This window comes from Phragmites australis, chromosome 8 (assembly GCF_958298935.1).
Source record: "Phragmites australis chromosome 8, lpPhrAust1.1, whole genome shotgun sequence".
Lineage (NCBI taxonomy): Eukaryota > Viridiplantae > Streptophyta > Magnoliopsida > Poales > Poaceae > Phragmites > Phragmites australis.
This window is the reverse complement of record NC_084928.1, coordinates 13,164,106-13,308,284: the sequence shown is the minus strand read 5'-3', so window position 1 is coordinate 13,308,284 and position 144,179 is coordinate 13,164,106. Positions and strand designations below refer to the sequence as shown.

Below are 144,179 nucleotides of genomic sequence, written 5' to 3'. Positions count from 1 at the left end.
CCTTACACAATGTTATAGGGATGACACACTCTAAGCTCATTGGGTCCAAAAAGGTTAGTAAGAATCTTAATACATAAAGCAAACTCTCCCATAAAAGGTGCATATTGATTTGAAATGGAATAGATACCAATTGATAGATTGAAAGCAAATACCTATTGTTTGTGGAAGAAAATATCTTTCACAAACAAGAATGACAAGAACACACTCACTCATATGGCTCGAGCTTGGAGAAGAAGTGGAGAGAAAGGAACACCAAATATATTGATTGTCAAAAAAAAATCGTCCTCTGGTCTGGTGGCCAGGGTCTGTATTTATAGTGTCATTCAGGGTAAACATACAAGTATGCCCCTACAAAAATAACGATACAAGTTACCGCCATACTGTAGGGCCCAGGACCGATCGAACTTACATAGCCCGAGTCCTGGTAAAAATACTTTTACCCCTACCTAGAAGATATTATCTATTATGGCAAATACAGTGGTGCAAGCAACCGTAAGGGTGCAATGCTGAGCCGATCGTCAATTGCGGCATGGCGTCTCATTGTCCCGAGTGTTAGGATAGCCTCCATTTGCACTGGCATTAACTGCTAGTCACTTCATATCAGATGACTACAGGGGGTGTCCTTTCTTTGCTAATATTTCCTCCGAAAGCTAGCAGCCTCCCCTTCCTAGAGAAGGATTGCCCTGGTGAGACCTTATGGCCTCTAGAGCTTGTAATCTCAGTGGGGAGCCCGGAGCCTTAAGGCTTTGAAGTGGCACCAGCCGGTGACTTCCTAGTAATGCCTATGGGCTGGGGTATTTCCCCCAACAATACCTCCTCATCTGTTGATCCCGAGGTTCGGAGGGGTGAGCAGATGTTTAGAACGAATTAGTTCTAGCCCAGCCTCATAGTCAAGATCTCTTCAACAACCCCTCACCATCGAGGAATCTCTCAGTAGTGATCGCGAGTGATGGTGGCGAGGCTCCAATGGGACGATGTTGTCAGGAGGGAATTACTTGGTTTCTCTTGGGCTCCGGAGCCTATGTGGAGGTTGAAGGCATGGCTGTTGTTAGAGCAGAAGGTCGACGAGGTTGTGATGGAGGAACGCGCTCCGTAGCCCATGTAGGGGCCGGAGTGAGCCCTTCAGCCCCCCTGATGGCGAGTCCTTTCGCCACTTGAGTCGCAATGAGCCCTTCAGCCCATGTGAGGGCATACTTGTACATTTATACCCCGAATGGCACTATAAATATAGACCCCTGGCTACCAGACTAGAGGACAAATTTTTTTATGATCAATATATTTGATGTTCCTTCCTCTTCACTTATTCTCCAAGCTTGAGCCATTCGAGAGAGTGTGTTCCTGCCAACTTGTTCGTGGAAGATATTTTCTTCCGCCAACAACCATTTTCATACGAGAAAAAGAAAAGGAAATACGTTGAACTGATGTTGAAATCCAATGCTCCTCTATAGATATATAAAAACTTAGTACCAAGACAACTAGAATCACCTTATTATTGTATAGCCTTTTGGATATGCTTTCATACATAAAAGTTGAACTGAATTTCAGCAAAATTATTTTTAGCTTATTTTGTGACGATTACCTGGTTAGGGCAAAATTATGCTAGAGCGACATGTTTATTATCTTATTTAGCATTAAATAACTTATTTTGATGTTGATTAAACTATAGCAATTTGTTTTAGCTAATGACTACTTTTGGGTGGGTTCGTCTATTTTTTTCTATAGCTGAATGAAATAGAGTAATGTCTATGAAGGAGAAAAATTCATCCAAACTACTAATTGTACACTAACTAATGGGATAAACATCACACACCCACCACTTCTCTTATCAACATTATAACATGGAGAAAATATTCATTGTAGATTGCACATAAGTCATAAAGTGCTAACATACATATATGAAGATTTGCACATTATGGAAAGTCAATCATGTCAATGCAAAATAATAATGTTAGTTTCATACATCTCTAAACATATTTTCTCCGCTCTATCATCGTAACTTTCTCTCTTCACTATTGTAACAATTGGCATGTCACATTGTCTCTTTCCGAACAACCAGCAGCATTCTTTTCTTTCATTTTCAGCATCAGCAGCATTTCATCTGTGAACAACTAGCACAACAATTCAGCTCACGGTCGAAATCCATGCATTAGGCCTACAAGTATAGAAAACAGATGGTGAGAAACATCTATCACTTCCCTGACCTTGTCATTGCAAATAAAATCTTGAGGGCATCAAGATCTAGATCAGCCAACAAGGGAATCGGAAAATACCATAGCTTATACACAGTTTGCAACCAAAAGTTAACAGACCCCAAAGAGGAACCCAGGTTAATATATAAACATACACAAAACATATTTTAAAAAGAAGAGAGGAAACAGATAAACAAAGAAACCAAAAGAAACATAATCACACTACAGGTTCAATATTTACTTGGTTGATATTATGCTCATATCCTGCAAGGATCATTCGAGCAGCATTCAAACTTGCAGCATGTCTTTTGTATACTTGGCTAGAGGCAGCAACGGAAAGGCCCATTTTTGTGAAACTGCCATCAAATGGTTCAACTCTCTTTACAGCAGAAGGGTCATCAAGATCCACCCTTGCTATAAGATCACCAGCCTAGAACAAAATGTAAGTTCCAAAATCATGCAATAGTTATGTGAATATGTGATGCACGCACAACACAAGCAAGGAGTGGAGATGTACAAAAATAACCTGCAACGCCTTGCCTCAGACATCCTAACATGAATGACACCAGAAGCAGGCGACAAGAGGGATATGGTACAGCGGCATCGACATGAGCACCATGCCACCATCAGCAACCAAGAAACGAAAAGTTTGCAGGGTGTCTCAGCTAACAACTTTGATGGATCATGGTCATTCTGCAAAAAACACGCTGTCAAGAATATTTCTATTTCTATGACTAATAGCACATGGCTTGTTCAAAACATGAGATACAAGCAGTCTAGAAGTAGATGGTATCATGACATAATGTTAAAAGGCATACCCTTACAAGACATGCTTGTATTCTTAGAAGTACATGTATTGTCGTTAAATTTATTAAAATCAAGAATGGTATAACTCCACAACAAGGATGTTGTCACAATTTTTCTATGACGTGTCTTGTAGAAGCACACAACAGGATTCATCTTTTAAGGATAAGGTAGTAGCAACAAACAAGTGAATGCAGTAAAAAAATAAGTTACGAATATAACTGGCAAAAGCTTCCAAATCAGACACCAAAATATATAAATAACAGGAAAAAATAGACTATTTTACCTGTAACAAGCATGTCTTTCCATCAATAAGGTGTGTTCCAGCCGCCTCTTCTTCCGCATAAATTACATGGCCGTTTCCATCCAACTGAAGCCATTACAATTCAATAATTAGAACTGCCACCAACTTAACAACCATATATCATATTTATTAATAAAGTATAAAGGCAAGAACATGTACTTGCATTAAGAGGCCACCATCACATAATGTTTTTGCATTCGCTTCAATCACTGATCCATTCATTAATTTTCAATCTGTACCTACCATGCCTAGTTCTTTCAGTTTGAATCTACACAATGTAGATGAAAATCTCAACTTTACTTTTCCACCGGTAGGCTTGAAACCATCATCTGGATCCTCGCTAGTTATTCTAACTGCCACACAATGGCCCTTTGGCCATTGAGAATCTACTTCATCAAAGTTAAATGGTGTAGCAAGAGCTGCTGTTTTCCTCCAGATGTCGTAGCCTCCTCCATGGTCCATTCCATAGAAGCGTCTGGTCTCTACATATGGACCTTCCTTTCAAATAGTTACAATTACAATGTATTACAAAGTGAAGATTAGGAGATCAGGGGACGACATGACTATTTGAAGCGTCAAGGTTCAAACAAAAAGAGTTAAATTCCAGGAGCTTCTAAAGTACCATAGACAGAAGCATCTCCATGCCAAATTTTACTTGCGTTCTTAACAAATGCTGCCATTGGTAATGATGAGGACATCACTCTTTCGGATATACACACCGAGCATTCCTCCAACAATAGATCTATTGACACGAGCTCGTGCACGTCAACTAAATCATGAGGTGAGCTCGTTCCTTAGTGTTCCTTTATATTTTGATAAGGATGGGATGCTACCGAATAATTGTGATGTATTATTACTTAGGAACACGGGAGAAGAACAGCAAGGGCTCCCAAGCCAAGGTGGAGGTCCAATCAAGTTCGAGTCTGTTTTGGAGTCCAGGACCAGCCTGCACTAAAATCATCGCCCAGGACGCATACGGACTCCGTTAGGGACTCGTCCAGGGGTCCTTGGCCGACCCTAGTCTTTTATATACAGTAGCCGCCGCCTAATTAGAGTGGGGTTTTGCTTAGATATTGATCTACACACAGATTGTGAGATTTTCGCTCTTGTTCCGGACCGACTAGGCCGCCGCAAGTGTTTGTGGAACCCCAACTTCGAGTGCTTGAATTCTATTCGCAATATTTCAGATTGCATCTTCTACGTTCTTGCTTGTGTTCTCGGTACGCTTGCAGGGATTTAGCCTTCTTGGTGAGGTCAACCGCGCGACACGGTTGATAACCAACGGAGCTGTGGTGTAGTGATTGCAAGGGAGACGATCTGTTCGGGTCGAAGCCTTTGAATTATCAACGTCGAGTTCTCCACCCACCGACTTATCGCTACCTATCGGAAGATCAGGCCAACATTACTCATTAGGTAACCACTGAACAGGTAAATAGTAACATGTACATAAAACATAGAAACTAAAGAGGTGCACCATGTTTGTCTGCAGATTTTGTTATTGCACCCTGTTCATGTATTCTGGTTAATAGAGATTTTGTTTTAGCACCATCACTACTACAGAATTTATTTAGTGAGATGTCTCTGTACGAACGGATCTATGAAGTCGCCTGTACAAAGGGTACCATAGACGGCTCCAAACTAGATCCGTTTGAGAAAATGGCAATGAACAGTTGCAAGCGGGATGTTACAGTACAGATGGTTACAAACTACAATTGTTTATACTAATAGTACAGACGGTTCCAAATTAAAACCGTTTGTACAAAAGGGGCAGTACAAACGGTTTTAAACTAGAACCGTCTGTAATATTGATAGTAATAGTATAGACGGTTCCAAATTAGAACCGTCTGTAAAAAAAGGAATAGTACAGATGATTCTAAACTAGAACCGTCTGTACTATTGACAGTAATAGTACAGACGGTTCCAAATTAGAACCGTCTATTAAAAAATGAACAGTACAGACGGTTCTATGTTTAAAACCGTCTATAGTAATAGTATCTCACTCATTTTAAGCATATATCTTATATAGATTATTTTTCATACGATGGTTAGTAATAAACGACAGATGAGACGGTAAGAAGGTTCACGCGAGGTTAGAGGTTGCGGGTTCGACTCCTAGAAAAACGCATTTATGGTATTTTACGTGAAAAATCATGTGACTTGCAACCGCACCTACATAATAATATAGGGGGTTGGTGTGAGTAGGAAAAATATTTTTTTTAGATTTTTTTAACTCCAGAAAACTTAATACAGACGATTCTAATAATGAGCCGTCTATACAAATTATTTATACAGACAATTCCGATAACGAGCCGTCTGTACAAATCATTTGTACAGACGGTTCCAATAACAAGCCGTCTATACAAATGACGGTTCAAAAACCATCTGTACAAATCTAATTTGTACATACTTTTTTCCACAGACTCTGTACAAATCATTTTTCTACTAGTGCATGTTTGTCTGCAGATTTTATTATTTCAACCTTTGGACGGCCATCATTTGGTTCATAGAATTGATCCAGCAGCTGGAAGCTTGGCATTGAGGGAAGGTGATTAAATTCAAAATGCACGTACCTTAAAGTTACCAAATAAGTCAAGAAAGTATCGTCTTGCGCTATGCTTCATTGTTCAAAGAATTATTATTAGTATCGACTATTGTTCCCTCAATGTCTGTTCTAACCCAATGTTGACCATTGTTCGCATTTTCGAACGTCTCCCCGAGGTGTGAAACATGGAACGGCTCAGTTTCTGTATCCTTTGTCCATTCCTCATTGATTGTATCACATATATCTCTAGGTTTCATCTTCATTACCACAGATCAACCTAGGTTTGTTGCGTCTTCCACATAAAACACTTGATCAGCCTGGTTAGGAAAAATAAAAGGCTCATGCTCAATCTTTTCTCCTTTGTGTATCAAATGTGAGAAGTTGACAAGTGTATAGCCATACTTGTCTTTTTCTAATTCCTTTTCCAAAAATAACATCAACTCATTCACATTTAAACAACACCAGTGAAAATTTACTAGAGTAGTTCAGCTCGATAATATCGAGCACCCTGCCATAGCAAGTCACATCACCTAAAATTGGATTTGCACCACCTGTTGTAGCATAACTCGATATTTTTATAGTTAGCACTGCCCCACTATTTTGTGTCACTCTCGTTTAGGCCAAAATCGGAAGCCACGGGAGTGAAAGCAAGACATCTTTTTGCTACTTCAATAGGGCCACGAGCAAGACATCTAATACCTTCTTTAATATTATTGATGCCATTTTTCCTCTATAAATCTATTATCTATATATTTAGGAGTAATTAAGCAGATGACTTGTGTGGTACATGTAAAAAATGTGAAATATGGGACTTACATGAACTCTGAACCATTCATGGAACTTCTCGCTTTGCATGCGCTCAATAATCTTTGGGTTGACATGGCGTCAAGGGTGCTTACTAGTGATCTCATCAGCATGAGCTCTGCAAAGTACTTTACAATTAGTTGTCTTGTTAAGAAAGGGATCACTTAAATTGTTTATAAGCTTGAGATATTACCGAAGGTATGCATTGACATCTGAACAATTGAACAACACATATTTATGTGCTCGTACTTTAGCCAAATCCCTTATAAAATAACAACTAGGCTTTCCAAGTGGTTTTCCAACACGAGGAAAGAGAGCTGGTCCTTGTTCAATATCAGAATGCCCAACCAACTCGTTATCTTCATTCCTTGAAGGCCGGTTATGCTTGGTCTCAAAACCTTCAATATATCTTGAACAAAATGTCATGCACTCATTTGCCAAATATGCTTCAGTGATAGATCCCTCTAGATGAGCTTTATTACACAATAGATCCCTCTGGATGAGCTTTATTACACAATAGATCCCTCTGGATGAGCTTTATTACACACATATGACTTCAGCACATAGAGGTATTTGCATAAACAAGAAAGAAAACAAAAGAAATTGTTAAACAACTTGTACTACAAATGCACACAGAGTGGGATTTTACTTAACGTTAGCATGATCTTCTTAAACGATGTATGAATCGTGTCTTTAGATGAAATTGTACGGTAATGACTTTACCAGTTACCATACGTATTTGAGTCATGCAAGCCATACCTCTTCTTGCGGGGAGGGGGATTTATACCCTATTGGTCTATTGGTTGTGACTGGTAGGGGCTAGTGGGCTTCACACCCCTCTGGTATGGAGGTGCTTGCCTTCAAGATGCCGGGGGACTTTGTCCGATAGGTTTTTCGGAACCTCTCTGTCGGTGTATCAGGAACCGGGGGTCCCTGAGTCCCCAGGCCAGGCCAGCCGTCCGCCACGTGTTACCGCCCCGCGAGGTCCCTCCTGCGAGGTGAGGAAGATCTAAGTTCCGGGAGAAGGTGCTCGAGGCCACAGTCTCTGGTCCCCGAGCACCCCAGTTCCCCGATAACCCGTAGAGTCCAAGTACCGGGAAGAAAGTGCTCGGGGAGGTGCCCGGTCATCCCCGAGCATCCTAGTCCCCCGACGATCAGAAGAGCTAAGTTTCGGGAGAGAGTGCTCGGGGACCACGCGCAGCAGTCCCCAAGCGCACGGTTCCCCGAGGGCCAGCGTGAGAATGCTCGGGAGAGAGTGCTCGGGGCTGCGCGTGGCAGCCCCCAGGCTCTCGGTTCCCCAAAGGGTCTGTGCAAAAGTGCTCGGGAGAGAGTGCTCGGGGTTGCTCGTGGCGGCCCCCGAGCACTCGGTTCCCCGAAGGATCGTGCGCGAGTGCTCGGGAGAGAGTCCTCAGGGAGGTAACCAGTACCCCCGAGCACACGGTACCCCGAAGACATCGCCGCCTTGGTCGGCACTGCTCGCCGCCAGGTTCTGGCCGGGAGTTCTCGCGCCACCACCCAGCATGGCGCTGCCAGAACCGGCTCATCAACGGGCAATGTTGGCACGGGCCAGGGGGCCTCTAGGCGGAGCGCCACCCCCATGGCCGCGTCCGAAGCCCAGGACCTCCGCTTGCGTCTCAACGAGCAGAGGGGCCACGAAGTTGCACGTGTCACCCTCGAGCGCCAGCGGGAAACCCGGCAGGAGGCCGAGGCAGAGGATCAGGCTTCCTCTTTCCCGGCCCACGATCGCCAGGAATCCCCGGCTCGCCGGCATTCGCCGCTAAGGACTGCCACCCGCGCCACGGGGTACGGCACCGGTTGTCGTGCCTTCACCACTGAGCTCCGTCGGGTCAAATGGCCCTCGAAGTTCCGCCCTGAGCTGCCTGAGAAGTACGAGGGGTCCATCGACCCCGTCGAGTTCCTCCAGATCTACACTACGGCCGTCCAAGCGGCTGGGGGCAGTGAAAAGGTGATGGAAAATTATTTCCATGTTGCCTTGAGGGGCTCTGCCCGTTCTTGAATCACGAACTTACCCCCAGGATCTATTAGCTCCTAGGATGACCTCTGCCACCAGTTTGTGGCTAATTTTCAGGGCACATTCACACGCCCCGGTTTGGAGTGTGACCTCCACGCCGTCAAGCAGCAGGAGAGGGAGACGCTACGGTGCTTTATTCAGCGCTTCAGCCAGGTCCGCAACACCATCCCGTTGATACCCCCCACGCTGTCATCGTCGCCTTCCAGCAGGGTGTCCGCGACGAGCGGATGCTCGAAAAGCTAGGTACGCACGAAATCGAAACCACTGCGGAACTCTTCTCACTGGCCGATAAGTGCGCCAAGGCGGTGGAGGCCCGGGCGTGGCATGCTCCGCGCCCCACCGCCGACCAGCCAAGTTCTTCCCATTCCGACAGGCGGGAAAAGAAGAAGAGAAGAAGGCGCGAAGCCGCTCCTGTCGAACCGGCCCAGGGCCCCGCCCGTAGGCCGGCCCAAGAGCCCGACCGCCGACAAGAACGCCGGGCGGCTGCCGACAGACGGCCCGCGCCCGCAAGGGCCCCGGCCAGGGCCCCTCGACGGGCCCCGGCCCCCGCTAGGGCCCCGGCACCAGCTAGGGCACCGGCTCCCGCAAGAGCCCCGGGACCCGGCCGGGCTCCTGCTCCAGCGAGGGTCCCCGCTCCCGTGGGGCCCGAGCCAGGTAAATGGTGCCCCATACACCATATCAGATGGCACGATCTCACGGAGTGTCGTACGGTCAAAGGTCTCGTCGAGCAATGCCAGAGGGAGCGCGACGAGTCCCGCGGGGGAGGCAATGCTGAGGCCGCCCCCGGCAACACCGAGCTCGGCTTCCAGGAGCCCGAGCATACCGTCGCCTTCATCGACGGAGGCGCCTACATGCCTTACTCGTGCCGTGGCATCAAGGTTATGAGGCGCGAGGTGTGCTCGGCAACCCCGAGTGAGGAGGCCGCCAGGCCCCTGAGGTGGTCGGACGCCCCGATCACGTTCAGCATGGCCGATCACCCCGAGTGTACTGCAGCCATGGGGCGGCTACCCCTGGTAGTGTCCCCCACCATCTGCAATGTCAAGGTCGGCAGAGTGCTGATCGATGGGGGTGCAGCCCTCAACCTCCTATCCAAGGAGGCCTTCGAGAAGTTGCAGGTGCCCTCCCGGCGCCTAAAGCCATCGCTTCCATTCTGCGGAGTGACGCCCGGGCACTCCCTGCCTCTCGGGCAGGTCGAGCTACACGTGACCTTCGGGAGTCGGGACAACTTCCGCATGGAGAACGTCCTCTTCGACGTCGCGGAGCTCCCCCTCCCCTACAACGCCATCCTCGGGCGCCCGGCGCTCGCCAAATTCATGATGGCCGCCCATTATGCGTATCTCACGGTTAAGATGCCGGGCCCAGCAGGCCCCATCTCCGTGACTGCCGACTCTGGCGGCGCCGTTTCCTGCGCTGAGCAGTCATACATGGCTTTGGTCTCAGCCCAGGCCGAAGTCGAAGGCTGCACAGGGGGCCCGGGACCCTCTTCATCCAAACCCCGACTCGCCGCCGACGCCTCTGTCTCCACGAAAGAGGTCGTGGTGGGCGAAGGCGCTACCCAGGTCGTCCGGATCGGCGGTGGCCTGGGCAGCAAATAGGAAAGCGCGCTCGTCACCTTCCTCCGGGCTAACGCAGACGTGTTTGCATGGCAACCATCCGACATGCCCGGGATCCCTAGGGAGGTGATCGAGCATCACTTGGCGGTGCGCCCGGATGCCTGCCCGGTGAAGCAGAAGGTCCGGCGGCAGGCGCCTGATCGCCAGGAATTCATCCAGGAGCAGGTCAGCAAGCTCCTTGACGCCGGATTCATCCGAGAGGTCCTCCACCCCGACTGGCTAGCGAATCCAGTTATCGTCCTAAAGGCCAACGGCAAGCTCCGCATGTGTGTGGATTACACCGACCTAAATAAGGCTTGCCCTAAAGATCCTTTTCCCTTGCCCCGCATTGATCAAATTGTAGATGTAACCGCGAGATGCGATCTTTTATGTTTTTTAGATGCAAACTCTGGGTATCACCAGATCCGCATGGCCGTTGAGGATGAAGAAAAAACTGCCTTAACCACCTCGGTGGGGACTTATTGTTATATTTCAATGCCTTTCGGTTTGCGCAATGCTGGGTCTTCTTTCCAGCGCACCATTCGCATTACCCTTGATTCACAGGTTGGCCGCAACGTCGAAGCCTACATCGATGATCTCGTGGTCAAGTCCCGAGACCGCGCCACCCTGCTCAAGGACCTTGCCGAGACTTTCAACAACCTCTGCACCACCCGCCTCAAGCTCAACCCCGAGAAGCTGTCCCCTATGTGGGAGGGTCCCTTCACCGTGATCGGGGTCCCGCAAGAAGGTTCTTTCAGGCTGGCAGCGGAAGATGGGCGACCGCTTCCCAACCCGTGGAACATCGAGCACCTGCGCAGGTTCTACCCGTAGATGGCCATGCTCGCGGCTTAGGTCAACCAAGCCGGGGGCTTCACCCCCTGCCCCAGGTCGACCGGGGGCTGCCACTAGCTGGGTAAGTCACCCAACCTTGTAAAAATTGTCAATTCAGTGAGAATGTTAATATGCAATCGTATGTCAATTTCTTTTTTCTGGATTCCATATGTTTAATCTGTTTGGTGAGGTGCTCGGTTGTGCGAGAAAAGTTCGCTCTCTCATTTTCCCCGTTGATAAAAGAATCCCGATCGATATGCGCGCGAGCAGCTGCCGCTGACTTAAGTCCGATGTGGTAGGCTGTGGTGTTCGGTGTCGTGGCTGATCTCCAGGCACTACCGAGTCCCTAGGTGCTCTGGGTAATCCTATCGCTCGAGCTGCTCGAGTAGTCCGGAGCTCAGGCCCCAGGGGCGGGCTGTCGGTGCTCGGTCTGGTCTGTCATACCCGGGCGCCACCGAACCATAGGATCTCTGGGTTATGCCTCTGCCCGCTCTTATCCGCTGGTCCGGGTATTCGAGAGGTCTCGGGTCGAAAACGAGAACAGTCTATAACAAGTACTGCACTAACAGAGCGCACCAAGCAAAGAAATTCCCTATTCTCCCTTAAGTCACAGGTCGTCAATCAAAGCAAAAGCAGCTCAACCACGAGGGCCTCGATGCCCAGGTCGCTGATCGTCCCCAAGGGTCCTCGGGTGGTCCTACCGCTTAGGTATGAGTGGTCGAGATCACCCAACCCCAGGCTCCTCGCGTGCCCCTTGACGCTCGGGCGCCCCGGCTGAAGGAACCAAGCCCCGGGGCACCCCGAGCTTGGAGCGCACGTTCCTCCTGGATCGGCCGGCCAAAGGGCCGACGGCTGTCCGGTGAGTGATTAAATTCAGATGAATTTGCGTTCAATAGTATTTTGTTCCCGAGTCATCTTCGGGGGCCCTCGTATTCTAATCTGCCCGGTGAGATGATCTCCTCGCGCACAAAACCCTACCGTGTGTCTACCTTTTTCCTAGAACGACAGAACGGTCCGTAGAAAGGTGTACCGTACGTGCGGTAATGTCCGACCGAAGTCCTTCGTGGTGGTCGTGGTGTTCGGTCCGCTTTTAAGGGCCCCGAGCACTACCGAGTCCCTGCATGTCCTGGGTAATCCTATCGCTCGAGCCACTCGAGTAGTCCAGAGCCTAGGCCTCAGGGGCGGGCTGTCGGTGCTCGGTTCGGTCCGTCTTAAGCCCGGGCACCACCGTACCATGGGGACTCTTGGTCGCATTCCCGCCCGTGCGTGTCTCCGGTCTACTGACTGAGTGGTCGCAAGGTGAAAAAGTGTTCACCAGTCATGGCGTGTTCCATTCTGGATTGATCCATCTCCCGAGCAAGGAAGTTCGTGTCTTTGTCTCTTGACTTAGTCGATGCGGACTTGCGAGGGCTCGGGGGCTGAACGCGCCAAGAAAGACAATCGGGACGACTTCGTTCTCGGGGACGGAAAGGTCGGGAACGGTCCGACTGAGTACTTCCCGGGGCTTCAAGGCAAAACATCAGAAGAGACGCTAAGTACTCAAGAACACCGGAGTTGCGAGCCCAAAGAAAAGCTTCCATTATATTCACAAGGGCAATACAAGCATTTCTAAGGGATCACTCCCATATTTACATCCAGCCAAGACAAAAATAAAAGAAGCTACTACAAAAGCCTAATCGAAGGCAGAGTCGATGTCGGAGTCGTCTTGGCCATCCCCGGGGGCTGGCGGCGGCGGCGCTTCCCGCCTGAAGCCGGCCGCCACCTCGGCAGCGGTGCTCCGAACTGCTTCCCGGGCGGCCTCTCCCTCGGTTTCGACCACTCCTTCCCACGCTGGCTCCAGCGGGAAGTTCGAGTCTCTGCTCCGGTAGTAGGCCAGGATGTGCTCGGCCACCGCTTGGGCCAAGCCGCGTCCAGGGCAGCGCTTCGAGGCGCTCGCAGACTTGTTGAAGCCCCAGGACTTGTTGTCCGGGGCCATCGCTCTTCTCGTCCGCGACGAGTCGGCCAAGGCCGAACCTCTCCATGGCCCGCCGCATTCGCTGGAGTACGTCCTCCAACATCTGCTGCAAGTTGACCCGCGAAACAAAGGCAGCCTCAAGCTTCTCCTTCGCGACTCGAAGCTGCTCCTCGAGACCCTGGCCCCCGGCCGCACCTGAAGTGCCGGCGCCGGATGCAAGGCCAGTGGCCTGCTTCGTCTGCGCCACCAGTTCGGACAAAGCCCGCTCGCGGGCGGTCAGCTCTGCCTCGTGTTTGGCGTTCTCCTCCTCCCTGGTGGTAACGACCGCTGCCGCCGCAGCAGCCTCCCCCTCCTGGCGCCGGTGTTCCTTTGCCCTCGGCGGCGTCCGTGGGTGGCCTACAGGAGACAGACGAAGGTCAAAACCGAAGTTTAGTTTGGGCGAAGAGCGCCCAAGAAAGAGCGAAAAATGAAACTTGCGCGGTCGTAGTTCCCCGGTACTCCCATTTGGCTGTCGGGAGCCTGAACTCCGGGCCCGGTGGTGCCGGCCCCGAATCCTCCCGTCTCCTCTTCCGTCGGGGGTTCGGCGGGGCCGCCGCGCGGTCTCCAGGCGCCGAGTCAGGCCCCATCCTCATGAGGCGCAGCTCCAAGACCGAGAACGCCGCCGCCGCCGATGGCGACGGTGGGGACTCCGGCACGGGGATGTAGATTAGGGGGCGCTTCCCCCGGTCTCCTGGCGCCACCGTCGCTGCGCTGTCGGCGGTGCCCTCTTCTCCGGTGCGGCGGCTGCTTCCCGCAGCGGCTCTACCGCTGGCCTGCGGCTCGCTGCATGCGGCGCCCGGGCCACCTGCCCGCACCGGGCTACTCGCAGCCTCCTCGCTGGCCACCTCGTCCAACCCAGGGAGCTCGGGGGCCTCGGGGCTCCGGCTCCTCGGCCGGTCGACGAGCCCCTGGGCGTCGAACTCCGGCAGCTTCGCCAAGATCGCCGCGCGCTCGGGGTTAGTGCAGAGCGCCATCTCCGGCCAGGGGAGCACCGCCCGGCTCGTGTCCTCCACGCCGGTCACCACTCGGGTCATGTCCCTCAGCTCCGCTGGGCTCAGATCCCAGCTTACGCCGATTTGGGTCCGGGTGATATCTTCGGACACGGTGTAGAGCCAGCACGGCCGGGCCCGCTCCCGCAGGGGCACCAGGCGGCGGCGCAAGAGTCTGCCACCACCATTACCGAGGTCAGCCCGGAGTCACGCAGGAATCTGATGCGCTCGAACACCGGCTTCAACCTCGCGTCCTCCGGCGGCGGTACCTCCCACGTCGACTTCTGGGGCTCCACCGCCACTTCCGGTAGAGCGAGACGATCATGGGGGTCGACGTCGACGAAGAACCAGTCCCGCCGCCACTCCTCCCATTTGCTGCGCAGCACCTGGGGGATGTACTGCTCCCCCAAGCCGTCCCGCAGCCGAAGATTGCAGCACCCCGCGACGTCCGCCGTGGAGTACGCCCTCTTCTTCCCCGCCGACCGCAGGACGAAGAAGTGTCGGAGAAGCGTCACCGAAGGCACCACTCCCACGAACATCTCGCACAAGTGCGCGAACATCACCAACACTACGACGGAGTTAGGGCTCAAGTGCACCAACTGGATGCCGCATGTGTCGAGGACTTGGAGGAAGAACGTTGAGAATGGCGGCACTAGTCTCGCCGCCACGAAAGACGTGAACAAGACAATGCGCCCAGGAATGGTCGTCGCCGACGGAAAGTTCGCCGGCGTCACCACCGAGGCTCCCTGCTGGCCCTCGGGGACCAGCAGCTTCCTGATCTTATCCGCCGCCTCTTCATTCTTCAGGCGAGACTCTGGCAGCACGCTGTCCGGAGTCCTGTCACGGCGGTTTCCTCCGGCTCTCGACATCTTGACGGGAGGGGAGGTTGTTGGGCGGTGGAGAGGAAGGAGGAGAGCGCTCTGATCGCCTAAAGGAGTTCTAAGGGCTCTAGAGCACGAAGGAAACGAGAACAAGATCGCAAGATAGCGTAAAGAGGGGGACGGATCGATCCCCTCCCCCTTTTATATCTCAGAGGATTCAAACGTTTCCTGCCAACGGTGCACTCGGTGGGATGGTTTCCTCGGTCGACGCAACTGCCAGGCGAATCTCCCGCTGGTCGTGCGGCGTCAGCAGCTGCCAGGCGTATTTTCCTCGATCTACGAGGCAGCCGCGTGTGTCGCCCGTACCGTTGTCATGACCTTCGAGAGTTGTGTGAACACGCGTCCGCTTGTCTCCCCGCTGGGCCGTACCAAAGGCCCGGGTCTAAAGGGCCACCTCTTGAAAGCTTGTCATGTGGCGTCCACGCCAGTCTCGGCCTCGTCCACGACGAAGGGCCCATCCGCAGTCTCCGTGCCATCACCTGCCAATGGGCCCAGGGGCTACTGTCGGTGTATCAGGAACCGGGGGTCTCTGAGTCCCGAGGCCAGGCCAGCCGTCCGCCACGTGTCACCGCCCCGCGAGGTCCCTCCTGCGAGGTGAGGAAGATCTAAGTTCCGGGAGAAGGTGCTCGGGGCCACAGTCTCTGGTCCCCGAGCACCCCAGTTCCCCGATGACCCGTAGAGTTCAAGTACCGGGAAAAAAGTGCTCGGGGAGGTGCCCGGTCATCCCCGAGCATCCTAGTCCCCCGACGATCAGAAGAGCTAAGTTCCGGGAGAGAGTGCTCGGGGACCGCGCGCAGCAGTCCCTGAGCGCACGGTTCCCCGAGGGCCAGCGTGAGAATGCTCGGGAGAGAGTGCTCGGGGCTGCGCGTGGCAGCCCCCGGGCTCTCGGTTCCCCGAAGGGTCTGTGTAAAAGTGCTCGAGAGAGAGTGCTCGAGGTTGCTCGTGGCGGCTCCTGAGCACTCGGTTCCCCGAAGGATCGTGTGCGAGTGCTCGGGAGAGAGTCCTCGGGGAGGTAACCAGTACCCCCGAGCACACGGTACCCTGAAGACAAAGATAGGCATTCCTGGGAGAGAGTGCTCGGGGAGGTGAACGGTACCCCCGAGCACTCGGTTCCCCGATGACCCAGAGAGGCCCCCAAGGGGCCCACTGATGAGGTGTCCGCCCGTCAGAGGTCCAAGGCCGCATTAAATGAGCGCGCGTGGCCTGACATATCCAACTGCTCCTGCCGCAGCGTCAGTTCCTGCCATGCTTTGGCAGAGGGGCGTGGGGCTATTAATTTCACGGGTCCCATCCCATATCATCCGGTGTATCTCGGGATAATGTTGCCAGGATCAAGGCGTTCCGCCTGCCGCCCTGCTGTGGCAGAGGAACAAGATAGGGCGGGCACACTGGGTGGCTTTGTGGCTGCCCGGTGGGCCCTCTCAACGGCGCCCGTTACCAGGGCGTCCACAGTGACAAGCGACCGGATGCACGCCATGTTTTTCGACCGCCCCAGTCACTTCGCCTAGAGGAAATGATGACGCCTTTCTTAGTCTTGCCTTCGATTCTTCTGGACCGCCGGACAGGTCAACCCTTGAGCAAGACCAGCTGAATGCGAGTTCAATTATGGCGTCTTGGAACTTGTGCCCCTTCCTTCCCGTTCGGGGTATGTCGCGGCCGGCGAGTGCATAAAAGGGTCGGCACACAGAAGGAAAGGAAGAGGAAGTCCAAGCAGTCAACCGTGCCGCAACCAACAAAGAAGAGACCGTAAGCATCGAGCACAGAAGCACCGAGAACAAAAACCATAGTCCCTGCCCAAGAGCAAGGGGCTTCAAGCCCTTAGTTAGACACAATATTCCTGTAACCAGCTACATCCTGGAGGGATCTCCCTCAGGATTGTTATTGCATCCATACAGGAGTAGGGTATTACGCCCCCGTGCGGCCCGAACCTGTCTAAACTCCGGTGCATTTACTTCCCTTTGCACTAGGTCGATCATCCCCCACCACCGGCTGTTGCATTTACTTCCACTTCCATTTATTTCTCTGATGAACTTATTCAGGATCATCCCCCCGGCCGAATCTCTAAAAAGGGGTCTCTCGGGATCCCTGCGACAGGAGTTAATCCTCCGACACTCTCCGTCTGGTAGAGGTTTTTGGAAGACATTCCCGCTTGTAGGGGTTTTTGGAACTCTCTCCGTCTTGCGAAGGTTTGGTAAGACTCTCCATCTTGTGGAGGTTTTGGGAGTCTCTCCGTTTTGACGGAGGTTTTGCAAGACTATTTAGCGGAGGTTTTTTTAGGACGCTCCGCCTCGTGGAGGGTTTAAGAAGTCTCTCTGTTTTTGCTAGAGCTTTGGTAAGACTCTCTGTCTTGCGGAGGTTTTGGGACTCTCTCTGTTTTGGCGGAGGTTTTGCAAGACCGTTTGGCGGAGGTTTTTGTAAGATGCTCCACCTCGCCGAGGTTTTCAGAAGTCTCTCCATTTTTGCTGGAGCTTTTGTAAGACTCTCCGTTTTTGTCAGAGGTTTGGTAGGGCTCTCTGTTTTTGCCGGAGGTTTTCGGAAGTCTCTCCTTTTTTGCCAGAGCTTTCGCAAGGCTCTCCATTTTTGCCGAAGGTTTTGTGGAGGACTCTCCATTTTTGCCGAAGGTTTGGTAGTTCAATCCTTTTTTACCGGAAGTCTTGTATCCTTTTGTAAGACTCTCTGTTTTTGCCAGAGCCTTTGTAGGACTCTCCATTTTTGTCGAAGGTTTTGTAAGGCTCTCCATTTTTGTCAGAAGTTTTGTATCCTTTTGTAAGACTCCATTTTTGCCGGACTCTCCATTTTTGCTAGAGGTTTTTGTATCCCCTTCGACACGTATTAACACCGAAGGCTCTACACACTCTCGGGGCTACGCAATACTTTCTAGGAAACCTAGGCAATCTTGCTTTCCAGGTGACCTAGGTATGCTACGCCCGTGGTGTGTAGGCTTGTCATGCTTCCGAGGAAACGCCCTGGGTGTACCGCAATACTGTCCACCAAGGGTGTGCCCTGGCGCGTGGCATTTATATGATCGAAGCTATGCAATACCTTCCAGAAAACCTAGACTTGATGCCCTCGCGGTGACCTAGGCATGCTGCGCTCACGGTATATAAGCATGTCGTGCAACAAGGATTCCTTATGACAACATTCCTCAGAGCACCGCATCCAAACATCAAGGTCATTCCTTGATATGTGACATCCACACTACCGAGGCTATGCAATGCCTTCTAGGACACTCTGGTATAATCTGCCCTCTGGATGACCTAGGCATGCTCTGCTGCTACAGGTGTGTGGGCTCCACTGCCTACTAGAGCAAAGCCTACCCTCCGGGAAACTTTTTCAGGTGACATTAGGTTTAGGCAAGGAATGCCTATAGGTGCGTGGGCATGTCACGCCTCCCAAAGAAATCCGTTGGGGGTCCCGCAACTACATTATCAAGAAAGTCCCTTGATAACCGGCATCTACACACTATCGAGGCTATGCAACGCCTTCCAAGAAACCTAGGCTTGATGCCTCCGCGGTGACCTAGGCCTGCCGTGCTCGCGGTGTGCAGGCATGTCATACAACGAGGATTCCTTGCGACAGCATTCCTCAGAGCACCGCATCACCACCCCCGAGGACACCCCCCAAGGCGTGGCTTCGATACTGCCGAGGCTATGCAATGCCTTCCAGGACACCCTGGCAAAATATGCCCTCTAGGGTGAACTTTTCATGCGGCGCAACGGTAGGCGTGGGTTTTGCATGGTTACATTACTAGTTAAGTTTTGTAGTCTACTATTCGCAATAAGTAGCTAATTACAGCATAAGACATAGCTAGGTCAGATGACTATTCATAACTCATGTCAAAAGAAGATGTAACTTAAGTTCTACTGCTAAACAGGGATATAATCTAGATTTACTATTTCTATCTAATGGATATCTGTTGTAAAAACTTCTAGCAATAAGGTTGGAGGTCTCCAACATATTTTTTATTGTATTGTACGAAAGATAGACTAACTGGGTAAACTATCTATAGGTAATAGTGGGTGCACATTTGCCAGAATAAAGCCTCTATTATGAGGCTTGAAGGCCTCGAAGCCTACGGCTAGGCCGAGAGAAATGGTCCTCGACCCCCACGGTCCTTAGCCGCTGCCCGGCTCCAAAGGTAATCCACCTGGAGCCTGGCGACGGTGTGTCAGAGGTAAAGCTGAAGGCCAGGCGGGAGAGGTAGTCCTCGACCCCCTTGGTCCTTAGTCGTTGCCTAGCTCCGAAGGTAATCTGCCCGGAACCTGGTGATGGTGTTCTTGGCTCAGTCCTTGTCGCTAGGATATTGCACCGTCAGTAACGAAGTTGGTGGCGACGGAGAGGGGTCAGAGGGCCAGGGATCTGCCCAGGAGTTTTCCCCAGGCTTCTGACCCATGTGGCATCCTTCGTCGGTTCCCTTTATGGCCAGGTATCCTGCTTGTCTTCGAGGTACTTCTCTCGGAAGGTCGTGAGGGTTCGACAGTTGTTGGTGTTGTGGCCACGTCCTGGTCTGTGCAGGATATACTCATATGCCTCCGGGGGTACCGGAGCTTGTGGTCAACGTTGAGGTTGCTGCTGAGGGTCGCGTGCCCCGGAGCTTGTGGTTTCCCCAGGACCTCCTTTCCTTTTAGGAGACCGTCAGGGTCGTCTGGCAAACCGGTTTTTGAAACCGGAGTGGCTTCGATTGCGCCTCCCTGGACGAGGTGAACTTGGGGTTCCCCGCGTATGATTGGCACCTCGAGGTCAGAGGCGTTGGAGGGGTCTGCGCACTCCGGAGCATTGCGCCTCTTTGGAACCTTCCTTTGCCGAGGGGGGGGGGGAGGAGGAGGCTGGGTGTATAGATTCTCTGAAGGTGTTGGCTCACCCGGGGCGTCCCAGGCGCTATCGAAGGAGATACCTTGGGACCAAGTCTAGGCGGGAACATTATGGGGTTCGACTGCCCAGAACCACTGGAAGGCGACTTGCTTGGCTGCGACCGCGGCCATGACATCTTCTGGTGTGGCGAGGTCTTCGCCATGTAGAGGCTGGAAGGGCTCCATGCCATCTGGAGTCTCCGTACTGACCCAAGGTTCTGGGTCGGTTAAGGCCGGAGGAATGCCGTCCCATATGGCAGCAGGGCTGGAGGGTATATGTGATGTGCACGACTGAGACAGCCACGCATATGGTTGCATGGTTGTAATGGTGGATATGGCGGCTAGCGCGTTGGTGGTTTTTCTGGTGGATTCCTACCTCCCTTTGCACTTCTGTGTTCGAAACCTCACAGTCGGCGCGCTGTTAGAGCAAGAGTTTGTCTTGCCCCAGCAAGTACAATGAGAGTTTCTTCTAAAGAGGAGACTCAAGCTTGGAGACAAAGTTTGAGAGGAAGTAACACCAGAAATGTATTGATAGTAAAAATATGGACCAGGCTAGGGGGAGTATCACGGGAAAACTTGTGATTATGCTCCTCCGTGCTGTGTTGAACGGGCCCTTTTTCGACCTCCTTCTTACAGGTGACCACGACCCCCTATTTATAAGGTAGTACATAGCTTAGTATACAAGTTATCACGATGTACAAATATCTAGGACCTGACTGAATTACTGGGCCTTATCCTGGATAACTAACTTTTACCTTACATAGAAGATAAATATCTACCGTGATAACTATTTTGGTGCTTATCCCCTAAGGGGTGAGCCGGTTGCCAATTACGGTCCAGCGTCGCTCTACCGGGGGTGTCAGGATGACTTGCATCATGTTGTGGTGTTAGGATAAGCACCACTTGCACCGGCATTTATCGCTCGTCACCCCGCGTTAGGTCGGCTGCAGAGGGGGTGTCTTTTCTTTCATGATATTATCTCCGGAGGTCGGTTCCGCCTTTAGGCTTCAGAAGGCCGCATAGGCACCGGAGGGGAGGCCCGAAGGGGTCCACAGCCTCTGGGGATAAGGCCTCCTGTTGAGGTCGGAGGCCGAATGCTTTGGGGGTGCTTGTTGTAGTTTCGAGTCTTCGGAAGGCCACGTACAAGTTAGAGAGGTGGTCCGAAGGAGTTTGCAGCCTCTGGGGATAGGGCCTACTGCTGAGTCCGGAGATCAGAGGCTCTGGAGGGACCTTTGATAATGATCGTCAACCATTATCCTCAGGCTGATCTATTTTCCCCTAACGCGTTTGTACATTAAAATTAAGTGATTTAAGTGTCTATTTTTAGACTAAAATAGAAACAAAATGACTTACCTAATATCGTCGGTATACCCACATCTTCAGCTTCACAAATTTCTAGAGCTAGGAATATCTAGTTCTAAGAATCCTTAGAGCTAGAGCTTTGCCAAGTAAGATGTAAGACTTGACAAAATCTGTCTTCAAAATCAAAAGCTATAGTTGAATACCTCATCTCCTATGCAAGAAAAATCTCATTTCTAAGAGCAATGATATTATAAAATCATGCAAAATTCAAGATCAAACTTGATTCATTTGTGAGATATGAAATTGACAAACAACAAATAAAAGGACAAATTTCAGCACTGCTCATCCTGGTTTTTGTCTTTTTCTTCATTGCTTGTCAATTTCCGTCTTACAGAGAGGATCGAGTTTAATATTGAAAAATTGTATAATTGTACAATATCCCCTCCCCTAAATATAGTTTTTTTTTGAATTTTTCAAAACTTCGAAACATGTTTTATGCGTGGTTTTTACATTTCCACCTAGTAGATATATTTTTCCCTAGTAGGTGGTTTCTAATGAAAGAAACGTGAAAAATAGCACGCGAGTCATAGTTTCATACAATCTCCAACATTCCAACAACCATTGATAATTTGGTATCTCATACTCCATCTTTGGTGGCCAGTGTCACAGCCGGATACGCCACAGCCTCCTCCTACTCCTCCTCAGGCCTTATGTGGCATGGTTCCTGATTCTTTTAAAAATATTTCGAATTTGGTTTCTCACTGAAAACGATTTAATGGTAAATTAGAATTAATTTATGCAATCGTTTGATTAGTTTAATATATTCGGATTCCTAAAGATGGTATGCGAGAGGAAAGATGATTTTAGTGCGAAACATCATTTTAAATTATTCTTCTTTTAGTAAAAGAATAGAAACATTTATCTTGGTTTCTTGCAAGAATAAGAAACTAAACTACCCATTTGATAGGGATTCACCTGTTTCTGACAAAAATTAGAAATGTTTTTCGCTGCCAAACACACCTAGTCCTCCCTCCATCTAGCTCCCCATGGATTCTACTGTCATCCCTCCATCTAGCTCCCCATGGATTCTACTGTCATCGTCCCCCATTGCCTTCTCCATGGACACGCTAATCGGTGAACCCGGACAGTGACATAGGCTTGCTAATGGGTTGGGAAAAAATGGGTTTAGCAGGTTGGGTTGTCAATTGGGTTTGTTTTGGATGGATAGAAATAGTTTTACCTAACTAACGAGTTGGTTTGTAATGAAATGGGTTGGATGGGGTTAGAATGGGTTCCTTGTTTTGGGTTATAGAATGGGTTGAACCCACGTGTTGTCGCCTAATCTTAGTTTGAGGCCAAGCAGATCGGGGTCACCGGGTTGCTATGCCGTCGTGGGGCATGGACCTGACGCCTAGGGGCGGCAGATCCGCATTGCCACGGTGCACCGGAGGGGGTGCGATGCTTGGCCAACCTCAATCGAGGTGGTGGCCGCCCGATCTTGTGCCCGGCCGAGGAAGGGCGCCACCAGAGGGGGAGCAGCTTTGTGGGGCGAGGGCTGGTGTTGAGGACGACGGCCGCACACATGAGGTTGCCATCTGGAGCGCAACGCAAGCGAGCATCATGGGTATCTCCATCAGCAGGCAGTCACTAGTCCCACAGTCGGCAGCTGACAGTAAGTGCCCCTCTCTTGATCCTCTTTCGTTTTCTTCTGCATGATGGTACTACCTAGATGGCTCAAAATCCACAACTCCTTTGTACCAATGCTGCTTTCTTCTGTAATAGAAAATGGTTATAGAAATCCTTTGCCATACAGCTTCTCCGAGCACTGTTATTTGAAGCATTTTTTGGTTCAAGAAGAAAAGGAGAGCAATGCATGCATGAGGAATAGGGAGCATTGCCATCTTGAATGGTAGCGGACATGGATGGCCTTGGAGGCCAGCCTGTTAGTAGTCCCTAATGATAATGTTGCTATTCTTTATTCCTTGTGTTGAACATCGATCAACTGTTGAGTAGTTCTGGGATTTGCTTGCTCGGCTGTCCAAGGAAGCAAAACTCTGCCCGTGTTTTGTCGATTGCAGCTGGGCGAGCATCTTCTGAAGAGAAAAAGAGGGGGATAAATTTACAAGAAAGGAAGTGAAGAGACTGACATAATTCAGCAAACAAACTCATTTCCTTTCTATCTGATGGAGTTTTCATGGGCTTCTTCATACATCCTAACATTTGTAAAATTGGCTAACTCACTTTGTCAGTCCTGATGGTTTCTTTGGTTGCATCTTATTTCGTTGTGATGCTATCATATATTGTTTTCAACACTGGTAAAACAAAAATACGAGGAAAGACTGAACTGTCTGCTGTCTATCCAGATTCTTGGTACGAGTTTCTTGATCATCAATACTTATATATTAAAGCTCCAAGAATTGGAGTGATTCTAGGGTCCAAGTTATTGTAGCTACTGGTCATGATACTGTCGTGCTTCCTCACGCACTGCGAGTTAAACTCCACACTTGAGATGATTGCTGCTGGTGTGCCCATGGTGGCCTTCCCGTAGTGGGACGATTAGTGCACGTACTCCAAGTTCTTGGTTGACAAACTCAGGATTGTTGTGGCCTGAGGTCGTGTGTGAAGCCGTCAATGTAGCCATGACTGTGCCAAAGGCTGATGCCATGCTCGCCATTGCCAAATTGTGGAGCGTGGTGGCGCGGGCCACCATGGTGCCTGGCAGGTCATCAGACTGGCATGTGAAGGCGTTCGTGGACGAGGTCTAAGGCGAGCATGTGGAGGCCAAGCAGAAGCAGCTAAAGTTTAGTTAAGTGGTGAATGATACCTTAATTAGGAAAATACTATATCTCATGTGCCTATTTTTTTATATAAAAAATTAGGTGATGACTCTGAGCCGTCGAATCATGATCCAACGCCCCTTGTTCGTCTTCAACCTCCAGCCATCTCCACCCGCCTCCTACCTCACCACGTCGATGCCTCCCGCCGTCGGATCCTCACCCCCACCTTCCACCCTCCTTCACCTGTCTCCAGCGGCGCTCTCGCCATTGGATCTGCTGCTGCTCCCGCCATCAAATCTGTTGTCGTTGCTTGCTACCACACTAACCTGGCTCTGTCGGTCTGTCTCAGCTCACCCTTGCACGTAGCCGATGGTGTCCCCACCACCACACCACTCTGCCACTACGCTCGCCTCCTCCGCCGGGCTGGCCTATCGCCACCGACCTTCCTCTAAACTTGCCGCCCACCGGGAATCCGTCGTTGACAACTTGAAGCCCTAACCTCCGCTGCTAACCCATCGTCTGATCACACTCCTAAATTTTAAGCATTTGAATTTTAGAAAGCGTGCCTTAATTGTCATGTGCTTGTGGGTTAGTAGGTAGAGGTAAGCATGGCGAACCACGCCGTCTCATATGAATGAAAAATTGTGTGCTCTTCTACCTTGTGGATGTGTTTTGGACCTTTGCTCATCAAAGCAAGGCAAGCTGCTGTCCATCCTTCATGGTTCCATTTCCCCTTTTCTTTCCTCTTTCTCCGAAGTGGCGAAGTCGAGGAATTAAATAATTAATCCTATATAAAGGAGCTTGATCCAAAGTAACGTGGAACTCTATCTAGTGACGATGGGCTGAATCAGGGGCCGAGGAGGAGGAGGTTGATTCAACGGTGACATTGATGTTGCTAGCTTTCATATTATAGATTTCAAAACGTTTGCTCTGAAATGAGAGAATCAATCATTATAGCTAACCACCACCTTTCCACCTCGGTGTGTACCTCGGCACACCAAGGTGTCTGATACTTATGTCGAGGTGTCTAATAACGGGTGGACTTGGTCAAGACCGCCGCCATGTAGGCAGATCATGACTCTTAATCCAAGTTAAGGGGTTATTTAAGTTGGTATGACTAGTTCGGTGGACTAAATCGAGTCAACATTTTTTCAGGGGGCTAGTTGGACAAATGGAATTGTTGGGAGTAAAATGGATTTTTTTTTTCATTTTCAAAACACGGCACATTGTCCATCGTTTCTTTTCCCGGTCTAAACAAAAAAGCGTGTCCTTTCGCGCCATTGGAAACCGGACAGGTGGGGTCAGCCCAACTTACACGCACATCTGGCCCATCTTCAAATCCCCTCCTTCCCATGGCCCATCTCCATTATTCTCTCCCTTTCCCCACTTCCCGGTCCCGGCCGCCACCTCTCTTGTCTATTCTTCCGTCTCCGGCCTCTCCGCCCCGCAATAAAAAACCCTAGACCAAAACCCCCGAAGCACGCCGCTCCCTCTCGCCACCGCTACCTCACCGCGCGATCCCATTTCGAAACCAAAAGGGGGTGCTCGTACTGAGCTCTGCGCGGCACCCGAACCCTAGGAGGCGTCGGCGTTTCCGATGGCATCGGGTGCGGCGGACGGCGACCAGCGCTGGCTGGTGGAGTGCCTGACGGCCACGCTCGACACCGCGCGCGACGTCCGCGCCCTCGCCGAGGAGTCGCTCCGCCAGGCTTCCCTCCTCCCCGGTTGGCCACCCTGCACCCACCCTCTTTTTCTCGGCGATGCGATGATTGACTTGTAATTGTTGCAGTATCGAACAATTTAGCATCGCGCGTTAGCCGGAAGCTGCTTTTGCTCGAATTTTTGGCCACGCTGTAGTAACATTTTGGCGGCAGAGGCTGTGAGCGTGCAATTCACTAATTGTAGGTGAAGGATCCCCCTAGGCTGTGAACAATTGGTTCGGAAATGATTGTTTAGGCCTTGTTTGGAACCGCAGCATGCCCTGCTCCCCTGCGTGCTATTGTTGGCCTAGTTTGGAGTGCACTGGTGCACCGTTTCTCTGCTTGCTAAGGGTCTGAGGTTATGCTGCTGTGCTATGCTGTATGCGCTACTGTTCCAAAGGTGATCGTCAGATTCCTTTTCAAAAGCAATAAAACTTTTCTATGTTTTGATGTAATAGCTACCTGAAAACATCATTCCCCTCCTGGGAGTCACAACAGAAAAAAATCATAAGTACCTGTACTGTATTTCACAGCACAACATGACAACCAATGGACTGGCCCTGCGTACTGAATGACAGTTTCGTTGATGCTGCTTTACATTCTGTTAGGACTTAAGTGGTGATGCTTTTTCTAGCTCAGGGAAAGTGATTGATCTGAGCATCATTTGTGCCCATGACCTTGAGTTGTAGTTAACTAAGACGAGTAGAATTAGGACATCATTGCAAAAATTGGCCCTACAGTTTGTTTTTTGTAGCATCCTGACCAACCTGCTCAATTTCAGTGTGCTTTAATGTTCTTGCTCTGTTAGTAATTAGCCTCTGAGCTTAATAATCCTTTGGGAACCCAGCTGCTGGGGAAGTAATTTCAATCATCACCATTTTGTGACAGATAAAGTGCTAGTTTTTCCCCTAACCTCCTATTAGCTGACAATAGCCTGGTTTTGCTGTAATGTTTTCCAAGGATATGGAGCCGCCCTTACAAAGGTTACAATCAACAAAGAGATCCCGTTCGGTTTACGTCAGATATCCTTGCAGCCATTTATTCGCACTTACTTTTATATCACAACTCCATAGTGCATGCTGTATTTAGTCAAATATCTTTCATGCATTGTGCTAGCTTTTGTTTTTATTGTTCCTTCACTACCTGCTACCTAGCTGCTGTCTTGCTAAAGCAGTTCATCAAGCAGCATTGGCAGGAAGATGAAGAGAATTTTGTGCCCCCTGTTGTTTCCACTCCAGAAAAGGTACCATCATCTACTTTTAATACTTTGTATGTGTCAAAATTTGACTCGAGTGAGAACTTCCCCCTGATGCTTTTTTTCCTTTGCTTCCTTGGTTTGCCAAATATATGGAAGCAATTGCATTTTATTCTTTTCAACAAGTAATGAGTTCACAGTTTAGAAAGTTACAAGTTATCAAGATTACCAGATTGGGGAACACTACCCACATTTGTGGAATAAATGTTAAAATATATGCAACGTAGACCAATCATTTTCTTTCCTATGACACCTGGGACATTTCATTTCAACCTTTTATTCTTGGAATTGATGCTAACTTTTTATGAGTGCTGTAGGGAAGGCTCCTACTGATTAAGTTTTGAATATAATAAAAAGTGCTATATACAGTGAGACGTTACGAGCCTAACTAGGGGCCCAAGGAAAAGAGAGATGATCGGTTTGATGCCATCACCCATCTAGACAGTTCTGCATAAGGGCTCTTGAGCAACGCTTTTGCTTTATACAAAGCAAGATTAAGCTCCTTGGATTCCTTTCTCCAGTCCGGCAGAGACATCACTCCATTTGTGAATAGGGTGTTTTCCTGTGCACCCAAATAGTCCATCAACTATGATGATCTCACTTGGGCACCCGATGTTGTAATTAATGCTATTGTTCTGCTATACTGTATGTTACAGGAGCAATAGAGTACCGCGTAAACTCTTAAATTTTCATGCTGTTGTGTACCTGTGCTGTATCTAAATTTCATTGTTCTCAATGTTATTTTGCTTCAGGTGGTTATACGGCAGCTCCTGCTTACCTCATTGGATGATTCTCATGGGAAGATTCGTACCGCTATTAGCATGGCTGTAGCAGCTATTGGGCAACAAGATTGGCCTGAAGACTGGCCTGAGTTACTTCCCCTTCTCTTAAAGTTAATAGGTGACCAAAGCAACGGCAATGGAGGTAGATATATAAGTTTTATTTTGCTTTGCAATACCTTTAAACGAGGGTATACAGCTGTCCTAGGTGTGTATTTGTGGTCCTGGAGCTTAAACACAATGCTCTCTGTGCTTTAGAAATTGCTTTGGTTGCACTAACAGGTTCATGTATGATTGATATTTCCTACTGCATTCATAAAAAATAGCCAAGTAGTTGTGTCACCGATCCATCCCGAGCAAGGGTCTCGAAGAACTATACCCCTTTCAACACCGCGTTTTTTCAGATGGGTTTACTGCATATCATGTCCCTGTCATCATCCCACATTCCTGATACCTTTGCTTTGGAGTGTCAGTGCAGTCTAAATCTAGAAAATTTCATCTTATGATGCTCTCATGGCTCAAGCATCCTGTTTATACCTGTATTTTGTCCTGAAGTACTATTTGATGAAATTATTTACTATTCTAATTTTATGAGTTTAGTAATTTCCTATTATAATATTCAACTTTCGTTTTGCAGTTCGTGGAGCATTAAGATGCCTAGCCCTTCTGTCTGATGATCTAGACGATACATGTGTTCCAAAGTTAGTGCCAGAGCTATTCCCATCATTGTATAGAATAATATCATCCCCTCATGTATGTTCAGATTAGCTCTTCTAGTATTCCTGTGTTCCTGTTTTCCATTTCCTTTTGAAAATAGTTAAGGAGACAATGTCATTTGCTCTTGCTCATGGATAACAGCTGTATGAAAATTCTCTTCGCGCAAAGGCTCTTGCAATAGTCCATTCATGTATTTCCATGCTTGGATCAATGAGTGGTGTTTATAAGGTAGGTTATTTGTTGCCTATTATTGAGTTCTTTTTGTTGTTTGTCACATTGTGAAAGCTGAGGTGATTTCTAATGCAGAGAGATACAGTCATTTTGATGACTTCAGTGCTTGATCCACTTATAGAGCAATTCTCCATTATTCTAAATTCTCCAGTGCAGTCCCAAAATCCTGATGACTGGAGCATGCAGATGGAGGTATATACATCATATAACCTATCTTCTAAGACTGAAAGCATGCTTCACTGATATTTAGTAGTGATTCTTATGCTTGTCTTATCCTCAGGTGCTAAAATGTTTACTTCAGCTTGTCCAGAACTTTCCTAGACTACCTGAAGCTAAAATTTCTGGCTAGTATACATACATCATATTTTGCATATCAGCTGCTCTTAGACCTTTTATTTCCTGATAAAATGAATAATTTGCACAGCCATTCTTGCACCGCTGTGGCAGACATTTGTTTCATCATTCAAGATCTATCACCTGTCATCCATTCAAGGCTCAGAGGATTTATATACTGTTGACTACGATTCTGATGGTAGTGAAAGAAGTCTCGAGTCTTTCGAGATTCAGGTAATTCTTTCCATTCCCTGTTTGCTGATACTTTCTTTTCTACTTTAATCTTTTAACTTCTACTGGAGTCTATTTGCTGCCTTTTCTTGACGTTCTCATCTTTTTATAGTTATTTGAGCTATGGACAACAATTGTGGGGAATTCTAGATTAGCTAAGGTATGCCTTTTTAATGATTGTTTTGTGCATCATGTTTTTGTATTGATTTTCAATGTTGTTCCACTAGGTTATCGGCGGGAATACCAAGGAGCTAGCATACTATACTATAGCCTTTCAACAGATAACTGAAGAACAGGTACTAACTGGCTGAACCACTAAATATACATGCAATACCTTTGTTCTTTTTTGGATGATGTTTTGGACTGGTGCACTCTTATTATGGATAAACACAAGCGGACCACATGCACCTATTAAATCATGTCTCTCACTACCTCATTTATTGTTTGGTGTTCCCTAAACCAGACATGTTTAATCCTAGTGGCCAAAGAACAAAGAGATTGAACTTTGTACAATGCAGTGTACACTTAATAAGTTGTTAATTTAGGGTGATGTAGTTATGTTTCTTCTCGAAATGTCATTTAAGATAGAGCGGAGGGAAGTATAGAGTGGAGATAGTATACATCTCGTGAACAGTTTGTGTATTAGTCATTCTGCATATTTCCTTTTTTGTTTTTCTCCCTAACGGTTATGCATTTCATTTGCTTTGTTATGCTAGGTGCAAAGCTGGTCACGTGATGCTAACCAGTATGTTGCTGATGAAGATGATGTTACTTATAGCTGTCGTGTGTCTGGTACAAACTGCATTATAGCTTCCTTTGCTAACTTGGTTGGCTTTATTAAAAGTGCAATTTTGCTTACCAGTATGTTGTTTTTTCTAAGAACATAAAAATCGATAGGAGGAACAATAAATACAGGCTGCATCTATCAAACAATGAATGTAGTAAATATCTGTTACTACTGTCTTGCATCTATCAAACAATAAATACTGACTGCGTTGCAAAAGACACCCTTATAATCTACTCTTCAGTAGGAACCTGTCAGTCACTCAGTTGCAATACTTCCTCACATCTTCTTTGTTTTCAGGGTCACTTTTGCTGGAAGAGATAGTAACTGCTTATGAAGATTGTGGAATTGACTCCATTTTGGAAGCTTCACAGACGTGTTTTCGTGAATCACAAGAATTGAAACAAGCTGGTTCTGCTGACTGGTGGAGAGTGAGTTTTTAGTTTATAAATATAAAAGTAAGCACTTCAGTTTTCATGTGGCAGCTGGCTTATGTAATGCAGCATTTTTCTTGTGGCAGCTGCATGAAGCATCACTTTTTGCGCTAGGTTCACTGTCAGAACAGTTGTGTGAAGCACAGGTTGGTTTTACTTTGTTCTTTTGTTCTGCTGAACAGTTCATTAACTCAACTATTTTTCTGTTGGTGTTTGGTGCAAGAAGCTACTCCTTTTGGTAAAAGAAGTCTCATCATTTTTGAGTTTAAGGTTTTCATCATCTAAAGTTGGCCATTAGTTTTACTGTGATATATTTTTAACACAAAGCAAAATTATGATGACATGAATTTTATTGATGAAGAATTAGTTGATATCATTTGGACACACCATATTTAAATAATGACAAATATAATTGTTCAAAGACCTAAGCTGTTGACCCCATACGCTGGCCTTTAAACTTTTTTCTTTCTTTTTGAGTCCAGAAGTAGCATTTGCATGTATGCCCTTGAGCGGATAAAGCCAAATTTCCTAGAAAGAAACTACCTGAATTTTATAGCACAACATGCGGACACTTAGTTCAGCTTGCCTTTACATTGCCTTGTACAGTTGTACCACTGGTTTGGCAGCCTAGATGTTGCGTTGCTGCAGTCTGCTTAGCTTGCTTGGGATTCACTGTGGTTCAACTTGCCATGACCATTGTTGTGACTTGTGGGAAATTCCCATTCCTGCTCGTGAGAGTGGTTGGATAGCTACAAGTCTACAATGTATATGGTAGGGACTAGGGAAGCGGTTATAGTTGTGTTTTTAAAATGTTCTATATGGTGGTTATGGAAGTGCGTCATGGGGGCCCGGACTATGCAATACATTATTTTTGTTCCTTTTTTTTGAGCACCAGTCAATGTATGCTATATTACCTTGCATGGATGTTCCAACTGGCAGATTTTACAGTCCATGTCATCTCTCTGTCTGCAAAACTAAAGGAAACACCTAACTGCAACATTCTTTTGCATAGTATAAAAGCTTATAATTCTCTATGCAAATGAAGTGGCTTATCGCTCTCACAGGCAAAGTACAGGGGTCTCTACTGCAATTTCTTTTTTTCAAATGATGAAAACCTTATTCATAACGTGCTTTTTGCTGTTTAGGATTCTGGTTTCACAAAATACAATGTGCGTGATTTACTTGAGAAAATGCTAACTGACATTGTGGGAACAGGTATCTTTCTTTTCTACAGAGTGTAGAATTTTTGTGTCCCTGTTTCATTACTGATCTTCTGATTTTTAGGGGTGCATCAGTACCCATTTCTCCATGCACGTGCATTCTCCATTGTGGCTAAGTTCTCTTCAGTGGTAAGCTTTCTTTTATTTTTCCTGCTTTTGTTTTTCATATTTTTAGAAAACTGAGTTGGAATAACATGTCAGATAAGTAAGGGAGTCAGTGAACAATATCTATGCAATGCTGCTCAAGCAATTGCCTCAGATGTGTAAGACCATTAGTTCTTTTATCTTATAATTCCTGACACAATGCACATGGAGAACGTCGCATTTATCTGTGAGTTATTTACTTGGCAGGCCACCCCCAGTTAAAGTTGGTGCTTGTAGGGCATTAGCCCAACTTTTGCCAGAATCTAATCAGGATTTGATTCAGCCCAGCATTATGGGCATACTCTCATCTCTTGTCGATCTTCTGCGGCAGGTAATTTTAGTGTAAATATTACCTATCATGATTTTTTAAGGACATGACTACATGGGATTTTTACAGGCATCTGATGAAACGCTGCATCTTGTTCTCGAAACCCTCCAATCAGCCATCAAATCTGGTGTGTCAGTACGTTTGTCAATGCATTATGTAGAAAAAAGTCATATAATATTGATGTTTGAGTTTTGGTCTGGTAATTTTCCACCTGATATGTAGGTGGAGAACAATCAACTTTAATTGAGCCCATCATTTCCCCTATCATACTAGATGTTTGGGCTCAACACATTGCTGACCCATTCATCAGTATTGATGCTGTAGAAGTGCTAGAGGTACGTTCTTGTCAGAACTAGATAGTCCTACTCCCATCCAGTTTTTTTTTCTTTCTTTTTAACTGGTTATTCACATATGTAAGTATCCGACTAATTCAACTTCATTTTTAGCACACATGATCAGTAATGTACGCCAAGAAACTTGTGATGTTGTTATTGGTACATCAGCTAAGGCCTGAGTTCCTTGCATATACTCAAATGTTTCTAGAACCATCATGTCCAGAGATCCTTTATATTGCAAAAGGGAGTTGACCAAAATTAGAATTGTTGGATGAATCTGTTAGGAATAGCAACTTGTATTCCCTGAAGGCCCTGGGTCAGTATATATACACATGTACAGGTGGCAATATGCAAATAATTCTTTATAGTCTGAGGATATTACACAGAACAATATATATATATATATATATAATAGAATCAATGTTGATGTATATTTGGTTTTGATATCTTTTTTCTTCTCTAATACTAATTACTGTTGATGAGCATGCTACTGTGACCTCTAAGGAAAACTGTGGCTTTTCATGATTGTTTTCTGTCATAGCTTGTTTCTCTATGCAATATTTTAGGTTATTCCTCAAAGTTTTACCTGTGTAGCTTTCATCATTTTTCGAAAGAATGCTGTACAAATCTTTTCGTCTTTTGAACTCCTTAAAGTTACACTTAACATGGTATCTGTTAAGGGTATAATAGTCAAGGGTATTAGAGTAATCTCCTAATCCCAGGGTTTCCCTCGTGTACGTCTATATATAGTGCCCCTTAGGCCCCAATGTAATTATTCACCATTTTTGCAATCTATACAAAGTTAACATGGTATCCAGAGCATTGGTTTTCTAGATCCGAAATTTGCTTCCGCTCTACTGCCTCGGGAGGAGCAATCTCCACTCTCGGGAGCGGCAACCTGAACCTTATTGGCCGTCGCCTGCTGTCTTCATGTCGGGATCCGGCCACCGTCACGGCCGTGCATTGTCACCTCCGTTAGGCCGCCGTTGCGGTTGCCATTAAGAGGTTCTCGCTGCTAGATATATATATTGTTCTGTGTAATATCCTTAGACTATAAGAGGTTATTTGCATATTGTCACTTGTATGTGTATATATACTGACCCAGGGTCTTCATGGAATACAAGTTGCTATTCATAATATGGTATTAGAGCTAGGTTTTTTTAGGGACGTAGCAACTTGTCCCGATCTAGATCTATTCCACCCCGTACCTCTTCCCGTTAGCTTCTCCCCTGGCTACTGCATCTCGGTTGCCTCCCTTCGCCCTCCTGGCTGCCTCTTGTCCTTAGTTGAGCCGCCTTAACCCGATCCGACCGGATCTGCCTGACCCGGCCGGATCCGTGGGCCTCTTGTCGTCGACACGCTTCCCCTGGACCCATCGACCCCTCTGCTGACGTCGCGGCGTGCAACCTCTACTGTCTGGCCCCGCCAGCCTCAGGGCGACCCTGCGTTGGGTGAAACTGCCCGTCTCTGCTCAGATCTCACACCGATGCGCCCCCTTAGCTGCCGTTGCATCGTGCGGCCCTGCACCGGTCAGATTTCCCCACTACCTTTCCGCCTGACCTCCACTGAGGTGGTCTGTTGCTCCCGCACCGCCCTATTGTCGTTGACCTACGTCTCCTACCGCGTGTTGTCCGAGCCGTTGGCCTGTCTCCTGTGCTGCCTCTCCGCCACCTCGCATCTGCTCTGTAACACCTTGCGAATGTTAGCAATAAGCCTTGATGTGTGCAGATTTCCAGCTAGCAGATTAGGGAGAATAATAGCCATTTAAAGCAGTAATGGCTGTAGTTATTTGCTGTTTGAACCAGGAATTTTCAGCTAGCAGATTAGGGAGAATAATAGCCAATTAAAGCAGTAATGGCTGTAGTTGTTAGTTGATTGACCCAAGCCATATTGTAGTTGTCAGCAGTGTATAAATAGAGAAGAAAACAAAAAAGGTAGCAAGCCATTGCAGCACAAAAAATATCACTGCTAGTGTACGTGTCTTGGGTGAGTTCCTGGGTTACCCGTGAGGCTGTAGGCCTTTCAATTGGTATCAGTAGGGTGTCATGGCGGGTGAAGATGGCCCTTCTGCAGATCCTGCGCCTGTGGTACAGCATGTGGTGAGAGATGTCGGAGGCGCGTACCCGCTGCTGACCAAGCACAACTACGCTGAGTGGTCGGTGATAATGGAGGTGATGCTTGAAGCCCGCGGCCTCTAGGAGGCTGTGGACAAGGGCGGCATGGACAGGGTCGACGACAGGTTGGCAATGGAAGTCCCGCCGGATATGGTCACCTCCCTTGCAAAGAAGACGATGAAGGAGGCCTGGAACGCGATCAAGACGATGCGCATCGGCTTCGAGTGCTCTCGCAAGGCGACTGCCCAGAAGGTGAGGAAGGACTACGAGGCGATCTCCTTCCGCGACAGCGAGTCAATCGACGACTTCACCATGCGCCTCACCGGGATCTTCCACCAGCCGGAGATACTCGGTGATCCGGTCGATGACACCAAGGTCGTGGCCTTTACCTGCGGGTTGTCCCACCCAAGTTCGCGCAGATCGCGCTCTCCATCGAGACGCTCCTCGACATCTCAACGCTGACGATCGAGGAGGTCATGGGACGGCTCAAGGCGGCGGAGGACCGCCTCGACCCGGACCAGGTGCTGTTGCTCACGGAGTAGTGGCTTGCGCGCCAGAAGGAAAGGCGAGCTAGCGAGGGGGGCTCGCGGTCTGTCAAAGGCGACGACAAAAATCGTCGCTCATGGCTCACGCAAGAAGGGCGCAGCTGATGGCAAGAACACTGCCCGCAACGACGACCGCGACGCCTGCCGCAATTGCGGGCGTATCGGTCACTGGGCTCGTGATTGCCGCCAGCCCAAGCGAGGTCAGGCGCACCTCATGCAGGAGGACGACTACGAGCTTGCGCTACTGTTGGTGCAGGTCTGCGCGCTGAGCGACGACACCGCGTCAGCGTTGACAACAGTTCACCTTGATGAACCGCGAGCGCAGGCGTTCCTCGGCGAGGCGGACGCCGATGAACTCCAGGAGGGATGGTACCTCGACACCGGCGCCACCAGCCTCATGACGGGCCGCATCGACGTCTTCACCAAGCTTGATCGCGCGGTACAGGGAATGGTATGCTTCGGCTACGGATCGCTCGTCGAGATCCACGACTGCTGTTTGCCGAGAACGACGAGCACAAAGGCGCTCTCTGACGTCTACTTCATCTCACGCTGGAAGAACAGCATCATCAGCGTTGGCCAACTCGATGAGTGTGGCTCGAAGGTGTTGATCGAGGATGGCGTGCTGCACATCTGGGATCGCCGGCGCCAGCTCATCGCCAAGGTGAACCGCGGGCGGAATCGGCTCTACATCCTACGCCTCAACGTCGCGCCCCCCATCAATCTCGCGGTGCAGCACAACGACGACTCGTGGCGCTAGCACGCCCGTTACGGCCACATTAGCTTCGACACGCTGCACCAGCTTGGCCTCCAGGACATGGTGCGTGGTCTTCTGTGGCTAGAACACGTGGAGCAGCTCTGCGACACTTGCGTCATGACGAAGCATCGCCGAGCCCCGTTCCCAGCCAAGGAGAAGTACCGCGTAGAGGTCGTCCTAGACCTCGTCCAAGGCGAACTCTGCGGCCCCATCACGCCGGCGACGCCAGGCGGGCGCCGCTATTTTTTGTTGTTGGTAGATGATGCCAGCCGCTACATGTGGCTGGCACTTCTCACAGCAAAAAGTGATGCTGTAGCGGCCATCACGAAGTTCCAAGTTGCTGCAGAGGTGGAGAGCGGGTACAAGCTCCACGTTCTACGCACGGACAATGGCGGCGAGTTCACCTCCGTTGAATTCGCGCGCCACTGCGAGGACCACGGCGTGCAGCGGCACTTCTTTGCGCCGTACACACCGCAACAAAACGACGTGGTGGAGAGGAGGAACCAGACCCTCCTCACCACCGCACGCGCCCTCCTGAAATAGCGGAAGATGCCTGCAGAATTTTGGAGGGAGGCTGTGACCACGGCTATCTACCTCAATCGGACGCCGACGAAGAGTATTGATGGCGGACGCCATTTGAGGCGTGGCACGGGTGCAAGCTAGCGGTAATCTACTTGTGTACATTCGGGTGTCTTGATTATGTAAAGGATACACGACTAGGCTTGTGGAAGCTCGATGACCGCAGCATCTTGATGGTCTTCATCGGCTATGAGGATGGCTCCAAGGCGTACCGCATGCTCGAGCCTCGGTCCCGGCGCGTCCACATCTCCCGCGACGTCGTTTTTGACGAGGACGTCGACTGGGACTGGGAGGCGGTGCTGCAAGACGGTGGAACAGCCACACCTAACTTCCATGTGGAGGCAGTGGTCAACTATATCCACCCAGGCATGTTGGCTCCGTACGCAGGCAGGGCAGAAGGCGCTTATCCTGCTGCGTCGGCGCCCACAGGGGTGATCTCGTCGCCCACACCCGTAGGGGCGTCCTCCGCGGAGGACCCACCCGCAGGTCCGCCCGTGGGCCGCACATCGACAGCGCTCGCAGGGTCGTCGGACCCCCTTGTAGGCGGCGTAGACGTGCCCTTCTCGTCTGTAGGGGCAGGGGCCACGCCCGCAGGGGCGGCGACTGCACCCGCAGGAGCTCGTCTCGAGCCTGTCTTCCCCGCAGAGGCAGCCCCCACATCCGCGGGGACGGATCTAGCGCCAACCTCGCCCGCTGTCGTGTCGTCCACGCCCACAGGGGCTTCCCCTGCGGTGGCCTCGCTCTTGGAGTTCTTCTCTCCTCCTCCAAACAACTCTAACAGGCTGGATACGTACCACGACTCCCCTCTCCGTTATCGTTGCATCGACGACGTGCTTGGAGGGGGAGAGGCACCAGGCCTTGCCAATTGCATCGTCGATGGCGAGGGACTGCTGTTGATCAGCAAGGATGGAGAGCCGTGCTCCTTCGCTGAAGCAGAGCATGATCCAGCATGGCAGGCGGCCATGCGCGAGGAGATGTGGACTCCATCGAGCAGAACGGGACATGGTCGCTGGTGGAGCTTCCTCATGGGCATCGACCTATTGGGCTGAAGTGGGTCTTCAAGCTTAAGAAGAACGAGGCAGGAGCAGTGATCAAGCACTAGGCTCGCCTCGTCGCCAAGGGCTATGTGCAGCAATCATGCATTGACTTTGGTGAGGTATTTGCACTCGTTGCTCGTCTTGAGTCCGTTCGGTTGCTGCTAGCTGTTGCTGCGCAAGATGGCTAGCCGGTGCATCACATGGATGTGAAGTTGGCTTTCCTCAACGGTGATTTGGGGGAGGTGTATGTCGCGTAGCCGCCGGGCTTTGTCGTCGCCGGAGCAGAACAGAAGGCGCTGCGCCTGCAGAAGGCGCTCTACGGGCTGCGGCAAGTGCCGCGGGCTTGGAACGAGAAGCTGCATACGACATTGCGAGCTCTCGGGTTTGAGTAGAGCCCGCATGAGGCGGCGATGTACATGCGTGGCCATGGCGACTCGCTGTTGATCCTTGGGGTCTATGTGGATTACTTAATCATCACTGGATCAGCCGAGGTGGAGATCAACCGCTTCAAGGAGGAGATGAAGGCGAGGTTCAGGATGAGCGACCTTGGGTTGCTCTCCTACTTTGGCATTGAGGTGCAGCAGAGTAGCAGCGGGATCACGCTGTGCCAGGCGCATTACGCCAAGCGCATCCTATAGATGGCGGGGATGCAGGACTGCAACCCTGCGTACACCCCTATGGAGGAGCGGCTCAAGCTGAGCCTTGATAGCACGGTGGCGAAGGTGGACGTCACTCAGTACCGGAGGATAATTGGAAGCCCCCGTTATCTTGTTCACACGTGGGCGGACCTCGCTTTCAGCGTGGGGTACGTGAGTCGCTTCATGGAGCGGCTTATGGAGGAACACATGGCGGCAGTGAAGAGGATCTTACGCTATGTGGCTGGGACGTTAAGTCTCGGTTGCCACTACGGGAGGACAACGGAGGCACGACTTATCGGGTACATTGACAGCGACCTCGCCGGTGATGTTGACACGAGGAGTACATCCGGCGGTTTGTTCTTCTACGGCAATAGCTTGGTGAGTTGGCACGCTCTCAAGCAAAAGGCGGTGGCACTCTCGTCCTGTGAGGTGGAGTATGTTGCTGCCACTACTGCAGCCACACATGCGGTGTGGTTGCCTCGGCTGCTCGGCGACTTCAAGGGGAGGGAAGCCGACACTGTCGAGCTAAAGATTGACAACAAGTCAGCCTTAGCGCTGATACAAAACCCTGTCTTCCATGAACGTAGAAACACATCGATGTGTGCTACCACTTCATCAGGGAGTGCCGGGAAGATGGGAGGATTAGTGCTGATTTCGTCGGCACTAAGGACCAGCTCGCTGACATTCAAACGAAGGCACTTGGGCGAGTCAGATTCTATGAGCTTCGTGCTAAGATTGGAATGGTCAACATCAATTCTAAGTCCACACACAAGGATTAGGGGGAGATTGTTAGCAATAAGCCTTGATGTGTGCAGATTTACAGCTAGCAGATTAGGGAGAATAATAGCCAATTAAAGCAGTAATGGCTGTAGTTATTTGCTGTTTGGACCAGGGATTTTCAGCTAGCAGATTAAAGAGAATAATAGCCAATTAAAGCAGTAATGGTTGTAGTTATTAGCCGATTGACCTAGACCATATTGTAGTGATCAGCAGTGTATAAATAGAGAAGAAAACAAAAAAGGCAGCAAGCCATTGCAACACAAAAAATACCACTGCTAGTGTACGTGTGTCTTGGGTAAGTTCTTGGGCTACCTGTGAGGCTATAGGCCTTTCAGGGAACAGAGCCCTCTTCTCTGTAACAGAGGTAATAGAGCCGACACTGAAATAAAAAAAAGAAAAGAAAAAATTTGCAGCTGCTCGTCGCTTTTCTTTGCGCTCTCGCCATCGCTTGCCGCTTATCTTTACGCTCTCAGCGTCGTTCGTTGCTATTTTTGCGCTCTCGCCGTTGACCGCCGCTCTCTTTTGCGATGTCACCGTCATTTGTCACTTCTTCAGGATGTCAAGCACCGTTTCCATTCCTCGGAGCTCGATGATCTTTGATAGTGCTAACTACCAGGACTTTGCACAACTTATGCGCATTCACATGTGTGGCCTGTCTTTTGGGTATTCTCAGTGGTGACGTTCCTTGTCCGTCTTCCCTTTAGCTTCTGACGAAGCCTGAGCAACCTTTTGTTGACAAAGGAGACAACAATTATTGATGTCGTCGCCGTTGCCTATGAGAAGCATGTCTCTGCCTATCATGAAGCTTTGGAGTTGTATCATGATTGGTTGTTTGATTGTGCTCAGTGGATCGATGATGATGCTTGCGCTGTGTCTATTCTGGTGGCTAATGTGGAGTCCAGAATTTCTTCTGAGATTGTTGGTTTCTTTACTGCCTTTCAGATGTGGACTCACCTTCGTTAGACCTATTAGCCTTTTGGGGATGCTCTCTATCTGTTTGTTGTTCGTCATGAGCAGACTTTTCAGCAAGGTGATGCCATAGTTGATGTGTTCTATGCTCAGATGTTGGCTATGTGGCGTCAGTTGGACTATCTTTGTGTTGCTTGTACCTACTATTGTCAGCGCTGTTTGGATCTGCGTGCTAAACGTGATTTTCGACATCTCGTGAGTTCCTAACTCGCCTTCGTTCGGAGTTTGAGTAGCGTCGGGCTCAGCTGCTTGCATGACATCCCCGTGTCACGCTTGTGGAGGCTCTTACAGAGCTGCGCTCGGAGGAGGCTCGTTTGCGTGGTTCTGGATTGCTGCCACTTCCTTCAGTGTTGGGCTTGATTTGACATATCTCTTCATGCTCGTCGAGTTCAGCATCTCCAAAATCAAGTTTCATATGTGAAGTGCTGAAGGACAACTTGTGAAGGCATTCACATATGAAGAGCAAAGGTACAATTTGTGAAGGCTCGTGGTACTTGCCGAAGTACGGATCATAAAGGCAGTACCCTCGTGTGGAGATCAATTTGTACATCGACATTGTTCAAGACTTGCACGCTTTGACGACATCTTTGATATCGGACTTCGGATGTATCATTTTTTAAAGTCGAATGCTTAGTGACAACTCTTCAAATGCAACACTATTGCATTCACGTTGCATTTGAGGGTGGTGTTAAGGGTATAATAGTCAAGGGTATTAGAGTAATCTCCTAGTCTTAGGGTTTCCCTGATGTATGTCTATGTATAGTGTCCATTGGGCCTCAATATAATTATCCATCATTTGTGCATCTATACAAAGTTAACAATATCTTGGTTTTTAGGCCATCAAGAGTGCTCCAGGATGCTTACAACCGCTTGTGTCCCGGATCCTCCCAGCAATTGGGTCCATTTTACAGAAAGTAAGATGCCAATGCCAGTTTGCACATCACTGCCATTGTTCTTTCTGCATCTACCAGCATTATACAAATCTAATTTCTGGTCGATTTGCTAGCCCAAGATCCAGCCGGATGGACTAGTTGCAGGTTCACTGGACCTCTTGACAATGATACTCAAAGTATGTCTTCTACTTCCTTTTAAGTTCTAAGAAGTTGAAATGCAAAACAGTTCTTGTAAAGTGCTTATGGCTTTTATTTTTCATGAACTTATCACCTTAATCTTAATGCTGCACTGTATATTTCAGAATGCTCCAACTGCTGTGGTTAAAGCAGTCTTTGACACATGCTTTATTTCTACGATTCTAATTGTTCTTGAAAGTGATGACCATGGAGAGATGCAGGTACATGCTGAAACGCAATTCAATTGTTATATTCAGTAGCTAACCTACTTTGTTTGAAGATGTATACCTAATAGTAGCTATTCTCAATTAGAATGCGACAGAATGTTTGGCAGCGTTCATATCAGGTGGTCGGCAGGAGTTGCTTGTCTGGGGTGGTGAACAAGGACGTACACTCAAAATGCTACTTGATGCAGCTTCAAGGTAACTTCAAAAATCTTAGATATCACAGTACCTCCATTAGACAACCATCTTAGTGTTCAAAGGAATATGCAAAAGAAACAAAATGAAGGAGCGATCTTCACCTGATGCTAGGAACTCTTTTATTTCCTCCGTGGCGTAATTCTCACTGCAACAGCAAACTATATGTTTGAAATGGGATTTTCCGGTGAAATCGAAGCATAATTCTTTGTGGTGGATTAAAGGTGTGCCAAAAGGAGTACACGAGAATCTGCATAGTCTCTATACCAGCCTACACCTTGTCCAGATGTTTTAAGTGTTCTTTTTTTTTGGCTGTGTGCTGATTTCATGGTTCAATGGTTTTGCAGGCTTTTAGATCCAGTGTTAGAAAGTTCAGTATCACTCTTTGTTGGAAGCTTTGTTTTGCAACTTATTTTTCATATGCCTTCGCACCTATCTCCATACATACCGGATCTCATTGCTGCTATTGTGAGACGTATGCAAACAAGCAGCATTTCAGGATTGAAAAGCTCGCTTATTGTTATAATAGCCAGACTAGTGAGTTGATCTCTCTCTCTCTCTCTATAGCTTAATTAACTAAGGCGTTAAGTCTCTAGCATTTGTGGTGAAAGACAGCTCTATTTATTTAACCTTGTCCAAGATTGGCCCCCCAGTTCACTTTGGCCAAGTTTGAATGACATGTTTGGATATCTTACACGGTGAAAATGAATAGTTATTTGTTTGAATGATAGTATTTGCAAGTAGGCTTAGCACAGGTAGTAAAATGTTTTATGTTTCTGCTCTATTACATGGCTTTCCAGTAAGCCTGGAATGCTTCTTTGTGCACAGCTTTTGTCTCACAGCGCTCTCCTTTCTGATGACTTAATTTTAATGGAGTATAATCCAGGCATGAGTTTCAGAGCAGTCTCCTTTATCCTGTTGCTTTTGATCTTTCTTGTCTAGTTTGACTCGCTGGATCCGATTGATATCTGTACTTTAGTGCATAGCTGGCCTTGTTATCTTATATGGATCTTATACATGTAACTCTGGATGATATCAGTTGATCAATCAATCTGGATGATATCAGTTGATCAGTGAAATCTAACTATACATGTATGATTTTGTTTACTCCATCTGTAACTAAAAGGTCGCCATAGGAACTGTGGTCAAACTTTTAAATCTCTGACCACAATTGAATTAAAAAAGCTACTGGGTTTTAGCACATGAAATAATGTCATTAGGTTTATTTTGGAAACAAAAATAATTGCATTGTATATAAATATTATGAAAAAAACACTGTTGTAGTCTAGCATTGGAGACTGAAATTAAAAAAACTCACATTTTTTAGTACTTTAAAACATTTGATATCTAAATAAACATCAAAATATTAAAAATAGTATTAAGAAAACTTGTGGTCCAACCAGTAAACCGGTGGTCTGACTGTTGAACCAGTGAACTAGGTTTGATCCCTAGCTCAGTTTCAATACAATGTCTTGAACAAAACTTTGCTTCAGTTAGTGTTCTGTGTTTTGATTCTGTATCATCAATGTACATTTTCTGAAAGAAGAATCCAATCTTATCATCGCATCCTTTTTTTTTTTTTGTACATTGGAGGTGTATACCAGAGGTAAAAAGTCCAACATTTACTGTCTGCCCGCAGGTACATCTGAGTGCACCAAATGTTGATCAGTTCATCAATCTTTTGCTTTCTATCCCTGCCCAGGGTTATGACAATTCACTTGTTTATATTATGTCTGAATGGTCACAACTACAAGGTGAGTGTTCACATGACAGTATCATATAATGATACTGAATTGAGTGTACCTTCTCTTCTGTTTCCCTGGACAAGAAGTTCAATGCTAAATATCTTTTATAGGTGAAATTCAGGGAGCCTACCAGATAAAGGTAACAACAACTGCATTAGGTCTTCTCATGTCTACTCGTCATCCTGAGCTATCAAAGGTTGAAGTTGAAGGGCATCTTATTAAGGTACTATTGCTAAGAATCAGTGTTCAACAGTTAATGCCTTGCCTGAAAAACGTTTCATTGGAGTCTGATCCAGAAACATGCAGACTAATGCAGGTATAACCACACGATCAAAAGCTCGGGTGGCTCCTGATCAATGGACCAAGATACCACTCCCTGCTAAGGTAATAATTGATTATTCACATTTCCACTCCCATCAAAAATTCATATCCAGGAAGGAAGCACTGACGCTACTTGCCAAATTTGGTTGGTAGCCACATCTTGCCAAACTTTGCCACACTTTGAGTTTAGGAAATTTGACCAAATTAGGTGGTGATTTGGTTTGTAACCACACCTGTGACAAGATTCCTTTTCTGCCAACCGGGTCCCACGTGTCAGTTACTTCTGAGTTTAGCGAAGTGTGGTTAAGAACTTGATTACCTGACGTTAAGCAAGTTTGGCAAGGAAATGTGGCACACATTGGCAACCTAGTATACGGACCAAACAGCCCATACACGTGTTCTGTAACTAGGGATGCAAGTTTTGTATTTTTGGGTTATTGGGTCCATCCAAAACTAAAAAAAAATGAACTAGAAATTTACTCCCACGTGATTAAGTTAAGGAAAAAATAAACTAAGTAGTGACGCAGAACTACTCGTTGGATACCCACTTGCATCCCTATCTGTAACTAATGTTCGCTGAGCATTCCTGTGTATGGATTATGCAGATCTTCTCACTGTTAGCAGATACTTTAGCTGAAATTCAGGAACAAATTGGCGGTGGTGGTGATGATGACTGCGAAGAGGTTTTTACACCACATCTCTTATCATTTAAAACTCTAAACTGGAATGCTTGTTTTACAATGATACCAAGTCCAACTATTGGCATTTCAGGATAGTGACTGGGAAGTTCAGAATGGTGACACTGGTATTGCAGATGATATCATATACTCGGGATCAGTTCCTTCAAATGCTAATCCATCAGTTGAACATCTAGATGCAATGGCTAAGGTTTTTGATGAGGTCTGTTAGCAACAAGTCCTGCTACTTTGGTAATTTTATTTACACCTTTATTATATTAACCCCCAATTGTACAACAGGATGACGATGACAGTTATGATGATGATCTGACAAAAACCGACCCTCTTAATGAGGTTTGTCTTCACTGCAAAATTCCGTCATTTAGATAAAATGATGTCAAAGTTGAATAATTCCCTCTTCCTTGCAGGTGAAGCTGTCAGACTTTCTTACAAACATCTTTGTCAACCTGTGGGAGAGTGATCGGCCACTATTTGAGTATCTTTGCCAGGTAAAATTTTATTGACCGACTCCTTTGCATTTGTGAATTGAAATGAAATGTTTCCTGGGTGAAATGTATCAACCCTGCATTAACATTGTAACATGATAAATCGTTTGCAGGGCCTATCAGATTCGCAGAGGTTCGCTGTTGAAAATGTTTTGAGGAAGTAAAGAGTTCTACATGATTGATCTATATTTCTTCACATTAGAGAGAGCCAGCCTTGTAGGCATTGGTGTAATTGTCATGCGTATTATAGTTTTGTAATTTTATTGGTCTAAGATGCGGTCCAGCTCTGAAGTTGGTGGTGTGAGGTTTTGTTAGCCTAGGTCTTTTTATCATCGTTGAATTTTGAGGTGTAACTAGCCATGTCTGCATTGTTGTATTTGATGGGGTGCTGTCGTTGCTGTTTGTATCCATGATTCGTTTGTTGAAGGACAGTAAAAATTATCGGAAGAGTTAAACTCTTCACTCCTGCAGTTGTTAACTCCATTCTACTATCCTTTCAAGAATGTAAGGTCTATTTTGTTTTGAGAAGTCAAACTTTATAAGTTTTGACCAACAGTAGTCAAATTATTTGTATATTTAGTATATAAATTTTGTGTTAATAGAGTTGTATTTTTTTATTTCAAAGTACTTTTAATATGATGTTGGCTTTATAGCAAAAGATAACATATTATAAGAGAAATTAACTGTTAAAGTTTATTTTTGTTTACTTTTTCAAAACAAATACTTTTTATGTTCTTGAAAGGTGGGAGTAGTTTACTAGAGAAGCTTTGTGTTTGTGGACTTAACTATGTGAATTTGTTTAGCTGTGGCTATAAGTGGCTAGATAAAAGGTTCCTTGATTACATTGCATCTTTGTTGGCTTGATTCCTTCTGGTCGTAAATCAAACTGTGCAATTCCTTCTTCATGGCACTTTCATATCTGAAGTGCAAAGCTTTCAAATGATGTATAGTGTGTTTAGAAAACAGAATTCTCGAACTAGGTGAAGCTTCAGTTTCTTTATGAAGCTAGATGACTCATATTTTGATGCGAGATACTGAATTGTACATGTTTAATTAGTATTGATCCGATGTCACACAAAAAAAAAAGAAAGCCGGGGACCTTCGTCTTAGATGGCGTTGTCATGCCTTCACTCCCCATCCCAGCCTTGAGGTCATTGATGCTCTGCTCCAACTCATCGATTCTCAAACCCATTTCATCTCGTGAGCATTAGTTAAGGATTATAGTAATCAAAGGTAGGCAAATTGTATGTAGATATCCCATTGGCAAAGGTGATATAGCAAGATGGAACATCTTCAAAGGTAGATCGCGTAAATGGTGATAACTAAAAATGATTATCGCTAGGACCAAATGGACCTCTACTTCCTGGCTCCACCTATTTACTGAAAATTTGAAATGTCCCAGGCATCAAGCTTAGTACACTCTTCAAGCCTTCAAGATGGTGGAGAAATTGTCATTGCCATATTATGAGCAATGTACTACTGTCATATTATGAGCAATATACTACTGTTACCGACATTACACGGTTTCAGCACTGGCACTTGGATAAAAACTCCTAACTTATGTCCCCAATCAGTCTTTCTTTTTATGATATCCAAATAATGACTACATCAGGAATGGCAGTTTTGTGCTAATACCAGTTGCACTATGATTAATGGACACCAGCAATCTAGTAAAAGCTGTACTATTGATATTTTTAAATAATCCAGAAGCTAAAATAGTAGGGATGTCAATCTTCTATCCGTAAAGAACTAAACTGCAAAAGAGAACTGATTTAGAAGGATATTCCTCGAAAATGATGTTCTCCGGCATAGCTTGGAACCTGGTTTGCTGCAAGGCATTCCGATTCAGTAAAAGAAAAATAGGCAGGTATTCGCACATGACGGGCACCAAACAAAACTAGGAACTCACCATCTGCATTAGAAGATTTTGCAACTGAAAACAGTGGGCAAACAAACGATTAGTGAGAAGTGCACCGGTAGGTACAGGTACACCAAAAGAAAAGATAGCCCAGATCTAAAAAATTAAATATAAGCATATCGGAATAGCTAAAGTACTAACAAAAGCGGTCATCAGCAGTGCTTTGCGCTGAGCCATCGGAATCTTGTTCAGCCTGCAATAAACAAGGGCTGAAATGAGCAAACTTGGAAATTCTAACCACAATCCTAAGGCTAAGAAACCGAGTACAAGCATATCATATGCACCAGAACAAACCTAACGACCGTTATTTGGTCTCTACATATTGTGATTGTAAATGTAGCTGTCATTGTCAACACCACCAACATTTCCCAAGCACAAATTACCTCGGCAAATTTTGATAATAGACGCCACACTAAAAATGTCGCGAAACCTCTCAGAATCAAGAAATCTGTGAACCATACCGAATCTGATTTTCCTGGATCCATGATATTTTCCTTCCCACTTCCACATTCCTGACCTATTACCCTTCTATCTTTACCCATTAGTAGACGTGGAATTCCCAAATCGCTTTCACCCTTGCTCGCGTCAGAGCACGGATCCTTAATGCGATACCCTATCGTCCGTCTCCCTCTGCTGCCGGTGCGTCCAGCGCCCCCTTTGCCAACTCGTGCAGGCACGGCGACCCCATCGGGAATCACGCTGGCCTGTCACATGACACCACGCCGGACCAAAGAAGCCCCAAACTCGAGAACCAGGTAAGTCCGTGGACTCCAAATTCCAAGTGGTGATGGGTGACAGGAGCTAGCTCGCGAGTTTAGTGGAGGAGAGAGGGTCACTGACCTTGATGGGGATGCAGAGTTGGGGTTCGCCATTACCGCCAGCGAGTGGGAGGTGCCCTCGAGGTTTTTTATTTTTATTTTTAAATAAAAATTGCAAATATATAGGTTCATTTTAAAAATTTACAAATATATATTCTGTCAGCCTCTTGAAAGGACGACACCATTCGGACACATGTCTACATGGCTTGTTCCATGGCCATGTACAGGTGATAGGTTCTTCCAACAGGCAACATGTAGTTGAATTTATTTAATTTTTAAATGACATTTGGAATAATTATAAAATAGAACATTTTGAATTGTTGTGAAGCCAACAATTGAATTCACATCGATTGTTTGGAGTCCTTTGTGGTGATGCTAATGAATGATAGTAATATAATAAAATAAGATATACACAATATTTGATAGAAGTAACATGGTCACTAAAGTATCACTAAACCCTACATGTGCCTCCTCTTCGGAATGATCCTAGGTCTCAACGCCCTATGGCCCCGTGCTCTTACATTGTTCGCCAAGTACATGAGCAGGTCTGGTAGAATCACGTGGTTCCTGGGTTTGTTGCGTGCATACAGGAGGTGCGTCGCCTAACTGGGAGGCCTTGATCTCGTCATATGTGGTCTGTTGTGTGCCTACGAGAGGTGCGCCGCCTAACTGGGAGGCCCCACTCTTGTCCTGCATACGACACGAGCCGAGGAAGGTGTCCAAATCAGCCGCGTACTGCATGGTACCCTCCCTGATGACCTGCTCTAGATACTCTGTCATCGCTTGTATGTTATAGAAAGCATCGAGCTTTGCATGTGGTTTACGGAGTAAAACATGTTAGCTCCAATTGCGAATGCGAAATTAAGGAAGTACTTAATGTATTCTTGACAGAGGTACTTGCAGGGGTGTGAGATGAGAATGCACTGACATTTGTGTAAGATGGCCTAGAGGAGCTGTCGCCATAGTGCTCAGCGTATGTCGTAGGGGCAGGTGAGGCCAAGCTGTGAACGTCGCTAAGGGGTGAGGACTCAGAGAAGTGGCCATCATTGTCACGAGGAGGGGGCGAGGAGCGAGGAGGCTGAACAAAAGGCGTTTGAGTCGGTCGAGCAGGGGGATTTCAAGGAGCAATATCTGTAATGGACCTACAAGTGAACAGCTTCACGATCTTCTACACCATCTTGTAGATCCCATGGAATTCCCCATGTATCTCGGGGGCAGGGACATCTATCCCTTGGTCTAGTCACTGCATATTAGCACTGACCTCCACCTCTATTTGCTGCATGAGGCCCCTCTACAAAAATATGGGGCTTAAGGCAAGAGAAGGTTAAACACGGTTAACTGCACTAAGCAAACTTTAATCTAATGACTCTAACAATAGGCATTCTATTTACTAGGTGTGAAGACACCACCATAATGAAAAGGATTGACTCATCGAATTCCATCCGACTACCAATACTCACCGGGTAATTCTATTACCTGGCTACCCAACAAACCATACCAAACCCTGATCCTGTCTAATCCTGAAGAAGTCCAAGTCCGCTCTTGTCCGTGAGCACGATTGACCGATCAGTTTGATACTCTGCAGAGTTTGCACAGCTTTCCCCATGAGTCGTGATTCCCGTGTTGTGTCACACTTCTGAGGTGTGGAGTCGGGTGTCACTACAAGGCCTTTACAAAGCTCCTGCCAACTTGCAGGCACCCACTGAGGTTTCACCACTAACAGATGATTACATCACTGTAGAAGCCACCTCTTGTGCCACTCAACCGTCCAACGATGCCAATAGAGTTAGAGAGGTGGCTAATTAGTTTGCCAGGTCGTACCCATATAGGCCTCGAGGTTGTGTGGATTCACTTCGTTACATATTCAAGAACCGGTCTTTAGGACCCTTCACAGGAACTAACACATGCCTGTTGTTTAGCACCACCTCCAACCAACCATCCTGATAGGATCCCTATACCATGTTGCTACAAAAGATTACCACTCCCGATTTATGTTGCATATGCATTAGTCAAGATTAACATTTTCCCAACTACGATTGCACTAGCATATACTACCCATTTTAACCCACGGTCAAGCAATGGCGACAAGGAATAATCATACAAAGCTAGTAAACTCTAACATGAGATTTCAATTTAGACAAGCATGCAATGAAGGATAAATAACTACTCATGAATCCTAAAACAGAAGTAAGATGTTCAAGGGCACTTGCCTTTAGCTGAGGGTTGCTCGAAGTCTTCGAAAACTTGCTCTTGTAGATTCTCGGACTGACCATCTTCTAATCGACACACCGAAAAAGCAGAGAAGGGAAACTACTAAGAACAGTACACAAAATAGTACTAAATCTAGGTAGCAACCCTATAAAAAGATTCTACACGTTGCTACGAACATTCGAGTACAAAATTTGCTCAAATCGGAGCTACGAGCAAAAAATATTGAGCTTTTGAAGTTTTAGGGGTTTATCTACAAATTTTACTTGATTTTCAGAGAATAAACCGAATTGTTTTTATACTGAAAATCCTAATTATGACATCATAAAACATTATCTGAATTATTTCTCAATTGGACAACTGGTGGAAATAGTTTACGAGCCCATGGACCATGACCTGGAGGCCGAGCCATGGGTCCACGGTGGACCGGGTCTACGGCTTATGAATCGAAGGGGGGGGGGGGTTCTCGGTCCATAGGCCCATGATGGACCAGAGTCACCGGTGGGCTATGCACGTCGGCGGGGTGGCCGGAGAGCGGTCGAAACGGCGCTTCGGTTGCCGAGGAGCTCCGGCAAGCAGCGGAAAATGGAGAGGGGCGCGCAGCGAACTCACCTCGAGAGAGAACGGTGCCGGAGAGGGGTCAGGGTGGCCGGGAGTGGACGGCGGCGGCGGTTGGTGTGGCGTTGGGGACAGGCTCCGACAGCTCGAATGATGTCAGCAAGCCTCGGGTTCGACGCTGGGGAGTCCTGTAGGGATGAAGAGGGGGTTAGTTCAGCCGGAGACAGCGCATACATAAAGAAGGGCGGCGGCGGCGCAACCTCGTCGGAGTTGAAGAAGATGAGGGTGCCAACAGCAAATTCGAGCAAGAGAGAGGACGTGAGAGGGTGGAAAATGTGCGAAAACTCACCAAGAAGATGCATAGTGGCTTAAATACGCAAGAGGAGGAATGAATCGGCCAGGATTCGAAGGGAAATGACCGGCGGCCATGGCCATAAAGGCGGGCGGTTTTCGCCTTGATTCGGCATTAGAGAGGGGGATTAAAGAGGGAAAATAGTGGGGAGGCTTGATGGGGAGTTAAGGTGACGGCTCCGGCCGTCATGGGGAGGAGAAAGGGAGCATGGAGGCGCCAGATTGCGGTGAGCCGGCAGAGGGGATCGGGCCGGGCAGAGGAGGAAGAAGGCGAGCCAAAGCTCGGGCGCGGTGGCTCAGGCGGCTTGACCTGGGCCTGCACAGCAGAGAGAGGCACGGGAGGAGAGCGGCTCGGGCGGGGTGGCCAGCTCAGGCAGGCGCAGGCTGGCTCGGCCAAGCGGGATAGCGGGAAAAAAAGAAAGGCCCACACGGGAAGGAAAGAAAGGGAGAGGGGGAAGGAAAGAAATAGGCCGAGGAAAAAGGAATCATCCTGAGAATCTTGTTAACAATTTTGAAATGCCATTTTTTAGATTTTGAATAAATTTCAAAAGGTGTTTGAACGAGCGACTTCTAGCGATCTTTTGCAAACATTTTTCAAGCATAAAAACCTATTGCAACTATGACGGCATGAATGCATCAAACTTATATATAACCTATGGCAAACTTTAATGTAGAAATTAATTTCTTCTATTGAACAAAATTTCAACTCTTATTTAAAATTCTAGCAAAATTTTAAACTATTGCAAAAATTTGAAATTTAGGGTGTTACACTGAGCATGCGGAATATAAAACAGAGAGAAAATTCCAAATCAATAACTAATAAACTTATGAAACTTGATTTTCATTGCATAGATGAGTTTAGAAGATGCCTCTCCAAAGCATCCAATAAGAATTTCCACGAAGTCCCAAAACAGCTCTCTCTCGAGTTTCTCTATCTCCCTACTACATTCTACGCGCACTTTCCCAATACAGTAGACCTCTCTATTTGTAGGGTAGCCACACGCACAAACGTGACCGAATCGAACTACAACTCCCAGTTGTATTCAATCTGGTCTCTATCCTCCTCTAATCACAAGAGGACAAACAACTTCTGTTAATTAAGCTAATTAGCCAACAAACCTTACATAATCATGCATGCACATCTCCCATGCATATACGTAACCAACTCAGAGTCTGTCTCCGACACTAACTCTTGTCTCAAGTCCAACCACTACACGACTCCCTCATGCCTGCTCCGACTTGAACATGAAATAGTCTTTACGTCCTCTCATGATCAGATCGCCTCCTGCGTCCATCGCGAAGCCTTGTCTCCATATGCATTGTTTTCTCAGCTCGAATGTCCCGCATGACATCCTTGATCACCACGACTTTAGTTCCTCCTGAACCTGGTCACTGAACTTCAGTTCCTCCCTGAACTTAGTTCGTTGATCCATCATCGACCGCGTTCTCCTTCGAGCAACACCTGCACATGAATCATAACAACAATCGAGTACGAGCACAACTCCTTCCCGACTTGACTCAAGATCAGTCCACGCAATACTATGCAAACTCTAAGTAAAACCAACACGCTAACATAAGCATACCCAACTAATGATGACGAATCAAACTAACTATGCTATCCAAGCATATCTTAGCAACTCACGAAGATCAACCAAATGTCATTATACTAAATCACTTTGCTCTACCAATTTCATCAATCAAACCAATTTTTCATCACATGATCTCACAAGGTTGCTCTGGGAGTGGACCAAGCTGACCTTTGCACCTATAGGCACATACCCCAAATGGTTGGGGCTTAATTGGGAAAGATTGTCACGGGTACCCAATTGTGCAACAAGATCAGTTGTGTAAGCCAAATGGTCTCGTATCGTGTGGGTAAAGAAGTACTCCTCTGCAGGGTGTAAGATCAATTCGAATTGCCATCCTCTCGGTCATGGAGCATGCTTAATGTCTATTGGGCATCATCGTAGATTTTTGTTCAGTTCGGGAAAGTGCAAAGCATGTGGGAGTTTAGGGAGAAGCATCTGCTGATGCTTATTTTAGTTGAGTAAGTTCACATTACTCGAAGATTTTGTTCATTGAGGATTAATGTTAGTTGCTTCATGGCAATATGTCAAATAAGTGCTTTTCACAGAATCTACTTAACTCTATGGCTATTCCATGCTATTCAACTTAATGCATTATCCTTTGAGTCGGGATAGTACATACCTATATTGTGGAAGTCTTGCAAGTACCTTCGTACTCCCAGTGTTGCCTTTAAGTTGATGCAGGTAATACTGAAATTGTGTCCAGATACTTCTATCCTGCCGATGCTGGCAATGGTTAGGAGTTGAGGAATGTCTGAGCGAATCCTCGTGGTGCCTTATGGGAAATGGCACAATTGACATTTTGTTTTATTAAAATCTTTCCGCTGAGTGTGAAAGCTCTGCTACTAAGTAGACATCGAATTTGTGAACAAGATCTGTAATAAAAGTTAAAACCTTGGCTGGAATGGACACTGAATTTGTGAACAACTTGAGTTTTATATTTTGTGATGAAACTATGTTGTAAATGGTATATGCTGTGATCTTGGGCTTTATTGAGCATATATCGAGACTGCTGGAATTACTCTCATTTTAATCAACTGGTGTATCGATTAAACCAAGTGTGATTTGGACTAGTCCGACAGTGTGGTATAAGAGCCAAGGTTGATAGAGTTAACCATACCTTAGTTAGAAAGTGGGTTAAATTAAAACTTGATGATCCCAATTAATGAAACTCATTAATTGAAGCTAACATCCTGTAATTAGCATGGTTTCCCTATTTTATTCCTTCTCTATCCTAGAGCTATTCTCATCTTGTTCCTTAATACTTAAATTGGAAAAATCTTGATCTTTGACTCGCCTTTTTTGTTCATGGGTTAAGGATGGCTACATATAGTATGGTGATGGTCACACGAACTGAGGGTGTAGCTGGTTTTCCCGCCCTCCTCTGAAAGGTGCTCAGGCATGCAAATTTCACCTTTGCACCCGAGTACGCGGTGTATGCCAAGTGTCTCAAACTAGGATTGGCGGACTACTTAGAAATGGTGGACAACCGAGTGTGTCTAGTTGTAGGGGCTTTTCTTTATCATTGTGAAGAAGAAGGGACATCAGAGGATATGGTGATACAGGCAGATGCTTATAAAGTGATTGGTGCCCTTCGCAGAGAGTTACTGGTTCTGGGAGGGTGGCCATTTCTTTATTTCCCCATACATGAAGGAGATCTCGTCAACAACTACACGTAGGTGCCAAATACGACCTCTCTCCTCGAGCATCGCACCGTAGACCTGGTTTGCTCCTTGGACCAAGCTTACTAGTGCACAATGTTCAAACTAAGGGAGATACGTAGCCGCTACAGTCAGGTACAACATGAAATGGAAGCAAATGTTCATCATGGTTTGGTGAACTACGGGGTGTTGTACGGGGAAAATTGTACCACACCATTTGAGTCAGCCCCCATTTTCTATCATTTTCCTATGGTGTTAGTGTGTGGATACCTAGTGTCCGTGACTGCCCAATAGGGACATGGAATGGAGTGCCCATGCGGCCATCTCAACACACGAGTAACACCTGGGTGTCGCTTTTAGGTGAGCCGCTGCAGCTCTCACACCATTGGAACCTGAAAGATATTGGCTCTCCTTGGTATCATCTCCTGGATGAGTTCTCGGAGGACTTCGCTAGAAATCCCTATAATGATACCTTGTAGAAACAACCAAAGCACTAGACTAGGATGTAATTTTGGTTAATATATGTAATAGCGATAAGCTAGTTACGTTATGCCCCTATGTGTATTGGAATCCGGTTTGTGTTGTTTAACAATAAATGGTGTGACTTGCTGAAATGTGAGAGACACATCGTTTAGGGTTAGGATCATCTTCGTGTCTCTCATTGTGCACACACGCATAACTACCAAGTTGGAATGATCCTTGCACTTTCTGGTTATTAATTTTAATTCTCCATCTGTCTAAAATTCTTTAACTATATGACTCCTTAGAGCATCCTCATTGTCACTAAACCTTGGATTAGACGAAAGGATGAGGACCCGCACTAATCCTAGGAGTGATGTCATGGAAGGCTCAGATGAACGGAATGCACCCCCGCCGCCTACCATGGCGGAGGTGCTGATGCAAATTGAGCCGAACCGTCAAGATCAAACACAATTCCTTGAAGATCTGGTCTGAAATAAGGCTCCTCAAGGTGGAGGCGGGTCAAATCATCATGATGACTACTTTGACTTTCTTCATACTCATCCGCCCATCTTCACTCGTGTCGAGGACCCCATCAATGTTGATGACTGACTTCGCACTATCGAGCAAAAGCTTACTCTTATTTGGTGCGAGGATCATGAGAAGGCCTTCTATGCCATGCACCAACTTCAAGGAGCAGTCGGAGCATGGTGGATTAATTTCCTCGCTATGCAACTGGCCAATCATCACATTTCTTGGGTAGAGTTCTATGGAGCTTTCTACGCCTACCACATCCCTACGAGTGTGATGCATATCAAGAGGCAAGAATTCATGGATTCGAAACAAAGGGGGAAGTCTGTGATGGACTACAGTCGAGAGTTCAACTACTTGGCCCAACATGCCCCTGAGGAAGTCAACACCGACTGAAAGAAACAAGACCACTTCATGAATGAGCTGTCAAGCAAAATGCAAGATGGACTTGTGGCTCTTGAGTTCACTGACCTCAACAAGCTACTAAACACGGCTATCACAATGGAGCACAAAATGAAGATCCACCAAGAGGAGAAGAAGCAAAAGAGATCTCCGCTTCCTCCGGCGGATGGTAGCTTGCAACGTCCACATATGGGGTTTCCTCCTCCATCCTGTGCACCGTCTCATGCTCCTCCACAGCCTATGTGGATTGTTTGATGCCCTCCTCCTCCTCAAGGACAACTGCAAAGGCCCACTAGAAATCAAGTCAACCCGGGTGGTGGCCTAAGGGGCCCATGCTTCAACTGTGGTCATCCCGACACTTGGCTCTGGAGTGTCGCTCCCCCAAGCAAGGCTATGTGGTGAATGCCCCGAGGCAGCCAACCCAACCTCCAGTACAGCCACCACACCAAGCATTTGATAACACTCAGGCCCTGAAGAACAGTCGCGTTAATCACATCATCACCAAAGAGGCTCGAGAGGATGACGACGTTCTTTGGGCACGTTGCTCGTGAACTCTCATCCTGCAACCGTACTTTTTGATTCCATGCATCTCATTCTTTTATCAAACAAATTATGTTATGCATCATGATCTTGCCACCAAAACACTTCCCACATCGATCATTCCACATAAAAGCACCAGGTGCCAAACTACATGCCTACCAAGTTGTTCCAATAGCAAGAATTTAGATCGATGGGGTCACCTTTCTGGCACATTTAATCATGATTGACACTAGAGGGATAGACGTCATATTGGGATGAATTAGCTAACCAAGAATGGCACCATCATCGATTGTGCCCGAAGAATTGTCACACTCAAGGATTCCTTCGGTGTTCAAATCCCTCGCAACTTTGGTGTACCAAAATAATCATTATAGTTAATGAAATATGTTTAAGATTTAATAATTCATAATTAATTATTGCTAACTCCAAAATTGGTGAAACCAATTTTATTAGTCTTGTTATAATTTGCCCTGTTCATTAAAAATACTCACCCTCATGTTAAGTATAATTAACTTTCTATTTAGGATTAAGCTTTGAGCTAAGCCTAATTAATCTAGGAAAATATTAAATGATTAACAATAATCAAAATTAAGAAAAAACATTGATGCTTTAAAACTCATGCCATGATGCATTGCATCTCCACTGTTGTCATGCACTGTGGAGCATCTCTCGTCGCATATCATCCATACTCATTGCGATGCACCGTTCTTCTAAATAGAAACCGACATTTCGGAGAGTTGTGTACTCGAACCCGGAGACGAACTAGAGGAGTTCGTGAGTGAAGTACAGTAAGCATGAAGCAAGCATCAATCATATCTCTCCTATAATTTTATGAATCGTTGTTCAATTTGCTATATATTGCTATGTGCCATATATGCATTTTTAGTGAGTCGATGTCGGGAATCGAGTAGATCCTATTTATTGCATAGTACCTACCTTGACAAAGTTGTTAATCTTGATCCTTGTAGCCTGGGTATAATGTGTCATGGTCCAACTTAAAAGTGATGCGGTAATTGCTTAGCCTTGTACAAGTCCTTGATAGAAGTCGAGCGGTGGAGTTCACTGTCGTTCGTGAGCTATAGGGTTTTCAATTACCGTTCAAAAGAATGACAAATTGTGATGATGAGTTGGTGAGATTGAGATGAGATGTGGGCGGTGTTAGGGGCTGTTCAGGAGAGGAGATCTGTGTGCCATGGACCGCTTGTGAGTTGGTAAGATTGAGATGAGATGGGGGAAGTATTAGGGGCAGTTCAGGAGAGGAGACCTAGGTGCCATAGATCGCTTGCATTGTTTAAGCACCATCCGTGGTGTCATTTTTCTTAAGCACGTTTCCACACTAACCACATATACAAATATGTAAAGATGAGCCGAATACCTCATGTTGTTGTGACCCTTTGGATTGCTAGTCTATGGTGTTGTGGGTTGCGGGCTTGTAGAGGTATCTAGGTTGCTCTTGGAGTGGACCTAGCTGACCTCCGCACCTATAGGCGCATACCCCAAACCGTTGGGGTTTAATTGGGAAAGGTTATCACGGGTACCCCCTTGTGCAACAAGACCAGTTGTGCAAGACGAATGGTCTCGTGTCGTGTGGGTAAAGAAGTAATCGCCTGCAGGGTGTAAGATCAATTCGAATTGCCGCAATCTCAGTCCTTTAATATCTTGTACAATATTTTTTACAGCATTCATATAGTTTATTAAAATAGTATTTACATTAATGGATATATAACCTTAATTAATTAATATAAAAAAACATGTCATTAATTAAAACAAATTTAAGAAAATCCTTAATGAATACATCAAAGCTTTTTTTAGTTAACAATTAGACCTTCATTATGATCATGGCCTATGTAAGTACCTTCCTTGGTGTCTTCTATTTGACTTAGGTCGACGTTCTCTCCAAAAGGAGTGAGGTCATCGAATTTATTGTAGTCTTCCTCGTCTATGACATTTTCAACTCCGACAATCTTTCTTTTTCCTTGAAGAATTACGTGGCGCTACTTGTCCGAGTCTTTTATATAGAAAACATGTGTAACATCATTCATAAATATGAATAGCTTTTCTATATAACCGATGAGTTTTAGGTCCACGATAATCATACTGTATTGTCGATGTTCACTCCTAGGAGTCTAGCCTATTGGCATCGAAATAAAGAGACATTCAATGGTCCATACTAGAGCTCTCAAATCTCCTCTATGAATCCATAGTAGGTCTCCCTATTGACATTGCTGTCATGGGTATCGATACGTACACCGCTGTTTTTGTTGGTGCTCTTGTCATCTTTCACTCTCGTATAAAATGTATATCCATTGATGTCGTATCCTTGGAATGTCAGAATTGTAGTTGACAGTCATGACCAAGCAATTTCAACTAAGCATCCTTTGTATCCTTACCCATCATGTGTCTACATAACCAATTGCCAAAATGATCTCTGTGCTCTCTCGCGATCCAATCCTTTGACTTATGGGCGCACTCCAGCTGATTGTTGTAGAACTACGAAATGTGCTCGAGTAAAGGAAACCTGCTTGGTTGTATGGACCAATTTCGTGCCTATTGTTCATATCCCCTGTAGCCTCCCCTTATGGCAAGATACATGCACACCAATTGGTTTGAGATTCATTTATTCGATGCAAAACTCAACAACCTCATTGGTTCCCCGCCCTGTGGCAGATTAATCTTCCAGCCGATCTCGGTTACGAACATATTTTTTAAGAAGCCTCTTCAATCTCTCAAAATGGTACATCTAATGAAGAAACACAAGACCAAGGATCTTTATCTCTCTTACGATGTGAACAACGAGATGGGTCATGATATAAAAAAAAGATGAAGAGAAACACATCTCAAGCTAGCATAGAGTATGGACCACGTCAACCTGCAACTTATCTAGTTTTAACGGATTGATGACCTTCTGTGAGATCATGTTGAAGAATGATTGGGTCTCAGACTTTCTCTGACAGAATGCCCCTTATTACAACTGCAAGGAACTATGTCATCATCACATGGCAATCATGAGATTTCATGCCAACTAATTTCAAATATTCTATTGATATTAGGATCTTAACATTGGCACAGTATCAGGATGGAACTTTGGCTTCATGCAAGCAACCGCACTGGTTGCGTTTATCTTCCTTTCTTAGAGTGTAGCAAACCGTAGGTAGCTGCTTTCTCCTATTGTCCAGTTTTTCAGGATGTAGGTTCTTCCTGAGTTTCATATCTTTCAGGTACATTCGTGCTTGGAGTGTATCTCTTATTTTGCTTGGTATATCTAGTAAGATACCAATCTAGTTGTCAAACAAGTTCTTCTTGATGTGCATGTCATCGAGTGCGTGTCAGACCTCCAAGTCCTGCCAATAAGGTAGGTCCCAAAATATTGATCTCTTTTTCCACATATGAGTTATTTTCCACTCAGGAATTTTGTACTGCAACGCCCCTTTCCAAGGACTACTCTAATATTCTTTAACATCTCAAATACTTCTTTTCCTGTGCGAATTGTCAGAGCTTGACCAGTGTCCCTTGTCCCATCAAAAGCTCTTGCCTTGATGTGGTACAGGTGATCCGAACGAAGGAACCTATGGTGACGCATGTAAACTATTTTCTGAGAGTTCTTCAGCCACTGGCCCATTATGTCTTCCAAGCACTGGACACATCCATTGTATCATTTTACCGACTGTAGGTTACCAAGAGTAGGCTAATCTTATATTGTTATGAACAACATTGCCCGTAGGGTGAAGTTCTCACGTTTGTACTCATCCCATACCCGTACACCAACGTTCCACATTATAAAAAGATTTTCAACCAATGGCCTGAGATACATATCGATATCGTTGCCAGGTTGGCTTAGCCATTCGATCAGCAATGGCATCATAAGGTACTTCTGCTTCATACACATATAAGGTGGAAAATTGTAGATACATAGAGTCATGAGCCAAGTGCTATGACTACTCAAAGGATCGAGATGATGGCCTAGAGGGGGTGAATAGGTATTTTTTCTAATTTTCTCAAAACAAGCTAAAACTTCGCCTTAATGAAATTAATTACAAAATTAAAGCTAATGCAATCCTATATGAGATAAACACAACTAGGATTTACCCTAAGCAATATATGAACTTGCAATAAAGTAAGGAAATATGCCAAATAACCGAAGGTGGAGACAAGTCGAGGTTGTTCCAAAATTCGGATCCTTGAGGGGATTCTACATCTCTATTGAGGGGCTCGATCTCACTTGAGTCAGATCTCTTTTAACCCATTTCCTCCCGAGGTTGCACAAAACACTCCTCGATTTCCTTGTGGTATTTTTTTTCTTTCAGAGGCAAAATTTGGCCTTCACAATCATTCTCATGATGCACCACAAATGTGTTGGTGGCTCACAGGCAACTCCTAGCCATCTAGGAGTCCTGAATTTCCAAGAGAAACAAATGCAAGCAAAGAAACTCGAAGATGAACCCTAGTGCCCAAGGATCAACTCTTTTATTTCTAGCACTCAAACTCTCTTTTCAAATTTCTCTCTAAAGATGAAACACTATCTAGAGAGAGGTGAGTGGCTTTTGCTTCATAGGTGTGCTCAAATACGAAATGGGCAAAGGTTGGAAGTGGAGAGGGGAAGGGGTGTATAAATAGACCCCTTTTAAAACTAGTCGTTGAACACCTTTTCAGCCCACATCGGAACTTCTGACTCCATGATCGGAACATCCGATGTATTGAAAATGGTAGCTTTGAACTTCACTTCCCAAACCAAAACTGGTAAAAACAACACATCTAAACATCCGATCCAAAAATTAATTCGAAACCGAGAGTCCTATGTTCACAAAAACCGGTCCGACCCTGATCGGAACACACAATCCAACTATCGGTATTTCCAATATATGATTTTAATTTAAACCCAAGAACTCTAAGTAGGTGAAACTGGAGGTTTTGACCATGATTGGAACTTCTGATGGAAACATCGGAACATCAATATTAAATAAAATTGCAACCCGAGAACCCAGAGTTCTCAAATTTTGGACTATCCGACTTGATCGGAACATCTGACGTATACATCAGAACTTCCAATCTCACTAAAAAGCATTTGACTCGGTGTCCATGTTGTGAACTCTCTCTCTCTCTCTCTCTCTCTCTCTCTCTCTCTCTCTCTCTCTCTAAACTGAGTGTAGATTATTTTGAGCACTAAGTTCATGTGAAAGCTCCTGCGTTGCACCCCCTCTTAGTAGTACGACAGTCCTATACTCAATTAAAAAACAACAAAGTACTTTATAAAGGTAAAACCATTCACCTTCTTCTTTCTTCAACTTTTGGGGGTCATGAACATCATGATGCTTTCATCAATGGGACTTTCACCTATTTAAATACTCATTGAATATATTAGTCCATTAATTGCTTGTCGCCAATCATCAAAACCCACATAGGGGGCCTAGATGCTCTTTCAATCTCCCATTTTTAGTGATTGATGACAGTACGATTAAAGCTTACAAGAGATTTAAAGAACTATATTTTTGAATATCAACATATATGGTGAGCTCCCTCTAAAAGTGTGCATTAAAAGAAATTATTTATTTTTGTAAAAACAACTGCACATCTTCTTAAGAGATTTTTGCGAGAGCTCTCCCTATATCTTAGCATTCGTGGGGTGCAAAATGTATATAAAATATGATTCAATTTAAACAAGGCATGAATGCTAACATGACATTTACATAGGGGAATACATAACATAAAACACATGCATATCATAGCATTCATACATAGAATCCATACATAAGTAGCACACCATTGTGACAAATTCAAACTTATAATAATTAAACAAGTTCTGACGGAATTCAACCAGCATAATCAAACAAGTTAACACACAATTGAGATAGTGCAAGGAAAAAAATAAATGGAGGACTGGACGGACAACTAAGCTTTTATCTCCCCCTTTGGCATCAAGACACCAAAAAGGAAGAAAAGAATTTAGCCGTCGGACTACGCGTCGCTCTCCTCCTTGCTGTCTTTCATTTTTAGCATCTTCATCATCTTGTTCTTCTGACTCGAAGGCATGAATAATAGTGGGAGCTTCTTGGAATGGATCCTTAATCACATCTTTCTTGCTAGATACCGCCTTGGAGCCATCTAGGGACCAAGGCGGTTGAATATTGAGATGCATGTGAATCTCCTTTGACTCAAGCGGTGTGTTTCTTCTGAGCCGCTCTCGCCTTTTGAACATGCATAGAGGTGTTATTGCACATGCAGAATATTGCCATTAGAGCTCTCCAAGTAGATGAGGATGAACAAGCTTGAGGTGGACTATCCCTTCTCACTTGAGGTGGAGCTCTCACTTTTTCCTTGGATTGCTTGATGAGATGGATTTGTAAGCCCGTGTGCCTCTGCTCCTTGTGAAAAGTTAGTTTTGTCACCTTCTCAATCACTCATATGATATAGAGAGTATATCCACATCTTCTCTTTAGGTCAATATAGATAAGCCTGATCTCCTCCCAAATGATATCAAACACATGAAAGGTCATCTGGTTCTCCTTTATCCTGTTTAGTAGGTTTCTTGTGTAGGATAGAATGTTACTAGCATCACCATCCACTACTACAGAATAGGCCTTATATGTCGACCCATCATTGCCAGTTCCTTATGAGTGGTAGTGATAAAGTATCACTGCAGTTTCGTATCAAGGACCAACACTAAAAGTCCATTAAAAAAGAACCAGCAGTGATAATTAACTATCATTGCTGTTTCTAGCCATGAACCGGCAGTGATACTACCACTGTCGATCCTTCTTATAAACCGGTAGTGAAACTTGACTATTGTTGCCGGTTCTAGCCACAAACCAGTAGTGATAGTTTGTCAAGTATCACTACCGGTTTGTGTTAAGAACAGAGAATGATAATGGGTGATAACTTATATTAAAAAATTCATAACGTTTTCATAAAATGTCAGATGGGGACAAACTTTATGAAAATTGTAGCTCTCGATGAGATCTACAAGTTTGTAGTTGATTTTTTTTTTTTGCATTTGAAGTTATTTAGATGTCTAAATAATCATCTGAAGTTTTAGACAGAAGAGATCAAAAGGATTTTATATGCTATTGTTATCACTAGTACTTCTGTGGTGAGATGGTAAGGATGTATCGTGTGAACTGAGAGGTCCTGAGTTTGAGTGCCACGAACTACACGTGCACATATTTTGCACAAAAAATCGTGTGACTTGTGACTTACGATGACGCGGGCGTGGGGGTGCTTGGTCAGGCAAAAAACTCACTTCTTTAAGACCAAAAATTGTTGATTCGGGGATCGACTATCACTGTCGGCTGAAGCTTTCAACTAGCAGTGATAGCCGGCTTCACTATCGGTCCTCGGGCCGGCAATGATAGTCAGAGACTATCACTGCCCGTTACCCACTGTCGGCTCCAAAATTGGCAGTGAAGGGTGTTTTGGAGCTAGCAATGAAGGCCCATTCTATAGTTGTGATCCTTAGGATCTATAGTCTTCCTAAACATTCTATTCAAGTAGGCATAGAGAGGAAGGAGACATTTGGTGCTTCCAAGCTCATAGACTTCTTCTTGGTTGTACATGTATTCCATGGTACCTGTTGATATTACTTGCTCATCATGAATTCTCTCTTTGTCGCAAAGATCATCAGTAGTGAATCCCAAAATCGTAGCAAAGGAACTATATTTGACCTTGTACCAAGTCCCATTGGTCATCCAATGTATAGTCCTTGCTGCATCTGTCCCCACATACAATGTGGCATAAAACTATGCAATGGTCTTATTGCACCACAGATACTCAGAGGCCATGATCCGCTTAAGGTTGTGATGTTCATAGGAAGCAACCACTTCATTGAAAATTGGATCATCTTGATTCTCCATGTAGGACCAGTCAATCCACTGCATGAGAGAAATAGGAGACTTCCTTGCCAAGATCACTATTTCATCTACTGAAAGAGTGACAAAAAATGATTATTTGTCCCAAGTCATTGATATATTTGAGGATCTACTTCTCTCTCTCTTTTCACAACATCTAATTTCCCCTTGTAGTTTATAACATCCCTGTGATGATCACTCAATATCATAGGCTTGGTCAACCTGAATGGTCCAAGCTCATTCTATGCTCCCATATCCTCATCTGCCTGAATCTCACTCTTTGCACTAGAGCTTGTTCCAGTTCCTCTTGTTCTTCTTAATGGTAGCTGACCACCTCTAGCGACATTTGTTGTTTGAGCATCCCTTGCATATCCACCATGAGATAGTTCATCAACACTAGGTGGCAAAGGATTTGGATTCCGTCCTATGTTGGATGAACTCTTTCCTCTTCTTCTAGCCTGTGCACCATATTATGAACTAGGATCGGTCATATGTTTTGTCCTCCTCTCAAACAATGACATCCCCACTTCACTACACTGTCACAAAAAGGGTGATTACTGTCGGTTTCAAACCCTATCGCTACCAGTTTTGGAACCAGCAGTCCTTATACATCACTAATGATCGGTACCTATCACTGTCAGGTCTAGAACTAGCAGTGATAGGTGTTTTGGGGAGCAAAAAAATAAAATGAGCCAGGTCAGATTCCACTCCAGCCGCCGGTCCTATCTTTACTGCCGCTGGGCACCGCCAACGCAAGACAGGAAGCCAGTGCCGTGCGAGACAGCGGTGAACACCTGCACAACAAGATAACTCAGTAGCTCGAAGGCCACTGCCACAACACATGCACAAATGCCTAAATCTCGTCGCCGCTCGACCATCGTGCCTGGATCCCTCTGCTATCGCGCTTGCTCAGTTGTCACCACTACACATGCTCAGCCATCGCACGTGCTCGGCCGCCATCGTGCATGCTCCGACCGCCACATGCGCTCACCCTTCCCTTCCCCACCATTCCTCTATTCCACCCGAGCCATGGACCCACCGCCATGCCCCTTGTCGGGATCCACTGCACGCCCCTTGCTGAGATCCTCTCCACTGCCGTGGAGGACTCCGCTGTTGTGGATCCACACACCTCCGAGTGGATCTTTACGCCACTGCATTGAGGTCGCTTGGATCCCACCACCACCACGTGCTCCGCCACTATGCCCGCTTGGACTCCAGCGTAGGTGCTCCGCTATCGCGCGTGCTCAGCTGCCGTCACACGTGCTCTAGCCCCCGCACGTGCTCGCCCTTCCCTTCCCCTCTTGTGCTACACCAAGATGAGAGAGAGATATATATAAGAGAGAGAGGGAAGGGATAAGAGAGCCAGACATGAGGCCACCGAGGCGCGTGAAGAAATAAGAGAGTTGGACATGAGGCCACTGAGCCAGAACCACGATGCATCAAAAATTCGGGTCTGGCTCGATGCATTACTATTAGTTCGTAATAAAAACCGGCAGTGATATTATCATTGTTGGTTTATTGTTATAAACTTGTAGTGATGATTATTAAAAACTGGTAGTGATGCAATAATGATGCTAGTTTGGTATGGACCGGCACTGGTGATGTATCAGTGGCGGTTTTAGCTGAACCGACACTGATGAGCTGTCATTTATGATGGTTTCTGTAGTAGTAGTAGGATCCTAATAAGGATATTGATAGAAGTATCCATTCAGGTGTTCATAAGGAAATTCATCATCACTTCCCTCCATATCAATAATTCCTATGAGATGATGGACATAAAAGATATGGAGTAAGGTCTAAGGATCTAGGAAGGAAACAAGTTTGCGAAGAAAGTTAAGCTTTATGGCTGAATTTCAGTGAATATCGGAAGTTCTGATTGGATCAAAACTTCTGGTTGCCGCAATCAGATGTTCTGATTTTCACAGAATAGCTCTAAAACTCACGATTTCACAGAGATGGATCAACAACTTAGCAAGGAAACCTAGGATCTAGCAACTAGGATGTAAGATAACATCATGCACTGAAGGGATTTGAGATCCATGCTACATATGCAGGAGAGGAGATCCCGAGAGTCAAAAGTACCTTGATTCGATTGAGACTACGATTTGGAGGAGGACCGGAGTTTCAGATTTGGAGTGTTGCCAAGATCCAAGGGAGATTGAAAGTTCCGATCATCGGAGAGGAGGCGAGAGGACGAGAGAGAGGTGTTGGTGAAAGGTGAAATAGTGAATGAGGATAAGAAAACCGTTCACGGGGAGGAGGGGGTAAATACTTGCTGTTGAAAATTGTACATCGGAAGTTCCAATCTGTGTAAAGAGTCAGAATAGATTCTGGTGAAAACCAAACATCGAATGTTCCGATATGAAAAAGTAGCAGAAATCAGATGTTTCGATATGAGTAAAATTCCAGTTTTTTAGAAGATCACGAGAGATAGAATTGAATTTTGGACAAGATTTAGGATGAATACGCTGATGATATGCTTTAGGTGTTTTCTCCACTTATAATCAAAGGACTATCTCAGTTCAGATATCTTTCACTATGGACAAGCCGCGAAGACTGTTCGATCAGCTCATGGCAGTTTTTTCTGCCACTAGAAAGGAATATTAACTATTCTTAGTTTTACAATGCACATTCTTTATTGCATTTCCTTTTTTTTTTCCTTTTGAAGCTCATGTACACTACCCAAGTGTTATAGAGAACTGATGGACAGTGAAGAGTCTTCGATACAAAAGTTCTATCCGTAAGTATATTTATTATTATAGAGTTAACATTATAATGAGAATACCATATCAATTGAAGTAAATGCACATTCTTTATATATATATATATATATATATATATATATATATATATATATATATATAGGACACCTATTCTATACTCCTAGGAGTATGTACTCCCACATGCAATATACCACCTAAACAAACACTTTATACTCTTTTATCATTTTTAGTATACTCTAATACTAATTCTAAGATACTCCAATATGAGTTGTATGAAAAAAAATTCAATGTTAGCCTTTCATTTTTGCTATATACTCTTTTTTATACATAAAAGAAGTATATACGCAAATTAAGATAAAAATCATGGAATTTCATAAAAATTTTCGTGGGATTTGTATTGTAGTATCTTATAATTACTAATGAAGTATATTTAAAGTGATAAAGAAGTATAACTCATGTGTAAAAGTGGTATATGAGAGGTGGGAGTACATACACCCAGGAGTACATACTAGTTTTCCTATATATATATATATATATAGGTGTCCTATATATATATATATATATATATTCAAACTAGGTTTCTCAAATGTTGATGCACTTTGGCTGGTCACTTAGTGTGGCTGACTTTCACCTTTGAATTGCTAATGTAAGCCCCACTAGTAGTTGTAAATGAGAAAAGGAAGAGCCTTCTCTCATGATAGGTTCCCCTGAAATAAATTGCTTTAGGGTATTGCAAAGTTGCCATTCATTGATGACAAGCTACTGCTTTCGGCCACAAAGACGGTGGAGAACGATCTTGCGGTAAATAAATTGCTTGTTATGATGTTATCTATACTAATGTTACACTAAAGTAGGTTTAATGTACATCACAACTATGTGTGTTATACTTGTTTATGTGTTAGGTACATGAGATGATAAGAACTACGATTCGGCGAGAGAAGATCTTCCTGAGGAACTCAGATATTCTGGCAAACAATGCAGCATTTGCGCGAACATCTGACTCTTCATTGGAAAAGCTTCCGATTGATCCATCTACCAGGTACATCAAATCTGAACTGATGGTACATCGATGCATTCTAAAGCCTTATTTTTGTTCTGAGCAATAATGTAAAAATGATGTTGAATTTGACTCTTCCCCATAGTGAACTTGGAGAGATGACGATCGATGGTACAAGCAGCGGCTTCTTCTGTTCGCCCATAAAAGATCTAGAGGACATTAGAAATGATCGGACACTGTACGTTTTCTCTTGAACCTATCATTTCCAAGCGCTATGTTCCTAAAAAACATTTTTTTTGTTACATTATCTCGTACTTTTCGGATCATTCGTGTTCTTCAATACTGAGCTGGTGAAGCCCATTCCAAGACTACTTGATCATGTCAAAATGCCTGAAAAGGTATATTCATATGTCTCTTAAGGTGCTCATTTCAGTCGTTTCGGTGCATTTGCAATGCCCATTTGCCATCATAATTGCCATCTCGTCTCTGAATTAACTAATGTGTTCTGCAGACTCTAACTGAATCTGCCATTTCGAAGAGGCCGCTGTGGTACACCCACCCGGGTTCCCGACCGCCTGTAACCATAGCCCTCCGCCTTGGAGGCGCAGCCGAGGATCAGCAGCTTCTGACGAGGGAGAGGGAGTGCCATCGCCGCTGAGACACCAGTGAAACAGCAGCTACGGGAGAGGTTTCCATGGGGTCTCCATGGAGCAAAGCAGAGGTAGCAACGGTGGTGCGTACGGTTTCCATCCGGCAGCAGACGCTTGGGCTTAAGAGGCGGCGCGCACGAGCAGCACAGGCAGCAGGCGGCGTGGCAGCCGGTTAGGCCGTGGGCGAGAGGTGGTGGTGGTGCCTGGAACGGGCAGCCCCGTGCTTGGTAGAACGTCAACAGGGATGGCGCGCGCTGACGCGATGAAGTGATGAACTAGCGCAGTCTTTGGTCTCACGTCACCATATTTTGTCTGAAACATCGATGATGCTACGTTGGTCAGGAACTTTGTCGTCTGTGATGTGTTGAAACTAGTGGATCATTGGCACGATTTTCCTCGTTCAGTTCCGTCCCGTTTAGTTTGCTAATCTTGGGGTACAGAGCTGCTCGTTTCATCCCGTTGGCTGAGTTTTGTATAGCGATTGCCGATTGCACTGCATGTCTTGGTACCAAAAGTCAACAATCGACATCAGCAGGTAGACATGTTCCAGCGAAATGTTTTAGGATCCTTCTGCACGAACAAACCGAATTTTTCACCATTTTTTTTGGGGGGTGGGTTATTTTCTTATGGCGCCCTTCCTCCACGCATGATTTGAAGGAGTTTAAGCATAACCTAGCATAGTTTATTTGCTCAGCATATTTGACGTTTCATTCGTGCATTTCGCTCATTCTACATTCCTAATGTCCTTAGGTTGTTGCACGGGCTCCATGTTTGAAATGACTGGGCTTCTCTGCTCTTCAATGGGTCGACGAATCTCGCCCTGCAGTTCAACCAATAAAACAGTTGGGTGCGCATTCGTAAGGTTGTGATTTTTGGGTGGCTAGCCCCCAACCAGACTTTCTGGGTGCAACTAGTGTAAAAGAATTATATATATATATATATATAACAAAATTATATGTCCATTTTAAAATTTTGTATAAATAGGCTACCGTCGTCCGTTTAACAGGTGAGAGTAAGGGCGACACATTATGCACGGTCAAACCGGTCCGAATTAAATAAGATTGGTGACCACGTTAAGGTGTCTCTCATTCAACGGACGAAACCTTTTCAGTATAAAAGGAGTGCCGCACACTTGCACCTTATGAGCCCACCAAAAAGGTGTCGCCCGTTGAACGGGTGAAACCTTTTCGGTATAAAAGGAGTGTCACGCACCCAGCTTGACGCCACAGCCTCATTTGGCTTGTTTGCCAGCTGAGTGAAGAAAGAGAGGGAGTAAAGAGGGAGAGAGGAGGGGAGGGGTGGACTGAAGAAGAAGCGGCGAAGCCCTACTAAAAAAAAATTGTATTTTGTTTTTTATAAAATCTGATAGGACAATCACTAGCTGTAAATTTTGATATAGATTAAAGGTTAGATTTAAGATTTAGACATAGATTAGAATGTAGATCAGGGTTTAAAACTAGGGTTAGACATAGTTTAGCAATTAGATATAGCACTAGAAACAACGTGCGGCTTTGCCGCGCTTCTCATGTTTTTGTCGGTTGTTGGATGCCCTCTGTTTGATTATTTTATTGTTAATAAATAGTAGTACTAAATAATGACGTAAGTTTCAATTTTGATAGCAACACTAAAAAAGAACTCAACACTGTGGGAGAAATATATCGTGAAGCATATTAACATCATAGTTGTACATTAATCTGCAATCCCTTCAGCACTGTACATACTGAAATGGAAAACAAAATATATGGAATGAATCTTTTTCTGGCTTGATCTTGTAATCTGCGAGGACCATGGTTCATTATTGTTGGTCTTGACAGATGTCTCCGCCCTACGACTCTGTATAGATTGGGCATGCATTACCTTTGAATTGTTTTTGAACCTATGTTGAAATAATGTTAATTCTGCACAAGCTGTGAGTTTCTCAAGGGCTTATTTGGTAAATGTCACGGCCCAGAGTTTCTAAAACATGTAATTAAGTGCTAATGGGCATCATTAGCATCATTTGTTTTGTTTTGAGCAGTGTAGACATGCGATGTGAATTAAACCGAATTTGGTTAAACTAGGTTTAACTGATGCGTTGTAAAGTATCTCCCAAAACTTCTATGGAACATAGGGCCGGTGACAATTTCAGAAATTAGTAGATGCCATGAGGAGAATATAAATGAATTTTCCCAAATTTTTGGGGATTATTTTAAAGGCATAAAAATCAACACAAGTTAGAAAAGCTTGCCTCTTTGGAGAATTTTCATTTGAAATTGGTGCAAGCTTTTTGGGTCAATCAAGGTAAAATGAATTATTCATGATTTATAGAAGCCGACAAAATTTTTTCCGCGAATTTTAGACTATAGTAAGACCTCCACTTTGATAACCAAAGTGGTGAAGATATTTCTTTGCCGGTTACTGTTCATGCGGGACCCACTCGTCATCCTCCCTCCTCAGCCAGCCGCGCTGCTTCCAGAGGGCGGCGCCGGCTTTGTTGACTTCCGCGGCCGGCAAACCCAACACTCCGTCGAGTCACCGGCCGAGCCTTCGAGTGGAAGCATTGTCGGCCTTACCCCCCCCCCCCCCCTGGACGCTCGTGGTTTCTCTCCTCTCTCTCCCTCCCTTGCTCTCCCTGTCGCCCAGCACACCACAGAGCAGAGCAGCATTGCGCCGCGCCGCCGGCCAAATCCGACGCGCCACCGGCAAGCTCCCTCGAGCTCGAGCCACGAGAAGCGCTAAGGAGGATCGTCGAAGCCTCTCCAACTAATTCCCGCGCGAATCCCCTCCCCTCTCGCTCGGATTTGGCGAGCTCATGCCGTCTTCCTCGGCGCCGGAGGCCTCCTTCCGCACCTCACCGTCGAGCTGCCTCGTTGCTGCTTCTTCGGCCCATTGAAGCGCTCGGTGAGCTTTCCGTCCCCCTTTTGAGTCTTGTGCGCGCGCTGGATTCCATTTGGCCCGTCACCGGCGTCGTTCTCCGCGGGAACCAGCCGCCGCCTTGCCATGGCGGTCGCCGTCGGCCTAATTTCCGTCGGGCCCGTCGCGAACTAGCTGCGCCCTTAGAACAGCATGCTTGCGTAGAAGCTATAGGAGTCCCCGGCCGAATCAGTTGCGCCGCTGTTCATCATCGGCACGTTGAAACCGAGCCGCCGTCGTGCTTGTTCCGCCATGCGTCGCCGCTCGCTGTCCTCCGATCGTCTCCGGCGACCACTTGTGCCACCGAAGAGTCCCCCTAAGCGTGCTGGTGCTGTTGATGCCCTCGGCCGGCCAAAGTTCGCCGCCGATCGCCGCCGGTGAAGCCAGACCGTGCCGCCGGCACTGTGCAGCCCTGCCCCGGTCAATTTTGACCCGGGTCAAACCCGCCGGGCCCACTGTCAGCCTCAGTGGCTAGCCGGACGGATGTGCAAAGAGTATTGCGGGCATTTTTAATAATCGGGAAACTCCAGAAAATACGAATTAGAATATTTGTTCAATGTTAAATCGGCTGGAATTTGTAAAATACATAGAAAATCGAATATATGTCCAAAAATTATGAAACTAATTTTGTTGGCCTTGTAATATCATACTCTGCACATGAAAAATACTAGGTGTTATGAAATATATAATTAAATTTATTCAATTAATGAAATGTGTTTAATCTTCAATAATTCATAAACAATTTTTGATAAGTCCAAAATTGGTAAATCCAATTTTGTTAATCTTGTTAAATTATGCCATGTTCATTAAAAATGCTAGAGTTTATGAAATGCTTACTGAGGATTAATGAGTTATCAAAATGGTTTCAATCTTTAAACATTTCATAATTGGTTGGTCCATAAATCGAATTGTGTAAATCCTATTAGTGGGTTCCCTGTTCACTTAAAAGAGTTACCCTCATGTTAAGTATAGTTAGTTTTCTTTTAGGTTTAAGCTTATAGTTAATCTTAATCAATCTAGGAAGTTGTTAAATGTTAAACAATAATTCAAATAAGGAAATCCTTAAGGCTTTTAACTCATGGCATAAGTGCATTGCATCTCCACTGTTGTCTTACAGTGAAGCATCTTTCATTGCATGTCATTCATATTTATTATATTGCACGCGTGATTCTTTTAGGGAACTTCGACCCGGCGAGCGAGGCGAACGAGTCTGTCCCCGGAGGTTCCCGCAGTGGTGATCGTGACTCGGGTAGCTGTGAGCAGCAGCTAGGGCAGCAAGGCAAGCATCGTTCATATTGCACCGTGTCTACTTTAAAATCTAATATGTTATCTACGCTTATGTATACATTGCATGTGTCGGGTACCGAGTTGGGTAGAACCTATGCCGATGCATTCTCCCATTTCGATCACGTGTCATGTGTTATTCCTTGGAGCCTAGTGGTTTCGTCGCGGTCTAATTTTAGTTCGCTATGCTTAGTGGTACTTAGGCTTTCCGGTAGAAGTCGACAACGGCGTCCATCGTTGTCGCGAGCCTAGGGCTTGTTACTTGTTCACACTTGTGGTTGTGTTGATAATGAGTCGGTTGGTGAGTGGTGAGTTGAGACGAGGTGTGGGCAGTGTTAGGGGTGTCATCTGCTCACGAGGAGTCCTCAGGCAGTTCGGGGAGGGAACCCGGACACCGTAGACCGCTTGTACCGGTTAAGCACCGACCGTCGGTGTAGTCGGCTTTAGCACTTACCTTACTCACCACATGCTGATATAATGGTAGGCGAGCTGATTACCTTCGCAGACGTGGTCATGTGGGCCTCGTCATAGACGGTGTGAGTCCGGTTTGAGTCCGGGCTTTTAGCGGTATTAGTTTGCTCGGGGAGTAGTTCTAATACCGCCGCGTCGAGCTATGGTTGATCCACATGGTTGGGCCTGGTTGGGAAAGATTGTCACGGGTACCCCCTTGTGTGCATCTTAGCGGGTGGCACAAGTCGTATGGTCCCTGTGTCGTGTGGGTCCAGGAGTATCCCCCTGCAGGGTGTATAATCAGTTCGAACTGCCGCGCTCTCGGTCATGAGCATCGCTATCGCTTATCTCCACCGAGCGACCATGTTTTGGTCGTAGAGTTTCGATGTGGGTTGTGGCATGGTTGGTTTGGGTAGTTTGGTCGGTATGTGGTCGGTGGTTTGGTGGTAATGGTTTACTTTTATACACTTGTTGTTTACATATCTGTTGTGGTCAGTTGGTTGGCAGAGTTTGAGTCGGTGGTTGGTTAAGTCAGTTGCTTACACCTAGAGTCTAGGTTGCTTACCGCTTAATGAACTTAAACATGTTGTAATCCTCGCTACAACTTTAAATGCATGATCCTTGGAGTCGAGAATATATATACTCATACTGTGTAAGACTTGCTAGTACCTTCGTACTAAGGGGTGCTGCCCTTAAGTTGCTTTCAGGTTCACAGGTTGGCGAGGAGGAGGCAGTGTTCGGCTACTTTGTGCCTGCCGATCAGGGTGACGGGCAGGAGTAGCACCTTCTACTCTGAACTCCTGCGCTTTTTGGTATGGAGCCTGAGGGCATACGGCTCCATACTCTTTTGTTGTATAGGTTTTTCTTCCGCTGCATAGTTGTTGTTGTTCCTCTTTTGTTGTAAATTGTGGAAGCAGTTGCATGTTTAATAATTGTAATCCAGTTTAATTATTTGCTCTCTGTTAAACTGTGTTGTGATATTTGTGTTGGAAGGCATGTGTTCCGATCCTGGGCACAAAACACGTGCCGGGACTACCGGAATAGTATTCTGGTTAATCGTCGAGGTTGTGATTATGAATAATGATCCTCCTGATGATTAATTAGAATACTATTTGGACGGTTCCTCACAGTAAATTACACGGTGGATGCACTTTACAAGAAGTATGAAATCATGTATGCAAAAATATAGTGCCATTGTGTAATTTTGAGGGATATATCTAAAAAATATGGATTGTGTTTAATTTGAACGAATGCAAGGTGCATTATAAATATGAATCATTTATGCACTTCCACCTTTCCATTGTGCTCACACAATAATAATAAATTGAGGTAACATATATACAGTAGAACACAGAGGCAAAGACAAATGGTTCATGCGGCCAAGTTTTCTATCTTGCTCTTATTAACTTTTATGTACATGCAGTTTAATTGGAGAATATCAGTGAAGGGAAAAAAGGAGTCCATTATAACAAATTAATTCCATCATACAAAAATAAATCAAGAAGAAAATTACTAGACTTCAGAAATAGATGTCTTATTGCTTTGGACATTTCACATTCTTTCAATTTTAGAGAGATCATATTATGCATGAATGATAGGAAGTGAACATCAAATTATTGTTTGTTTTATGAATGGTTTATTGTTTTACAAAAGAAGGCATGCATTTGGTATGGGCTATTTTCCTAGTGAGGACGATCATATTATGCATGAATGATAGGAAGCGAACATCAAATTATTGTTTGTGTCATGAATGGTCAATTATCCCCTCTAACATATGCAACAAACGGTAAAAGCGAACATATAAACAATCAACCAATTAATTATAATAAAAATTAATTAAATTACAAAAATTATGAAAATGACATGGTTTGGTAGATTTCAAATTTAGATGAATATTGGTGGAAGAATCATCGAAAACGGAGTTAGGACGGAGGAGAAATGGTCTTAAGAAGATTTGCCAAGGGGTTAATTTGGAAAAAAGGAAAATAGATTTCGGTACTATTGGGAAAAGGGAAAATAGATTTGCATGATCCAAATGTTTGGAATTTTTCTGCGGCATATTGCATCTCTGCTTTTGTCAAGTCACTTTTACATTTATACTGAATGTTTATTACAGGATGCGGATCTAATAATGCTCACTTTGGCATCCCATGAACCACACTTTTCTTGATGCAAAAACTGTATACTGAATTTTTAATCTTGTTCCTTCCCTGTGTGATGTTGGCTAAATATGTCAGAATTTTGTAATAATCAACTGTTGGCTGTATACATCTCTTAATACAAAAAGCCCCATACTTTTATCCATTTTTTAAAAAATGATCCACACTTTTCAATTTTGCAGGAGGTCTGTTAATGCATCCTCAGTGCTAACTCCAGACCTCCGCAAAATGCAATTGCAACAATTTTGAAATATGGAATTAAGAATACTATTTGTTTTAACTTGACCAGGACGTGGGAATCTGGGCCGGAAAATTTTATCGTTTTAGCTAATGAATTCTTGAAAACTGAAGAGTCATCAAGAAAGTGTAGAGTCTGGTTCCTGCAGGCAACCGAAGCAAGAATTCTTGATGCCAGGGGTTTTCCATGTTAACTTTGTGGATTCACATAGATTTTCTTTCTTTTTTTTGTTTCGTACTGTCTTTTTTCCAGTTTTCTAATCAGACTATTTATTCCTTTTTGTTAATAAAAATATAATCAGTAGGAGCTTGCCCCTCCTGTTCCTTAAAAAAAAACTTTGCGGATAACACCATCTTCTTGCAGTTCTTGAACATATGGGTTCTGAGGCAGTACTTGGAGATTGATCGAAGATACTGAACCCTACAGTAAAAACGGATATCGAGAGGCTTATAGATGACTTCATATTTATTTGTTTCTTGACGGGAAATGATTTCATTCCTCACATTCCTTCACTTGAGATACTTGAGGAATGCATGTATCTATATGTATGCCTTCAAATTCTAATAGCTTAAAGGCAAAATGTATTATAGTTATGTTCTTTCACTTGTTGGCAATAGCAAAAAAACTAAATTGTTTCTCGGGTCAATCTTCGTTGGGACAGAACGCAGTTGATCTGCTCATTGAAGTTTACAAAGCAACCTTCAACAGAATATGGGGCTATACTGTAAACAAAGAAAAAGTACCTGAAGAATTTCACTCTTGTTTTCATGAATGATTAGCTATTTAGTTTTGCTTTTACGTACTTTTATTGGGGTCTAGTGAAATTTGCAAGCAACAGGGCATTAGAATTTACCAACGAGATATTAGAATTTATCAATGGGAGAAATTTATGTCATAAAAAAGTGAAACACTATAGGTATCCATCCAAACCTTGGATGTTACAATTCACTAGGCGGTGAAACCTAACCGATCAAAATGAGATGGAGCCTCAAATGCTACTTGAATGGCGTGTCCTTATGAAAGGTCTGAGCCCCAGCTATGATACCAATTGTGAGAAACAGTGACGTTCTAAGAGAAGGGTAAATTAGGATACTTAGAAATTATTAGGCTCCAAAGACTTCACAAGATAAATCTATCTCAATTCTATCTAAATGTGCTCTAAGTTTATCTAGTGTGTCTATTCTACCGATCAAAGCGCTTGCAACCTATCTAAGAAGTTAATTGCAAGTAAGTAAATGCTGAAACGTAAAAAGAGTAGAGAGAGAAAACTCAGCACAAGGATTTTTCCTGTGGTATCGAAGGCATAAATGCCACTCGTAGTCAACGTTGGAGCTCCACCAAGGATGAGCAAACTCGGCACAAGGATGTCCCGATTGGCACCGGTCATGACTATTGAGATACCAAGTCATAAAGATAAGGCCTCAATACGGATGAGCCACCAAGCCACCAAGGCAAGGTTTCACCACAAGACTCTCTTCCGGTCCCTTGCCGCCATGATCACTTTGGAGCTTGAAACACCAAGGCAAGAGTCTCTGCATCCCCGTACAAGTATCTTGCCGCTGCTCCACACCAAGTCGAAGGGTCAACAAGTTGTCGAGGAGTCACTGAGACTCCAAGGTGTCGGTATACCTCTTGGTACATGGTTTGATCACTCCTTGATCCACTCTCTAGGTAACAATCACCTAGCAACACTCTCTCTAAGCCTATAAGCACTAATCACTCACTAATCTTGTGCTTAATCACCTTACATGATCACTTTAAGCACTTTGGTGGTTTGGATGTCTTCTCAAATGTATATGAAGTTCCTTGGACTCCAGCAGCATGCCACACCTTCGAATGACTGAGTGGAGGGGTATTTATAGCCTCAAACTCGCGAACTAGCCGTTGCTCTAATAACTCAACTTTACTGTGAACATCGAATGATCCGGTGATAATAATAGTATAAGCACCAGACCATCCAGTGTGTACGTCAGTCGATACTAGCCGTTGGAACTTTCCTCAAACTTCTTCTGAACACTGAATTCTCCGGTATATACTCAAATCCATCACCGGACCTTCCCGTGAGTTATCTTGAGCCATCCGAGCCTTTGTATCTTCTCTATGTAAATTACTCTGGTGAAGCATTTGGTGTGTATCTCTTCATCACTGGACCATCCGGTGAGTTATCCTAAGCCATATCACGCCTTTATAGTCTCTTTGTGTAAAATGCTCTAGTGCATTTATCAGGTGTTCATTCCATTCACACCGGACCATCCGGTGAGTTAAACCTTTTTTTTTCCATGGAAATTCTCCGATGCAACTATCTCTGTGATCATCGGACTGTCCAGTGACTTCATCCTTCTTCTTCAACAGCTGCATCCTCTCTAGTAGGAATGCTCTGGTGAGATCATCCGGTGTGCACAAGCCAAACATTGTACAATCTGGTCAATTAATCATCGCTCTTCAGCACTTGCGACCCTCTCTACAAAAATTGCTCTGGTGTATATCTTCCGCTGATCATCGAACCATCCGATGGGTTCTTTCATTTTGCCTTCTAAGCAGAAACGCTCCGGTGAGTACACGGGTCTTAACACCAGACTATCTGGTGCCTTCATTCTCCTCTGCTGAGAATACTCCGATGATTATAGCCTTTAGTACACCAGACCATCCGATGAGAACAAATCTCTTGGGACTTCTCCAATTCAACCAAATTTTGTCTCGGCTATGGTGGTTTCTTCATGTATTGCATCCATGAGACTTACTAACATATATTATTGACAAACATGCTAGTATCATTGACTATGTTATCATTAATCACCAAAATCACAATCATAGCTTAATAGGGCTATTTTTGCTACAATGCCCTAAACTAAATGTTATAATCTCCCTAAGGGTATGTTTCCTACAACGGTGAGGTGGTTGTAAGACCCGCGTTGCCAGGATCTCCTGTGCCTCCTGTATCAGTCCCTAGATTACGTAGCTGATACGCACAGTATAACAGTTGTAGTATCATAGTCAAACTTCATACATAAACTTAAGGTACTGAGTATAAAAGGTTTACAAACCAAACTACACATTACAAACCTGGCCTAGCGACCATCAAAATACACAGCGGAAACAAAAGTCCAAGCCACAAGCAGCGAGAGTGCAAACACGACACTTAGGACTACTCTTCATCCCCAGCTTCACCTATGGCGAAGTCGGCATCAGCTTCTTCTTCTGAATGACAGCAAGAGTAAGTACGGAAGGTACTCAGCAAGCCCTATACTACTTTCAAGGGGTTGATAGATGCATAATGGTGTAATTCAAGGATAAGGTTTTACGGTTATAGTTTTAGCGTAAAGCCGTTTTATGCAGGTATTTCATTATATCATCAGCTACTGACTTTAAAACAGTTTCAATAGTTCAAAAACCAGCAACCAGCTGTATCTGGGGCGTTTTCGGTCCTGGGAGGGGCTACACCTCTCTCTGCAGTCCCTTACTTTCACCTCTGGTGTACCTCTAGTGCCACACAGCTTCTGGCGGCTCGGGCCAGGAACTTCATCACACGGACATCTAGTCCATACACTCACTCATCAAGACCCACGCACCCAAAGTCTAGTCAAAATGGTTACTGCTGTCGCATGTCGATAACCGTGGACACGGCTATTCGAATAGGTTTACACTCTGCAGAGGTTGTACAGCTTTACCCACACGATATGCTCAGTCTCCACCGTAGCTAGCGGAGGAGCGAATCATACCGAGACCCTCCATAACACCTTTCCTGCCGGGCATTTCCACGTGATCCATCAAGTACCAGAGGCCATGTTCCGCAGGCCAGTCCCATTTTTAAGCCTAAGCCGGCTAGCAACTTCCAAACAGCGGGACAACTGGTAACTTGGCTCAAGCGCTGCTCTCAGCCTCCTGGTATTATGCCCAACTCAGTCTGGTGAAAGAAAAGTCAAGTCCTGCCCATACAGGACGCATGGTTGCACAAGGTGGCTAAGCATGATGGCGCATTGACTCGGTCTTTAAGCGACCAGGCTAGGTATCTTCCAGCAATGAGTACCCCCACGATACCTCACGCCCCCAAGAGCACCCTCCCCGGAGGACTACTCTACCTGCCCCCGCCCAAGCAAATTTTTTTTACCCATTTTTACACACCTCCCACCATATCTCACACCACATCAAGGATTTCACAACCATCACGGAATTCACAACCATCAAGGATCATGGCATATGAGTTGATATTGGTAACAGTAATTCATCATCTTCGAGGAGATGCAGTTTAAAAGCGACATCTCCGAGAAGACGTATTCAATCCTAAGCATGCTAGATATCAAGGCATCATCCATCGTTAATATAGATAACAACAGGTAATCCTAGGGTGATATGTATTCCGGGTGAAGGTAGTTAAGGCACGGCAAGTGTTTGATAGGATTAACTATTACAAGCAGTTTGTAAATGCGTAATACATAGCACATGCAATACTAAATCCAGTTTTAGTTGATCATGTAGATTATTGCAAAAATATAGGTTCAATATGATCAAGAAGATAGGACTTGCCTTCTCCAGAGGCTTCCTCGAGGTCTTGGTTGAAGTCAGGATCCCCCTTAGTTCTGACACTCCTGGCGCAGAACTCGCAGAACAAGTGCTCTTGCTTTTCTACAATTATAACTACGATCAACCACGAGCTATACTAGAGAAGAACCAATTAACACCAAATGGAAATACAAATAAGTCATAAAGGATATCACAATGTGACCAATGAGTAGATCTCGATTTTAGATGAATTTCAGCGAGAGAATCGCCGAAATCGGAGCCAGAACGGAGAAGTTACAGCTCTCGGAAGATTAAATCTAAATTAATTCGGAAAATTACTAAAAGGCACTATTCATGGGTGGGGCCCACGTGAACAGTACCAGTGGGACCCACTTGGGTTCAACCCGGGCCTGGATGGGCCGGGTTCGGGCTTTGAACGGGCCGGGCCGCACAGTGTAGGTCCACACAGTCTTTGGGCTGGTGGCTAACGGGCTCGGGGAGCTGGGCCGGCCCACTGGGCATGGACCATTAGCGGTTAAGCTGGCCAGGCCGGCTACTAGGCCGACCCTACGGCCCGAGGCTGTTTCGGCACGGGTACGCGCCGACGCGGCCCGACGGCGCGCGCGCGCGGACGTAGCCTGACGAAAGGAAAGGGATTAGGCGATGACGGCGAGTGGCTACGGCGGCGCAGCGCCGCGAACCTCGCCGGCGGCACGCTCTAGCTGGAACTCCACGACGACGATAGCATGCCGGGCCTCTACACGATGCGGCAGACTCATCTGGGGTTCCGTTGACTGCAGCCGGCGATGGACGTAGCTCCAGGCGGCGACCGAAGGGCAACAGCGGCGCAGCGCAAATCAGGCAGCACCTCCCCTGCACGGGGAGGTGATCCACCTGCAAGAAAACAGGGCTTAAGGCCCCGTGCAGCACGGCACGAAGGCCGGTAGACACATGGTGCGCAAACGCACGCCAGCGGCGGACTCAATCACACGGAGGAGCACGGCTACGCGCATGAAATCGCTACGGGGGTCACCTACATGCTAACTACGTGGCTCTAGGAGGACGAGGGGACTCACCAGAAGGGCGGATGGCGGCGGGTCGTGGTGGCCGGAGTTTGGCCGAAGGTTGACGGCAGAGCGGCTCGGCTTCACTGCACGGGCGGCTCGTGTCCGGCTTCCGACGTTCAGGCCACAGGGACGACGTCTGACCCCCGGTCCTCCTGGACAACACGTCGGTAGCGGGTCATCGACGGCGAGAAATGGAGGCGGCAGCGGTGAGTTTGGTGAAAGGGGGTAAACAGGGGCGCGACCATGCTATTTATAGCGAGAGAGGGGGGGTAGTGCGACGAGAGGGGCACGGGCACGAGGCGCATCGCGCTGTCCTCGGCAAGCGGCGGTGGTGGCGCGAGGACGACAGCGTGGCGGCAGCGTGGCGGCTTCGGTCTATGGCTGGGCGACGCACGGCAAGAGGCTACCAGCGCGCGTGTACGGTAGCGCTAACGTAGCTACTAGGCATGGGCGCGGAAGGGGCTGAGAGAGGGAAAGAGAGAGGAGAGTGAGCGGTGGCCAGCGTGAGCTGGCGCGCAATGCTGGTGAGAAGAGAAGGGGGAGGAAGGAGACGCGCGAGCGGTGGCGATGGCTGACGCATGGCACAAACGGACGGCTTGGACGGAGGCGCACTCGGCACGGCGTCTTCCAGCGCCGGCGCGTGGCAACGGGCCGAGGCCGAGGAGATGGTGAAGTGGGTCGGGGCAACGCGGTTGCGGCCCTGCGCGGAGGAGAAGGCAACGGCCGAACAGGTCGGGGAGCTGGGCTGCGCAAGGGAGAAAGAAAAGGGGGCTGGCTACGCTAAGAAGAGAGAAGGAAGGAGAGAAGACGGCCCACTTGGAATATGAAGGAGAAAAAGAAAGAGAGAATCAATTGGAGTTTTGGGATAATTCAATTTGGAAATTTAATTTGGATTAAGATCAAGTTCCTTTGAAATATTTGGACTTGGATCTCGAGACTTTGAAGATGATTTGAATCCATGAATTTGAATTCAAATTAGATTTGAGCTGAGCAAAGACTAAGAGTAAGTTTGAACTCGAGAGATATTCAATTTCAAACCTCCACACAAAGATCCATGAAAATCTCCATCAACACATATAAACCAACTTGATGTAGCGACTATATCGGAACTACTTCTAGTACATTTTGGAATACCTACTCAACTCAACAACTCCAACACATATGAGTGTGCATATACTGACATATACACACATCCACACACCTATCTTAGTTAACTTATCTAATCCTAAAAAGTTTTAATTTGGAGCTAACTTTGTAATTAACAACATGCCTAACTCAGGATGTTACAGTGGCTATGGCCTTAGGAGATGAGGATACAGGGATACGGTGAGGTCGGTGATGGGCTCAGAGACGGTGAGGTGAAGCTGGGCTCGAAGACGACAAGGGGAAGCCAGGTACAGAGACAATGAGGTGGCTATGGGCACGGAAATGGCAAGGTGGCTACGGGCTCGGAGACGGCGAGGTGGCTATGGATATGGAGATGGTGAGGTGTCTACAGGCATGGAGCTGGTGAGGTGGCGACGGGCTCGAAGACGGTAAGGTGGCTACAGGCTCTCATACAGTGAGGTGAAGCCAGGCACAAGGGGTAGAGGCAGCCATAGTGAAGAAAGTGACCATCGCTCCACTTTGGCCGCCACTACCCCTCAGGAGCGGCTTCTTGAGATTGAAAGTGAAGTGAGATTGGGTGTAGCCGGCTAAGGGAGACTGGATCAATTTATAGAAGAATTAGCACTGTCAGATTGGAATACAAACTGGCAGTGATAATAATTAACACTGCCGGTTTGCCTTCGTTCAATAATTGGGCCGTTGGTGAGATTCTGAACCTGCAGTAATAAACCATATCACTGCAGGTTTGTAATACGAGCCGGCAGAGATAAGTATGCCCGTTTGTATTGCCTCAATTATTGCTTTCTCGGCGAGCTTTGAACCAGTAGTAATAGTTATTATCACAGTCGGTTGGTATTTCGAACCGACGGTGATACTTGAACTATCAATATTGGCTTGTAACGGCTCACGGTTACATCTATCGGTTCAGCTTATGAACCGGCAGCGATATGGTTTCACTGCTAGTTACTTTTAAACCGGTAGTAAAATGGGAGCAAGAATGACCTTTTCTGTAGTAGTGGTAACCAGCTTTGTTTGGCTATGCCCAGTCGGTGATGGGCTTACCTGGGCTAACTATCTTAGTGCCACAGTCACCCAACCTCCATTGACTCCCTTAATGCCCTGGCCAAAATCATGCAAAGGCTCTTGGGTTATGGAACACTAGATTTAGTTCTACTAAAAGATCTCAATTGGCTTGTTGTTGAACACTAGACTTCGATGACAAGGAGCTCAGATCCTGGCTTTAGGGCGTCGAACCAAGCAGCGAAGAACTCGATCCCAGCAGTAAGACATCAATTTATGCTTTAAGGAGCTCGATCTTGGTGGCAGAGCTTCGATTTAGACAATGAGGAGCTCGATCTTGGTAGGATGGAGTCAATTTGGGCGGTTTCATTGATTCGTACAGGACACTAATTCGCAACACACGAATGCCGTTTTAGCCTTAACCTTGGAATGTTCTGGAGTATCATATCCATGAGGAATTAGTAGTGTTTCAACCCTAACCGACTTGTATAAAAAAATTCACACAACGAAAAGTCAAACAATAGCGAAGAGTTATGGTTGTGAGCACGAGGGGTCTATTTGGTAGAGTTTTCTCTGATCCAAATTCTCTACGGGGAGTGATTCTTTGGAGGATATCACATGAAAAAGAGAATATCACATGAAATGATAAAAATGCATATAAACGAAGCATTACAAAGGAACTCACTTTTACACCAAATAACATAGGGATGGAAATATTTTTATAAATTAGTATATCACATTATAACAATATTAGTGAATTTTTCTAGATTTTTTAGAAATTATTTGAGGCATTAAATATTGTTAGAATTTATAAAAGTTGACTTATTTGGAGAATTTTAATTAAATATTGGCTCAGGCTTTTTGGACAAAACTAATTAAAATGGGTTGCTGATGATCTCTAGTTTGATCATGAAAACATTTAGAATTTTTAGACTATTTTTGTATTTTCAAACAAAATCGTGAATTAAATAAAAAACATGCATTTTTATACACTTTTACTTGCTAGCTTCTTTGGCGCCGGCGCATGCAGAGGCCGTATTCGGCAACCGGCAACACGACACTGTTTATAGTGTTTTCGGCAACTGAGTTGTCGAATACGGTGAACAGTGCTGTATTCGTTGTCGAAAATTGTGGGACCAGACTATTTTCGGATTCTGAGTTACGGCGTTTGAGATTCCGAATACGGATGCTAAATTTATAAATACGTCAACATATTATCTATTTTCTCACATACTACGATATCTGTTGTCTAAAATCCCAAATTTACCGCCAGGGACGTGCCTGTGGCACTCCATCGCGGCAGCTCAGTGGGAGGTGCGGTGCGGCAGATCTGTGGCGCCGGTGGCCGCTTCTTCCTCCCCTCTAGCAGGTTTTCGTTTGGTCCCGCCGCGGTCGGTTACGCTGGGTACTTGGCCATGGCGGCGGCTACACGCGGCGGCGATGAGTACACTCCGATCCGACGACCAAATCGCAAGCACCAGGTGGATAATCTCGTCCTTTTTCCTGATCCCATCGCAAATCAAATCAGTCGTATCCACCTGGGGTATTCGTGTGGCAACTTCGGCTGATGCAGATGCATACAGAATTGGTCAGGTAGGTAGAGGTGCTTTGAGATGGGCTTCAGCTGATACTGTTTGGAAAATGGAATTGATTTCTTCTTGCAGATCGTGTGGGCAGAGGTGCTTGAGATCCCCCAATAGGAGCAAAAGGTATTTTGGATATCTGGTATATGTACTTGTTGGGTTTGATATGTAACTAATTTTTAGTGGAGCAATATTCCAATCTTTTCTCGTCTCTACTGATATTGAAAACTCCTCATTTCCCTTCTCCCTTCTACTGATATTGGAAAGGATGGTACTAGTCATTGCCTATTTGATCCAATGATCATTATAAGAAGCGTTGCTTTGGCCTTGATAGTGCCTGGAATTGCAATATTCTGTATGCATATAATGCATTTGTCTTCTGGACCAAGCAATTAATTGCCAGTCGTAATATTTTTATCATAATTTAGGCACTATGTTAACTATTGATTCATTCTTGTTGATCAATTTTATAGGTGTGAGACTCTTCTTATTTGGTCATGTTGTTCCCATCCGCACGAGGCATTCTAACACTAGTACTGAGGAGCTTGAGATGAACATGAGACGCACAGGGAGCAATTCAGTACTCTATTTTTCTCTGAGTAAGAACATGCCGAAAATACCTAGCTACATAGGTTTAAGTATGTATTTGTTGGCTGTGATAAAACTACACAAATCTTTACTAACATGGATGTATACAAGCTGTCGCTTTTACTACACAAATCTGTTGGCTTGGTGCAGAAATTAGCAAAGATGACAACTTATTGAAGATGGGCCTTCCGACAAGTGATGAAATGCAGAAGGAAGAAATTGCCTGCGTATGCAAAGATGATGGCCAAATTGGGGGGCCTCAAACTATTCGCAAAGACTCAATTTGGCTACAATACTTTTAGTTAGAATGAATATGGCTGTAATGTAAAAATTGTATGTCTGTATTGTAAAGAATTATGTGCAATTTCAAGGTTGCTTCAAAATTGAATGTGATATGATTTCTGTAAAACCAAAAGCATCATCTGAAGGGAAGAAGGAATACTGGTCAAGTAAGCATAGGCTTTTGTTGATGGGTCGCGGGCTGTGCGGCTCGGCTCTGTTTCACTTGGTTTGGCTCGCTAGCTTTGGGATGCTGGGGACACATGGCAAACATCTGGGCGGTGCTGCAGAAGGAGGGATTTGCAGCACGATTCCATACAAATTTTTCCCCCAAAGGACCCGTACTTAGTGATTCCTACCAAGCTCGACGATCACGTTGTCACCATTTTGGTACGGCACAGTGCTATAATTACTAGCACTTCAAGATAACTCTACAACCTAGACACCTGATAAAGCATGTCATGGAACCCGCAAAGAATTAATTAACCAGACATAAAACAAATATAAAAGAGAGAGGATCACATAATTACCTGACTTGAGGAAGAGCTGATTTATTCCATAGTGACGGTCAACATCGTCGAGGTGGTAACATTCCAGACTCCAAATTGCACTATATTTGAATCTCTCACTACTATGTCTTTCCCTAATCCATGGATGAAGCCTACAATGGAGTGGTGAAGTGGTGGATGGTGCTTGGATGCTTTGAGGGGAGGAGGAGGGAGGTGCTCCCCTATTTATAGCCTGGACATGGAAGCCAGCTGGCCCTTGACCTTCAAGGTAGTGGATTGGGTGGCCGAACTCCCTTGTGTTGGCGCGTGGGCCGGGTGGCTTGAGGCGTTCCCACCTAGGGTTTCGTGAGAAGTCGGTGGCCCGCTAACTTGGTTAGCATGGCAGTGGGGCCGGATGGCTCCACCTAGCATATCAGGGGGCTATGTGACTGAGGCCTGTTCCTTCGATTGGCTTGGGTCTTGGGGCCAGGCAGCCTACCACTTTGGAGCATTCCTTGGCCAATTGAGTTGAGTCGGGTGGCCTGCCATTTTGGGGCTGAGTGACCTAAGTGGTCGAGACCTCCCCTCAGTTGCCTGGTATTGGTGCTAGGCAGCTTGGAGGTGGAGGTCGCTCAACCTTGTGTTGTAGTCCTTCGACTGTAGGTTCCCTCGGCCATTCGTTCGAGGTGTCTGTCTAGGTCATTCTGGCAGTTCGGCCATGGGTTTCCCCTGATGAACAATTGCAATCTATTGGTTGAATTTGCCAGAGTCATTCAGTTGTTTGGCTAAGGGTTTTGCTGATTGAATGGATGGAAACCCTAGGCCCTGCCGAGGTTGTTCAGCTGGGAAAATTGCCCATGAAAGGCTCGTTTTTGCCCAAATTTTCTATGGTGCCAATTTATTCATATCTTTTGTCGTTGTGCAAATAAAGTTGATGCAACAAACTAGAAGACAAGTGAGTGTTAGTGCGACAAATATGCATAGAACAATGTATTTACCCTATTTATTCACCAGCATTCAGGAGTACATTATGGTGTTTAATGTGTGCCAACAACGGTGTGGAGCTTGTTCCGGTGGGGCATAGAGGCTCCGTGCAACCATCAAAGACAAACTGTGAGTTATAGTGTTTTTGTTGCAATTGGTGATTTCGGATGTTGGAGAGTGTAATACCAAATGTTGCAATGGCAAAAAAAAATAATTCGGAATATTTTTGTCAAGAGTGACTCTTTTTTGTTGCAATATGTGATTCAAAAGATATTGCAATTTAGGATGTTGTGGATTACCTTTTGTTATGTTGGAATAGGTGAATTTGGATTTTGTTGCAATTGTATGTTTCCTATGTTGCAACATATGATTTTGGACGTCACAGATACTTTTTTATGCTGCAATAGATAACATGCGAAATTTGTTGCAGCTATTTTTTTCTTTTGTTGCAACATAAGATTTTTGGATGTAGCGATTGGCCCTTAAGGCTATTGCAGATATTTTTTTCTACTCAATGTTCCAACTGTTATATTTAAATGTTGAGCGTACGAAATTGAAATGTTTCATAATGGAGTTCCGTGTGCTGCACTATGCATATTTGTTTTGAACAGGCGGATCTTCTTTGCTTATGTTGTTGTCTATCTGGGTTGATTTACTGTACATTGCAACGTAGGAAGAAGAACAATGGTTCTGCACAAATCTGTTGCGGAGGATGGTTTACATGTTGCAAATTGGGTTTCATTTTGTTGTGGTGGATGTTCTTTCTTAAGCCTGAACTGGGAATATCAGACGATGGAGAGTAGTTGTTGTTAAGAAAATCACGTGGCCAAAGCAGCGTCCATGCAGCTAGATTCCATACGTCCGGGCGCTAGAAGCGCCCAACAAATGTGTTTAGTCCTCGAACTGATGGCTAACATTTTTCAATTTAGTCCATTGGGAAAGGAGCTGCGGTATCTGATGCATTATGTTGTTGTCGTTCTGCCCTTGCCGACAAGAACAGTGAAAGACCGTGCCCGATTGCCAAGCAGAACAGAGAACACCCGAGTGAAGCGTCTGTTTCTTCGATCGATGGTCTCACGAACAATAATTCAATAAGGGAAAAAATGTAGGAAATCAACGGAAAATTTTGGTCTGCATCGCTCTTTAGTTACTGATTACTCAGAAGAGATGGCACGAATTCGAGGGCCCTGAATCTTGGTGCGTCTAATTAACCTCGGGCCAGGATCTGAATCAGCAGCTCGTTCCATAAATCGATCGGTCCCGGCAGGCACCAGTGCAGGCAGTCGATGTCGAAGCCGTCGTGCTCGCCGGGGCCGTGGCCGTACCGGTCGGGGTGCCCGTCCGGCCGGCGCAGCATTATCTTTGTCACGTCCATCAGCCTCAGCCGCACGCCGTTCCTCCGCGCCAACTGCTCCGCTGCTTTGAACTCCTCCACCTGCGCCCTGTAGAACTCGGCCTCAGGCTCCGCCACCTCCGCCGGGTCCTCGGGGTCGGTCGGCTGCGTGGCCGTGCACTCCCCGCCGTCGAACCACCCGCCGTTCTCGTAGTGCGTCGGCGCCACCGTCCGCAGGATCGCCGTGCCCCTGAACCCGTCCATTCCCGCGAGCGTGCGGAGCACGGTGCGGAACGCGGCCTGCTGCGCGTACTGCGGCTTGAGCGCGGTGACGTTGCCCGTAACGCAGCAGCCGTGGCACCCGACGGCGCGGCCGCCGCGGTAGTACACGGCGGGGCGTGCGAACCAGTGCGACGCGGACACGACCACGTAGTCATGGTCCCTGGCCGCGGACGTCCACCGCTGGTCGGGCTCGTCGAGGTGGAGGTCGCTCGGGCCAGCGAACACCTCGCCCTGCCGGTCCGGCCCGACCGCCAACGGCGGGCCGCGCGTCAGGCGCCACCGGACCTGGAACGGCGTCCAGAAGAAGACCACAGCGAACTCGTGCGCCGGGAAGCGCCAGTGGTCGAAACTCCCCGCGCGCGACCTCGCCGGTTTCTCCACCTGCGACAGGACACACACGAGAGACCGGACGTGGCTGCTGGCCAGCGAGTCCCCGACGAAGAGGATCGACCTGCCCCGGACGAGACCGAAGAACCGCGCAGCGTCGAAGCGCTCCAGCTCGCCGCAGCCGTAGGGCCGCCACCGCCACCGCAGGAACTCCAGGCTCGGCTTGCCGTGCTTCATGCAGTTCTGGTAGCCCTCGATGAACGCGCACGTCGCGTTGGTGTAGTACGGCCGCGCGTCGGGGTCGCGCACCCACTGGCCCCGCGTGGGGTCGCAGGTGGCGCTGCCGAAGGAGAAAATGGGTGACCATTGGAAGGACCTGAGGAAGAAGACAGAGAACGTGGCGACGGCGAAGAAGAGAAGCGCGGGAACGGACGCGGCCCTGGGAACAGCGTGGCGGCCGCGGCGATCTCCGGTGAGGAGGCCACGGATGGACGGAATCATCGGGAGCGTCTTCATGGGTGGGCAGCCAGCGGTGTCGTGGCTATGGAGAACAAGTGCGTTGCTGATTAGGAGGTACCGTAGAATGCGATCTGTGATTATAATCTGAAATGATCAGTCAACGCGGCATGTTACACCGGTACTACTAGTGCCTCAGTAGTGGGAGGTTGCCACCAGAAAGTCAACTCAATAGCTAATTAACATGGTAATCGGCGAGATGTGCTCGACGAAGACGTCGTGACCACATGGGCGTGCGTGCGCAGCCGTGGCCGCTGGATGCATGCATGTTGTGTTTCTTGGTCTCAGTTCAGTATTTGTGTGCTAGAGATACTCTCCGGTGTATTAGATCATGTAAGCAACCTGCATGAACGGCGAGAAGAAGAAACAGCTTCACAACATCGATGATCCTCAAATGTCGACCTCGCTTTCCGCTTGGTCGCAGCGGCAACGTACTCAACAGAGAAAGATTTGCACCCGGGCGGCCCAGGGAGAGTTTGCATGGATGGTTTCCACTCGAGCCGGTGTTGGCGCCTCCCTCGGCGCGCCACAGCGACAAGGCTCCCACGTCTCCCGATTTCTGTTGCCTGTGCGCGCGGCAGCGGTGCTGGCAAAAACCTGGAGCACCTGGTTGGTAGGCTGCGCGCACGGGGAACCGAGACCGCCTGCCCGGCCGATCGATCGCGAAGCCATCCAAGGCTGGCGAGCGAACCTTGCCGTTGCCGGCCCGGGGGACGCCAGCCTTGCTGGGGAAGCGTGCCCCGAGGTATATATATATGGGAGTGTTATTCTACACCACAGGACCAAGCCAGCTTCTCTCCTCGGAGCACACCCCTCCTTCTTCCTACGCCCGACCACACCTGCCCACCTTCCCGCTCCCGCGCATCCAGCCCCGATCCGGAGCGCTCATGCCCGCGCCCGTTCCCAGCTCTGAACCGCGCCCTCGTGATCCCCACCTGGCAGCTTCTTCCTCAAGTCGTCCTGCCCCATGTCGAGGATGCCGCCACAATCCTCGACGATCCTAGCCTTCATGCAGCTGCGCCGCCATAATCACGGTCTCCTTCCTCGGTAATCGAACATCCCGTCCTTCATTGAGTGCGGTTCCGGCAAGTCAGCATCGGTAGTCCGAGCAGCTCCGTTGTGCCTGTACTCAGGGCCCCGATTACCGATGAGTTGACGCACGATAGCATCCAATTTTCGCAGCGTCGACAACACACTCAGGGCCCGCGTCGACTGCTTCTGCAGGCCATGGCTTCTGCACCGCCCATATCTGCAGCTTCATTCGCCACGTCCACATCATCTTCCGCTCCTGCAACATCAACGAGAAGCTTGGCTTCTCTTTGCTTCTCCTGGGCTCGCCCGAGAACCTCCAACCGCTGTCAAGGCCATCATCCGGCTGCTGCGGGAGTGCAGGCCAAGTGTTCGAGACATTGCTAAGATGTGCGTCGCCTACCAGACGCTGCTCACTAGCAACCTGGATAGCGTCACGGCTATCCTCTTGCGCGCCGATGAGCTCGGAGTGCCGCGCAACTCGCTTTTGTTCAGGAAGGCGGCGACCCTGCTGAGGTGCTCCAGGGAGAAGCTTCAGAGGGCGTCGGAGTTCCTGGCCAAGGTGCTCAACGTCGATGCCAAGTACATCCTGGGCAGGCCTGTTGGCAATCTAGCACTCAGATCGCTCACCAGACCCTCTCACAATCTCTGAAATCGGTCGGTTGTACAGACTGAAGAAAATCCGAAAAATGTCGTGCTACAGTAACTAAATATTCAGACGGAACTCAGCGTGGATTTGTGTTGCGGGAGCTCACGCATTTTCTCTGGTGTTCATTCCTTTAAACAGACAATCAAAGTAGTGGACTATGAGGCCTATATGCACGCCATGATCTTCATGTCTTGTGCCATCCCACAAGCCGATCAAGTCGTGCATATCTGTCTGAAGAACCGGACTAAAACTAACAAACTCTGACTGACTCCAACGGACTCGATCCTACTCCTACTGACCCACGACTCAGCTAGCTAAACTACCTGACAGAGAAGAGTAAGCAAGGATTACACCCCACAATCCCCCCCCCCCACCCCTAATACTTGCATATCTTCACTTCAGCTCGGAGACTCCAATCTTTGCACGTTGGTCTTGAAACCTGACACGCCCGAGAGCTTTAGTTAAGATATCAGCAAGCTGTTCTTCAGATTTAACAAAACCCAAATCAATCATTGCTTCCTCGACACTCTCTGATGAAGTGGTACTTTGTGTCGATATGTTTGCTTCGATCATGGAATACCGGATTCTTTCTCGGTGCTATAGCTGACTTATTATCGATCTTGAGCTTCGGTACTCCAATTCTTCTTCCCAGAACATCAGTCAGTAGTCACTGGAGCCAAATGCCTTGGCAAGCTGCTGTAGCAGCGACAATGTACTCAGCTTCACATGATGATAATGCCACCACGCGCTGCTTCTGGGACTGCCATGTAATTGGCTTGCCTCCGAGGAAGAATATGACACCGGAGATGCTTTTGCGATCATCCACATCTCCTGCCATGTCAAAATCGCTGAACCCAACTAGCTGCGGCTCACCATGTCCTTGTCTTGGGTATGTCACACCATACCTTGTTGTCCCGGCAATGTACCTCAGCAAATGTTTGACGGCAACAAGGTGTTCTTGCCTGGAGGCCTCCATGAACCGGCTTACATACCCCACAACGAAGGATATGTCTGGCTGTGTGTGAACAAGGTAACGAAGACTTCCGATCAGGCTGCGGTAATACTTGGCATCCACCAGATCACTCGAGTTCGTCCTAGACAGCTTCAATTGAGATTCCATCGGTGTTTTGCAAGTGTTGCAGCCCGTCAATCCAGCTTTCTCCACAAGCTTCTTGGCGTACATTGCTTGGCGAAGAGAGATGCCGTTTTGATTCTGCTGCACTTCGATCCCCAGATAGTGTGACAGAGGCCCCAAGTCACTCATCCGGAAGAGGTTCAGCATCTCCTCCTTGAACAAGTCGATGTTCTTGTCGGACGCACCAGTGATGATCAAGTCATCCACATACACCCTGACAACAAGCCAAGACAAATCACCTCCCTGTGCATAGATACCATGTTCAATGTAACTCCTCTAGAACCCGAGTGCTCTTAGTCTGGCGTCCAACTTCGAGTTCCAGGCGCCCCGTACAATGCCTTGTGGAGCTTCAGTACTTGGTGTGGGTGATCTTCGTTGATGAATCCCGGAGGCTGCTCGACGAAGATTTCCTCCTCTAGATTGCCATTGAGGAAGGCTGTCTTCACGTCCATGTGATGCACACGCCACCCAAAGTGAGCAGCCACGACGAGCAACAACCGAACTGAGTCGAGTCTTGCCACCAGCGCGAATGTTTCTTCATAGTTGATGCCATGCCGTTGAGCATAGCCTTTTACCACCAATCGAGCCTTGTGACGGACAATGGCACCCTTATCATCTCACTTGAGCTTGAAGATCCACTTGAGCCCGATGGTGTACCTTCCCGCCGGGAGATCAACCAAGTCCCAAGTGCAATTGTCTTCTATGGCTACCATCTCATCGATCATTGCCTGCTGTCACACCATGTGTTGTTCGGCCTCTATGAAGGTTGTGGGCTCTTCGTCTCTTGCTAGTAGTAGCTCGCCACTGTCGAGCTCCCGAGCAGCCAGTCCAGGAGGACCCGCCGCCCCAATGATCTTGTCGACAAGGCGGAATCACTTCTGGGTGTCATCGTGGTTGTCGTTCAGATCCGACGAGCCCGACGGCGGTGAGGCAAACTCAACCGCAGCCCGCCCCGACTCTGGACTTGCCACCATGGGCGACACAAATTGTCCGGTGCCAACACCGATAGTGATACTAACATTGCCTATTTTAATACTAACTGGCAGTGAAGTCATGTCTGGACCCAAAATTTCATTCCGATTGGATTTTGGCTCACGTCTGCTCTCTATCTCCCTTATCTCTTCACGTCCCAGCTCTCTCTCTCTTCATTCTCTACCCACGTCCAACTCTCTATTTCTCTGCCTTATCTCCCTCAGTGGCCCTGCTCTCCCCCCGCCCCATCGTAGCCTGTCCCGATCGCCTTCCCCTGCGGCAGCACGGTTCGCATGCGCTCAGCTTGTCTCCTGGCACTGCAGCAGCGGCGCGAGAAGTTGCTTGTGTCGGTGGCTTGAGCGCATCAAGGGGGTGGTGCCAGGAGGACTTGAGGGCGTGAGAAATGGGTTGCTTGGGCTGCTTCAAGGGGAGGTCGAGTTGCGGGGGGTCGTCGGGTAGGCGGGGGCTATCTGCGTCAGCGTTAGACTCGACGACCACGGCGGCGCCACTGTCGGCGGTGAGCACAAGCCAATCGGACGACTCGAGGGCGGTGCGGCCGGTGAGCAAGTCGGCGAGGTCGACTAGTTCATCGCAATCGTAGCAGAGCATCTCATCCCTTATTCCCCGCCAGATTCACGGTGACATCTGGCGTCTTCCCCCTCACGGTTGCCATGGAAGAGTGGGTCCATAGGTTTCATCGTGCAGTAGCGCCACATCGAGGAGCTCGTGTGTGCCACCACTATCGAATATGCATGTGATGCAGTGGTAGCCTTTGTGCCATCACGTTTTCTTGTGCAGGGTGGAGCAAGACTGAGCTATGGCATAACAGCGGCGGCGGAGTATGCCAGCGGTGGCGGTAGCCGAGCCGGCTCGATTTCGAGCCAGCTTGTTCCTTTTTTGGCTTGTCAAAACACCTATCACCGTTGGTTTTAGACCTAGTAGTGATAGGTATCGATTTTCACTGCCGAATAAAGACTACAGGTTCTAAGACCGGCAGTGATAAGGTTTTGGAATAGACAGTGATCACCCTTTTTTGGTAGTATAAAGAAGAAAAAAAAGAAGGATTAACTAGTCAAGAAAAGCAAAATACTGACGAAGAAATGAGAATTACCGAAGTTTGATTTGGAACTACCGAATAAAAGGAAAAATACTAAACCTGAAGAATTGACTATTAAACCCGATGCAATGGACTACTGAACCCGGAAGATCGACTACTAAACCCGATGCAATGGACTACGAGAGCGACTACTAAAGCTGATGAGATGGACTACTGAACCTGAAGGATCGATCGACCACTGAACCCGACGTGATGAACTACTAAACCCGAAAGATCGACTACCGAACCCTGGTAGAGTGAATTTCCAAACCTTAGTACTACTGAAGGATTACTAAAGTGTGAAAAAGGAGAACTACTAAATCCATTCATACTTGTTCAAAAAATAAATCCAGGTCATAGCAGACACTGAATCGTAGTAAAGAGCTTAGTGAAAATAGATTGCTCTGTAGTAGCATTTCTGTGCTTCAGTTAATCCATGTAATGTTGGGGAATAATGGCCATACATGGGTTTTGTTCGGTATCAGTCTTTGATTTTGTCGGTAGTTTTCTCAGTAACGCAGTAACAACATGGGCTTCCTAACATTGTCCCAGCATCTAGTATCTGGATCATCTTCCAACGCTGCAGCTGGGATCCGCTCCCTACCATCTTCTCCATCGTCTTCCCTACCCATGTTGAAGCCATCGTCGGATTATCATGTGTGCAGCTGCTTGTTTTCCATGCTTTGTGTTGGTCAAACAATTCGATGGCTAGGGAGAACCAATTGAACATGCTGGAGGTCACTTCGCATTCCGATTGCCAGCATGACGAAACTCGCAGAGGTCAATACAACATTGCCAAGCTCATTATTCCCTGCCGTGGTGGAGCTCACCAACGCCAATAGAGCCTGCAGCTCTAATTCCCTGCTTGTCAGAGCTCCTGGACGTTGCGCCGCCGCGCTTCCCACGTGGCCTCGCCTGGAGGAGGCCCGCCCCCTCCAATTGCTGGTGTGAGGAGCTCGCAGATGCCGCCACACTTGGATTTCCTCCTGGATCCCCTTCTGTTGCCGACACTAGGATCGTTGTCTCGATGCGTGACGTAGCGGAGGTCCTGGAGGCCGCGCAGCTCCAGTCCACAAGTGGCTCGGAGCTTGTCCCATCCGATTCGCGTGCGGCCTCGTTCAGCTACGAGATACGTCGCCGGGAAGGGGATCGGGATCACCGCTTGAGGACGCCGGGAGAGGGGAATCTGTGTCAGGCGCAGGTGAGACAAGACTGGTGCATCCGCGGGGTGGACTAATTGGGTCAAGGTCAGGGTTCAAAAATTCGACAGTTACAGAGTAAAAATTACAATAACCGGTTATTTCGGTCTGGTTGGATTTCTAACCGAATTTGAATTTAAAAAAAATTAAAAATAAAAAATTCAAAAAATTCTTTAAAAAACTAGACACAATTATAAGACCTTATGTGAAAAAAATTTCAAAAAATAATGTCGTCTGCATCATATTCTATAGGGAGAAAGTTTGAAAAAAATGAAAAAAGTTGAAGGGTGCGGCTCAGTTATTAACTCATGTTAAGGAAAAATTTAACATGCAAACACATATTTTTCTTATGTAAAACATATCTTAAGAGGATCTTTAAAATTGATTTCACTTTATCTAGAGTTTTCTTAATTTCCCTATAATTTTTACAAAGTTCATAAGCATAAAGTGAATATGTTAAGAAACAACACTATAATTAACTTTTTCATGTCTACTATTATTTTTTCTACATAAATCATAGTATAAATAAACTAATAAAAGTGGTTTCACTACTTTTTGAGATGTGATGGGTCAGTATGAATTAATCTAGTTACAACACATTTACACAATCCTGCATGTTACAATAACTAATTCATGAATTCCTGTATTTTTGAAAGACATAGGATCATGCAAGAAGACTAACAAAATTAGTTTCATAATTTTTAGGTTAGCAAAGAGTAAACTATGCATTTAACTTTGTTTAACAAATACATTTTCTCACAAAATTTTTTAACTTTTTTATGAGTATAAATACTTTTATCATGTATATCATGTTACAAGGAAACCAACCAATTTTGTTTCACTTGATTTGAAACTCAGATGAATTAGTTATTGATTTTACAAGATTGAGATAAATTTTGGGTTTTTTTTGTTAAACTTCACTGAAAATCGAGAAAACATCTTGATAAATCGAGAAAACCGAGCGGTTACCGACAATGCAGAAAATTTGAAAAAATCGCTCGGTAACTGATCTAATTCGACCGGTAATATGGGCGTATATTAATGATTTATACAGAAGTGACGAAAATGAATAGCAAGTGCTAACTTACCTGGTTGGCCCGAGCACAAATACGCTCACCTATGGATAAAATTTGCGTAGATGCTCGATGCTCCACGCATTCGGGAGAGGCTGCCCGTCTTCTATGGCCAATCAAAACGAGCCTTGCTGCGGGGCACCGATCATGATGAAGGGGCCTTCCCACATGGGGGAGAGTTTATTCTTTCCTTCGCACGTCTGAGCGCGTCGGAGAACCAGATCCCCAACTTTGAGCGATCGGGCCCGGACGTGGCACTGATGGTAGCGCCTCAGGCTCTGCTGATATCTAGCGGCTCGGACGGCGGCTCGTTGCCGATGCTCCTCCAAGTGCTCGACATCGTCGCGTCTTCGTTGTTCCTGTTCGCCCTCTGAGTATGCATTCACCCGAGGTGAGCCGAGCGTGAGCTCGGAGGGGAGGACAGCCTCGACGCCGTAGACGAGGAAGAGAGGCGTCTCCCCGGTGGCCCGGCTTGTCGTGGTCCGGTTGGCCCATAACACAGTGGGTAGCTCATCGATCAACCCTTTCCCATGCTTTGCCAGCTCGTCGTAGGTTCGGGTTTTGAGCCCCTTCAGTATCTCAGCATTTGCGCGCTCGACTTGCCCATTTCTACGGGGATGAGCAATAGAAGTGAAGCAAAGCTTGATCTTGAGGTCCTCGCAGTATTGCTCGAATAGGACACTTGTGAACTGAGTGCCATTGTCGGTGATGATCCTGTTTAGGACGCCGAAGCGACTTGTGATACCGCAGATGATTTGGATTGCCATGTTCTTGGTAACCTTGGCGACTGGGACCACCTCCGGCCACTTGGTAAATTTGTCGATGGCGACGTACAGGTACTCATAGACTCCGATTGCTCAGGGGAATGGACCCAAGATGTCTAGCCCTCAGACCGCGAAGGGCCAAGAGCTGGCTGGTGAATCAGCTTTGCGTGGAACTGGCTTGCCCTCTAGTGCCGAACCAGCTCGGAAGCGTCCTGGAGGGCTGTTGGCCAGTAGAAACCTTGCCGAAAGGACTTCTTGACCAACGTGCGGAACGATGCATGGCCACCGCACTCGCCCTCATGGATCTCAGTGAGGAGCTCACTACCTTCTGCCCGGGTGATGCATTTCAGGAGGACACTGTCCGTGCCGCACCGGTAGAGATCCCCATCTACAATTGCATAGCGTTTGGACTGCCGTGCAATCCTCTCTGCAGAGGCATCGTCCCCGGGAAGGATGTTTTCTTTCAAGTACCCTCGGATCTCGTCGATCCACGAGGATTCTTGAGGACTACCGGCAAGCGCAGCACACTCACCGTGCGACGGCACCCTGGCGGGACCTCCCACTGAGGGTGCAGCCTGGGTTCCCCCGACTGAGCTCGAGGGTTCCCCTTCATCTGGTCGATAGGCAGGAAGAATGGCCGCGTGAGCCTTTCTTCAAAGGTTCCGGCCGGGACGAGCCCAGGTAGAGGCCAGGCGGGAGAGGTCGTCGGCCAGAGCGTTGGCGCGACGAGGTATATGCCGCAGCTCCAGGCCGTCGAAGTGCCGCTCTAGCCTCCTGACTTCCACCACATACGCCGCCATCTGCGGGTCTGCGCACTGGTATTCCTTGGATACTTGGTGGACCACTAGCTGGGAGTCACCCTTGACAAGCAACCACCGGATCCCGAGACCCACCGTTGCTCAGAGTCCAGCGATGAGGCCCTCGTATTCCGCCATATTGTTGGTCGCCCGGAAATGCAGTTGCACAACATACTGGAGTACTTCACCTGTCGGGGAGGTGAGCACCACTCCAGCCCGCACGCCTTTCAGCGTGAGGGAGCCGTCAAAGTGCATGACCCAGTACCCGGGCCCGTCTTTCCCGGGGTAAGCGGACAATTCTTCATTGTCGATCTCGGGGACTGGCGTCCATTCTGCCACGAAGTCAGACAGAGCCTAGCTTTTGATTGCGTGGCGACCGATGAAGTGCAGATCGAATTCTGCGAGCTCGACCGCCCACTTGACGATACGCCCAGTGCCTTCTCGGTTCCGTAGGATCGGTCCCAGTGGGTATGTGGTTACCATCGAGACCTTGTGCACCTGGAAGTAGTGACACAGCTTCCTGGAAGCGATGAGCACTGCATAAAGCATCTTCTGGGCTTGAGGGTATCTTGTCTTGGTATCTCGGAGGACTTCACTGACGAAGTACACCGGTCGCTGTATCCGGCGGGCCCCGACTGCGGCCTCACGTGAGGACTTGTCACAGCCCACAAGCTCGACACAGTGGTCAGGGCCTGCCGAGGACCCGGGCTCGACCCCCTGGTCGGGGCCGGTCAAGAGTCCTGAATGCTGCTCGGGGGTGGCTGGGAGCTCGGACCCAGCACCCTGCCCCGAGCCTTCATCACGCTTCACCACTAGTACCATGCTCACGACCTGAGGAGTGGCCGAGACGTAGAGCAATAAAGGCTTACCCTCGGTGGGGGCCACCAGTTCAGGCGGTGAGATGAGATACTTCTTCAAGTCTTGGAAGGCCTGCTCGGCCTCCAGTGTCCAGTCGAAACGACCGATCTTCTTCAGCAATTTGAAGAGAGGGAGCCCCCGCTCCCTGAGCTTGGAGACGAAGCGCCCCAAGGCCGACATGCACCCAGTGAGGCACTGTACCTCTTTGAGCCGAGCTGGGGGACGCATCTGCTCGATGGCCTGGATCTTCTAGGGATTGGCCTCGATTCCGCGACTAGAAACCAAGAAGTCGAGGAGTTTGCCCGCGGGTACCCCGAATACGCACTTCTCGGGGTTGAGCTTCAGGCGTGTGGTGCGGAGACTATCGAACGTCTCGGCCAAATCTTCCAGTAGGGTGGCCCATTCTCGGGACTTGACCACGATGTCGTCGACATAAGCTTCGACGTTGCGACCAACCTGCGTGTTAAGGGTAATGCGCATGGCCCGTTGGAACGAATATCCAGCGTAGCGCAAACCAAAAGGCATAGACACATAGCAATAAGTCCACACTAGAGAAATAAAACATGTTTTTTCTTCATCCTGCCTGGCCATGCGAATTTGGTGATAACCCGAATTTGCATCAAGGAAACTCAAAAGATCGCACCCCACAGTGGAATTGACAATCTGGTCTATGCAGGGTAAAGGGAAAGGATCTTTTGGGCAAGACTTATTAAGGTCGGTGTAGTCGATGCACATCCGCAGCTTGCCATTGGCCTTTCGGACAACGACGGGGTTTGCTAGCCACTCCGGGTGGAGGACTTCTCGGATGAAGCTAGCGTCAAGGAGCTTGTTGAATTGCTCCTGGATGAACCCAGCGGATCTTCAGCCTCACCGGCTGAGCGTCTGGGCGCACAGCAAGGTGGTGCTCGATCACCTCCCTAGGGATCCCAGGCATATCCGATGGCTACCATGCAAACACGTCAGCGTTAGCCTGGAGGAAGGCGATGAGCGCGCTTTCCTATTTGTCGCTCAGGTCACCACCAATTTTGGTGACCTGAGACGGGTCTTCGCCCACCGCGACCTCCTTCGTGGGGATGGAGGCGTCGGCGGTGAGTTGGGGTTTGGATGAAGAGGGTCCGAGGCCCCCTGAGTGTCCTTCGACCTCGGCTCGAGTGGAGACCAAGGCCGAGTATAGCTGCTCGGAGCAAGAGACGGCGCTGCCGGTTTCAGCGGGCACAGAGATGGGGCCGGCAGGGCCCAGCATCTTGACCGTGAGGTAGGCGTAGTGCATCGCCACCATGAACCTAGCAAGCGCCGGGTGCCCGAGGATCGCATTGTAAGGGAGAGGGACCTCCGCAATGTCGAAGACGACGCTCTCCGTTCAGAAGTTGTCCCGGCTCGCAAAGGTGACGGGCAGCTCGACCTGCCCGAGGGGTAGTATGTGTCCCGGCATCACCCCATAAAAGGGGAGGGACGGCTTCTTGAACGCCTCCTGGGACAGGAGGTTCAGGCCTGCACCCCCGTCGATCAACACTCAGGTGACCTTCACATTGCAGATGGTGGGGGACACTACCAGAGGTAGTCGCCCCACCCTTGCAGTACTTGCGGGATGGTCCACCTGGCTGAAGGTGATCAGGGTCTCTGACCACTTGAGGGGCCTTGCGGCCGCGGCGCCCGGGGTTGTCGAGCACACCTCACGCCGCATTGTTTTGATGCAGCAGCGAGAGGAGGGCGTGTACACGCCTCCGTCGATGAAGGGAACGGTGTGTTCAGGCTCTTGAAACCAGAGCTCTTGATTTTCGGGGGCGGCTTTGTCATCGCCACCCTTGTGGCGCTCCTCGCGCTCCTTCTGGCACCGCTCCATGAGGTCTGACCGACCGGCACTCAGTGAGGTTGTGCCAGTCGGTTTGGTGGATTTCACACCATTTCCCTGCCTCAGGCCTCGCGGTAGCGGGCTTTTTGTCGACAGCCGCCCGGCATGCCGGCCTGCGGGTAGCGCCTTCCGCCGGGAGGACGGGGGCAGCGTCGTGCTTCTTCCTCTTTTCCTTTTCCCAGTTATTGGAGCGGGAAGGACCTTCTTTGTCAGCTGCGGGTTGCTCATGGCGCGGGACGTGCCACGCCCGAGCTTCCACCGCCTTGGCGCACTTGTCGGCCAGCGCGAAGAGCTCCACGGTGGTCTCGACCTCATGTGTACCTAGCTTCTGGAGCATCCGCTCATCGCGGACGCCCTGCCGGAAGGTGACAACAATGGCGTGGGGGGTGATCTACGGGATGGTGTTGCGGACCTAGCTGAAATGCTGTATGAACCGCCTCAGCGTCTCTCCCTCCCGCTGCTTGACGGCATGGAGGTCGCACTCCAGGCTGGGGCGCGCGAAAGTGCCCTGAAAGTTCACCACAAACTGGTGGCATAGATCATTCCAGGAGCAAATAGATCCTGGGGGTAAGTTCATAAGCCAAGAGCGAGCAGAGCCCCTCAAGGCCATGTGGAAGTAGTTGGCCATCACCTTTTCATTCCCGCCCGCCGCTTGAATAGCAGTGGTGTAGATTTGGAGGAACTCGATGGGGTCGATGGACCCGTCGTACTTCTCTGGTAGTTCAGGCCAAAACTTCATGGGCTAGTTGACCCGACGGAGCTCGCTGGTGAATGCACGGCAGCCCATGCCATATCCCACGGCGCCGGCTGTGCCCTTAGGGGGTGAACCTCGGCGGTCGCGGGCCGACATAGAGGAAGCTTGGTCCTCCGCGACCATCGAGAGTGACGCGCACATCCTCGATGGCCCTCCGCTCATTGAGGTGCAAGCAGAGGTTCTGAGCTCCGGTCGTGACCAGGGGCGCACCAGCTGTCGGTGGATGAACAACGCAAGCGGGGATCCTGAGGGACCCCCTTTGAGATTCGATCGGGGGACTGATTCTGGATCTACCTCATACATGGGGTTATGTGAATGTATGGGACCTAGGAGGGACGAACGATCGTCGGCTAGTAGGAGTAAATGCACAAGGGATTTAGACAGGCTCGGGCCGTACGGAGGCGTAATACCCTACTCCTGTGTGTATGATGTGTTATTAATGCTCTTGGAATGCCTTTCTCTGGATCTCTGTGTTACAAGTTGCTACTAATCTAAGTCTTGAGCTTCCTTCTTCTGAACTTAGCCTCAACCTATCTTTCTACAAAGTGCCCCCCCTTTTACCCTACCCGGGGAAAGGCTCGGCGTGCCCAGAACGGGGGCACAAGTTCCCGTAAAGCATAAATGGAAAACAACCATTATGGATCTACAGTTTGATGTTTTAGGGGTTGAAAATACGTCCCTTGGATGGTCCCGTCGATCTTTACGCCCCAACCTTAGCAGGTGCAGGGGGGCCCACCGGTCAGCCACTGAATATCCCCGCATGCCCGTCCGGTCAGAGTAGATCTGACATGGTCTGACACAGCAGGGCGACAGGCGATACGCCTCGAGCCCATCGACGATATCCTCAAGCCGTCTTCCTTTATGGGCCCCGTGGGGGGACGTGCGATGGGACCCGTCGCATTAATTGTGCCCATGCCTCCCTGCCAGACGGTGGTAGGGACTGACATACTCAGTACGACAGGTGTGGGGGAGAGTGGTTGGATGTGATCGGCCACACTCCCCCTTAAATGTAGCATCGGGCTTCCCACCGATTGACACCTCACCGTGGAGTCCTTGTGGGGTCCACCGGCAAGGGGCTTCTCAGGTCCTCGGGGAACTCTGGGTACTCGGGGACCAACTGTTCTTGGCCCTGAGGACCCCCTCCCGGGCCTGGCTCTTCTCGGGTCCTCGGGGAACTCTAGGTACTCGGGGACCAACTGTTCATGGCCCCGAGCACCCCCTCCCAGAGTTAGCTCTTCTTGGGTCCTCCGGGAACTTTAGGTACTCGAGGGCCAACTGTTCTTGGCCCCAAGCACCCCCTCCCGGACTTGGCCTTTCTCGGGCCCTCGGGGAGATGGTCCCCGAGGGAGGGCGCCATGTGGCACTGCGCTGTCCTGGCCTCAGGACTCTGGAACCCCCGGTTCCCATATCACCGCCAGTGGTCCTCATTGTAGGAGAGGTAGAGGGATACTGGACTCGCTCAACTCGACTGACTTTTCGGGGGTGATGTAACACCATAATTTTCAATGTTTGGAAATAGTAAATAATTTTTATTGTTACATTTAGAGGTGTTAAGTTTATTGTTCGAAAACCCTAAGAGAAAAGTTTAATTTCTAAATAAAATAATCAATCTAGATTATATTGTTATGTTGCATTCTTGCTGAGAATAGATGCAATAGGGTCTTTATTGTGTGGCAAATTAATTTTTGGGAAAAAAAAACCTCGAGGTGCGCCGTTTGATTTTTGGAAGAATTTGGAAAGAATTTGCAAAAGAAAAATCAATTCCCTTCTCATTGGGCCTAATCTTTTCCTATCATTTCTTTTTCTCCTTTTTCTTCCAGCCACTATCCCTTTTTCCGCCTGAGCCAGCCCATTCCCCCCTCCTTCTCCTCCTCTCCCCGCCTGGGCCATCGCTCGGTAGCCCAATCTCGTGCCTGCTTCCCGCCTTTGTTAGCCGAAGGCTAGGCCCGACAATCCCAAGCCCTCAGCTGCGAAAAGGTGCCCGGCCAAATAACGCGTGCTCTCCAGCGCCGCTGATTGGTGGGCTTCAAACCGTCTGGTTCCACGCGCCGCACCGCCCGAGTTCGAGCCGGACACGAAACGATGCGCCGCCGCCTCACCAGAGCCCAAATCTCAACAAACCTGTCAAATCCATGCCGATCTCCTCATTTATCTGTTCCCCGCCTATATAAGTCCGCACCCCCCTCCTTCAACCTGCTTTTTCCTCGAACGAGCTGCCTCTAGCTCCAGCCGCTGCCACAATTGTTGCCGTCGCGTCGAGCTCCACCATCCGCCCCGCTTGCCGCCTCTCCACCCTAACTGAGCACAACTTCGGGACCGCGTGCTCTCGAGGAGTTGATTCCACTGCTCCCCTTCACGTCCCGATCGCGGAGCTCCTTCCTCGACACGCCCATGCACCGCCGCATCCTCCACTACTGCCAACTACCTTCCTGAACTGCGCCATCTGAGGTATGCCATCAAACGGGTTTGCTGTCCACTCCTCTCTCTCCTCCTCCACTCGCTGTCGTCCCTTGTGCCCAGCGATGAGGTTTTCGCCCTCGCCGGTGAGTTTGCCGCCGCAGTTCCCCTCCTGTCGTTGTTTCCTCTTTGCCACTGGTCGGTTAATCCCCTTCCTCCTCTCTCACCGCCCAATCTATAATCGATGGTCTAGATTAGATTCAAAATACTCCTTCACCTGAGCCAATCACATGTCGCCACGTGTCACCTTCTTTAATCCAGTCAGCCGCTATTGCCACCTCATCGCCCACGTCAGCCGACCACCTCAGCCTCAGAGCCCATGTTTCAATGCCACATTATCAGCCTTTACCCAGTCAACCTTAGTTTTATTTTAATTCAAGAAAAGGTTAATTTTTGAATAAAGCCCCTAAATTTTTTTAAATTTACCAAAAAGCCCCTATCATTTTACATCTTAGTCCCTAAACTCTCTCATATTTGCAATTAGGTCCCTCTATTTTTACAAAAGGTCCTGACCTCTCTATTTTATTCAAAACAGTCCTTTTCTTTTTCATATTTAGTCTAAAACTTGTTTTAGCGTAACTTTTTCATTTTAGCTCTGTTTTCGGTGATTTTTATGCTCTCGTGTTCGTAGAAGCGTGTACTATCTTTAGTACCCTTTTCATAGATATTAGCTATTGTTTGGTGTACTGTTCTTAGCTAATTTTGTGTGTGCTTTTCCGTTGTGTTCCGAGAGCAGACGAAGAGCAGTTCGAGAAACTCGAGGACCAAGCCTTTGAAGAGTTTGAGAAGCAAGTTGGAAGAGGCAAGTGTCCTCGAATATTTTGATCCAAGTTTTTAAATGCATAATTTATTTCAAACTTGCATGCTTTTAATTTTGAATCCTATTTACTTATAGTACCATGTTCCATATATTCCCTGTCGCCTAGCTGTTAGTGGTGGTTTATGGGTAGTTTATGCTTAGCATTGCACAAGGGTACGGATGGGTTATTAGTTAAACATGATTAATGAATGATGCAACTATGAGTTGGGAATTATGGTAACTTGTGTGGCAACATGGAACTTAGGGATGTTGAGCGGAAGGTTGGTTGATGATGGTGCATGAGGCACAAGGGTGTGAAACACTTTGGTGGGGTAGTGTTTGCTCGGTGTCCTAAGGACCATTTTGTGGAGTGACAATCCAAGAATTATTGTCCATCCACGAGGCTTATATGGGTATAGCCTGACTTAGTAATTAACGGATCCTCAGCATAGATTGAGCCACTGCTGGCGTAGTGGAAGGGAAGAGTGATTCTTTCCGGAGCTACAAGGCGCATGAGGGGGCTTCTGGGTGGTGTGACTCCACTTTGACGGTGGTGAAACCTTAGCGGACTTATTCTTGTTGGAGGATGCTTTATAACAGCCTTGTAGTGATCTCCGGGCAACACACCACTGGTTTGTGTTAAGTGTTTGCGCAACACGGCAACAAGGAAATCACGACTCGTGGAAAAGCTGGACAACCTCTGCATAGTGTACAATCTGATATATCAGCCATGCTCACGGTCATGAGAGACTTGGATCCTCACATGATTAGTTAGTTTGGTTTAGTTATTTTGGTTGGTTACTTGTGATGGGTAAATGTCAGTTGATGGTTCTTGGTTACCTGTGATGAGTATCAAGTTGGTTGGTTTGGGAACCTGATGTGGAATTCAGGTAGTTGGGAAACATGTGGATTTCTAGGAGTTGGGAGTTTAGTGATGATTCACACAGATAAATAGGTTACTTTTATAACTTATGATAGCATTGTTGGCATTTATGCAAATTTACCTGTTATAGCCTATTCCTTTAATCAATCTTGCATGTCATATATTTCCCACACTTGCGGAGTACGGTATGTACTCACACTTGCTATTTCCATCCAAATGTGCATCAAACCGCTGCTCAGACAATGGAGACATTGAAGGAGAACTAAACTTCTACATTGATGAAGATGAAGATTGCTAGGCTGGTGGATCCCCTGGTCCATTGCCTGTGGAAGATGGGAGCTTCGCTGTATTTAGTTTGTGTGCTTTAGTTAAAGACTTTGAGGTCTATCTATTTTGTGTAATTTAAACATTGTAATAATGGCACTGTGTGTAATACACTGATGAAGTCGCTGCATGTATGAAACTTGATCCTGTCATACATGTGGTTTGCATTTGGTTTTATCCCTTTATAAAGCCGGGTGTGAGAGGTGACCTGTGAGAACTATTATGTATATATGTGTGACATGAATTACTATGTATTAATGAAGGTGCCTTTATTATTGATTTACATTACATATGTCTCATTGTATGCATGTATTGAGTGGGAGAGAAATAGAGAGATCGAGGAGAGAGAGGGAGGATAGAGAGGATAGAGAGGGAGGATAGGGTCGGAGTAGATGGGGAGGGGAGGCACAACACTGCTAGCTGAAGCTTTCAGCCGACTGTGATGCCTTGGGAATCACTGCCGGCTGAAACCACTAGCCGACAGTAATACCTAGGGAATCACTGTCGGCCGAATCCTTCAGCTGACAGTGATAACCCCTTTCACTGTCGGTCCACGGAGCTGGCAGTGATAGTCGGGGACTATCACTGCCTGTCAACCATTGCTGGCTCCAAAACTGGCAATGAAGGGGGTTTTGGAGTCGATAATGATGTACTGTTATGTAGTAGTGAAGATGTCTCGGAGAGGCATCAAGGTAGGCTAGCAGTGAGAGGAGGTGGCAACGGAGTTCGAGCATCATCGGGGAAGGCTCTCCGGTGCACCAACGATGACGGTGAGTGTCGGAGGATGAACTCCTGTCGCAGGGATCCCGAGAGACCCCTTTTTAAAGATTCGACCGGGGGGATGATCCTGAACGAGCTCGTCGGGGAAATAAATGGAAACGGAAATAAATGCAACGGCTGGTGGTGGGGGATGATCGACCTAGTGCAAAAAAGAGATAGATGCACCGGGGTTTAGACAGGTTCGGGCCGCACGGGGGCGTAACACCCTACTCCTGTGTGAGCGCAATATCTTTCCTTGGAGGGTATTCTTCAAGGATGTGTCTGGTTACAAGGGTGTGTTGTCTACAGAGAGCTTGAGGCTCCCGTGTTCTAGCTCTGCTCGAGCTTGTTTGTGATGTTCTTCGTTTCTTAATCTGGGCTTGGCTTAGTGAACTGGACTTCTGCTAGACTTCGCCTTTCTTTGCCTGAACTTTTCATCCGAACTTTTGCGTCTTTTTTTGCGTCTGAACTTTCTTCGGTACCATCCTTGTGTTCTCCATCCTTTCCTTTTATACACACGCCGACCTCGACTTATCCTGAATGGGAAAGAGGGGGCGCGAGTGCCAAGGCGCCACGGAGAAAGGCGTCATCATTCCGTTTTGGCGAAGTGACAGGGGCGGTGGAAAAATGCGGCACGCATCCGACCACCCGCCACTGTGGACGTCCTCCGGCGCCATTGAGAGGGCCCACCGGGCAGCCATAGAGGCGCCCGGTGCGCCCACCCTGTCTTGTTCTTCTGTCAGGGCAGGGTGGCAAGCGGAATGCTTTGATCCTGGCAACGTTATCCCGAGGCACCCGGATGATACGGGACGGGACCCGTGCAATTAATGGACCCACGCCCCCCCTGCCAAAGCATGGCAGGGTCTGACACTAGGGCGTGGGCAGCTGAGAATGTCAGGATGTCAGGATGTCAGGCCGCGCGTGCCTATTATATATGGCATTGGACCTTTGACTGGCTGACACCCCGCCGACGGGACCCTTTGGGTTGTCGGGCGATCTTGCGCGAACCTTTGGGGAACCAAGTGCTCGGGGGCTGCTACGTGCAGCCCCGAGCACTCTCTCCCGAGCACTCCTGTAGGACCCTTCGGGGAACCGAGTCCTCGGGGGCTGCCACGTGCAGCCCCGAGCACTCTCTCCCGAGTACTTGGGCAGATCCTTCGGGGAACCGAGTCCTCGGGGGCTGCCACGTGCAGCCCCGAGAACTTTCTCCCGAGCACTTCGGCAGATCCTTCGGGGAACCGAGTCCTCGGGGGCTGCTACGTGCAGCCCCGAGCACTCTCTCCCAAGCACTTTGGTAGGACCTTCGGGGAACCGAGTCCTCGGGGGCTGCCACGTGCAGCCCCGAGCACTCTCTCCCGAGCACTTGGGCAGATCCTTCGGGGAACCGAGTCCTCGGGGGCTACCACGTGCAGCCCCGAGCACTCTCTCCCGAGTACTTCGGTAAGACCTTCGGGGAACCGAGTCCTCGGGGGCTGCCACGTGCAGCCCCGAGCACTCTCTCCCGAGCACTTGGCTATTCGGATCATCGGGGGACTATGGTACTCGGGGGTGAGTGGGAACCCTTCCGAGCACTTTCTTCCCGGTACTTGGACTCTGCGGGTCATCAGGGAACTGGGGTGCTCAGGAACCAGAGGCTGCGGCCCCGAGCACCTTCTCCTGGAACTTAGATTCTCCTCATCCTGCAGGGGGGACATTGCGGGATGGTGACACGTGGCGGACGGCCGGCCTGGTCTCGGGACTCAGGGACCCCTGGTTCCTGATACACCGACAGTGAGGCTCGGGAAAACTTCTTCGACCACGCGTGATGCTTTTCAGCGACTCGATGAAGACCAAGGAGCACAGGTGCGACAAATTCATGAGCTTGGGTGGCCGGCAATGGCAGGTGGTGATGGATCAGCGATTCAACGAAATCGAGCATAGGAGGCAGTGATTTGTGATGGGACCAAGGTAGGGTGTGTTTATAAAGGCGACGGTTCGGGGAAAATCCGAGGCACACAGGCCAAGAAGGGCGGCAGCACGACGGACTCCATCTCAGTACACGATGACGCGTTCGAATCGGACACAGAGATTTTGCGGTGAAGGCAAAAGAGGAACAGGCTTGGGTGTGTTCTGCTTGTTGGTTGGAGAGTGGGCGAGCAAATGTGCGGGAGTGGGCCGGGGCTCGGGTCCTGGCCCATGTAGCAGATAGGTAGGCGACAGGGAGGAGTAGGCCGGGTGAGAGGGAGAGCGGGCCAAAGCGGGGTGATGGGCTGGTTTCGGTCAGCCTAGGTGGAGAGGGAGCGGCTCTCGTTGGGCCAGGCCAGAGGGAGAAGATGGGCTACTTCGGGTAGGGTTTTAGGCCCAGCTGGATTTAGGTATTTCTATTACTTAGAGACTTTCAGAAAAAGATAGAGCAATTAAAATCCAAGTAAAATACCAAATGAAGCCTAAAAATTCTAGAAAATTCTAACAAGCTTTTGAAAACATTTAGAAGTTAACTAAAAATATTTTGAGCTTATGAAAACATTTTGATATTTTGAAAATTAAAATTTAACTCAAAAGAAAAAAAATAGAATCCAAATGAGCTCAATAAAATCCAAGAAAAACCAGAGAAAATCAACAACTCAAAAAGAAACCATAAATGCCTATTACTCAGCATGAATGCATTCAAACAACTATAACCTTGTTCAAATTTGAATTTGAATTTAGAAAATAGGAGTTTTCCTATTCTAATTATTTAATATGTAATATAATCTTGAAATTTTTTAGAAATTTGAGAAATCTGAAAATCTGTGCGTGACAAATCTATCCCCTTAAGGGAATCTCACCCTCAAGATTTGGGAAAATCAGAGAAGAGATAAGGAACTTGGTCTTTAAATTTTTTTCTCATTTTTCAAATTTCTTTTTTTTCTTGGTGGTGACCTCATTGCATTGACATACTTTGATCTCTTTGCTTTTGACAGCCTTCTCAACTGTCTCAATAAACCTTGATTGATTACCCTGAGCATATAATTTTTTTTCTAAGTATTCCATTCGTGGTATTATCAACGATTGTTGTTATCTCTGATGTACTTCTTTAATTTCTCTAACATGTATCACATGGGACCATATACTTAGCTACATCACTCTTCATGCCATACTTTCCTTATCACCAATTAGCAGACTTTCCATATTCTAAGCCATACTTTGGAGGATCTGAGTCAGTGTCATCAAGAATTGTTCCTTGTTGAACTGTGGTGGCACCTGCTGGTTGTCGCCATTATTGTTGGTGTTGGCATCCTTACAAAACTGGCCTTTGTCTGTGTTCACCATCTGACAAAGACTGAAGAGAAGAGGCAAGGTTGAGGAGAGAGAAAACCTGACTATGCTATAGGCTATAGATATATAGAGAGAATGTCATTGTTAGCAGATGCTAAAGCATCCTACAATGCATTCCAGAACTCAAATAGAAAACCAAATCACACAAGGCACACAACACAAGCACGCACTACCAACATTGCTCTAACATCTCTGAAGACTAGAGAAAATCCTCCTATAACTCGAAGAACTAAAACTGGGAGCAGCGTAGAGATAGATCTTCATGTCTTCAGTGTTGTGGTAGATCATTCTTCCCTGTAGCAAAGGGTCTTTAACTTCATCATCGAGATTTTCATACAAGGTAAAGGCATCAAGTGAGATCTTCAAGTGCATCCTTCTCAAATGAAGTAACTGGGATGGTTTGATAACTAAAAGTTTTGAAAACAGGAGTGCTGAAAATTTATTTTGCTCAGTAGATTGAAGTAGGTAAGTGGAGAGAGAAACTGATAGAGTAGAAAAGCATGGGGATGGGATTTAAAATAGGCTTTTAAAATATGACGTTATGATATGACCATTCTATCTAGGTTTGTGTCCTACGATCAATATGGCTGTAATATCACCTTTATCACATCAAGTTTTAACAGACAAAACCAGATGTTGCATATGTGTGTCCAGAATATTCAACACATATAAGGACATCACAGGTGAAGTAACAAAAGCAACACTTTTATATAATAAAAGTTAAACTCTTACAACAATTGACTTATATTGTCTTCTATGAAGATATCCGTAGCAGAATAGAAGCACTGGTGCCCAACAACACAGTAGACAACCGACCGGGAGACTTTGATTTCAACGGTTTGGCTGCTCTAATGGCCGACCTAGTTGGTGAGGGCGTGGGGAACATCATGGGACATGCACCGGTGAAAGGGCTTGGTGATTTGACATCTGGTCGATCGGGAACATCGATGCCAATCCGCTATAGTGTGGTTGTCCCGCGGCTGTCCGCAACGGCGACGACCGTAGCAGCATAGATCGGGCTTTGGCTGGGGCTAAGGCTTGGCTAGGGTCTTAGTATGATGCTAAAACAGTAGTAAGGGAGGAGAAGAATAGGTTCTCACCTTGCTTTCATGGTCGAGGAAGGAGGACTCGCAGAGAAGACGACGTAGCGCATCATGGGCGGCGGCGACGGCGGCTCCGGCAAACGGCGGTGCTCCGGCAACGCACGGACAGGGCAGCAGTAACTTCTAGGTCTTGGAGGCATAAAATAGGGGTAGGAGAGGGCGTGAAACTCATATTTATAAGGGTAGGGGCGGCTGGTTGAGGTGGAGTCCAAACCGAACACGAATCGGATTCGAGTTCGAGTCGGTTACGATTTCCTTTTTCAGAGCTCTCTATTCCGAGGATGATATCTCTATCGTCCGGACTCCAAATTGGATGTTTCTTGATTCTAAATTGTATTACTCAAAAATATATACAACTTTGGTAGTCATTTGAACTTCTAAAAACGTCATCTTGATTTTCAAAAATATGCCACAAGATAAACTATTTGAACTCGGACTTATCTGCGCAGCACTGATTTTGGGGGCCATAACTCCTAGATCCATTATCCAAAAGAGGACTTCCATATGTTCAAATCGAAGCTCTCGACGAGACCTACAACTTTGGTATTGTCAAGATTTGTATTTGAGGTCGTTTTGAACTCCGAAACTTCATGGGAAGATGAGGCTGTCTAGGACTCCGCGAAAATTTACAGATTTCGTGGATCCTTTGTTGGACTATCTAGAAGACTTGGCTAAGGGTTTGGACTTGAGTAAGATTGAGCCCAAAGACGCTTTAGGTATATCTAGGGTTTAGAAAAGAAAATTTTGCAAAAAAATTGAATAGGGTTTGAATTTGAATTGAGTTTGGAGTGAATTTAAGAGAAACGAAAAATGAGGTTGAATAAGAATAGGAGTAGATAAGGAATTTGGATTTGGATTTGGGTAGAATTTGAGGAAGAGAAGATATTGGCTTTAAACAAGGATTTGATTAAGATTTGAATTGACCTGGAGAAGGATCGGGTATGATTAAGGATTGAATAGATGATGAATTCAAAGATTTTGAATTCCAACCATTAAGATCCTTAACTTATTCACTACTGAGTTTTGTAAAAATCTTTTCAAAATCTTTTTCACTCAAAACACTAAAGAGAAAGAAAAGAAAAGGAACTCTAATGTATTTACCTGGCTCCTAACAAAACTCTGCATGCAATGCACACAAAATAATAACCTATATTGATTGATTGATTAAGAAAATAGGTTTTAAACCTATACTACTGTTGAAGCTATTAAATAATCTTAGAAAATTTTAAAAAGTTGTAAAATTTGAAAATCAGGGTGTTAGACTCTCCTTCCTCCCTTGTTGTGAGGCGATATCAAATTTGGCTGCACTCGTGTGCATTCCCTACCACTGGTTGATGTCATTTTGATGATTTTTGCAGCATTTATTTGATTTTGTGCTAATTTTTGGTAATTTGAGTTTGGCCTCTCCTTACTATTTGTGAAGATGGAGAGATGTGGAGGATGAAGGAAATGCCCTACTTTTCCATGAAACATCATTTTCATCAGTGCAGCAATCAATAAATGTTAGGTTTAAGTTATAATTTTAATGAATATTTTGTTCTCTAAAGTCTGAACTAACGGAGTACAGGAAATTACATATAGTGTTACTGCTAATGACAAATGTATATTTTTCTTCTGTTATTCGACCTGCAACTTCTGCATGCATAGCCCCTTACAAGGCTACTGCCAGTCTATTTCAAATTGATGAAAGCCTACAACTTGTCGACAATGTCAAGCTTGTCGACAAATTTTCTTGGAAAACTGCATAGTCAAGGTATATGTATGCAGCAGAAAGCTCTATAGCCTGCACCTCTGTGTGTGGTTTGTCATCTTTAGTGCTGAAACTTAAGGGCACGGTTATCTAGCAGGTTATTTGTTTACTGTTACTGTGTAGACTATGCAACTAAATAATTTTGCATGTTAACACTAGCTTAATTTCATCTTCTCAATTCACTTTGTTTTGTTCCAATACCAGCTAATTAAACCGATATGTATCATGATCTATGATTCAAAATTTGTCCATTATGGAATTATCTTGGTGATCATGATTCTCCATATCTTGACACAGCTTGTAGCTGTGAGAAGAAAGGAACACATTCTTTTATCTATGGACTATGCAAACTAGCTATTATCTTGTCTACTATTGTGGTCTTGAGGGTGGCATGGTGATAGGAAAATATATATAGTGACGATGATGATATGGCTCGAGGATGCTTCAACATGGCATGTTTAGAGAGGAAGCATTCTTCTCAAGTCAGCATTTATGTGCTAGTCCTACTAGTTCAGAGAGCATCTTCTCGCAGAGCGAGCTCGACACACTTCCTTATTGGGAGGGGTGCTCCTTACTCGTCTGATGAAAGCTTATCCTTTACGACCTTCAAAGACCTGGAAGTGACGCAAGATCTTACAAAAAAGCTTATGGAAGCCCACGAACAGTCTTCACGAGGCTCTTTCAAGCCAAACAAGGATAGGGACGAGCTCACCTTAGCCCTGGGAAACAAGGAGCATGATGGTTGCACACAAAGCGTTGGGGTGATAGGTTGGAAATATGGATTTCCAGGCGACGTCGACAATTACAAGAGTCAAAAGAGATTCCAAGCAGAACAAGATGTAGAACAAGAGGCAGAACAAGATAGGATGATGGAAATGCTTGAACAAGTGCTAAAAAGAGGAGAGGGAACATACAGAAGAAAAAATAGCACAAGCAGTGTCCCAAGCCCTCATGCATCAATGGGGTGCCATTGTGAGCGATTAGGAACGGCCGACAGCGTCTCCTACTGGTGCGCGTTGTAGCTCCAGTGGTCATCGGAGTAGCTGTGCATCTATGGGAGTTCTGGGAGCTGACTTCATCACTTATCCTATGGACCTCATCATAGCACAGACACCGTGTGAACTACACATTTGTGCTAGGAACATTACTATGAAGGTGGCTTCTGGCGTGGCTTATCCCTGTGGCTCCCATGAACAATTGCACAGACATCCGATACCAGAGGGCTATGCTATCATCGAAGTAGATAAGGCAGTTGATCAGTACCGCCATGTTGAGGTGGACTACCTCGCAGAGGAGGGGGCGAACACTATAGGAGAGAACGAGCACACATTTATCGCGTGGGAGAAGGCCTTCATAGTGCTTACCTAAGTCTTGTCCACATACTCTCCAGTACACCTCGGGTTGTCGTCGCCTCTTAGATCTCCCTCTCCTCACCCATCTCCTAGAAGAAGTCCACCTCCTCAGCCATCGCCTCAAACAAGTCCACTGCTAAAGAAGCCAGCACAATCAAGAACCCAGCCATCAGCTCGGAAAACACAATCAGGTTTCGCAACATCCAAGCAGATGACATTATCTAAGAAGTCGGTGGCATCTAAGAAGTTGGCAGAACCCAAGGATGTCTATTCACTAATTGATGAGGAAACCAAAAAGATTGTGGATGATAGTGTCACGTCTCATTTCCATCCTCCACCACCTCCACCGAAGCCTGTTGTGCCTAAATATGCCGTGAAATTTTTCATGAAAAATGGCCAAAGTTAAACAGACAGGGGCGGCTTCAAGAAAGCCGCCGACTAACTATGAATGCATCAGCAAAAAGCAACCTAAGAGCAAGTCAGGCCCAATAATTAAGGATGCTCCAAGCATTGCGGACTTCCTGGTTGAATCAAGAATAATAACAGAGGAACTAGCACGACTTACTGTGGGAGCGGATATCCAAAAGTTGGATGTTACATGGCCGTTTGAGTTGACCAAACCTTTGGTCAAACCAGATATAGAAAGAAATCTTACAACTCAAATGCGCCGATTACATTAGTGGTACTTGGAGCATTCCAGACAGGGTTTTCAGGCGTTCCCCGTAAGATATACAGATGATTATTTCCTCAACGGGGATGGCTCCTTCTGGGTGTATTTCAAGAACTTGTATGAACTATATAAGGAAGATGCCCTCGACGTGGCTATAGTCAGACTGTGGACTCTTTAAATGACTTATGCATACAATTCACATTATATGATCTTATACCTTGAAATTGCATAGCTAACTTCTCTCTTTTGTAGAATGGAGATCCAAGCATGTGGACAAGACTTAGGTAAGCAAGTAGGATTCATCGATCCTGGGCTTGTGAACCAGAAACTTATAAGGCAGAATTCATACTTCACCAAGGACTACTTATTGAAGTGTCTGCTTCACCACCAATACAAAAAATTCATACTCTTACCCTACAATTATGAATACATGTTTGTGCGCCAGGGCGTCCTTATTTTATGGGGAACTCGATTCTAGTACTAATTTGCTATGATGACATATTCTGCAGTTTTTGTCACATCCTCCTTGTCATCCACCCATACTTGAGCAACATCATTGTCTTGGACTCACAAAAGAGAGATCAGACGACTTACCAACACCTCATCGACATGCTAAACAGGTTAACTTGATCATTTAATCTTCTCGACGATTGCATCTAAGTTTAATTGGTATTCATATTCATGTACACAAGATACCAAAAAAGAGTATCAGCTACTTTCCATTCAGGAAGCAATATGATGTAAAAACCGACTTTTCGGTACGCAGGGAATATTCATGTCTTGCATTTCCTACTGAATAAAAAGGTTCAATTCATTCCACTGGTGAATCCTTTCCTCTTGAAGTGTATGAGGCAGCCAGCCAGCAACAATCTCTGCACGTTTTATGTTGTTACTAACATGCACGCATTCAGCCCAGACAGAGACGCTGTTAGGTTCAATGATCTTGAGGTATGAAATAACATATCGAAACTACGCACAAATGCATTACAACATGCAGAAATACATGCCATTTAAGAATAGATCGCCGGGTTAGTCTTGGAACATATTATCAACTCAAACGGCGAGTTTCATGAACCGATCGTGCCGTCCACGCGTGATAGATCTTCAGATGACACCATTCCTTCTAGTAGAGAGTATGCGACAAGGAGGAAGGCTACTAAGGGGCTTGACAACGTATTATATTTCACCAAATGACACGATATTAATGTATGTCCTTAATTACTATTTATTAATGAATGATATGAATTACTATGTATGATGCGAAGTTGGTATCAACAGGATGGTTTTCCAACAATGATGCGAAGGAGGAGCAAGAAGCAGTGGCCAGGAAGCGTGCTAAGGAGGAGGATGAGAGGCTGACCCGTCAGCTGTGCGTTATGGAGGAGCAAGAAGCTGCGTCTCGTAAGTGCGCCCAGGAGGAGGAGGACGAGAGGGTGGCCTGTCAGTGTGCTACGAAGGAGGCCGAAGGCTCAAACCGTAGAGGTGTTCAGGCGTCAGACTTCGATGTCTTTGACACATCGGTGAGCCTGGAGCTTAGGTGACGTTGCGGTCGATCAGGCGTGGTCGAGTCCTCCGCTCCACCACCATCGGCCTCCCAGTGTCCCCGGACATACACAAGCCAACAATCGACAGTGCGGAGACGCTGTCCTCATCATGGGAGAGGTAGAGGTAGAGGGATACTGGACTGGCTGAACTTGACCGACTTTTCAGGGGTGACCTATGAGAACTATTATGTATATATGTGTGTTTGTCGATGCCTGTGACTTGAAATATGTGTTCATTACTTGTATTAATGAATTGTTTTTATTATTGATTTACATTAAATATATGTATCATTGTATGCATGTATTGAGAGAGACAGAGAGATCAAGGAGTGAGAGGGAGTACAGAGAGGGCAGAGAGAGGGAGGAGGGGAGGGAGAAGAGGCAAAACACTACCGACTGAATCCTTCAGCCGGTAGTGATTTCAGGTTTATCACTGTCGGTTGAAGGATTTAGCCAGCAATGATTCCTTGAGTCAGCAGTGATAAGGCCCTTCACTATTGGTCCACTAAGCCGACAGTGATAGTCCACGACTATCACTTCCCATTGCCCACTGCTGGCTCCAAAACCGGCAATGAAGGTGGTTTTGGAGCCGGCAGTGAAGGGGGCTTCTGCAGTAGTGTGAAGACATATATTAGGAAAGTCTTGATTGGGTTAACCAACTCGAGTACTACTAGTATCCATGTCGAATTCATCTGATTTGCCATGGTCGACAAGACAAATGACTCCCTATCAACTACGGCTGGATCCGAGATGGTATATCGACCCCTATATAAGGTAGGGACCCTGATCCCCAGAAGGAGGATGAAACAATCCATGCATACGCAACTCGAGGCAAGCGACACTAGGACATAGGCAATTGGAGATACTCGGTGACTTCAATCCTAGATTAGCCTAGATCCAATCATCTCCACTGTAATAGGTCTAGCCACATTGCTCATACTCGAGATAATCAATATGCAACATCATCAGCACATGACATAGGGTATTACTCCAATCAGGGGGCCGAACCTGTGTACACCGTATGTCTTGTTTCATGCTCAATCCTTGATATCGAAGGTACCCCTATTTAATTATGAATATATTATCGGGCACTAATCTTCGACAGTTGGCGCACCAGGTAGGGGCCTTCAACTATTTTTCAGGATCGATCATGTCTCTAGTACGCAGTCGCTCCAGATTCTCTAACACTGGCTTCTATGACCACTTCAAGTCGGTGGTAGTCATCTTCGCATCGCCTCCTACAGGATGAGAGATCACCTTTGGAACTGTGGCATACAACTGGGACAATTAAGATGGATTGATCCACATCAGTATTATGGAGTCCAGTCCATTGGACGCATACCGCGAGGTAGGACACCTTGATTAGGATCTCGAGGAGCCTAGTGTTCTTTGGTTCATGGACACCAACAACGATGATGAAGGTGACAAGAGTAGTGACAACAACTTGACCGATGGCCAGAGTAGCTGAACAGGTCAATTCGTGTTTATGGCCAAAGGAGTCGATGACTTACCCATTGACCAGAATGCAGGAGATCTGAATGTCATGGTAAACAATGTTGCGAGAATCCCTAAGGATCCAGCAGCAGTGGCTGCCACCCGAGGTACCGGAATCGTTGGAGAATTACCGCTAGGGACATCTACAGCCGGAGCATTGTAGGCTCCTGACACATCCTGTCATCGATGGACTGTGGAAAGTCAGGTGAACCCAGATATTTGACGTTGACCTGTTATGGAGACACCTGTTGGTTAGGTCATGCTTCCACCGATAACGGCTCCAAGATTGGGGAACAAACTCTCTTGGAACAGGAATCACGGGGAGATGTAGGCTTGACCACAACCAAGCCTTGGCAATGGTGTCTTTGGCACTCTAGAGGCCAATGTTCAGGGTGCCCATCTGATCCTAAGATCTTTCCCCAAGTTGGATTCGATGAACCCCTTAACCCCAATGGTCATCTAGTTGAAGACTCTGCTCGAAGCGACTCAGGTCCAGACTGCTCGAGTGAACAACCCTAGCGACTCTAGACACCCCAGCCGAAAAAGCGCTAGTTCGAGGAGCCACAAAACGGACAAACCCTAGTAGCGGGGTCGCAAACAGGATGTTTGGGTGGTCAAGCTCGAGCACTGCCTTGCAGGTCGAACTACAGCAGCTTCATCCATAGGCGCAGAAATCAGGAAGACATGAGGAACCACAACCGTCATGATAGGCGCAGCTTATGGGAAGTGATGGATAACCATCATGAGGAGCGTCACAAAGGTGATCGTCGTCATAATGACCGCATATCACTAGGACGGGACGATCGACATGACTCCCCTATCCAAAGGAACTTGCATGATAGTCCTCCCCCATCTCCTACTAAAGAATTCTATGGAGGAGCCAAGCCTTCGCACCTAACCTCCAATCGATACAATGGCCCGAGAAGTTCAAAGCAGGTCCAATCCAGAAGTACGACGAGAAGCTCAATCCAAATGAGTGGTTACAGATTTACACCACCGTTATTTGAGTAGCTCGCGATGATAACAAGTTAATGGCCAATTACCTGCTAACCACCCTCAATGGACCTGCAAGGTCCTGGCTATTGAACCTGCCATCCAACTCAATCCAATCATGGGCTGAGTTGAAGGCTCAGTTCATCTCCAACTTCTAGGGTACGTTAGAGTGCCCAAGAACAGAAGACAATCTCCATCAGCTGAACAGAGGTAGGGATGAATCTCTTCAGTACTTCATCCAGAGGTTCAGTGACAGGTGTAATATGATCCCGGATATTGCCGATGGGTCGGTCATCATCACCTTCAAGAGAGGCATCAAGGACTGAGATTTGGTCAGAAAACTGGCTACCTAGAAAATCCAGATAGGCAAAGGACTCTTCGAGCTGGCCGATAAGTTTATGAAGAGTGCTGAAGCCCAAGAACATGCCAAAAACCCTTAGTCTAGTAAAGACAAGCCTGAGCCTTCAAAGAACTAGGGGGGGGGGGGGAGAAGAGAAAATCCGGTGACAAGCGTAAAGGTTCGGATACGACCATAGCCGCGATCGAGAGGAGCAAGTCATGTAACACTGGAGACAACAAGGGCTAGAGCTGGGGTGGCGGGATGTGGTTTCTTGTTCACCGGTTCAACCAGCATAACTTCAACATGTATCAAGTTATCAACAAGAAGCTTGAATAGAAGCTCAAGACTGCTATTGTTGACTACCATAGCAAACAGGCCAAGCTAGGCACTGTCGATGCTAAGCCTGAATTCTATAGGGCCGATCAGAACTTGGCACATATATTCAAAGGATCCGCCACGTACGAGTCTAAAAGGCAGTACAAGGAGGTCAAAATGGAGATTAACCTAGCTCTGACTGGACCTTGCCGATACCTCAAATGGTCAAAGGTTTCGATCACCTTCGATCAAGCCAACCACCCAACCATGGTTCCACACTTGGGTCGATACCCTACTGTGGTCCAACCTACTATCCTCAGCATCAAGGTTTTTTTTAACATTAATCGATGGAGGTTGCTCGCTCAACCTCATCTTAACTAAGACATTAGATGAGATGGGAATCCCAAGGTCAAATCTCAAGGCAGGAGTTGAGCCTTTGTACAGTATAAATCCAAACTCATCGACCATGCATCTTGGCCAAATCGAGTTACCGGTCACGTTCGGCGTGCCCGACAACTTCCGTATAGAGAAGCTAACCTTCGATGTTGCGGACTTCGAGACAGCATACAATGTAATCCTAGGCCGCCCAATGCTAGGAAAGTTCATGGTTGTGGTGCGTTATGCGTACCAGGTGCTCAAAATCTCAGGTCCCAAAGGGATCATAATAGTCAAGGGAGATCAATGTGCAATGGTCAAGTGCGACAAGCAGAGCTTGGAGATGGTCGAGCACTTCTACCAAATAACGACTACCTCAAGGGACATAGAATCTAAACATCTGAGGATTCAAGCCACTGGCAAGAGCAAGGACAGTGCTAAGGACTCCAAGTTCGTGAGCCTCGCTGATACTTTCAAGTCCGATGACTCTACCAAGGATGAGACCAACGACAGTGTCAAGTACAGGAAGGCTGATAGTGGTACCAAAGGCATTGCCCATCGACTAGTCTGAGCTAGCCAAGACGGTCAAGATAGGGGCCAACCTTGACCCCAAATAGGAACTCGAGCTCATCACTTTCCTCCGGGCGAACCAAGATGTGTTCGCATGGCAATCATTCGATATGCCCGAAGTCCCTAGGGAAGTGATCGAGCATCGACTAGCTGTGGAACCCAGTGCCAAACCTGTGGTGCAGAAGCAGTGAAGGTTCACGGAGGATAGAAAGCAAGCCATCTAGGAGAAGGTCAGCAAACTCCTAAAGGCGGGCTTCATTCGAGATGTTCATCATCGCACGTGGCTTGCGAACCTTGTCCTCGTAAAGAAGGCCAATGTCAAGTGGAGTATGTGTGTCGACTTCGCTGACCTCAACAAAGTTTGTCCCAAGGATCCTTTTCCTCTTCCTCGCATTGACAACATCATCGACTCTATGGCGCGTTGTGCATTACTATGTTTTCTAGATGCCTATTCTGGGTATCACCAAATTAGCGTGTGAATAGAAGATAGAGAAAAAACCTCTTTTATTACTCCTTTTGTGTATTTTGCTATTTAAGATATCTTTTGGTTCGAAGAGTGTTGGTGTTACTTATCAATAGTGTATTCAAAATTGTTTACAACCTCAGATCAGGGCAATGTTGAAGCTTATGTCGATGATATTGTAGTCAAATCTAGAACTAAAGATGCATTGATTGATGACCTCAAGAAAACATTCGACAACCTTTAGAAGTATCATATGATGCTTAACCCCGAGAAGTGCACATTTGGCATTCTATCCAACGAGCTTCTTGGCTTCCTAGTGTCAAGTAGAGGCATTAAGGCCAATCCACGCAAAATCGAGGCCATTGACCAAATGTGGTCACCTCGAACACGGAAAGAGGTTCAAAAGTTGACAGGACGCATAGCAGCCCTTAGTCAATTCCTCTCCAAGATGTGCGAATGAGGGATGCCTTTTTTCAAGTTGCTGAAGAAACACAATCGGTTCAAGTGTACGGAAGAAGTGGAGAAGGCTTTTAAAGATTTGAAAAGGTATTATTGTCTCTGTTAGTTCTAACCCCGCCTAATGATAAAGAAGAGCTCTATTTGTACATTGCAGCTACCCCACAAGTTGTAAGCACGGTCCTGGTGGTCAAACGTGAATGCCCCAAGAAAAAGACCAAGATCTAGAAGCCGATTTACTACATGAGTGAAGTCCTACATGATGCTAAGCTACTATACCCGCAAGTGCAAAAGTTGATCTACATGGTCTTGATTACTTCCCGGAAGCTATGACATTATTTCCAAGTGCACAAGGTCACCGTCATGATGACATATCCACTAAAGGATGTTATACGCAATAAGGAGGCTACTGGGAAAATCGTGTAATGGGCACTCAAACTCAACGATTTTGATGTGGACTACACACCATGTACAAGCGTTTAGTTGGGAGTACTAACTAAATTTATTGTCGAATGGACAAACATTGAAGGAACAAAACCAAACATGGTCGAGGACCATTGGACGCTTCGTTCACACTCCAAGGTTCAGGGGCAGGCATCATACTCAAATCTCTAATGGGCGATGAACTCAAGTACACCATTCAATTAGAATTTAAAGCTTCCAACAATGTTGCAGAATACGAGGAACTGGTAGTCGGGCTCCACATATAGATGCGTCACTTGGCATTAGGCGATTACTCATGAAAGGGGACTCACAGCTAGTTGTAAACCAAGTGCAAAAAGAGTATCAGTGCCTAGACGACAACATGGTAGCTTATCTAAATGAGGTACGAAAGCTCGAGCAGAAGTTTGAAGGGTGGGAAGTCATGCACACTCGGAGAGACGACAACTCCACCGTCAATGAACTCGCCAGGCTCACTTAATGTCGTTAACCAACACCTGTTGGAGTCTTTGTCGAGAAAATCCTCAAACCATCTATCTTGACAGCCTCGAGGACAGATTGCCCAACTCGACCAGCAATCTGGTCAGGTCAGCGACGCAGAACTTGCAGACACAGAAGCTAGACTACTTGAATGCGAGCTGACTTGGATGATGCCATTCTAAGCCTATCTCGAAGGTCGAGAGATCCCTGACGATGATACATCTGCAAAAAAAATTATTCATAAGTCCAAGCTATACACTTTGGTAGACGGTATGCCCTACCGAAATGGGTGTAATAGAATCTTGAAGAGCTGCATCACTCAGGAAGAGGGCAATAAAATATTACTCGATATTCATGGAGGCACGTATGGTAATCATGTGTCTTACCACACCTTGGTCAAAAAAGTTTTTTTTGCCAAGGATTCTATTAGCTAACTTCCCTCTAGGATGCTTACGAGCTGGTAAAAAAGTGCGAAAGTTGCCAATTTTTTAGAAGGCAGACCACTCGACCATCCCAATTTCTACAAACAATTTCTCTTTCTTGGTCTTTCTCCGTCTGGGGCTTGGATATCCTAGGACCATACCTAAGGGTCCAAGATGGTTATAAGTTCCTATTTGTGGCTTTAGACATGTTCACTAAGGATCAAGGCGGAATCTGTAGGAAAGATAACTATAGAAGCGGCTAAGAAGTTCATGAGGAGCATAATTACTCGATACAGTAGGTCGAGCGTGCCAATAGTATAGTCTTGCAGGGTATCAAAACTTGGGTCTTCGATAGGTACAAAGCCTACTCAAAACATTGGGTGAAGGAACTTCGCACAGTACTATGGGTCGTTCGCACCTCAACTAATAGAGCCACCAGTCAAACTTGATTCTACTAAGTCAACAGGGAAGAGGTAGTGCTCCTGATTGAGTTATAGTTTGGATCACAATGAGTGGAAAGTTACTCAGAAGATGGGCCAGAGCAATTGTGAGTAGACGATATCAACCTCCTCAAGGAGTATCATGATCGAGCATCCATATGAGCGGCTAAGTATCAACAAGCGTTGTGTAGATAACACAATCAGAAGATCTAGCCCAAAATATTCACTGTTGGGGACCTTGTTCTATGAAAAGTGTAGAAATAGGGTAGGCACCACAAGTTATCACCAAAGTGGGAAGGACCCTTCATAGCAGTTGAAGTTATTCAACTTGGATTAGTGAGATTATCTATTACAAACAGTGAGGCACTCGAAACTCATGGAATATCGATCAACTCTAACAGTTTCATTCATAGATAAGTCTAATTGCCTTAAGACCTGTGTGGCTATCGTAGAGTTGATAGAAGGATTTAGCTCACTCTTGCAAACAATTAAGATTCACCACTTGCAAGAGTTCAGAAGTATGTGATGGAATAGTGCAAGAAGTGGAATCCTACTCGAATGAGTCGAGGAACCTCTTTTTGCTCCTCCTTGGGGCGGCAGCTGATCGCCCGGGGATTGGCCAACGACTAGTGAAAGAGTCAGGGAAAGTGGCCAAAGCGAAGACCCTGCCCATGCTGGACCTACTAACTGGTGCGGCGATGCTGAAGGATCCTCCGCGGGACGTGGAGACGATCTGGTGGTTGTTGATAGGGCCGACGACCATGCTTTCTTCACCATTGAAGGCTCGGGGGCTCCATCCCCAAAGACCTCATCGGTGACATGGTTTATGATCTTGTCAAGATCATCATAGTCTTCACCCCCCTCCTTCATAGCCAACGCCGCCTGCTCCCGCACCACTTGCTCCGTGGCATCAACGTCGAGGAAGCATCGTAGGTGCCGAGTGGAGGGTCGATGACTTGTGATGGACATCCCATATCTTCTTCCTCTAGGCCCCTCACTCAACTCCTTATCGAAGGTGAGGATGATGGTTCTCAGCTAAACCATGGCGAGACGGTTTGGGGAAAGAGGTACTACTTCTTCATTTTCATGCATTGCTTGGGAGGCGACAGTGGAGTGGAGGCCATGGTCTCAAAATCTACGATCACTACTGAGCAATGTGAAAGGAAGAACAAAAGGATATTGGGGTGAACATGGATGGCCTTGGGTCCCCTCTATTTATAATCGTGGGGATGGGTCAAACTATATATGCGAAACCATCATGATCCAATAATATCGGTTGTAATTTCAAGTTCACCTAAATTGCATGGTATTCATAGACTGGTGCGTCAAACGAAAGCCAAAACATCACTGAGACATTATGGCGTGTTCAATCCCTACGCGGTGAGATGCTGCATCATTATGGAACATCGAATCAAAAGTTGCAGTGAAAATGAGTATGAACGGGAGTGGATTTTTAATGTTCACCTACCCGGCTATTCGAATTCACTCTATGACCATGACATAATTGCAGGCATATGCTTGGGGGCTGGTGCTTTAGAGCATGTGGTCGAAAGTAATGAGTCGATGCTTATGCTCTACTCTCCACTCAATCCAATCATCGAGTAGAGAGTCGGGGTAAAATCATATATTTTTATGCTTATGCTTTACTCTATGTCTTGATTATCACATCAAATAGAGAGCCAAGGGCTATATCCCATAATATCAGTGCTTATGCTACACTTTCTACTCAATCCAATCATTGAGCGAAGAGTCAGGGGCCATATAAGGTATTTCTTGATGCTATAGCTCTACTCTTTGTCTTAATTATCACATCAAACAGAGAGTCAGGGGCTACATCACATACGTTCGATGCTACGACTCTACTCTCCACTCGATCCAATCATCGAGCAGAGAGTTGGGTGCTACATCATATATTCTTTATGGTACATGTATGTTCTTTCTTACTCTCCGATCAAGAAATCTTCTCCTCGATCAGAGAGTCAGTGGATACATAGTCATACCATATTTTGTAAATATATGTTTCTTTGCAAAAATTACCGGATAGAACCAACAGAGGCATGTGTTGGGTTGATGATGGACAACGACACCTCATAAGGCATAATGGCATCAGAGATTGTTAGACATCTCATACCTAAGTGCTCACAAGGTTTTGAAGTCCAAATCGGTCCCATATGTGTTCTCTATCAAGTTAAAGTTCACATGTTGTCTAAGTACTCAAGTCGGTAAAAGTTTAAAAAAACCATCATGTTATCTCCTTTTCTAGTTCTGCACTAGTTTTTTCCTTATTATTTTGGTTGCCTCGAATGATTACTCGCGAGCCAATACATTTAGTGATGTATCTAGTTGACCTTTCAGGTGCGAACAAATATGTAGTCAGCTAGTTTCGAGGATGATCATAACGCGTACTAATTAGTATTGCATCTACTTATGCTAACTCTATTTCATCAACAAGGAAATAGTAGGCAATAGCATGCTAGACAAGCAAAATAGTAGTGATGTTACAGACATCCCCGAATAGCAGGAAAGGTTTCAAATGTTTCAAGTTGAGAAATACAGGAAATTAGGTAGAAGGACTACCCTCGCTTTTGTCATCAGGCAATCTAAGCACTAAAGATTCGACGAAGACAGGGATTAGGGGCCTAACGCTATGAATAATGTCCGCTGCCTTCTCTGTAGAGCACTCAAACCCCTCCGTGACTATCGATGTGTCAAGATTAGGGTTGTAGATCTTGAGGAGACCAAGCATCGTCTTGACACTTATGGAAGCAGACTGGTTCATGCGATCGAGGGTCTGCTCCCTCAGCTTTTGAAGCACTGCAACCGCAGAATCCCGTCTGGCAGCCATGGCATCTCGATCAGTTTCCACCTTCTTCAAAGCACCACTAAGTTCTTCCAGCCTTTTATCCTTCTTCTTGATGACTTTTATTGCCTCAGTGATAGCCTCGAGTTGGATCTTCACATCGGCTTCAAGAGCTAGGAAAACAAACAAAAATAATTTATCATCGGTTGCCTGACGTTTGAATCATATACTAGTGATCTACAGGTAAATCAACCGTTAATGTTTTTCTTAGTGAGCGGCCAGCAGGACATCCTTCTCCTTGAGGGCCTTCTGGTGGTTAGTATGGTCGATCACAAAATGCTGATTGTTGGGGGAAATACCCTAGCCCATAGACATTGCTAAAAGGTTGCCACCAAAAGCTCCTTTGGAGCCCTTGGGCTTCGAATCCAAAGCAGGAAGCTTGGCTTCCGAAGGCCATAGGACCCTTTGGCTACTGTCCCCCAAGACAGGAGACAAGCCATCCTCTGAGGGAGGTTGAGGGTCATCTCTAAGGACCCCCTATGCCCCGGTCTCACTGGTCTCCCAGAGACCCCATCTCCCGGAGCCTAGGTAGGCTCCCCGGAGCCCAGAGGGAGGGGCCATCAGACATTGAAAAAAGATCAACCAGAGGGAGCCCACCAGCCAACCTCCACATGTAAGGAAGTGATCTACATTTAATGTGATGCATGTGGAGGCCATCATGACATCCCCGGCGCAAGTAGAGGCCGTCCTGGCATCTTGGCAGTGCGGCGCCGCAATAGGCGACTAGCAGCATACCACGCCTTTAGGGCCACTTGCACTACTATATCGCCGTAGTAGATAATATCTTCTAAACTTGGGGAAAAAGTATCATACCTAGACCCATGTTGCATGATTCAACAGGCTCTAGGCCCCTGACGTATTGCGATACTTATATCATTGTAAAGGCATACCTGTACATCGGCACCCTGAATAGCCCTATAAATACAGACCCTTGGCCCTCAAGCCAAGAGACCAATCCTTTTTACCACCAACATATTTGATGTTCCTCCCTCTGCACTTCTTCTCCAAGCTTGAGCCACTCCTGTGAGTGAGCTCTCGTCGCACTTCTTCGTGAAAGATATCTTCTAGAACCTATAGCGCACCATCCGTGGGGATCTGAACATAGAAGTATCAGGTGAGGTAGGACACCACAAAGGACCACTATAGCGCTGGCACAAGCTGCCGCTTCTATCACCACACCCATGCAAGAGTACACATGGCAGCTACGACCAGACACCCTATGTGCCCCTGCCCGCTTCATAGTTGGGCAGAGTGGTAGCCCTCCGACCAATATTGACCCGATACCTTGGGTTGGCATGGAAGCCCGAATCAATGTAGAAGCTTTCCAACAGTGGTGTGGTGAAGATCTCACTGCACCACAGGAGGTTGCAGCTGAGGCCGCTGCAAGTTAGGTCACCCTCCAATGGTTCTGGATGCTTGAGCCCAAGGGCACCCATGCCTGGGCCCAGCCCCTAGATGCTTCCAGTGGCAACATCCCTGGGACCTTCGTCGAGCCGGTGTCCTTCGAGAGCTCGGTCACCCAGTAGCCTCCTCGCTCCCTGTGGGTGGAAGAAAGTTCCAGGGGGGACCATAGGCTCTGATACATGGAGATCCTGCCGACACCCGGGGCGCCGACCATAGGCTACAACAACCATTGCATCTTGCATGAGGCAAGATGTGGCCATAGTACCAGTCAATATCGGACCCTCATAACCTTCTAGGAGGAATTCCTTTGGAGGAGGACCGGACGCCCGACGGGAGGAAAAGCTAGCAATAGGTGACCTGGTGGTTGTGAGGCTGCAGCGAGTCCCCGGGCAAGAGGCCAGATCTTACCAAGCCCTACTCAGCCCATAGGACCGCTTTCAGCTCTGCCACCAACAATGCAATTCCCTAGTGATGGGGATTGAGATGCACAAGCAGCCCCAGCTGGGCCTCCGGAGGGGTGGGACCCCCTGCTGGCCTCCCAGGATGGGTTCGACGTTTGAGAGGTTGGCTGTACCAAAGGAGCATCGGGCTCCGACAATGGGACTCCGGATACTTCGGACTCCCGTGTAGCCCAGACCTTTCAACAGACAACCCCAGCTGGGGGACCCAACCCTTCAAGTGCCTTTAGGCTACGAAGGCTCCCTAGCACCCAACCTTGTAGTGGAGGCTCCATTTTTGCAAAGGTATGCTCGTCTACAGCCACCTATCAATAGCTTATCCAGCTAGTTTATATTTATATAGCAATGTCAACATACCCTGAAAATAGGTAGCCTAGTTATTAGGAGGTCCCTACGACAGATAACTAATAGGCAGCAGCAGGGTACTATAAAACCTAGGTCATGCCTCTGCCCAACAGTAGGCAGCTTTACTTAATCTTTATCATTGTTCAACAGTAAAGTATGAAACTTAGCTTACAAGTTGTACCCTTGCCTGAAAATATCATCCAGCATACGGCAGGCAAGACCCCTCTGGTAGGTCAATGGTGTAAGCCTCAATGCCGGAGGTACAAAAAACTTAAGTCTAAGGTTATATCTCGGACCAACAGTAGGTAGTAGAACCCAAGCCATGTCTTAGTTCGGCATGTGCTAGGAATAGCCGTTAGAGCTAGATGCGACTTATATTGCCAGTTACCTAGTTGTTGACAACGGTAAGATACTAGACCTAGCTTGGGTTACACCTCTATTCAAATAGTAGAAGGTAGAATTTAAAATATATCTCTACACCTAAAGGCGTTGTCTATGTAGCAGACATGGCCTCTCCGGCATTGCTACATACTCGGAGAGCAGCAGACCCCTTTCGGAATTGCTACATGCCGGAGTGGTGTGGACCCCTTCTGGCATATTTTTATGCTAGGGTGACACGGCCTCCCCGGCATTGCTACATGCTCGAAGAGGAGACGACCCCTTTTGGTATTGCTACATGTCAGAGTGGTGTGGACCCCCTTCAGCATATTTTTATGCCAGGGTGACACGGCCTCTCCGACATTGCTACATGCTCGGAGAGGAACGGACCCCTTCCGGCATTGCTACATGTCGGAGTGGTGTGGACCCCCTCCGGCCAAGGTTACACGGCGTCTCCGGCATTGCTACATGTCCAAAGAGGAGCGGACCCCTTCCAGCATTGCTACATGCCAGAGTGGTGTGGACCCCCTACGGCATATTTTTATGCCGGCGTGACACGACCTCTCCAGCATTGCTACATGCCCGGAGAGGAGCGGACCCCTTCTGACATTACGACATGCCAGACTGGTGTGGACCCCGTTCAGCATATTTTTATGCTGGGGTGACATGGTCTCTTCGGTTAACCACTGCAGGACTCCGAATGGCCTTGCCTTCGGAGCCTCGCCATGGCTAAAGGCCAAGGGGGTCGCAGACCACCACCCTCGTCCTAATCATCGGCTCCATCTCTAGCAAATGCCATGAGACTTCGGGTGGCCTTGCCCCTGGAACCTTGCCACGGTTAAATTCCAAGGGGCTTGTGGACCGCCTCCCACGGCCTGATCATCGGCTCCACCTCTGGCAACCACCATGCGACTTTGAGTGGCCTTGCCTCCGGAGCCTCGTTGTGGCTAAAGGCCAAGTGGGTCGCAGACCACCTCACTCGGCCCTATCATCGGTGTCACCTCCGGCAAATGCCGCAGGACTCAGGATGGCCTTGCCTCTAGAGCCTCACCATGGCTAAAGACCAAGTGGGGCGCGGATTGCCACCCTCAGCCCCCCATCGTCGGCTTCACCTCTGGCAACCACCGCGGCACTCTAGATGGCCTTGCCTCCGGAGCCTCGTTGTGGCTCAAGGCCCATGGGGTCAAAGACCACCTCCCTCGGCCCACTCGTCAGCTTCACCTCCGACAACCGTCGCGGGGGTCCGGGTTGCCTTGCCTCTGGAGCCTCACTGTGGCTAAAGGCCAAGGGGGGTCGTGGACCGCCTCCCTCGGCCTAATCATCGGCTCCACCTCCGGTAACCATAGTGGGACTCCATTCAGCCTTGCCCCTAGAGCCTCGCCATGGCTAAAGGCCAGGGGGGTTGCGGACCACCTCCCTCGGCCCGATCGTCGACTTCACCTCCGGCAACCATCACGGAACTCCGGGTGGCCTTGCCTTCAGAGCCTCGTCGCAGCTAAAGGCCAAGCAAGTTGCGGACCCCCCCCCAAGCCCCATCATCGGTGTCACCTCTAGAAACTGTCACGAGACTCTAAGTGGCCTTGCCTCTGGAGCCTCACCAAGGCTAAAGGCCAAGCGGTTCGCAGACTGGCTCCCTCGGCCTCATCATCGGCTTCACCTCCGGCAACCACCGCGGGACTCTAAATGGCCTTGCCTTCGGAGCCTCACAGTGGCTAAAGGCTCAAGGGGTCATAGCCCACCTCCCTTGGCCCCCTCATCGGCTTCACCTCCAGCAACCACCGCATGACTCACCAGAGACCTCGCCCGTGAAGTAAATCATTAGGGTGGCCTTGCCTCCAGAGCCTTACCGCGACTAAGGCCAAGGGGGTCGAGAACCGCTTCCCTTGGCCTGATCATCAGCTCCACCTCTGGCAACTGGCGGGGGACTCCAGGTGGCCTTGCCTCTGGAGCATCATCACGGCTAAAGGCCAAGGGGGTCACAGACCATCTACCTCGGCCCGATCACCGGCTCTACCTCCGGAACTGCCGCTGGACTCCGGGTGGCCTTGCCTTCGAAGCCTTGCCACGACTAAAGGCTAAGAGGGTCATGGACCACCTCCCTTGGCCCCATCGTCAGCGTAACCTCAACATGACCACGTCATACGCACTACCATTACCACACACCATCCAGACTTATGTCGAAAATAAAGAAAATATCTTGCCTCCATGCACGACCCCTACAATGATGGTTTAAGTGGCAAGAAGACTCATCATCAGAGAAGCTAAAGGGTTCACTCTAGCTTCCGCATGGACTCCAAAATATGATGCTTCTGCTAGCATCTCAATAGCCTTCAACTCTGACATTATCTACACCTCCGAGCCTTGCCACTTCCATCAGGCGACATTGTCGCTTGCGGTTTTTACTGAGAGGCTCCTCTATGGATTTAAGCTATGTCATGGGATATCATAACTATGATGTCGGGTTGGAGCGAGATCCTTTTACGTCCGCTCACCCCTTCTCACCTCGGGCTAGCGAATGAGGGGGTACTATTAGGGGAATACCCCAACCCGCAGACATTGTTGAAAGGTCGCCACCAGGAGCTCCTCTAGAGCCCTTAGGCTCTGGATCCAAAGCAGGAATCCTGGCTTCTAGAGGCTGTAGGCCCCTCCGGCTACTGTCCCCCAAGACAAAAGAAGAATCCATCCTCCGGGGGAGGTTGGGTCATCTCTAAGGACCCCCAATGCCTTGGTCTCGTTGGCCACCTAGAGCCCTAGTCTCCTAAAACTCCAGCCTCCCGGAGGCCCTTATCTCTCGGAGCCTGGGTAGGCTCCCTGAAGCCCGGAGGGAGGGGCCATCATACCTTGGAAAAAGATCAACCAGAGAGGGCCCACCAGCCATCCTCCACCTGCAAGGAAGTGACCTACATTTAATATGATGCAAGTGAAGGCCATCCTGATATCCCCAGTGCAAGTAGAAGCCATCTTGACATCTTGGCAACGTGGCACCGCAATAGGAAATTAGTAGAATACCACACCTTTAGGGCTACTTGCACCACTATATCGCCGTAGTAGATAATATCTTCTAAACTGGGGCAGAGGTATCCCACCTAGACCCATCCTATATGATTCAACTAGATCTAGGCCGATGACGTATTGCGATATTTGTATCACTATAAAGGCATACCTATACATCGGCACCCTGAATGGCCCTATAAATAAAGACCCTTGGCCATTAGGCAAAGGGACAGATTCTTTTTGCCATCAACATATTGGTGTTCCTCCCTCTCCACTTCTTCTCCAAGCTTGAGCCACTCATGTGAGTGAGCTCTCACTGCACTTGTTCATGCAAGATATCTTCTTGAGCCAACACTGATCTTTGGTGATCACTACTTGGGCGATTACAGTTGTAAGCATGCCTGCCCATGACTCGGTTTGCGACTACATAGACTTGTTAAAAAAGAAGGGGTAGAGTTAACGCGGTCGAAAGGTGAAGCATGAGTTGTATAATGAATGCACTAAGTTTGATTACCTTGACTCGAGCTTCCATTGCTGCCCAAGGATCAATAGCCGGCAGAGTCACAAGGGCCTCAGTTGCTTTTAGCTTCAAGTCTAGCTTGGGTGCATCCATGGGAGGTTGCTCTGCTTGAGAAGGTGGAGGCCGCGTAATGGGGGAAGCTGGAACCAATTGTTTGGCTGAACCACTTGCCATCTACTCCTTTGATTTCTCCAAACGTGATGACCTGCGATCAACAGAGTAAGGAACGGAAGGAAAGGGCAGCCATTGCCTGCAAGAAACCCACCCACAATTATTCATCATCATTCTAGACTTATCGATCAAATACTCATAAGAATGAGCAACATAAGGGGGGCAACTTGATATGAGTTACCTCTCTTACCGAGTTGTTAGACATGGCGGTTACTCGAGGAGGCGATTGAGGAGGGGCTCCAGCTGTCTCCTGTAGAAAGGCCACCCATACAGACTAGGCGTCAGTTGGTATGTGCTCGATAACCAGAGTAGCAACTAGATAAATGATCACTTGAGGACTTTACTTCAGTACCTATTGTCTTCTTCTCCATGTGTGCTTGAGGGGTGGCAGATTAGAAGGCGAAGACGATCTCCTGGGTCGAGGAGACCCTTCAGTTTCTTGATCAGTTGGCGTTTTCCCCTTAGCTTTGGCTTCCTCTACGATAGCACTAGTTACAGGGTGAGGGTCTTGCTTGTCACTGGCACTGGAGGAGGAGGTATCCTTGAGAACAAGGACCCCCGCTATGGGGATGTTGTCTTCTTGGTGAAAGACTGGAACCTGGAATCAAAAAGACAATCAGGTCGAACAAGTAACAATCAATGCTACTTTTTTAATCAAGAAAATTATAACCTGTGGTTGAGGATTCAAAAGGGAGTAGGGCTGGATGGGGCATGGTTGTGCCTCTTCAGCAAACAATTTGCTCAATTGAGCAACAATGTCCTGCAGGGACAGGGCTAAAAGAAGAAGAAGAAGAAGAAGAAGAAGAAGAAGAAGAAGAAGAAGAAGAAGAAGAAGAAGAAAGAGTCACTCGAAAGAGCCTGATTGCAGCAATAGACGCAGCAAAGTGCTAGCTAAATCTTACATCCTATGGTGTCCCGAGAGCTATCATCGTCTCCAGCATAGTCCTAGGCAACGTGATCTCATGCTTTTAAGGGGCTCAACCTCCGACTAATGAAGTCTTTGGCCACATGCCACTCGATCAAACCACTTTGCCTACGTTCGTCAATCTTCTTGACATAATAGTAGTGTGATCGGACTCGCGGTGCTTCTTCGTCCAGGATGGATTTGGGTGGGGATGGAGGCCCTTATAGGCTAGGGGAGAATTAACTAGGTTGGGGTTGAAAACATAAAACCAATGTTTCTTCCAATCTTTTTGCTAGGAGGTGGTTAATGTAACTGGGATATAGAATTCTTCCTCCCAATCCGTAGCTGGAAACCACAACCTCCAACACATTTGTTCTCAGTATTCTATTTCAAATGGTAAAAGTACTAGAACAAATTCAAGCTCAGTATGATACCGAGGAAGGCTTCACACAGATGGATAAACATGGTGAGCATAGTAATCGAATTGGGGTTCAAATGGTGAAGCTCGATTTGGTAGCACTCAAGTATGGTGAGAAGGAACTTGGAAGGGGGAACATTGAAATCGTACCAAAAAAATGATTCAAACACCATAATCTCATGATCAAATTGGTAGGAGGGGAATTCCTCACCAAATGCTGGCCTCTAGTTGGCCACCTCGCGAGTAGGAACGATCCCTTCGGCTTCAAGTTCATGGAGCTTCGACTCTTGCATCATCACGATGGGCCAGGCATCTATTAGGAGCTTCATCTCGTCCAATTGCTTGGGTAAGGCATCTGCGGCCATCGCGTTGGGGTTCTTCTCAGGCAAAAAAGAGCGATGAAATTTGCAAAGGGATTGGAAGCCATGGAACTAGGTTTCTGTGTTGCGGCACGCGCTTGAGCAGAGAAAGATGAAAGCTTATGGGAAGATTGATGGCGAGAGAATGAAAGAATGGCTACAGACTAGGTTCATATAGATAAATAACTAGGAACTTACCATCTCTTTGGTAACCACTCCCTTCACTATGGTGCCTCGTTCGGCATGAAAGGCGGGTGATGGCATTCTACATGCCTATCCGCGTGCATTAAATGTGCCTATACTCAATGGTTCAAATTTCAGAGTTCTCTCTTTTAACTCTACTTAGAGTCGGGTGTTGGTAAGTCAAGTTTCAAGCCTTTTTTTAGTCTCGAGTGCGGAGAACGGTAGGGCACTCGACCCAACTGAGTTTCCAATCAATATTTAGAATAGGATCTTTCCTGCTCGATTCTTTCGACCGTGAGCTCGATCGAGCTTAGACTTGGCGGTACTCGAGTGGGCACTTATGGAAGCCCTCCCTACCGAGCAGAGTTTAGGGGTTATTGTCGAATATCTAACTATAGGGTATATGTGTATAAGGAGTACACCATAATAATTTTGTGATGAGTAATGTTGGCCTGATCTTCCGATAGGTAGCGATAAGTCGGTGGGTGGAGAACTCGACGTTGTTGATCCAAAGGCTTCGACCCAAATAGATCGTCTCCCTTGCAATCACTACACCATAGCTCCGGTGGTTATCAACCGTGTCGCGCGGTTGACCTCGCCAAGAAGACTCGATCCCTACAAGCGTATCGAGAACACAAGCAAGAACGTAGAAGATGCAATCTGAAATATTGCGAATAGAATTCAAGCACTCGAAGTTGGGGTTCCACAAACACTTGCGACGGCCTAGTCGGTCCGGAATAAGAGCAAAAATCTCACAATCTGTGTGTAGATCAATATCTAAGCAAAATTCAACCCTAATTAGGATGGCGGCTACTGTATATAAAAGACTAGGGTCGGCCAAGGACCCCTGGACGCGTCCCTAATGGACTCCAACACGTTACACGGCCCAACGGCCCAAAAGATGGTGGCGCAGCACCCTGACAGATTCTGGACGTCCACTTGTTTCGACAATTCCTGTTGACTCAGAAAGAATTTGGACATGGGACCAGTCCCGTTGGAAAGCTTATCTCCTTAGCTTTCCAACCATGCGTAGAACTCAAAAACGGAGTCCGTATGCGTCCTAGGCGATGATTTTAGTGTAGGCTGGTCCTGAACTCCGAAACGGACTCGAACTTGATTGGACCTCCACCTTGGCTTGGGCGCCCTTGCTGCTCTTCTCCCATGTTTCTAAGTAACAATACATCACAATTATTCAGTAGCATTCCATCCTTATCAAAATATAAAGGAACACTAAAGAACGAGCTCACCTCATGATTTAGTTGACGTGCACGAGCTCGTGTCAATGGACCTATTGTTGGAGGAATACTCGGTGTGTGTGTATCCGAAAGAGTGATGTCCTCATCACTTTGGATATTGTAGAGTTGGATTTGTGGGACCCGGTATACTCGAAGATTATGAAGACATAAATTAGGAAGGTCTTGATCAGGTTAATAGACTCAAGTATGACTATTATCTAGGTCGAATTCATCTGATTTTCCTTGACCGACAAGACAAAGAACTCTCTATCGACTATGACCTGATTTGAGATAGTACATCAACCCCTATATAAGTCAGGGACCCTGACCCCTGGAAGGAGGAAGAAACAATACGCGCATATGCAACTCGAGGCAAGCGATGCCAAGACCCTAGCAATTAGAGATACTCAGCGACTTCAACCCTAGATTAGCCTAGATCCAATTCTTTTCATTGCAATAAGTTTAGCCATATTGCTCATACTCGAGAGAATCAATATACAACATCATCCATGTTACTCCAATCAGAGGGCCCGAACCTGTGTACATCATGTGTCTTGTTTCCTGCTCGATCCCTGATTTCGAATGTACCCCTATTTAATTACGGATATATTATTGAGTACTAATCTTCAACAGAAATATGTCATGTATTGGCAACCTATACATTGGGGAAGAAGAAAGACATTTAAGCCATTTACATTTTCTAAAAGGAGGATTTGATGAAAGATAGTGTTGGTCACCTAACAAGAAAGCCTTTTGCCATTATATTTTCTTAAGGATAGCTGCTAGACATTCAAAGCCCCAAACAAAGTAGATAAAGGATTAACACCTAGCGGCTAATGCCAGATTCAATTATTAAGTTCATAAACTGAAATAAGGAAATTCCATGAGGCCAAACGCTTGAGCTTCCTATTTTGATGCAATACATCACCTAGAACTATTTGATTACAGGCCACCAAGTGAATTGTCGTTTGCATATTCCATTTGATCAAATACAGGTTTAGAAAAGCTAAAATTGTTTGGTCGATTTGATTTATTACCACATCCGTCTACATGTGCAATGCTTCACGCATCCATGAGCTGAAAAGTACGGATGGTGAGAAGGTTTCGTCTTGGGGACAACTGGCAGAGTGGACATACCAGCAAAGGATCCGGTGAGGAGAACACAACGCGGCTAGAGGTGACCCATCAGTAGGGATGGAAATGGATCGAATACGTATGAAATCGAATTTAGATAATATGATTTACTATATTTTAATCTAAATACGAATATGGATCCGGATCCGGATATCCTCGAATACGAATATGAATCGGATAGTTCGAATACAAATCCGCATTCAGATATCTACTCGATCTTCGAAATTCAGGTCGGAAATTTAAATTTTTGAAAAAATTTGACTGAAATTTGATAAAACTCGACTGAAATTTGTTCTAATTTGATTGGACCGGAATTTTAGAAATTTTGTTCAAAGTTCATGTTGGAAATTTAAATTTTTGATCAAATTTAACTAAAATTTGATGAAATTTGATTGAAATTTGTTCCAATTTGATTGGATTGGAATTTCGTTCATATCTGAAATTTCTAAAACTTTAGCAAAATTTGGTTCTCTGGTTGACAGATACGGATACGAATCGGATATATCTCGAATTCGGATATCCACATTTGAATCCGAATCTCGAAAACGAATTCGGATATATCCATTTTAGTATCCATTTCAGAAACAAATACGGATACAAATATTCATATTCGTATTTTAACAGATACAAAATCAGATAATTTAGATTTTCACCCTACCCATGAGGAGACGGATACTAAATCCCTGACCTTGGCAAAGACCCGCCCCGTGGAGACGTCGGTTGGCCAGAGGTATGGGCCGGAGTCATCTCGTAAGCGCCGCGTGACCGAGTGGCTAGGAAGGAGCCAGACACGGCTCGTGGGAGCCTCGCGACGGCCTGGCGATGGAGGGGGCAGAGCACGAGGTCATAGTGGCGTGCCGCGGGCAGGAGCAGGGGTCTCGATCTAGTGGATTCGGGTTGCTGCTAGTAGGGGATGAGAACCGTGGAAAATATGGGGGCCGCTCGGGTTATGGTAGGCGGAATCACGGATCGCTAAAAATATGGGATCACATCGGAGCTGTCAGACGAGGTAGTCTGTGTTTAGTTGTACTGAGGTTTTGGTTTTCAGATGAAAAACTGGTTTCTGGTTTCTGACTGATGTTTGATGGTTTTTTTTATTAGTTTTTAATAAATTTATAGCTTCTCAGCACGTAAAAAATCAGAAAAACTCTTTCCAACCATCTTCTCATCTTTTATTTCATTTTCTCATAAGCCAATTTTATTAGCTTTTCAAAAGCTAACTTCTCAGCAGTCTGTTTGGTTGGACTTTTGGCTTCTGAGAAACAAAAGTTAAAAAAAGCCCAATCAAACAGGATTGTAGTCGGGCTGTTTGGGCGGAGGGGGATCACAGGTTAGTTGAACCGGGTTAATCTGACTATATAATATGCTATTTTATAGCTAAGTACAAATTAAAGGATCAGAACGATAACTAGATGTGGTGAATAGGAGCCTTTTTAAAAATTCTTTAAAAAGAACTAGGCATAGGTCCAGTTTGCACCCAACGCACCTCAAGAACGAATCACTGATGAACAATACTCTGACAAGTATTGATGAACAATACGCTGACTAGTACTAATAAACATTAACTCCAATCAGTACTGATAAACAATACCTCCAACCAGTACACTGACCTACAAGAAGGTGTACACTGACCTACAAGATCTAGTTGCTGAAAACACTATTCACAAAAGTTCATAATAGAAACCGACAGTTCTAAACTAATAGTAGAACGAAAAAACAACATCACATAACTTAAAATCTAAACTAGAAATCCACACAAACGTGATCCAAATCCAATGAAATTTTAGCCAAGGCTTCTCACATACATAGTGAATCTTTATCCAAAAGATCTCCTCAAAGACATCAAGATTACACTCTTGATTTCGTGGATTTGACCAAAATCACACCGAGAAGTAAATTTTAGAGAAAATTAACTGAAAGGTGCTTGTGTGAGGAAATCATTTTGGAATCACTCGAGATGTTCTCACATATGTACTAGCAACCTTTTACACCAATAAATCACTCAAAAAGCTGCCAAAAGCAAAGAGTGAAAAATCAACCAAGTCTTCGAGAACAAAAGATTAACAGGAGGGAGATCAATAGCATCACGAATTTGCTAAACAACTGATAAATAGAAATAAGAACATAGCAAGGTTTGTGGATACATGGCTTGGAAGCCGCCTTTCATCCTCCCACTCTTGATGAGATTAAGTTTTGAGCTATGAGCCCTAACTTCTCTCTTGAAACTCTAATCAAGCCTAAGAAATATCCAAATAAAAATAGATCCTGAAGAGGTGTTGACACGCGTTTTTGCACTAGCCCTCTCCTATATATATAGGCAATTGGATAATTCCCAAAATACCCTTAAGGACTAATACATAGATATTATCCCCAAAAGGAAAAAATGATACAACTATTTTGATGTCCATCGGATAGACTCGGTGCCTTCACCACTCTGTTTCGTCTCCAAGTAAGCTTCATGATGGTGCCACTAATCCTTTGACTCCATCCCTAGTTTTAAGGAAAAATCGCCTTGTATGTTTCTCCAAGCATGACTCCCCATATCGACACGTGTCCGACCTCAGTCATGACCTTTGACGTCTTCGAGTCTTTGCTCTCCCGCCACTGAGCCGCCTCTTAACTTGCCATCGCCTTTCCACTTTGACTTGGTCAATTCCATCTTCATCATCACCTTTTCTTCTCATTATGTTTTCTTGCACCCTCCATGTAAACGATGTGGATCGTCCATGACTCCATCCAACCTAGCAGAGTCCGCCGGCACCAAGCATCTGATGAGGACATCACTCCCTCGGATACATACAATGATCCTCCATTGAACTTTCAAGGTCCAATCACAAGAGCTCGCGCACGACAATTAAATTTAGAGGTGAGCTCGTTTCTAAGCAACTCTTTATATAATTTTGAGAATAGATTACTACCTAATGATTATGTGTTGTTTAGGAATCATGGAGAGGACAAGGAAACACATAGAGGAAGGCTTGGAGGCGTGGAGGAGCAGCTAGGACGTCCAACAACAGCAGGAGGTCCAGTCCAACTCGAGTCCGAATCAGCCTCGGCCTCCAGGACCAGCGAGCAATAAAACGGACGCCCAGGACGCATCCGGACTCCGTTTTCGACGATTCACATATGGTTGGAAAGATAATTTCATAAGGAAACCAATGGCGTTGGTTTGAGGTCCAAATTCCTTCTGAGTCAACGGAAAACGTCGAAACAAGTCAGCGTCCAGAATCTGTCCCGGTGCTGCGTCACCGTTTTTGGTCCGTTGGGCCATGTATCGTGTTGGAGTCCATTAGGGATGCGTCCAGGGGTCCTTGGCCGACCCTAATCCTTTATATACAGTAGCCACCACCCTAATTAGGGTTGGGTTTTGCTTAGATTATTCTGTCAAGAACAGTTTCGCCGTTTCGTCGGTTTGTGAGACCCCAACTCGTGAGATTAATCATTCATCTGCAATTTGGTTGCATTCTTCCTTGTTCTTGCTTGTGTTCTTCGATTCGCAGGCAAGGATTTTAGCCTTCTTGGCGAGGTCAACCGTGCAACGCCGGTTGATAACCAGAGGAGACGTGGTGCTGCGATTGCGGGGTTTCGGATCGTGTTGTTCGGAAGCCGGATCGACTTGTGTCTCGTTTCCACCAAATCGAGAGTTACCAGAACCTTTCGGAAGATCGGGAACCCTTGTTCATATTAGCATCTACTTGCCCTTCACCATTGCCGTTGACCACCATATCACATCCATACACCTACACATCATGAGCCAAGAAATATGTCTCCCCGCCGCCCTTTGTTTTCATCTCCAGTTAGCCATGAACATAATCAAACATAATTAGGACATGTTGTGCAAATCGAAGGCTCCAAATAATAATTTCATCAATCACTCACCATTAACAACACAATTTTCTCTTATGGTCTCATTCATATATATATATATATATATATATATATATATATATATATATATATATATATATATATATATATATGACACCTATTCTATACTCCTAGGAGTATGTACTCCCACATGCAATATACCACCTAAACAAACACTTTATACTCTTTTATCATTTTTAGTATACTCTAATACTAATTCTAAGATACTCCAATATGAGTTGTATGAAAAAAAATTCAATGTTAGCCTTTCATTTTTGCTATATACTCTTTTTTATACATAAAAGAAGTATATACGCAAATTAAGATAAAAATCATGGAATTTCATAAAAAATTTCGTGGGATTTGTATTGTAGTATCTTATAATTACTAATGAAGTATATTTAAAGTGATAAAGAAGTATAACTCATGTGTAAAAGTGGTATATGAGAGGTAGGAGTACATACATCCAGGAGTACATACTAGTTTTCCTATATATATATATATATATATATATATATATATATATATATATATATATATATATATATATATATATATATTCGAGCTGCAAATAACAAACCATAAGTTATGGATAGGGCGTATAGCCGGAGGAGCGGCGCAAGCCGGTAACGCAGTGATGACCGAAGCCGCCTGCCTGACAGCCGGTAGCGGCCCGGATCATTACCAGCGATCGATTCCGATCATGCCAGGGGGGGCCGGTGGAGACGGTGGTGGGATTGCTTCTCTTTACGTGACACGTTGATTGTCTTTTTGCACGACCGTGTCCTTCCCATTCATCATAACTCACAGGTTCATTCATACCGTGTGTCTCTCGGCTTCTCGCACAGTCTCGATGGTACAAGAAGAAAAAAAAGATTGCCACCCGAGTGTTTAAACATTTTTTTTTAAAGTTTTATGGTTGGAGCACCACTCAGTCATAGTCATGTAAGAGAGCGAGGTGAGCACCCTTTTTTGAGTCGAGCAGTGTTCGAACAAAATGGAGCTATACGGACTGCATGATCCACTTGACGGACCCCGACGTGATCGCCGATCGATGAACAGGACCAGAACGGAGTCGGAATAAAGTGTGCCCAGGCTGACACGGCGCCAGGCATCACATGCACCCGAGGGACCATTGTCTGTGTCCTAGGGCATTAGAATAACTGCCAAACGATAGGACGACACGAGGCAAAGACAGCAGCAGCACTCTACTTTTACCGAGATAAGTTTAGTTCTTACTCTAGTTGCACCACTCGCGCTCTCTCTTCTCCCTCGCTCCCCTGAGATTGCAATCTAAACAAAGATCGAACACGTCCAAGCGCCATTGCTGCTGCACATTTTGGTGGAGCAGATCCACTAGCTGAGCCCACTGATCTAGTCTGCCAGAATCCTGCAGTTTGGCAACCTGCCGATGCAGAAGATTCAGGTCGTCAACCCGACCGCTGCGTCCCTCCCGGCGCTCGCCGTCCTCGCCCTCCTCTTCCTCGCCACCGCGCGCCGCCCACCTTCGTTCCTCGACGCCTACCGGTCCACCGTCGCCTTGCCCTCGTCTGGTTCCGGTCGCCCTCGGCCCGCAGCTGCCGCTGCCCGGGTGCCCAAGCGGTGCGACATCTTCCGGGCGGGCGAGTGGGTCCCGGACGACGACGCGCCGTACTACACGAACCGGAGCTGCCCGCTGATCCAAGAGCACCAGAACTGTATGAAGTACGGCCGCCCGGACCTGGGGTTCCTGCGGTGGCGGTGGCGGCCGGCCGGATGCGAGCTGCCGCGATTCGACGCCGCGGCGTTCTTGGACGCCGTCAGGGACAGGTCGCTGGCCTTCATCGGGGACTCGCTCGCCAGGAACCACATGCAGTCCCTCATGTGCCTCCTGTCCAAGGTAATTAACGCAACTAGAATTATTCTGCATTGACACTCGCAAGAACATTGTTTCTTTTATGGCTATTCTTGCAACAAACATGACTGATCTACAAAATGTGTGCTTTAATTGTGATGATTAATCGATTAAAAAGGGATTTGATTGTGATTGCTTATGTCATTAACTCAAATTGTTTGCAGGTGGAGTACCCCAAAGACATCTCCAAGACGACAAATCCAGAGTTCAGGACGGTGCACTACGAGTCCCACAACTTCACCATCGCCATGTTCTGGTCGCCGTTTCTCGTCAAGGCGAACCAGCCCGACCACGGCGGCCGTCTGTGGGACCTGTACCTCGACGAGCCGGACCCCGCCTGGGTGGCCGGGGTCGCGGGCTTCGACCACGTCATCCTCTCGGCGGCGAACTGGTTCACCCGGCCGTCCATGTTCTACGAGGCCAGTCGCGTCGTCGGCTGCCACTACTGCCTCGTCCCGGGCGTCCCGGACCTCACGCTGCGGTACTCGCTGCGCGTGGCATTCCGCGCCGCGCTCGGCGCTCTCACCGCGAGGTTCAACGGGACGGTGATCGTGCGGACGCTTTCGCCGATGTCACACTTCGAGGGCGGGGAGTGGGACAAGGGCGGCGACTGCCGGCGGACGCGGCCGTACGCGGCCAACGAGACGCGCATGGCGGGGCTTGACCTCGACTTCCACACGGCTCAGGTGGAGGAGTTCTTGAAGGCGAAAGCGGCGGCCGTTGCGCTTGGAGGGAGCGCGGCGAGGCTGATGCTGATGGACACGACGGCGGCGATGCTGCTCCGGCCGGACGGGCACCCGAGCCGGTACGGGCACTGGGCGCACGAGAACGTGACGCTGTACAACGACTGCGTGCACTGGTGCCTGCCCGGCCCCATCGACGTCTGGAACGAGATGCTGCTCCAGATGCTGCTGCCGGATTGAATGAAATTCATTCGTGATTCGTGCAATATTACTGTGGTCCGTGTGGTTCTTTAGTCACCTACCGTTCTTGATCCAAACTAATGAAGCTTGGTGGAGACTGACTAAGCTTAAGAGAACTCGAGATTTCATTGGTACATCAAGGATATTGATATTCAAACACAATAAACTACACAATGGGATCGGTACATAACAAACGTCAGTGTACTTAGTGTACAGCCCACTGTTGCGCATAATGGGGTACCACTATTGCAATTTGTATCTGCTTCGCTTGGAGAACAATTAGCCAGCCAATCATCTCAGCGATTCCCCTGTGAGGAAGCACTGCAGCCACAGATGTTTCATCCCCGTCATCTCTCTTCCCCTGCTCCTCGCAGCTTTTGCAGTTTCCAACGTGTAACTCACGTTCCCGAGCCGGCGTCTACCATTTCCCCGGCCATTTTCTTCTCGCACGCGGCGAGGCGAGGCGTGCGACATTTTCAGAGTCGTGGAGCTATGAGCTAGCTAGCTAACCGTTTGTTCGAGTCGTGGAGTGAGTCTAGGAGCTAGCTAACCGTTTGTTTACTTGCACAAATAACACCGAGAAAAACAGAAAAGGCTGCAGCTTCATTGCAAAGCAAAACCACCGGCTCAGCTCAGTATCGCTCTCTGAATTTCGTCCAACAACAACGTGCTCGTCAATTTCATCAGAGAAGCGATCGCGTGTGAGTTGAGCGGCAACGAGCGCAGTAGTGATTTGTCATTTGGGCTGGCATTTGGCATCGGAGCCAAGGTCCATCAGGGCGGAGATGTTGTCGCCGGTGTGCTCAAAGACTCTACCTCGTCGTAGACGTCCTCGCTCACCGTCAACCTCAACACGCCAATATAGGAACCGTGACGACGGTGGCCAGGAAATTATGGTGCAATGGGTGGTCAAGGAAGTTGGTGGATCAGCGAGCTATCCCACGCTGACACGAACCAATTACAACAACTGGTCACTAATGATAAAGGTGATGCTTCAAAGTGACCCGGGTCAGCACTGATCGTGTCCAGAAGGCGTAGGCATAGGTGCTGCGCAAAGAATTCGATGCCATCGAGTTCCATGAAGGGGAGTCGGTCGATGACTTGGCCATGCGGTTGTTTGGGCTGATCAGCCAGACTCGGTGATCCCATGGATGAGGTGAAGGCCGTCAAGAAGTATCTTTGGGTTGTTCCCTCTAGGTTCTCCCAAATTGCGCTTTCCATAGAAACATTGCTTGATGTTTCAACCCTTCCTATGGAAGAAGTGACAGGGCGGTTGAAGGCTACCCAAGACCGTCTCTCATCACCAGTGGCAAAAGCAAGCGGGGCGCCAAGCTCCTCCTCATGGAAGAAGGATG

At 46.9% G+C, this 144,179-nt stretch overlaps 5 protein-coding genes and 1 long non-coding RNA gene across 7 annotated transcripts; 5 read left to right on the top strand and 1 right to left on the bottom strand.

Moving 5' to 3' along the window:
- Positions 1-25,271: 25,271 nt before the first annotated feature.
- LOC133926659 (uncharacterized) lies at positions 25,272-45,013 on the top strand. 2 transcript variants are annotated; one of them, XM_062372678.1, is made up of 33 exons: positions 25,272-25,614; positions 26,551-26,612; positions 26,741-26,833; positions 27,598-27,769; positions 28,262-28,377; positions 28,483-28,569; positions 28,648-28,764; positions 28,853-28,916; positions 28,997-29,139; positions 29,249-29,296; positions 29,364-29,432; positions 29,853-29,928; positions 30,221-30,351; positions 30,441-30,500; positions 31,500-31,569; positions 31,639-31,703; positions 31,776-31,837; positions 31,926-32,049; positions 32,116-32,173; positions 32,269-32,381; positions 40,634-40,711; positions 40,804-40,866; positions 40,993-41,088; positions 41,180-41,289; positions 41,634-41,823; positions 42,926-43,040; positions 43,142-43,254; positions 43,338-43,415; positions 43,958-44,035; positions 44,124-44,252; positions 44,330-44,383; positions 44,458-44,538; positions 44,649-45,013. In XM_062372678.1, the coding sequence occupies exons 1-33, from the start codon at positions 25,488-25,490 to the stop codon at positions 44,697-44,699; spliced, it is 3,093 nt and encodes a 1,030-aa protein (XP_062228662.1). In that variant the 5' UTR covers positions 25,272-25,487; the 3' UTR covers positions 44,700-45,013. The 2 variants fall into 2 exon arrangements, with proteins under 2 accessions (XP_062228662.1, XP_062228663.1); XM_062372679.1 differs by lacking the exons at positions 25,272-25,614; positions 26,551-26,612; positions 26,741-26,833 and having other exon boundaries at positions 27,624-27,769; positions 28,262-28,325.
- Positions 45,014-83,766: 38,753 nt separating this feature from the next.
- LOC133925855 (uncharacterized) lies at positions 83,767-84,974 on the top strand. The gene is made up of 3 exons (XR_009911019.1): positions 83,767-83,973; positions 84,076-84,201; positions 84,549-84,974. It is a non-coding gene; the product is annotated as an uncharacterized LOC133925855 (long non-coding RNA).
- A 2,537-nt stretch (positions 84,975-87,511) lies between these two features.
- On the bottom strand, positions 87,512-88,902 carry LOC133925853 (protein trichome birefringence-like 19). Its single transcript, XM_062371603.1, has one exon. It carries the CDS (start codon positions 88,870-88,872, stop codon positions 87,622-87,624), a length of 1,251 nt encoding a protein of 416 aa, XP_062227587.1. The 5' UTR covers positions 88,873-88,902; the 3' UTR covers positions 87,512-87,621.
- Positions 88,903-89,532: 630 nt separating this feature from the next.
- On the top strand, positions 89,533-90,717 carry LOC133925852 (uncharacterized). Its single transcript, XM_062371602.1, has 2 exons — positions 89,533-89,919; positions 90,055-90,717. Exons 1-2 carry the CDS (start codon positions 89,840-89,842, stop codon positions 90,551-90,553), a joined length of 579 nt encoding a protein of 192 aa, XP_062227586.1. The 5' UTR covers positions 89,533-89,839; the 3' UTR covers positions 90,554-90,717.
- Positions 90,718-119,596: 28,879 nt separating this feature from the next.
- LOC133927605 (uncharacterized) lies at positions 119,597-120,076 on the top strand. Its single transcript, XM_062374061.1, has one exon. The coding sequence runs from the start codon at positions 119,597-119,599 to the stop codon at positions 120,074-120,076; it is 480 nt and encodes a 159-aa protein (XP_062230045.1).
- A 21,026-nt stretch (positions 120,077-141,102) lies between these two features.
- Positions 141,103-143,059, top strand: LOC133925851 (protein trichome birefringence-like 21). Its single transcript, XM_062371601.1, has 2 exons — positions 141,103-141,886; positions 142,066-143,059. Exons 1-2 carry the CDS (start codon positions 141,419-141,421, stop codon positions 142,822-142,824), a joined length of 1,227 nt encoding a protein of 408 aa, XP_062227585.1. The 5' UTR covers positions 141,103-141,418; the 3' UTR covers positions 142,825-143,059.
- The last annotated feature ends 1,120 nt before the right edge of the window (positions 143,060-144,179 follow it).

Excerpts from the sequence above, each read along its gene's own strand:
- LOC133925851 (XM_062371601.1), top strand. The coding sequence starts at position 141,419 with ATGCAGAAGATTCAGGTCGTCAACCCGACCGCTGCGTCCCTCCCGGCG. Across the intron at positions 141,887-142,065 it reads TCATGTGCCTCCTGTCCAAG|GTGGAGTACCCCAAAGACAT; the intron begins GTAATTAACGCA and ends AATTGTTTGCAG.
- LOC133926659 (XM_062372678.1), top strand. The coding sequence starts at position 25,488 with ATGGCATCGGGTGCGGCGGACGGCGACCAGCGCTGGCTGGTGGAGTGC. Across the intron at positions 32,382-40,633 it reads ATGCTGTAGAAGTGCTAGAG|GCCATCAAGAGTGCTCCAGG; the intron begins GTACGTTCTTGT and ends CTTGGTTTTTAG. Across the intron at positions 43,255-43,337 it reads TTGAAGGGCATCTTATTAAG|ACTAATGCAGGTATAACCAC; the intron begins GTACTATTGCTA and ends AGAAACATGCAG.
- LOC133927605 (XM_062374061.1), top strand. The coding sequence starts at position 119,597 with ATGCATCTTGGCCAAATCGAGTTACCGGTCACGTTCGGCGTGCCCGAC.
- LOC133925853 (XM_062371603.1), bottom strand. The coding sequence starts at position 88,872 with ATGAAGACGCTCCCGATGATTCCGTCCATCCGTGGCCTCCTCACCGGA.
- LOC133925852 (XM_062371602.1), top strand. The coding sequence starts at position 89,840 with ATGTCGAGGATGCCGCCACAATCCTCGACGATCCTAGCCTTCATGCAG. Across the intron at positions 89,920-90,054 it reads AATCACGGTCTCCTTCCTCG|CGTCGACAACACACTCAGGG; the intron begins GTAATCGAACAT and ends CAATTTTCGCAG.